General features: G+C 36.1%; 4 protein-coding genes and 2 long non-coding RNA genes across 6 annotated transcripts; 4 read left to right on the top strand and 2 right to left on the bottom strand.

Annotated features, from left to right (window-relative positions):
• The first annotated feature begins 17,030 nt into the window (after positions 1–17,030).
• Positions 17,031–19,549, top strand: LOC144424280 (uncharacterized). The gene is made up of 5 exons (XM_078113409.1): positions 17,031–17,090; positions 17,512–17,718; positions 17,781–18,005; positions 18,418–18,649; positions 19,015–19,549. The coding sequence occupies exons 1-5, from the start codon at positions 17,051–17,053 to the stop codon at positions 19,196–19,198; spliced, it is 888 nt and encodes a 295-aa protein (XP_077969535.1). The 5' UTR covers positions 17,031–17,050; the 3' UTR covers positions 19,199–19,549.
• Positions 19,550–51,191: 31,642 nt separating this feature from the next.
• Positions 51,192–62,641, top strand: LOC120332043 (collectin-10-like). The gene is made up of 6 exons (XM_078114121.1): positions 51,192–51,326; positions 53,036–53,186; positions 58,095–58,181; positions 58,821–58,883; positions 59,977–60,181; positions 60,581–62,641. The coding sequence occupies exons 1-6, from the start codon at positions 51,249–51,251 to the stop codon at positions 60,843–60,845; spliced, it is 849 nt and encodes a 282-aa protein (XP_077970247.1). The 5' UTR covers positions 51,192–51,248; the 3' UTR covers positions 60,846–62,641.
• A 2,535-nt stretch (positions 62,642–65,176) lies between these two features.
• On the bottom strand, positions 65,177–71,127 carry LOC120332036 (uncharacterized). The gene is made up of 3 exons (XR_013476864.1): positions 70,683–71,127; positions 69,772–69,995; positions 65,177–65,548 (listed from the first exon to the last, which is right to left on the bottom strand). It is a non-coding gene; the product is annotated as an uncharacterized LOC120332036 (long non-coding RNA).
• A 564-nt stretch (positions 71,128–71,691) lies between these two features.
• Positions 71,692–72,935, bottom strand: LOC144424373 (uncharacterized). The gene is made up of 3 exons (XR_013476665.1): positions 72,796–72,935; positions 72,201–72,259; positions 71,692–71,745 (listed from the first exon to the last, which is right to left on the bottom strand). It is a non-coding gene; the product is annotated as an uncharacterized LOC144424373 (long non-coding RNA).
• Positions 72,936–80,267: 7,332 nt separating this feature from the next.
• Positions 80,268–136,151, top strand: LOC120331828 (E3 ubiquitin-protein ligase HECTD1-like). The gene is made up of 51 exons (XM_078113978.1): positions 80,268–80,780; positions 83,354–83,588; positions 84,390–84,494; positions 85,406–85,528; positions 93,917–94,038; positions 94,697–94,847; positions 96,064–96,122; positions 96,838–97,055; positions 97,977–98,053; positions 98,222–98,444; positions 98,898–99,033; positions 99,456–99,639; positions 100,284–100,809; positions 101,350–101,534; positions 102,023–102,178; positions 102,808–102,952; positions 103,673–103,806; positions 104,249–104,373; positions 104,761–105,025; positions 106,134–106,273; positions 107,023–107,192; positions 108,907–109,060; positions 109,550–109,757; positions 110,044–110,152; positions 110,647–110,894; positions 111,782–111,889; positions 112,501–112,700; positions 113,501–113,752; positions 114,780–114,884; positions 115,382–115,636; positions 115,975–116,113; positions 116,637–116,849; positions 117,551–117,658; positions 118,131–118,296; positions 120,839–121,000; positions 121,739–121,866; positions 122,393–122,639; positions 123,561–123,831; positions 124,286–124,353; positions 124,880–125,061; positions 125,816–125,943; positions 126,869–127,112; positions 128,240–128,377; positions 129,094–129,252; positions 129,686–129,811; positions 130,392–130,501; positions 131,370–131,519; positions 132,035–132,207; positions 132,935–133,085; positions 133,438–133,582; positions 134,125–136,151. Exons 1-51 carry the CDS (start codon positions 80,641–80,643, stop codon positions 134,260–134,262), a joined length of 8,604 nt encoding a protein of 2,867 aa, XP_077970104.1. The 5' UTR covers positions 80,268–80,640; the 3' UTR covers positions 134,263–136,151.
• Positions 136,152–137,428: 1,277 nt separating this feature from the next.
• Positions 137,429–143,685, top strand: LOC120331838 (tRNA (adenine(58)-N(1))-methyltransferase catalytic subunit TRMT61A-like). Its single transcript, XM_039399003.2, has 5 exons — positions 137,429–137,646; positions 138,928–139,069; positions 140,731–140,873; positions 141,158–141,281; positions 143,093–143,685. The coding sequence occupies exons 1-5, from the start codon at positions 137,464–137,466 to the stop codon at positions 143,644–143,646; spliced, it is 1,146 nt and encodes a 381-aa protein (XP_039254937.2). The 5' UTR covers positions 137,429–137,463; the 3' UTR covers positions 143,647–143,685.
• Positions 143,686–144,179: the final 494 nt, after the last annotated feature.

Here is a 144,179-nt window from a genome sequence, read left to right as displayed (position 1 = left end):
TAAAATACATAATATTAACAAACTGGACGATGCTTCAGAGAAAGGAAATATTCCAGCTAGTGATAAGGCTTCAGAAAAAGTAGTATCAATCGTAGGGGAGTCAGTTTTGAAATTCGGTCTATAGCAGTGGTTCTAGATCAGGGGTAAATTGAATCAACCTGTATTTTAGGCCAGTGGTTACGACCTATTATAGCTCGTGGCTCCTTTAGAGAGGCCTTTAGCACTCATGGCTTTCCTATTAATCATTCCGTTGGCATTTATAGTGTTATTACGATTAGTAAGTTCCAAATGCTCAACAAAGTGAAAACACCGCTATCAAGCAATGAAACTAGGAAGAACGCGTATAGTAAAAAGTCAAATCAGTTTTGCGCATAGAACCTTGGTCCCCTTCCAACTGCTCTGTGGACTTCTTGGGAGGCCACGCCCCCACCCCGCTGGGAACCGCTGATATTAGACATTTTCAGACATTAGACATTATTAGACATTTTCAGTTGCCGACCTATATATTGCCGATCTAGATAAATTTTGTACACTTACGAAGAGGGATAAATGGAATATTTTGTATAGAAAGCAATAAAATGTCTAAGAATGTCGATACCATGATATTATGTTTGCCAAGCAAATAGGTCCATATACCTTACTTTACAATTTTTAAAAAAATTTTAGCAAACGAAAAACTCATAATTAGAAAAATTGTGTAAGCATTTTTTAGATTTGCTAAATAACCGAAGAATAAAAAAATTACGCAACGGGCGTAAATGGAAAATATTACCAACCTGGTGTGATACACAGTTATCTTAAGCGCACGTTTGTAGTATATTATACATGAATACAATAAAATGTATTGTATATATAATAAATAAAAACAATAAAATATACTGTACTCTATATATTCATTTTTTTGACATATTCAATATATTATTGCGAAATGAGCGTGAGTTTATAGAAAGATATGCTCGGTCATTTAAGTTTCCATTTATGTAGTTCCGCCTAACCGTATCTAATTAGTTATTTTTGATAAAAGTAACTCTGCAAACAAGGAGCTTCAATTCAATTCGGCGCTCAAACATTGACCGAAAGTCCGAAGTCTGTTGTTGAAAGCATAAGTCAACACTCAACTCACAATAGGTATGATGGTAATTCGGAACAGTTTAATTTAAATTGTGAGTCTTTTATACCCTTTGTAATAGGAGGGTATTCAAATGTTGTATGAGATACGTACCATATCTGTTTCTAATTTTGTGATAGATGAAAGAGACTACTGTGCAAACCAAAGTTTTTAAACGAGTAGTATCAGGTTATGACGAGTTTGTTGGTATTCAATTTAAATAAGCATATGCCCTTAAGACAGAGGTCGGCAACCTTTTGTTACTCGCGGGCCAAAATTAAGGGTTGCAAGTCTTGTCGGCCGCCAACATTTTTTTAAAAGGTTAAAAACCGAACGAATGCCGATGAATCACAATTTTATAGGCTCATTAAACGAGTTATTGTGAATTATATACCTGCTAGGTTATAATATAATTTAGTCCGCAGGTGTCTCACAATAAATTCTGTTACGTAAAGAATATAATTGTCAAACCAGCCGTTTTGTTACTATGATTCAGTGAAGCGTCGCGGGCCCGATTATTCTACTCCGCGGGAGGTAGGTGGCCGACTCCTGCTTTAGGACGAAGAATATGGACGCGAATCGAAAAACTTACATTATTGCGCTAAATTAATACGAAACTTCAAATAGTTTTTCATTTGCTAAAATTATTTAAAAAATTATAAGGTGAGGTATGTGAACCTTTTTGCTTGGCAAATATAATATTATGTACAATACTCTGCAAATATGATGTTCGGTGTGTTTGCACGTATTCTTCGTATATCACGACAAGCGAATTGTCAGACAAAAAACAAAATGTTTTTGAGCAACATGAGTAATTTTTAAGCCATGTTTGGTTTTCCAATTCGGTCTAATTTGCGGAAAATAGGTCAATGGTTCTTAGCGGATTGTATACTTATTTTAACCGACACATCTGCAACTGCACAATTGCAAAAGTAAAACAACACTAAGCCTAAATAATTTCAATTGCCTACAATGTCATCATTGGAATGAACTACGCAAATTTTCGAATTTATTACATGCGTGATTGTATTGTAGGCCTGAGTCGTTTAAAGACGTTAATAAATATCGCTGTATTCATCGATTTGGTTTTGTATGTATATATTTAGGAGAGGAATGCTCGAAAGGTGAACAATAATTTTAATGCTAAGTCTTCATACGCCATTCATCCTTAAAAACAAATTGCTAATTGCTAAGTAAATAGCTACACCTTGCGTGAGTTTGTGGGTATGCGAATTGCGCCCGGATTTCCAACCTAAGACAACGACATAGCAACCGTTTCTGCGATACTCTAATAAGATTTCATCCACGATTCATCATTGGCGTTATTAAATTTTTATTTAAAAACAAATGAGATGATTCCAATTGGTTTGATTTAATGACTATTTATAGAGAGCGTTCCCAGCAAACATAAAAAAACGCAATGATAAATACAAAGTAAGAATCATTGCTCATCTTTATTGTCTTTAGCAACATGTTAATTTGGGTGAGATAATGATTAATTGTCTCTGCGTGATGTCAATTTTTTGTACTCCCGAAGTATGTGAACCAAGATGGCGGACACCCGAACGTAGTATGTGTGCCAGGTTGGGGTTGGGGAATATTTTCAGATACAATTATTAGGGGAGTCACTTGGCTAGTCCCCGAACTCGTAATAGAACTAAATTGAGGAAAAGTGGATTAAAATTATGGCCTGACCCTAACCTGGTACACATACTACGTTCCGGTTTCCGCCAACTTGGTTCACATACTTTGGGAGTACCCAATTTTTATCCAATAAATAAAGCGCAACTAGAGCGTCACGCCATGTTTACTGCGCATAAACTTTTGTACTTTACTGAATAGATAAAATTTTATTTAAATATTTGATGTCACTTGTTTTTTGCTGAGCATTGTCAAGCTTCTAATCAGTTTATACTTAATTGGAAAGACATGCAGTTTATCACCCTTAATGACGAATTACCTCAATTCTTGTTCACCTGTGGTAACATTTGTGAAAACATAAATGAATGTCAAATGTTTTAAGAATAAATTTGGTACTTTGGTAAACTTTGAATTTTTTTATCAGCAACTCATGCTGTAGAACGCAATTTGGCGCCTAATTTATATGGATATCCCTGATCATACGCTAAAATGTGTTAGTTAACTTCTCAATTGTTTAATCAAATGAGAAATTTTTGGCCGTTTTATCAATGAATACATAGTACTGTATATAACAGGTATGATCGTCAAATGCAAAGTACTAGACCGACTAAACAAATGCCTGTTACGATAAAAAAAACTATATTCGACTTTTTTCTGGGGATTTTTTTTTTTCAATTAGAAATTTTAAATTCACGCATGTTAATAAAATTTTTATATATTTTTGAAAATTGTTATATTAATGCGAAATTTGTGTTAGCGAACAGGAGACCTGGTACCGCCACATAAGTTTTTATGGGAATTATAAATAAATAGGAGAATGAAATCGTTTCGTCAAACATTGTTTGAACAGCTTTTGGAAGAAAGAATTTAGCAAAACGGTTCACAAGTACTCTTTGGTTCAACAATCCGTAGGTCAAAGTGTTAACATGAGAAGGAAGCAATGTGTATCAGGTCCCAAAAATATTCTCCTAACACTTATGATTCAAGTACGTAACCGCGTGAAGCGTTGTATTAAAAATGGTATTATTGTGTGTTAAACAGATATTTATTTATGTGCAAAACAGTGAATTACATATTATTATCAAAATGGACAACGATTCAAAACAAGAAAATGTTCCAGTTGGCGAAAAGGCACAAGAAGTCGAGCCAAGCGTAGGTCAGTTAGTTAGGTTTATTCTAACTTATTTGTGATTCTAACCCTGGAAATGGCTCAATTTCTGAGGGTAAATTTTGGCCATTGGTAACACACTCAGTATACTCGCAGTGCCATTTATGGCTGATATGCTTTATATGACCAAGATAGATTTTGATTTGTTATCAATGGACCTGGGCATTTGGAATCGAATATTCGAATCGAATAGTAAATTATTCGAATCGGTTCTGAGCGAAATTTCGAATCGCCGCCATTTTGTTTTTTTCCTTGCCGCCAATGGTCGAGGTAAATTTTTCAATTTTTTTTATTGAAGCCATTTTTTTTCAACGGAATCCTGACACGAGACTCTTTTCTGTAGTGAGGTATTGATAAAAACGTAATTTTCAAGGTGTGTGAACGCTCATCAATCTGTCTGAGTGATGTATTTTACGTTTCCAGTAATTTATGTGTCTGAAGGACCTAATACAATAGGAAACTTACATACAATCAGGGATGGCCATTTCCGAATACTAAACTATTCCGAATACATTCTAAAATAATGTTTTCGAATCTGGAATTCCGAATACATTCTAAAATCGAAAATACCACATTTTTGTTTTAGTTTAATAAAACCCAGTAAAATAGGGAATAAGCTTCAATAGAAATATCAAAATAAAGCCACAAGCCAACAGTATAAGGTACACAAAGTAATTGATTGTTTATAGCTATCAATAAAAATATTAGCAACTTGTGACACAGTTAGTTCATTAAAATTGTACACTTAGTACAAATGACCATATGAAAAGATTGCCAAGGAGTTGTCTGACGCTTTCTATCATTGGTACCATGATATTACGATAATGGTCAAGTCTATTGACAAGAATACTACTTGTATTCAGATAATTGTGTATATTTTCTGAGAGTAATAAAATGCATTGAAAATATATGGTTGGACATGAGTTTGGCCAACACTGTCAAAAGATTAGTCATCGGCATAATCTATAAACACCCCCGTAATGATAATCCATGCTAATGCTATACTGACATATTTGAATCAACCCTGTCTAAATTGGCGAATAAACATGTTTCGATATTAGGAGATTTCAATATCAATTTACTTTCAACATCAACTAATATCCAAATTGAAAATTATGTCAATATGCTTAATTCCCATAATGCTATTTCTCTAATAAACAAGCCTACAAGAGTTAGTAATACATCAGCAACTCCTATTGACCATATATATATATACTAATATGACAAACTTACAATTCAATTCTTATATTATACTGTCAGATATCTCTGACCACTTCCCAATCATGTGCTGTGTTAATGGCATAAAACCACCTTACTCAAATGACTGCATAATGTTGAGGGATATGTCCTCTTTTTCGACCGACTCCTTTCGTATAGAATGCAATTAAATACTCAAAAACTTTGATATTTTGTTTGATGGATTCATACAGTCACTTGTTGACTTGATTGACCGCCATGTCCCTCTACGTCCACTCTCACGACGTCAGAAAAGATTACACCTAAAACCATGGATAACTAAAGGGTTAACTGCTTGCATTCGACATAAAAACAAGATGTTCAAATCCCACTTTTTGAAGGGTACCAATTCCCAGCGCTCATATTTCAGAAAATACAGAAATATTTTGACGGAAGCTGTAGATAAATCTAAACAAATTTATTACCAAAATTTGATTGCCCAAAACAGAGGTAATCCTAGGTCAACTTGGAAAATTGTCAACCAAATTACCCATACTAAAAATACATCTAAACAAAAAATCGAGGAAATTCTTTCCGAAAACGCCCGGACCCTTAAAGATGGTCATTTGATTGCAACTGAATTTAACAAATATCTCCCCACAATTGGCTCTAGCCTCTCAGACAAATTTTGAAGTGAAATGAACAGCTATAAGTCTTTTCTCCGCAATCGTGTGAGCCAGTCTATTTTCATGAGTTTGTCCACTACTAATGAAATGATGATAGAATTATCAAATTTGAAAGAGAGTAAGGCAGTAGGTCCTGATAACATGCCAGCACGCTTCCTTAAATTAGTTGCTGATCTCATTTCACCTTGTTTGGCAAAATTTTTAATTGCTCCCTGTCACTGGGCTTCTTTCCATCATCTCTCAAAGTTGCTCGGGTGATCCCACTGTTCAAATCTGGCATTAAAAGAAATGTGTCAAATTATAGACCAATATCAATCCTTTCAACAAGTGATAAAATATTTGAGCGCTTGATCCATAAAAGACTTGTGGATTTTTTAACCAAACATGATGTAATAAATAAATTTCAATTCGATTTTCAGAACAATCATTCCACATCGCATGCCATTTTGGATACAATCTCATATATTTTTGATAAATTAAAAAGAAAACAGTTCATTAGTGCAACTTTTCTAGATCTAAAGAAGGCCTTCGATACCGTAAATCATAACATTCTGGTTTTAAAGCTGAGACATTACGGTATTAGGGGTATAGCAAATGAACTCATTTCTAGCTATTTAAGTGAAAGATCACAGTATGTTCAAGTAGGAACATATTGTTCGCTTCCTTTACCAGTGACTCTCGGAGTTCCTAGGGACAGCTGTTTGGGCCCGTTGCTATTTTTAGTTTTCATTAACACATTGCTCTTCGCTATTTTCCAAATTGTTTGCCGATGACACCAATCTCCTAGACAGTTATAAATGCACAGCCCTCCAATTAAGTGCAGGGTCAATTAAGGGTGAACACTGAAATTTCAAAAGTAACAAATTGGATGAGGGCCAACAAATTAACAATAAACATTAATAAATCAAAGACAATGTTAATATCTCCATATAGAAGCAACTCTCAAAATGATCTGTCCATCAGAATTGATGGTATGATACTCGAAAATGTCAACTCCTATAAATATCTGGGTTTATATATAGACAACAAATTGAAGTGGGATATTCAAATAGGCAGTCTAGCTGTTAAATTATCCAAATCAGTTGGAATATTATATAAGCTTCGACATTTTACATCCCTAACCACTTCACGTATGATTTACTACTCTTTATTTCAATCCCATATTGAATATGGCATAGTGGCATGGGGTTCAGCGAGTAAGACCTTATTGCAACGCATCGAAATTTTACAGAATCGAGCACACCGCGCCATTTCAAATGTTGGTTACCGCACTCATCTTAGTCGAATTTACCATAGCCTTCGTATATATAAAATAGTAGATGTATATAAAATCGAAGTGTTGAAATTAATGCACCAACACCACAACAAAAAACTACCTCTAGCATTCACCAACTATTTCGTGAAGCAGAGTGATGTGCACTCATATGGTACACGGTCCTCTGCCAGGTGCTCTTATTATGTTTCTGGATATTCCAACAAACTTACGCAAAACTCAATCAAATTTGTTGGTGTCAAATTATGGGATCGCTTCCTCGAACAGTACTCGAACAATGAATTATAATTCGTACAAGCATGCCTTGGAAACTTTATATCTTGATTCTTACCAGTAGTCTAAAGAGACATTCTTGTGATGTGTCTGAAATATCATTTTACATACACTTTATCCATCTGCCGGTATGTTCTATTATATTACTACATCCTCATTCTGTCATTCCGGCATTCAGGAGGTTGTGCATCATTTACTTTGCTGTTATCTGATTCATGCTTGGTATTGTATATTTCTGTCTACTCATCATGTGACATTAGCTAAATGCATAAATATTTCCTATTTTCAAGTATACTATTGAGCCAATAAGTTAATTTGTCTGTCGATCGCTTTCATAACGAGTAACGACCCTCGTTGCTGGGCAGAAGCGTCATTTCTTATGCTTAGTCATATTCGTCAGAAAAGTTATGCTGTGATTGCACTCATTGGGCATATCCTGTTCTCTAGATGTCGTTTTTTCCCACGGTCTGTTAAAATTTTATCATTGTGTATCTTAGGTTAAGTTAAAAAAATGTTTCTCTCCTGAATTTGCTGCTTTAACCTATCAAAAAGGTGTCGCTGACTGGATGACTCACCGAGTCTTTCGAGACCCCTCATCTATTGCTAGATTCAATGTCTTTCGTTTTTTTTTGCTTATTTTATGTGTGTTTATTATTTTGCATTGTTTCTTGCACGATGAAAACAAATATCTAAATCTGAATTTGAATACAGGCAACTGAAGCAAGCAACAACAATCGAATATCCATTATGCCTTTACAAATTCTAATATTTAAGCCTAGAGTATTCTACTACCTACCAGTTTATTTGTATATTATTCAATATGAACCATATTGATATTATGTGTAGCATATGGATCTGTCTGATATAAGCAATAAGTTAGAGGATAGATGACCACCACTGCCAGGCGCGCAGCCAGGATTTTCAAAATCGGAAACTCCCATTGCCGCCTGTAACAGCCATCACGATTCCGAGCTCGTTCCGTCTTTTCAGTGTAAAATGATAATCCTGTCACATAAAATATTCATATCATGACAACTACGAGATTCCAAAATATTTTTATATATTAATTTTATGTGTCCAACGTAACTCGCTGTTGCTTCTTCTTACGTCAAAATAAAAACATTACTATTCGGTCGACAGCGATCTGGTACGAGTTAAACTGCCTGATGTATTTCATTTTGATACGTATTTTTGCAATCTCACCAACTCGTTATCGCCGTTAGAAAAATCTCAATAACTGATATAAAATTTTGCAGAGTACAACTTCATTTCATACAATGAATAAACATAAAAAGTTTAGCAGTAAATTAAAAATACATATCGCCGCGATTACTCCACCTGTTGAAAGAGCCGACTTTTACAATGAATAACATAACGACGAATATATATTTTCCTGTTGTGCAAAGTGATTGATTCGTGACCGATACAGGCATAATTAAAATGTCTTGCTTTATTATTTGTTTTCAATTTAACCTGCGGATGCGTCTACAAAATAAAATTCTCACCACTCCAATATACCATGGCAATCCGCGGACATAAAAATAAAAATGTGTGGTAAACTGCCCGATTATATATTGTTTTGATCCATATTTTGCGAATTCGGCAAATTTGAGATGTGTAAAACTGACTCCGATCAATCGAAATGTCGCCACTCCGATTATTTTTAAGATAAAACCGTTCGAAAAATCCATAACTCTGCCGTAAAATCTCAGAGTAAAATTTATTCCAGCACAATAAAAATTGATTGAATATTTTTTAGATTAATTATGTTATATACATTCTCACAACCCGGAAAAAGTGGCGTTTCAACCCTTGTATAATGTTAACACAAAAATTTTCGACGGCAATTTAATTAAAGTAATGGATAATCAGGCAAATCACGCCCGCAATTAGTGACGATATGTTTCGCGGACCAAACATAATGCGGAAATTTTGCGATTTTCATTGCCTAGAAAAGCGCTTTTCAAACTGTCGCGGGCTTCAATAAAACATATTTTGTTTACAGTTTTATTTTCAGTATTTTAAATTGCCGCTTTCCAATCAAAAAATTTGCGTTTTCTTTAGAAACTCACTGCCGATTAACGTATTCACCGGATTCACAATTTCGTGCGAGTACAAAAATAAAATTATTGTCATCGTTATCGTGGAACAAATTTGTGGAAAATTTGCGTTTTAGAGAAAATAACACAAACGTAAAGGCGTTTAGCGCCTAAATAATATTTCCGCTGACTAAGCAATCGCGCGCAAGTTTCTATCGAGAATGTTTTCATTCAACGGAAACGTCTCGAAAGTGGCGTCGAAAATGTGTGACGTCACACGAATATCCGATATTTGTGTAAACGCTAATTCCGATATTCGAATGACGAGATATTCGAACACATTCGAATTGGCCATCCGTGCATACAATTATAAATGTTCCAAGTATTCGTGATTCGATTCGGAGAAATTATTCGATTCGATTCTGAAATCATCAGATATTCGAAAATGCCCAGCCCTAGTTATTAGTGTAAATCAAATTCAGTTTTCTTTTGATCATAATACGGCGCTCGAGAAATATGAGTAACAATATGGAGGTAACTAATTTTGTTCACCTATTTTACATCAAGTTTCATGAAGGGACTGGGAATATATTCAATTGGCTAACACAGACAGTCCCCGAACTCGTAATAGAACTAAAATAAGAAAAATCGGAATAAATTAGGGCCTAACCCTAACCTGGTACACATAATACTCAATTGCTAATGTATATATTAACATTTATGTAAATATGTATTACAAGTCATTATATAATACTTTGCACAAGAAAGCAAACTAAAAATCATTTGATAACAACAAAATTAAGCAAATAATTCATCGTTTCGTTTTCTTTCATGGAATAAGGTCAATCAGAGAAGAATGCTAAAGAAAAACCTGATCAGAAACCTGTTCTTGATAAAAAAAAACGAAGACATGCGATGATTTAATTCTAGGTTTGGTTGTTTCAGAAGCTTTTCCCGTTAATATCATTCTGCCTTCTACTTTTAGATAAGTTATTGAAAACATGCTCAAACCATCATTTAAATTTTAAATGCAAATAAAATACCACCACAAACACAATAAGCCCTCTTTACAGTAAACGCTATAATAAATATAAAACAAGGCTGTAGGCAGGTAAATTGAGCCCTTTGTTTTCACATAAAAAAAATACGCCTTTCATAACTACTGCCATGAATTTTAGGGGGATCTGCTTCAGGTTTGGAAAACGAAGCGATTCCAATTGGAGGTGAGTCTTTTGTTCCTTGTAACTTTATATTTTTAAATATGTGGCATTTTGTGCACTCGTTCAACATTATAGCCATATTGTATTGAATTTGAATTCAAACAATAAGGTTGACTCTTTGAGTTGAATTTCTTGTGCAACAAATACTCGGGTTATATTCAACATGTTTTTCACAGAGTATGAATTCAATCAAGTGAATCAACTCTTTGTACTATATACTGTTTTTGCCCGAACAATGTGTTTTACCACTCCATACCTAGACTACTTTTCTAAAGTTTCATAGCTCATTCCCAAACCATTGAATTCTCGTTCATTACTTATAAGTAGTACAGTGAATTTTCAAGTAGTTGGCACACAAAAGGGATCACGAAAATATTTCACTCATTAGTCATCTTGTCTCGTTATAAATATAATTACAATTCGCATTTTCCCACGTAACTATTTGGGCTTACTATATGTCCTGTTTTAGGCGAGACAATCCCACTTTTTAAAGTCTTGTCCCGGCGTCCCGACTGGTCAGCCAAAAGTCCTACTTTGGCGTTAAGCCAGTCAGTATAGTACACGAACATTACCAATTAGCATGTTCTCGATACTATTGTTGACAAAATTGTAATTGTTACAGTATGCCAAATGCCCATAATGTAAAATCGGTGAATTTAACACCGCTTTGAGGTCACAAAATGTGGTAACCCTGTAACTAACGTATGTTAAGGTTTCTATATGATACCACTATTCTATAATCAAGGATGTTAGCTTTCCATATAAACTAACAGTTTTTCGATAAAGTTTGGACTATTGTTCATTCCATACTTTCGGAGGTATTGCACGTTCGTTCTAAATAAATGAAAGTCCAAAAAAGTATTAGGGATTGCTGTCCGTATTGAATATACATATTGAAACTTATAAATGGAACAAATGGGGGCTGTCCGACTATAATCTTTATTTGAACATTTTAGATATCCAAAGAAGATTGGTTACCAGCTACAAACACAACAACAGCCTTCATCAAATGTGGAAACCGCAAATACAACAAGGGAAATGAAGGCGAACCTGTATACATCAATGTTAATTAAGCATCTAATGGCAGATCCGAGCAAGGAGTTGTTGTCAACGAACTTTAAAATTTGAGAAGTAATTTCCCAAGACCAGAATTTAGTAAGAAACGTTTGGTAACTTGCGTTGAAAAATTGTATGAAAAAATATTTCTAAGTTTATTTCACTTCTTTACAAACTCTTTAAGGACAAACATATGCAATCTTTTTTTTTTCTTTTTTTGAAATAGGTTAATATATAGCCATAAGGCACGCTTTTCAATATATATCTGTATCGGGCAAAAGCATGAATCAATGCAGGATATCGACTTTCAGTTATTCGTTCTCATGCAACATATCTGCTATTCCTTTAACTAATAACGTTTGTTGTATATTTTAAACTTAAACTTTTTGTGGACTCATTATGGGCTGTTTCTTAGGTTAGATAAAATAGGCTCAATTTTAGAGTTCTGTTTGGTAGGCAAAATGTGTTTTTTCTTCTTTTTTGGATGAAATTGTGTAAATATTTTAAGAAAGAAATAAACTTAGTATGCGTAACATCTTGAATAATATATAATTCTGCTGGGATCGCTTCACACCTTCTTTTGCATATATTAGGCAGTGTATTAGAGTTACCGAGGTTAGGATGACTTATTCGAATAGGCACATCGAATTGTAAAATCTTAATCTTTACTTCAAAAGCCCATACGAATATTTCAAATATAATATATTTTGCATTTCAAGCAGATTTGTCGAGAAAGGTCTCAATTGCGTAATTTTCCGCACGTACGTTATGAATCAGTGGACTAGTCCATTGTCAACATATATCGCTATATACATATATATATCGTTCATTGTTAAAATGTATCGTTATATCTGGCAAGTCGTTTCCTAGAAATGGTCAATATTGATGGTTTTCAGTAGTGATGAATATTATTATGTCAAGGACGTAATAATTCTGTATACGTTAGAGTGTGTACCCATTATGTGAACATTGAACGAAACCAGAACAAAAAATTACGAAAATACGCAAAACTTGGATTTTTGTTCAATAATTATCAAACATAATTATTTCTAATTTACCCATAAATCACAATTATATATATCCAGTAATGCACAATGGTATATCTAACATGAACATGACCTAAATCTTGTTTAAATTATAATCTGACTGGATTGTGCCTGTTATATCCGATTGGTTATTTCCTCTCTCGTAACCACAATAATCTGGCGATATTTGTATGAAAGGAACATATTGTATCTCAGTGTTTCCCAACCTATAGGTGGCGAACCAAAATTGGTTTGAATGAAAATCTTCTTGGGTCGTTTGCTTTTTCAATAAAAACTCAAAGTCACTGATTTCATTTTTTAGTAAATTTTATCGTTTAATATAAATTTGGATGGCAGTGTTGCCTGATTGTATATGTGGGAAGTGTCACAACATAGCAATCAGTCTGCGTAAGAACTCGCTGGTGGCAAACAAGTTCAGCTTTCTCACGTTGAAGTGATTTATGGGAAAATAAATGTAAAATGATCCCACAGATCGTCGCAAAATGAGCTTGTCCGCTCAGGGCGGCTAGCGGGAGTGACTGATACGGCTGAGAGATCATACAGTGGTTTTTGTTCAACGACGACCGTGCGTTAGATTTTGGGAGAACTTGCGTGACCGTGCGTAAAGTTTTTACGACATGTTTCGTGAATCGCACTTAACGAGATTTCGTAACTGCGTTTTTGAAAGACATGGTTACGTGTTCGTAAACGAGGCTTTTTACGAAGTTTGGCGAATGGGGCCCTAGATGTCTACAACTGCTCAACAATCGACCGTTTTATCCAGCGTTTCTGAACAAGTTCGGGCAGTATCCATCGACCGCACACTCGCAATCATTTTTGGAGTTATACTGTTCATCGTTCTCTCTGTGGTGATTGCGGACAGTTCGGTGACTATTTACTACGATGCTATTCACTTGTTGTTGGTATGAACGATTTTATAGATATTGGTCATTCCATACTTTCGGAGGTATTGCACGTTCGTTCTAAATAAATAAAAGTCCAAAAAAGTATTAGGGGTTGCTGAATTGAACATATCTGCTATTCCTTTAACTAATAACGTTTGTTGTATATTTTAAACTTAAACTTTTTGTGGACTCATTATGGGCTGTTTCTTAGGTTAGATAAAATAGGCTCAATTTTAGAGTTCTGTTTGGTAGGCAAAATGTGTTTTTTCTTCTTTTTTGGATGAAATTGTGTAAATATTTTAAGAAAGAAATAAACTTAGTATGCGTAACATCTTGAATAATAAATAATTCTGCTGGGATCGCTTGACACCTTCTTTTGCATATATTAGGCAGTGTATTAGAGTTACCGAGGTTAGGATGACTTATTCGAATAGGCACATCGAATTGTAAAATCTTAATCTCTCCTTCAAAAGACCATACGAAAATTTTAAATATAATATATTTTGCATTTCAAGCAGGTTTGTCGAGAAAGGTCTCATTTGCGTAATTTTCCGCACGTACGTTATGAATCAGTGGACTAGTCCATTGTTAACATATATCGCTATATACATATATATATATCGTTCATTGTTAAAATGTATCGTTATATCTGGCAAGTCAATTCCTAGAAATGGTCAAGATTGATGGTTTTCAGTAGTGATGAATATTATTATTTCAAGGACGTAATAATTCTGTATACGTTAGAGTGTGTACCCATTATGTGAACATTGAACGAAACCAGAACAAAAAATTACGAAAATACGCAAAACTTAGATTTTTGTTCAATAATTATCAAACATAATTATTTTTAATTTACGCATAAATCACAATTATATATATATATAGTGATGCACAATGGTATATCTAACATGAACATGACCTAAATCTTGTTTAAATTATAATCTAACTGGATTGTGCCTGTTATATCCGATTGGTTATTTCCTCTCTCGTAACCACAATAATCTGGCGATATTTGTATGAAAGGAACATATTGTATTTCAGTGTTTCTCAACCTATAGGTGGCGAACCAAAAATGGTTCGAATGAAAATCTTCTTGGGTCGTTTGCTTTTTCAATAAAAACTCAAAGTCACTGATTTCATTTTTTAGTAAATTTTATCGTTTAGTATAAATTTGGATGGCAGTGCTGCCTAATTGTATATGGGGGAAGTATCACAACGTAGCAACCAGTCTGCGTAAGAACTCGCTGGTTGCAAACAAGTTCAGCTTTCTCACGTTGAAGTGATTTATGGGAAAATAAATGTAAAATGATTGTTAAATATTCGTAATTTAATTTTTTAGCCTCTCAGTACTACATGGAGTTTTGTATTTGAGCATGTTCTTGGGTCACGGGAGTTGACAAAATTTATTTTTTTAAAATTCGGGTCCCTTGAATAAAAAGTTGGAAACCACTATTTTATTTCATTATAACGAAACTGACTATTTAGTTCATTCAGAACATTCCGACAAACATGAGTCACGGACTGTTCTACTTGGTAGAGTCCTACTAAACAAAATCTGGGTGGAAATATCTTTCAAATAATCATCATTACCACTTAAATACCTTATTCAAGAAATCACCATGCAATAAAATAAATACAGTGCAATGCCGAAATTTTTGATTCACGTTTTGTATTTGGATGTTTCTTACCCCAGTTTTAATACCACAATGCATACAAAGATTATTATAAGTACTCAAATAACTTTCCCTTCCTTCGAATGTCTTCTTTTTATCTTTAATCTCACTCGAATCTTTCTCTTTGATTTTGATTTGTGGAGACTATCCGTTGTTACGCCACAAGACCAATAGCATTTCATTAAGCAAATATACTGAAACGCCAATTGTTAGCATACATGTAGAAGCAGGATCTATAAGCCTATAAGTATTGGGAATAATCGTTGTAAGTACTTGCAAAGCCGTGAGTTCACTATTATTACATCATAAAGTTTTTCTTAGTTTTGTTGCATTGAGAGTTGTATTTTTTCCTACATTTGCCCTGACTAAATTTTTTCTGTCCGATCTCGCCATATGTAACCCAACCAGCTTGCCATTTTTAAACGTTCCATGCCCGAACTACCATTGTCTAATCCGACCCAATCATCCATCCTTAACTCCAATCTCAAACCATGTGCGAATTGTGTGATATGAAAGCCTTTGTTAATAACATTCTAGATTCCTGCGTAACAAAATATATTTCTATGACAGATATATATTTCGAAAATGAGATTCATGAAGCAACGTATCTTTGATATATCACTGTGCTCGTTTTATGAAGTTGATTTTATTAGAATATTAGTAATTTTCATTCGCTGCTACCCCTAAACCATCTGACTAAGAATAAAAAATTCATTCATCAACCTGATGACGTCATTAATGCTGTAGCTTAACGCGTGATTCAGTCTAGGACTCATTCAGTCATTGACTCAGATTGTATTGTTTACAATAAAATCTGGATGAATAGATTAGGTGCTCTTGCCAACTTTTTGATATCCAACCGAGTATATGACTGCTATTTTCATTCTTGTAATCTAACTAATACTCACATCACACGTGGTAATTTCTGCATAGAATATTTATATTCAAATCGACATACCCATCAATTACTGCATACTAAACTGATTGCTCGGAAATGCGCTTAATCTCCAGCCCTGGGTTGAATAAGTGTAAGGTCAGGCATGCCGTTATTCCTATCAATGGGATAACTTTTCACCTTATTTGTTTCGTTGAATTTGAGTTATGAGCGGATTCAATTTTAAGCCAAAACTACTGAGGTATCAGTCCGAAAAAGATTTGTAACGGCAAGTTTGACTGAATAACTTAACGGTGTGAAATATAATTTTACTATACGACGAACACCTCGATCGGTTGCCATTGAGATTAGCTAACTAGATTTATAATATGGTATAACAGACTTTTAAATTTATTTGATTTTGAAAATCATTTTAATTATTTGTTAAACACAACAATACACTTAACTTCATGAAATATTAAAAAAATGAAATAAAAAGTGCGGTGAAATCATTTTAGAATAAATAAACCATGTTCTGTTTTTAAAATAAAATATGAACAGTTTTCGATACAAAAAAATATCGAATTAGATCGCGCGAATCTATCTACTTTACATAAAAAGGACTTTTGTTATTGCTGTTAAAACCAAAATGTGAGGTCTCTAGCATGACAGTGCTTATTCATATGACCTATTCGAACAAATCATCACCTTGCAACAGCGCTACTCGTGAAGAATGACAACCGCCAACGCGAAACTGCTTGCTACACAGTAACAACATTTATGCCAACCATTGGCATCAAACCTACATTTCCGTGTGTAATCACTCTCTTCTCAGTATTACTAACTCAGATATTTAAACTCTATTTGCAATTTTCAAATAGCATTTCTATTCTAACAAAGTGATCGAACAAGCATAAAACGATTCGTTGGACAATGGCAGGATATTTTGCCTTATATGTATTAGCTTCCTTCAGTAAGTATTGCAATCTTGTGGCTGGTAATTTTAATGGAAACACTTTGCATAGTAAGTCACTTTGACTTAGAATAGATATAAAATTGGAAACAACTGATTAGATTAGGCATATGAAGTGAGGATTCATTGTATGTTCTGAGTCAGTAAAAACCGTATATAAAACGTCGGGCAGGTGGTCAGAGTAGGCATGCTGAGATTCGTGGTATGTTCTGGATTAGAAAAGATATGAAACTTCCTCAATATGGTTAGAGTGCACATATTAAACAGGATTCATGGTATGTCCACGGCTATCATATGTGAGAAGAAGCGGAACAATTTTGACATTTTTGAAACACCCTGTTGTTATCTGTTCTGCAGACATCATTATTAAACATGATTCTATCATATCATGAGAAGAAATTAATGTTTAAATTATTTTCAGCTTTGACACGTGGACTTCATGGAGAAAACATAAGTGTATGCTCACAACCTATCAGATCTATCGAGTATAGAGGAAATAGAAAAGTCAGCTTTAGTCGGATTCTGACCAATCAAAATTGTAAATCTCAAAACGAGGTTTTACTCCTGAGATTGGCAAAGATGGATCTCAAACCATCTTATTATTTTCGCGGTTCTCTAATCATTTCAGGTAAATCCTTTAACTACCAATGGTGTAAACAAGATCTAGAATATATTTTCCTTTTTTTACAGCTTATCTCGGAGGCAAGGACATTTATGATTACCCTGAAAACACCTGTTTCGTTTTTTTTCCTGAAAATTTACCTTGTTTCGACGTCTCCCTTACCGACGCCTGCAGCAAAGTAATATTCATCAGAATGAAAAATATTTTCCCGATTACTGTAAAGTATGCTTCTAAATATTGGGTTTTGCAACAATTTGAAATTGAAATCATCTATCATGCATCCAATTCATCAGGTAAGAAAATGTAAAAGCTTTGACTGCCTGGGTCGATTTTTAAAAGAAGTATATAGGTAATATTTTAAACGAAAGGACAGAACAAGGCCTGCTGTACATTACCCAATTTTATCTGGAGTTTGAATGAAGTGGTTGCATAGGGCAGGTCACTGGTTTATCTATAAATTGAACATATGTTATTAATCTTAATAATTACTAACAAAAAATAAACGAGTGCATCGGATACAGTCAAAATAATCAACCAGTAAAGAATCTTTATAACGTCTTATACGTGGGATGTACCCGTCAGGCCATTCGGTTCGCCGATAACCATCCAAGTTATCTATTGTGAATGATCAAAGTATATACTTCATATTATGGAAACAAATGTTTTCCTGCATAGTACTAATATTGAACATGATTTCAATTGCAGTTGACAAAACCACAACTGTACAGCAGATGTCAACAACCGCACATCCGGTTTCAACAACTGCAGAGCAGATATCAACAACGGCACAGCAGATGTCAACAATTGCTCAACACTCGACCGTTTTATCTAGCATTTCTGAACAAATACAAGAACTATCCATCGACCGCACACTTGTAATACTTTTTGGGATTCTTCTATTCATCGTTTCGATCCTTCTCTTTGCGCTGATTGCCAGGTTGGTGAATACTTATTACAAAATGATATTCTTGGTGTGACATGGGACAATATATAGTGACTGCATAATGGATATTTTTAGAGGTATTGGACGTTGGATGTTTGTTTTAAATAAATGAAAGTCTAAAAAAAGTTATAGTCATTTAACAAACATTTCCTCACATCTTCAGTAGGGTGGGGTTGTTCGCTAGCTTGAATAGGCAGAAGTTGCAAACAAAAAGTTTCGAACTTGCGATATTTTCTGCGCAGCTGAATAACTGCCTATACTGTCCCAAAGTGCCATATCGAATATATACATATTAAAACATATAAATGTATGGATGCGGGGTGCTGTCGGACTATGATATTTTTTTTTGAACAATTTAGATGTCGAAAGATCGGTCAACAGCTACAAACACTCCAAGATCAGAAACAACAATCTTCTCCAAATGTGAAAGCCGCGAATACAAGCCAGGGAAATGAGTGCGAACATGTATACAGTGTCGTTAGTGAGGCATCTAATGCCAGATTCGAGCAAGAAGTTGTTGTCAACGAACTTTATAATTTGTGATGTGGATTTTCCGGACCAAAATTCGGTATACCGGTGAAATAAAGAGTAACTTGAACTGAAAAATGAGAGAAAAATATTTCGTTGTTTCAAGATATTTTTACTTCTCTACAAATTCAATAAGAACATATTCAATCCTTTTTCTTTATTGAAATAAGTAAACATATATTGGCTCGCTTCATAATAAATATCCGTTCCGGGCAAAAGGGCATGAACCGATACAAGGATATCGACTTTCAATTATTAGTTCTCATGCAACATATCTGCTATTACTTTAATAACGGTTGTTGTATATTTTGAAACTTTTTGATGAGGACTCAATATGAATAATTTCTTAGGTTAGTTAAAATAGGTTCAATTTTTAAAGTTCTGTTGTGTAGGCAAAACGTATTTTTTCTTTTTTTTGGATTTTAAGAAATAAACAAACTTAGTATACAACACATTTTGAATGATATATAATTCTGTTAGGCAGTGTATTGGAGTTACTGAAGTTAAGATGACTTATTCGAATAGGCACATCGAATTGTCAAATCTCATTCTCTCATAGCCCATACGAATATTTTAAATATAATATACCTTGTATTCCAAGCAGGTTTGTCGAGAAAGAAAGGTCGCAATTACGTAGTTTCCTGTACGCACGTTGTGAATCAGTGGACTAGTTCATTGTTAAAGTGTATCGTTATATCTGGCAAGTCGTTTCCTAGAAATGGTCAAGATGTATGGTTTTCGGTAGTGATGAAAATCGCCACGTCACAGTTTGAAATATGACATCACATTCCCACGCCCTTGACATGATAATTCTGTAGACGTTAGTGTGTGTACCCATTGAGCGAACATTGAACGAAACGAGAACAAAAAATTATGAAAATACGCAAAACTCAGATCTTTGTTCAATAATTATCAAACATAATTATTTCTCTAATTTTCGCATAAATCACAATGGTATATCAAACATGAACATGACATAAATCATGTTTAAATTATATTCTCAATGAATTGTGCCTATTAGATCCGATTGGTGTTATTTCCTCTCTCGTAACCGCAATAGTCTGGCAATATTTGTATGAAAGGAACATATTGCATTTCAGTGTTTCCCAACCTATAGGTGGCGAACCAAAACTGGTTAGAATGAAAATCTACTTGGGTCGTTTGCTTTTGCAATAAAAACTCAAAGTTACTGATTTCATTTTTTAGCAAATTTTTGTCGTTTATCATAAATTTGGTATGGCAGTGTTGCCTAATTGTATATGGGGGAAGTATCACAACGTAGCAACCAGTCTCCGTAAGATAATTTAATAGAATTATAATAAAATGCTTCATAGCATCGATAGATTCCATGTGCACATTTGAAACATTGAATACTTAAACTCTGGCATTCCAATTACGATTGAAAGGTCTAGTCTAGATAAAAACAAACAACTAATTTCAAAACACAAGACGCAATGCACCCTTGGTGAATGCATGGCAATGAAAATTCAAAACATGGTAAAGGTACTGAATTGAAATAAAGATATTCGGAGGAATTTAATTCACAGGAAGTAATCAGTGAATTCCATCAGTACTTTATAAATTCGATTTTAGTCAATTCGAAAACGCATGACATGCCAGTGGTGAATGTTCTCAACCTTGGTGTTTAGATTGCCTTCTAATAAGTCGGAGTTGTTAGTTTTTCCCAGAACAAAGAAGATTGACATTCTGAGATTGGCGAAGATGAGTCTTAAACCATACTACAGTTGACGTGGATCCCTCACTTCGTGACGGTCAGTCACTTTCATACCCAAAATGTTCCATTAAATCTACTCTTAATATCTGAAATCATGTCAATAGCTTGTTGGTACGCAGTGACAGCGAAGATATATGAACTATTCAAAATAATACTGCGTAGCTAGGGTTATTTACGCTTACCTAAAAGCATTGGCTCCACTGCGCAACGAAAGGTTAAAATATGATTCAAACGAAGCATAGACTGAGTGTGAACCCTCGCCCACTTTTATGATTGATAGGTTACATATTTAACGATCAAAGGTTGCGTTTTATCGTCATTGGTTATGCATACACCTACTCACAACGTCATACGTGAATAGAATCTGTATTATAGCTATCTCCAGCGGAGACCGTGATTTGCCATAAGTTCTAAATCATACCTTGAAACATTTTGTGTCAAATTTAGGAATTGAATAACGTCCTTAAAATTCTCTAATAGAAACATTCGCGAATCAATTTAAAAATGTAAGTTTATAAATGTAGCATTTTGTCATTGTAATTTTCGAGGAACTTTTATGCTTTATCAACAGTTTGATGAATTTAAGACAGTGGTTGTTTAATATTTGTGCGGTGGGATGGCGCGCACTGTGCAAGGTTGGACGTTTGGTATATTAGCCTTTTTTACTTCTCAATATCTCGAAACTATGCCAGATTTATTTGAAAAATGCCAAAAAATATGTGTTGAACTTTTGGATAATATGACAAATGCCAGGAACAATGTGGAAAATTTACAAAAATTCACCTATATGAAGGTTGTTAAAAACACAATACGATGAATGATGAATATTATGAAAACGTTCCATAAAGGTTCGAATTTTTAACGTTTCAAACGTTGTAGCACTAATGCCGCAAATAAAAATTCGACGCTTCACAAGAGAGCGTACCAATATGGAGGTGACTATATTTTGTTCGCCTAATTTACATCAAGTTTTGTAAAGGGACGGAAGCCTGTGCTCAGGAGAGATACTCACTTGGCTAACACAGACAGTCCTTGAACTCATTAAAAAAACTACAAATATGGCTTAACCCCAACCTGGTACAAACACTACGTGAGTACCGAATATTCAAACACGACGCTATCGACCCGATCACTTTCACTTTCGCCAATCACTTTCGACGCGTCTGTAAAAATGTCGATGAGAAATCACAGTGTAAAATTAAATTTTGCTTCCCTTTCTAGTCTCAAACTGACGACTTGTTACCCTAATACACCGGCTCGCACCCATTGGGTCATGGCCCGCTACTGGGTCGCAGACACATTTTCATATTAAAAATGGCTGAAGTTATTGATAAATATGTATAATTTGATCGCAGTAGAAATAAATGATGTTTGTTTTTTTCTTTTTCATTTTGTGTCCAAGTGTCTATTTTTGCAGAAAATAGGCCATAGATTTTTTGTCCAACGAAAGTGGGCCGCACGGGAAAAAGGGTTGAGAACCACTTTCCTAATAAGACCTGGTGTCACGGCCATACTGTCATATCTGTCAGAATACTAGTCAGCCTGTTAGTATAACTATCAGTTAGATAGATTTGAAGGTACTGCAGGCGGAACTATATTTTCGAATTATTTGTGCATCGCAGTTAAAACTCCCCGAATTCAGTAGCCGAAGTCTATATTCCATAGCCTGTAAAGTTGGAAATTTAAATCAGAACAATTCACTTAACTCTGAAATAGACACAAAGTCTATGGAGACATCAAGTCTTTCCGTCTTTTCGCATAAACTCAAATTGAAAAACAGTTTAATTATCTAAAATTAATTTTGGAAAATCGACTTGTATTGATGTTGTTGAAAATGGCAAGATTGGAGTTCTCTTTTAGGCCATATTTCAAACTCGGGCACACAGCTAATTTATAATAAAAACTTTGACATCTTTGGTCCAGCTTGAACTGCGATGAATACTACCTGCCAACGCGGAATTGGTTGCCAAGCTCCCTATTTAAAAACCTGGATATGCATTTGTCTGTTCCTAATGCGATTACTCATTATAGCTTTCATTAGAACTTTTATGTTTGTTAATTGCCATTTATTTACAGAATTGTATTGCCTATCTGACATTATTTTTTCACAAAGTGCACCATGGACGTGATATTGAGGCGGAATGTTGGCAGATTCTCGTACTTTGTGTTTCGGATCTTTAGTGGTTACAATCGCTACATTTCTCTCCTATGAGACGGAAGCAGAAGGATTGGCCAACGTCACGTTTGCTGGGGAAAGGACGTGATCATCTGATTTCAATACAAATTGTTCGTTCTAAAAAATACAAGCCGGTGGGCGTCCAGTATGGTTCTCCGATAATGCAGGGGAATCCACCAACACTATTGCTCAGAGGGAATTGTACCAAAATTACCAGTTCATTATGAGCGCTGTGCACATCGTAGTTATCTTTGCGCGGAAGTTGTCCTGTGGCTAATGATTGAAACTTGTTCACTAAAATTTCTGAAGCTTCCTCAGTTTATGGACTATCAAGATAAAAGACGGCTTGTTCGAAAGTTTTTTTTTTTTCGCGGAGGTCGGCATATTCGGAATTTCAATATTCTAACAAACCGGCCCAGTCAGCTTAACATGCAGACAGAACTACTAAGAATAAGGGTATCCTAGAGCGGAGATTCAATGATAACAGTCATACTTAATTACGCACATTCTAAGTGATCCGTTTGTAATTGCACACCTATGTAATGTAATCTTGACCAAATTATGTGAGATTGTATACTAAACACCACATGTAGAAATATTGTTTTGTTCAAGAAGCTTTGTACGTGAACCCGATACTTCTTCATAAGCCGTGACGTATTATAGTCCGGTGCGTCTTTATGTACGGATAAACCATAATCGAAACAATTTATTGACGGTTCGCTCATAAGAAAAAAACAGTTGGCGTGAAAAATTTTGACCAATTTTAGTTTCAACTGCAAATAATCATCAAGAAATTCCAACGATAAAGATTATGAAGATTACTTCAAACGAAATTGATATGTGTCGTGTCGTGAACTCGAAGAATAGACGATGTTTGTAGATATTCAAAATGTATTACAGAAACACGCAGTCATCGACTGAAGCATCAACAAAAGAAGAAGGGCGAGAGAGAAAACCAAGGTCACACATGCATGAAAGAATGGGAGCCAAAATACAGTATACCACATTTCCCCCTTTGAAAAAAAAAATATGTACAGTAGCAAAGTACAAAAGCAATGAAAGCATGCATAAATCACATTTGATAATCTCTATGCCATTTTGGAGGTACACGCATTCTAGAGCTTCTACGAGGCAATTCAGAATCAACAGTGTCAGAATTATCATTAGCAGTATTATCAACAGAAGGTATCACAGTATCACTAGAATCAAGTGAAGCATTATTCTGTACAGGGTTAGGATTAGCACATGGAGAATTTTTGGATTGATTCCATCTATGACCATTACTTGTAGAATATGTAGCAGGACCATGTACTCTGGTAATCTAACTTCATTTGACCTTTTGCAACATGACCAGGTTTCTTGACCAGCTTTCTCACATAGTCACCAATATTCAAATCAAGTTGTTTAGTACCACGTTTCTCATCAGTATATTCTTTACTTGCATTTTGTTTCTTCATAACTTGATCAAACACTTTTTAACTTGACCAGTCTTTCATCATATTATGAATTTCAGGAATATCAAGATCAGTTCTCATTTGTCTATTGTGTAGCAGACCAGAAGGAGAATGTCCAGTAGTAGAATGTTTAGTGCATCTATATATTCAAAGAAATAGTTGAATAGCATCTTTCAACGGCTGTACATTCAGTAGAGCAGTTTTTACAGCATTTCCGAATACAGCGTTCAATTTTACCAGATGCTTGGGGATGGTAAAGTGAAGAGTAACTATGTTTAATATTTCTTTAACGTAAAAATTCTTCAAACATTTGTGATCGAAATTGTACACCATTGTCACTGACAATTTCATTGCAGTAACCTTCTTTGTAAAAAAAACAGTTTTTAAGAATTTTATCACAGTAGGTGTATCCACTTTCGAAATAAACATAACTTTAATCAACAATGTAATAGCAAGACGACATTCAGCAGGAGCATTTTCATTAGAAACAACAATATCAATACCAAGCTTTTGCCAAGGTTGTTTATGCAAAGGAACAGGTTTCAATGGAGCAAATACAGGTTTAGTAGATTTATCATGAGCATGGCAGACAGAGCAATGACAAATCAAGTTCTCAACTTGTTTATCCATACCTTTCCACCAGCATAGATCTAGTAATCTTTGTTTAGTACGAACAATTCCTTGATGTGTCATGTGTGCCAGATTAATCAACTTAGTAGTAAGAGCATTAGGAACAAGGATTCTTCCACCTCGGATTATCAACTCTTTGTAAATTGTCAGCTCATCACGTACATGATAAAATGTTTGTAAAGCAGAATCAACATCTTTTTGTAAGGCCATACATTACAAATGTAATCTTTCATTTTAGAGCATAGGATCATTAAGCGTAGCTTCTTGTACTTACAGTAATGAAATGGATAAATTAGTATCCGTAGTATTCAGAAAATTGCAAACAACATCATCTTCGCAATCAGCATTTTCAGTAGAATTCAGAGGTAATCTGGATATAGTATCAGCAAATTTATTTTCAGAACCAGATTTGTATTTCACTATATCATCGTATTGTAGCAAACGAGCATTCCGTCGAGCAATTCTCATGGATTGTCGAGTATTTCCTGGAGATGTAAGCAAAGTAGTGAGAGCTTGATGATCAGTTTGCAGCTCAAATTTTCTAGCCCAGATGTAATTATGGAATTTTTCACATGCACATACACAAGCAAGTGCCTCACGTTCACCAACGGAGTACTTCTTCTCATTTTCAGTAAGTGTTCTGGATGCACATGTTATAACACGTTCAGTCTTATTTGCATCAATTTGACTCAAAATAGCACTCAAACCATAACCAGAAGCATCAGTAGTAATTATAGTAGGCAAATTAGGATCATAAAAAGCAAGCGCAATATGTTCAGAAATACACTCTTTAGCAGCAATAAAACTTTTCTGAGCATCAGTATCCCAGCAAAAAGTAACATCTTTGCATAAAAAACGTCTCATTGGTTCAACAATAGTAGCAAAATCATTACAAAATTTAGAATAATATCCAATCAAACCAAGAAAGGAACGTAAAGAAGTCGTATCATGAGGAGATGGAGCATTTAGTATAGCATTGGACAATTTAGGGTGTGGCCATTTTTATGTAAATCAGCATCATGTTCTTGTTTGGTACGACCCCAAATTACGATATCATCAATTATACATTTACCCCCTTTCAAACCTTCAAGAACAGATACCATCATCGTTTGGAAAGCACTAGGAACAGAGGCTAAACCAAAACAAGCACAACAAAAACGAAATGTCCCATCATGTGTAACAAAGCAGTTGAATCTCCACTTTCCTCAGCTAAAGCTAATTGATGATAAGCAAAAGCAAGATCTAATTTTGGAAAATATTTGGCACCATGCATTTCACTAAATATTTCATCAACTGTAGGCAAAGGAAATTTATCAACCACAATCATTTTGTTAACTTTCCTTAAATCCAAGCACAAACGAATTTTACCAGTCTTCTTTTGAACTACGACTAGTGGTGAAATATATTCAGAGGTATTATTCTTTTCAATTATGTTAGCATTTTCTAGCTGTTTCAATTCAGCAGTAACAGCATCACGAATAGAAAATGGTAATCGTCTCATCTTCTGTTGGACTGATTTGGCATCTTTTTTCATTTTTACTTTATGCACAAACCCTTTAATAGGGCCAGCAATAGGTTCAAAACATTCAGCATATTTAGCAAATTCGGGTCCTAAGCCTTTTGGCAATTTGTAGAAAGCATTTGTATCAGTATAGAGGACTTGAACGGGACACGTGACTTTGTTTACTGGACGGCAAAAAAACAAAAATGTCCATTTGGCTCCTGTCAGTTGCAAGTCGGATTATACGTTTCCGTTTTGTTTGGCTGTTGAAAATGGTTATTTCGTATTGTTCCGTTGGCTGTACGTATAGTATAGACAACGCAATGGATCTTCAGTTATATTCCAATGTTTTCAAAAGATCCGGAACGTCGACGCGGAATGTGGATATCATCTATTGACAGGACTGCTTGGTGTCAAGTCCAGAATTCATCTCGCTTGTGTTTCACTATTTACGGACAGCACTTTGTTAATGGTGAGTGATAATGTGCCGTTATCAATTTCTTTAAATATTCATAAGCTTCCTCATTTCAATGGAAAGCAGATGACAAACTACTGTTATTAGTAGGCCTACTTGCAGACTTGACTTGTGTAAGGAATTAATCATCAATTGCCATAAGGTATTGTTTCCCTAGTTAGCAGGTAATCTACTAGTAAGTGTGAAAAGTTGAATAGATAACTACCGCCAGCTCATGCAAAAAATAACCAGAATTCAATTGATTAAATTTGCCATCTAGGAATATGCTCGCCATTGCATCTCTGATCACCCGGGTAGTTTCACAGGTTCCAATCCCATGCGGGGATAGTTATGTGCGACTGGATTGTAGCTCTCGTCCCACTGAGGGTGGTTCACACGACCGCTGGTCGATTACGACATCCCCCACCATCAAGTCCACGATATCTCTCAGCATTTTAACAGCTTTCATGTATACATTATCATTTTCATCGAACACAACCGCATCTTCTGTCAATGTGTAAAATAATCTTTGGCCTCCAGCACCTAGGCAGTGTAGTAGTATAGCCTTTTTTCTAGCAGCAAGCAATTCAGTATTGCCAGTAGCAACCATGTAGTTTTGGAACAACGCAATCCATTGCTTCCATGCAACTGGTGGTTTTCCAGGATTGGCTAAAAACACAGCAGGTGGTGGAAATCCGTGAGAACTAATTTCTCCGTAATTAGAAAAGTAAAGTAGCAGAAATTGTAGCAATGTAGAAACAGCAAAACGGTGTGTAGACTAGCTTTTAGTATCAAGCCGGCAGTGACAATCAGAAAAATGTCCGAAGTATTTACCGTGGCTTTTCACGTAAAGTAATGTTACCTTGTGTATAAAATTAATCCACCGGCATTAAAATTCTTTAACCATCCTCATCGCCATTATATGTTGTGTTGTGAACTCGAAGAATAGACGATGTTCGTAGATATTCAAAATGTATCACAGAAACACGCAGTCATCGACTGAAGCATCAACGAAAGAAGAAGGACGAGAGAGAAAACCAAGGTCACTCATGCATGAAATAATGGGAGCCATAATACAGTAACACAATATGCTCGTTATATAGAGATGACTCAAGACTTGAAATTTATAAACCATGAATTGCTCGAAATATACATAATGCTTGTTCGCAGGTGAAAGACAGTGACGCTTTCTATAACAATAAACTACGTAATACCTTACCCTAGGTTGATACTAATGACCTCTTAAAAATATTTCTTCTCATGCTACATGAAGAACCATTGAAAAACATTGGCCGAAGCTTGCAATACAGTGTAGCACAGTCATATAGTACACCTCCTTTCCATTTAATTTGTCGTGCCGATCAATCAGAGAAATCAAGAGAAGCTGAGCTGAGCTTATTGAGCTGAATTTGGAAGGTATATTAGTTGAGTCAAAGCTAAGGAAGATTACTTGATTAAAAATGCTCAAAACACCTCTGCTGCTGGGTAAGATGCTAAGTATGTAAGCTGGTATTTAATTAACTCGCAAAATAAATCATCGAAGACACAGTAATTATCACAGTAATAGAAGGGGCATTACCATAAAGATTATTAAAATAATCCAACCATGTGAAGAGCACCTAATTGTTAATTTATTTTCAGCGTTGACACGTGAACTTCTTGCAGAAAACATAAATCTCTGCTCACAGCCAATCAAATCTATCGGATATGAAGGAAATAGCGTAGTCAGTTTCAGTTGGAATCTGACAGATCAAAATTGCAAATCTCAAAACGAGGTTTTACTTTTGAGATTGGAGAAGATGAATCTCAAACTTTTAAGAAATTGCCGCGGATATCTAACCATTTCAAGTCTTTTAAACCACAATCGTATAAACCGCATTTTGAATATTTATCATTTTCGTTGCAGCTAATCTGGATAGCAAGAACATTTGCGAATACAGTAAAAACACTTGTTTCGTTTATATTCCTGAAAATTCAACTAGTGTCGACGTTTTTATCGTCGACGACTGCACCGAAATAATATTGAGAATATTTAATGATAATATTTAAATAATCAAAATTGAGAATATTTTCCCGATTACTGTAAAGTATGATTCCAAATATTGGGCTTGTGGCTATTCGCAACATTTTGAAATTGAAATCATTCAGTCATCATCAGTCATTTAAATCCCCAGGTAAAAAATGTCGGCGTATGTTCACTAAACGGCGTAAGTACTTCTAGTTGGCGGGGCACAACCATTTTGGATATGTCATTCCTAACCCCCACCTGGCTCCGTAAACCGAAAGGTACGTCACTACGATGTCACAACATGTAATCGAGCTGGAAAAGTTATGATCGTCCGCCGACGATAACCAACTCGCTAACGCCAGCGATCTCTCTCATATCGGGATCGTTACGACGAGAAAAATAGCCTGCTTGATTTCGGGTAATCGTCTGCGCGTTTTGGACGACAATCCGTTTAATTTGTCGGGCCCGATTTCGTCACTGTGACGTTGTAGGGACGTAATTTTTTGGATGACGGAATTAAGTGGAGGTTAGAAATCACATATGCAAAAATGGTTATGTCAAGCAATGAGCATATATACAATGAGTGGAAACTTGCAAAGATTTGCTCATTGTGGCATTGTTCCCTGCATTTTTTACGTCGTCCAGCTAAATGGTTCGTTGCATATTAAGAAAACGCATTGCTCGCTGCCAAAATCCCTTGCTTCATCCGAGTCGGGTGCGAAATTGGCCGTATTGAGGTCTTTAATTCTTCAATACATATTTGGTTTTGGTTTCGAAGTATGGTACGCTGAAAGCATACAACTATAAGCATATGCTTATTGGGTATGCATATCTATTAGACAGAAAACGTATCTACAGAACAGAATATGAACCAGTCGCCGAGAGGAGTGCGGTTATTTATGTTTTTATTAATTGATATAACATGGGATTTACATATTTATCCAAGGGGAGACGAAAGCCGAAAAGAAGGCCTAAATATATGGCGAACCACGGCCTCTCTCAATCATAGCTCTGTGCTCCATATGAATCACATGGCTCTGCGAGCTATTCGTTTACTTATCAAAAATACTGATTTTAACTATAAATTACTCTGGGATATCTTGCCATTGAAAACAAAAGCAAGAAATTGGAAAAATAACAGGGAATGAAATGTGTGTATTATATAATGGAGAACCTGAGTTTGTTTCACATATTTTCATGTATTGTAAATTTACAAAAAATATTTATGAAGATTTTAGATATATCAAAATTGATTAGAATACATTTTGTTGTCAATATGATTCTTGCATATTATTCAATTTTAACGATCCTTTATATAGTCATATAGATACTGTTGATTTGGATGCAATTATACTTTTGTAATCAATAGTGAGATATAAAATTTTGACCATGAGAAATTATAAAACACCACATTTTGCCTTTCTCAAAAAGCAGATAGAAATGGCCATAATATGTAGAAAAATATAGAGAATTATAAAATAAACAACCCATTTGAGAGAAAATTGAAAAATTTATGTAAAGCATTATTTTAAAAAGAAAATTATATGTTTATGATATGTATTTTATATTTACTAATTTTATTTTTATTGTTTTATATCAATGCATTTTCTTGAAATAACCTAATTATGGTATGGATTACTACTGGAATTGGACAAAATAAATACTGGATCATGAATGCAAAATGGAATATGAACTTCCTTATATTATATATATTATTTTGTATTTACCGTATTTAAAATCACTCATTGAGTGAACGAATGAGCATACTGTAATGCTTATTGGGAATACATATCATCTATCAGGCAGAAAACTTATCTACAGAACAGAATATGAACCAGTCAAGTATATTTTGAAAAGTCCACAATCTGACAATACAAACAAATAAAAAATGAAGAGTTCTGGAGAGCGAGCAAAACCTTTAAAAATATTCAAAACACGATGAGTATCATGTGCCTGCTGTGTTACAGCAAGTAGTAATGTGTAATGAATTTAATTCACTGTAGTAAATGAATTGCTATCTTTTTATTTGTTATGAGCACACTTGCTGGAACTCCATAATCTATTATTTTATTTTTTAGTAACACTTTTTATGAAAATATCAAATTGTTTATCATACTTGCATCCATATTTCACCCTAAATTCTATTCTATGACACTTTCTCTGTATCCAAATATCTATGTACATGACCACAATATTTATTTTTTAGTAATACTTCATTTAAAAGTATCATAATGTTTATTATAATTGCTATTCTAGTATTTTATCAGTTTTTTGCCTTAAATTTCATTCTATGATACTTGCTCTATATCTAAATATCTATATGTATATGAGCACTTTATTTATTTTTTAGTACCGGTAATACTTATTTAAAAATAACCTATTGGGTATCATTGATATTTCAGTATAATATCAATATTTCGCCTTAAAATTCATTCTATGTTACGTGCTCTGTAGCCGAATATAGATATGTACATGAGCACTTTTCATATATATGTCTGCTGGAGAAGGGTCAAATCCTGATCATGTATTATTGTGTGTTACTATCCTCCAAATCACTTGCCAGTCATAATCAAGTATTATAATTTGATGTGTTCAAATTATAGTGTATAAAGAAATCTACTCATGATTTCATTACTATTATCAAATGTTTATAATTAAAGTGCTATAATATTAGAATTTTCCCCATCTTTGCTTATAAAAAATCCATGTCCTATTACATTCATTTTCAGTAGACAAATTTTCCAAATAATAGGTATCCTCGCTAACCCATTTTTATGCAGTTGATATGCAATACATGTCAATTTATCAGCTGAATAAATGATGATCTTAGGACAAAACATGATTATTTAGTACTCTCCAAATCAAAAATTCTTGTGAATAATGTATATAGTGAATAAGGTATATGAGAGGTATTGAAGAATTTAACACCGAACCTGTTAAATGACCCGAAATGTTGTAACGTTGTCTCCCAGTCAAACACCCGAGTGTTGTATACGCGTCTGGCCATTGTTTACATGTGACGAGAAGTCCCGAGAAAGTAATCAACTGCCAGACTCGTACGCGATCCGCCCACACACTTGTCGAATGTTTTCTCTGACGTGCGGTACTGATTACGTTTCGGTCATACTGTTATAGTTAAGTCTTTTGTTATGCTGTATTAAATCTTGTGTGTATCATTCACTGAGTCTTTTCTGAACTTGCGATTCGCGGCATAATTAAGAACAGAACATGGCGTTGTCGGCAGGATATTATTAGCCGTGCCATTGAATTGACCAGTGAACATTAACGGATATTTTGAATGTATATGTAACTGACTGTTATGTCAACTAAAGCTGAATTATCGAAGATGTTAGATGAAGCTAAACAGGAGTTGCAAGAAAAATCGCAGGAAATTGGACGATTGAAAGAGGAATCAACCAAACCAGTCCATGAAATCGCGTACGGCGGTTGGTTGAAGCAGTTTCTGGAAATGCAGCAAAAGCAAATGGAGGCTTTGGTTTCCACACTTGGTTCTCAAGCAAACAGTTCGAGACTCCCACGCTGAAAGGGCGCATATCAGCCAAATCTCCACCAGAGCTGACTGCTGATATTTCTTTGTCAGGCCTTGACTCTTGGAAGATTATGTGGTCCGATTACATGCAAATTTCGGGATACAATCAGGAACCACAAAAGAAACAAGTCGCTGTTTTTCGCGGCTGTCTGTCGCTAGAAATGCTGTCCGTCGTAAAACACGTTCTAAATATCAGCGAAGAGACCGAAAAATCCGTTGACGATATGTTAGAAGATATCAAGAAGCATATTCGCATTCAGAGAAATGTTGCACTAGACAGGGTGTTGTTTGAAGAGCGCAAACAAGGTGACGAAAAACGCTTCGATTCGTTTTTAATCGCATTGAAAAAGCTAGGAAAAGACGCTGATCTCTGCGAAAACTGCTACGATGAGCGGCTTACTACACGAATCATTGCTGGCGCAAGAAACGCAACAGCCAGAGAAGAGCTGTTGGCGAAAAGCCCTTTTGCTAATCTGCAGACAGCGGTTGATCTGTGCAGATCAAAGGAAATGGCAATAATTAACAACTCTGATTTGTCGAAAAAGCAGAATCCTATTGCCAATTCGATACAGATCAAGAAACCGTTTCAAAGACGATTCAAACCTAAGAACGATACAACATGCCTTGTCAATATTGTGGGCGAAGGCATAGCCAAGGAAAGTTGAATTGTCCTGCGTATGGAAAAATTTGCGGCGAGTGTGGAAAGAAGAATCATTTTTCACAGAAATGTAGAACGAAAGTGAATACTGGCAAAACAATAGGAGTTGTCAAAGTAAGAGCGATTCAAGAAAATAGACGCGCTCCAAAAATATCAATAAATGTTTTCAGTCCAACTGGAAATCATTTTTGGGGTACATCGCTCGCTCTACCCGATTCCGGAGCTGAAATATGTCTTGGGAGCAAAAAGTTTTTGGAACAAACTAACTGTGATATCAGCAATTTGCAAAGCCACACACAAGACATATTTGCTGCAAATGGGACGAAAATAGATTCACTTGGCTACATGGATGTCAGAATCGAATATCAAGGAAATAAATCCAGAGAACGGATTTATATTTCCGACAATATTGATGGCGCAGTACTGGCGTGGTATACGTGCACAAGGCTAAAAATTTTGCCCGAAACGTATCCCGCACCGATCTGCAACGGTATTCGTCTCTCCAGAAAGAAGCAAATTCAGTTGCCACCGCAAACTGAGGAAAATATTGAAGCAATTCGCTCAATACTTTTGACAAAGTATGAAGATGTTTTCGATGCAAAGGAAAAGCTCGATGTCATGGATGGGAGACCGTTGAAGATTGAATTAACGGAAGGATCTCAACCATTTTCCTTAAAAGCTCCAAGACAAATACCTTACGCTCAAAGAGATGATGTGAAAGCCGAGCTTGATGGAATGCCGAAACGCAATATCATTCGGAAGGTTGAAGAACCAACCGACTGGGTTCATCCACTTGTGATAGTACAGAAGGCAAACGGAAAGCCTAGAATCTGCGTAGATCTCACAAAGTTGAATAAATATGTTAAGCGTCCTTTGCACCCATTTCCTTCACCCAGCGAAGCCGTGTCGAATATACCGACAGGATCGAAGTATTTCACTACGATCGATGCAATGAAGGGATATTGGCAAGTACCACTGGACGAAAGTAGCAGCTTGTTGACATTTATCTCTCCGTGGGGGAGGTATTGTTTCAACCGTGCCCCGATGGGATTGAGCGCATCAGGAGACGTTTATTGTCACCGTGGAGACAAAGCATTTGAAGGATTGCAGTTCATACAAAAAGTTGTTGACGATACGTTAATTCACGCTCACACAGTTCCACAACAAGTTGAAAGAACAATTGAAGTTCTAGACCGATGCAGAAGTAATAAAATTACGCTGAATCCGGAGAAATTTATTTTCTGCAAGAAATCTGTGAATTTTGTGGGCTACGAAGTCAGTGAAGCTGGAATAAAGGCTGATTCCGAAAATTACGTGCAATTGCAGAATTCCCGAAACCAGGCAATATCACAGAGCTGAGATCATTTATGGGTCTCGTGAATCAGTTAGGAAACTTTTCGAGCAAAATCAGTGCAGCTGCGAATCCTCTCAGAGCTTTACTCCGCAAGAAAAATGCGTTTGTCTGGGAAAGTATTCATGATGACGCTTTCGACGAGACGAGGAAAGTTTTGACTTCGCTTCCGATACTCGCATTGTTCGACTCAAATTTGCCAACATCATTGCAAACCGATGCATCAAGAACCAGAGGTTTAGGATTTGTGTTGTTGCAAAAGCATAATGATGAATGGAAAATGGTACAGTGCGGATCAAGATTTATAACCGAAACTGAAAGTCGATATGCAATGTGCGAGCTTGAAATGTTAGCAATCGTATGGGCTGTCAAGAAATGCAGATTGTATTTGCAAGGACTGTCAGACTTTTCAGTCATGACAGATCATCGTCCGCTCATTCCTATTCTAAACAGCTATACGCTGGACATGGTCGAAAATCCGCGTCTTCAGAGATTGAAGGAGAAACTGTGCACTTATAATTTCAACGCGATTTGGAGGAAAGGAAAAGAACATTCTATTCCCGACGCTCTTTCGAGATCGCCTGTTAATGATCCCGTTGCTGGTGATGAACATGCGGAAATTGAGCGAGAATTCAGGAATGCTATCAAAGTTTGCGCAGCACTCATATCTGATCCTGATGTAAAATGTGGAAATGTCGAGTTGGAAGACTCAATTCTATCTGATCTACGCGATGCAGGTAGAGAAGACGACTCGTACCGCGATCTCAGAGAAACAGTTCTGAATGGATTTCCTTCGAATAGAAAACTTCTTTGAAAAATTCTTTGCGTCCATACTGGCAAGTCAGAGATGAGCTGTCAGTAGAAAACGATTTGATACTTTTGGGTTCTAGAATTGTGATTCCAAAATCCAAGAGACGTGAAGTGTTGCAGAAATTACCATGCGTCTCACCAGGGCGTTGAAAGAACAAAAAGACGTGCAAGACAATCGGTTTACTGGCCTGCTATATCCAGTGATATTGAAAACACTGTATACAGTTGTCATATATGTCAAGAGAAAAAAGCCAGTTTGTCGAAAGAACCGTTGATCGCAAGTGCAAATCCGTCGAGACCATTTGAGGACGTTTCTTGTGATCTATTTTCACATGCTGGAAAAGAATTTCTGGTATATGTGGATAGATATTCAGGATGGCCGTGTATTCATTCGTGGACAGAACATCCAACTTCTCGCCAAGTCATCAGAGTTCTACGAAAGTGGTTTGTCGATCTATCAGTGCCCGTCCGTTTAAGATGTGATGGGGGCCGTCAGTTCAAATCACGAATGTTTCTGGAATTTCTGAAACGCTGGGGAGTGAAAGTAGGATTTTCTACGCCATTTTACTCACAGAGCAACGGGCATGCCGAAGCCGATGTGAAAGCCATGAAAACACTCGTCAAAAAGTCATGCCACAATGGAAATGTTGATGAAGATTCATTTCTACAAGGCTTACTCGAATGGAGAAATACTCCGAAGCAAACGGGATTTTCGCCAGCCGAAATCTTATTTGGTCATCAAATCAGATCAATCATTCCCGTCCACTACCGAGGTTATGCGGACAAAACCAAAGATATTCTCGATGAGCTTGATGATGCTCAGAAAATTATCAAGTCGAAAAGCAAAATGAGATATGACAGAAATACTCGTATCTTGAAGCCACTGCAAGTTGGACAACATGTACGAGTCCAAGATGTAACAACGAAACGTTGGGACCAATCTGGTGTCATTGTTGGAGGCCGACACCGAGATTACCACGTCAAACTCCCGAGTGGCCGAACATATTGGCAAAATAGAAGATTATTGTTTCCTGTAAAAGATGTTCCGGTTCTGGAGGAGAAGGAAGAGAAGGAGAAAGTTGGTACTACTAGACCAGAAAAGAAAATCAAAATCAAGAAACAACCTGTTCCAGTCAGACGAAGTTCGCGAACTGCAAGAGGTGTACCACCTCTACGTTTCGGACAATATAATTGACCATAGAGTTTAAACCTGATAAAAAGTTTTATAAAATTTGAAACTTAAAGGGGGAGATGTTGTATACGCGTCTGGCCATTGTTTACATGTGACGAGAAGTCCCGAGAAAGTAATCAACTGCCAGACTCGTACGCGATCCGCCCACACACTTGTCGAATGTTTTCTCTGTACTGTTTACGTTTCGGTCATACTGTTATAGTTAAGTCTTTTGTTATGCTGTATTAAATCTTGTGTGTATCATTCACTGAGTCTTTTCTGAACTTGCGAGTTCGCGGCATAATTAAGAACAGAACACCGAGCAACTGTTTGACGAACGAAATAAACTCTCTCTCTCTATTAGTTTAAAATACTGACTTCTGGACTTGGCTAATTTTATGCATATCAAAACTTGTAAATATTTGCATATCAAAACTTGTCATTTATTTTGTTCCATCCATGTATTTTCCACATGTTTTTCCAATAAAACATACTTACGCCTTACTACTGTTATTTGTAACTTAATATTGTTAGCTAATTATTTTTGAGGTGGAGCGCAAGACTCCACAAATTCTAAAAAGGGGGTGCGGCTTGAAAAGTTTGGGAATGTTTGTATGGTTACACATGGTTCCGGTGTCTACCAACTGGGTTTACATACCTTTAGAGTACCTTTTTGTATTACAGTTGTGAAACAGAAAAAGCTGAATGTCGGTCTTATTCCATCTGTAAAGTTACCAAAAACTCCACAAAGAATGAACAATGTGTATTATCGATGAAATGGAAAGTGACATATAAAAAATACAGAAACTGTAGAAAATATTTTGCATTACAGAAAAATTAGTTCACATATTAAATATTTTATATTACAAAAAAAATGGTGCTCCAGAAGTATGTGTACCAATATGAAGGTAACTCATTTTGTTCGCCTACTTTATATCAAGTTGTGTAAATGGACTAAATTCTATCGGTAGGGGGATATTCACTTGTGTAACACAGACAATTCCCGAACTTTTAATAGAACAAAAATAAGGAGAATCGTAACCTAACCTGGTACACATACTACGAGTACCGAAAAAACAGCCCACATAGCAAAAGCAGTTATGGAAATACTTTACATTACAGAAAAATTAATTCACATAGTAAATAGCAGACGAAGGAAACAATTTGCATTGCAGAAAAAATAGCTCACATAGTTAGCAGTCATGAAATATTTCTCACTATTGATTACAAAAGTATAATTGCATCCAAATCAACAGTATCTATACGACTATATAAAGGATCGTTAAAATCAAATAATATGCAAGAATCATATTGATAACAAAATGTATTCTAATCAATTTTAATATATCTAAAACAAAATCTTCATAAATATTTTTGGTAAATTTACAATACATGAAAATATGTGAAACAAACTCAGATTCTTCATTACATAATACACACATTTCATTCCCTGCTTTTCTTCCAATTTCTGGCTTTTGTTTTCAATGGCAAGATATCCCAGAGTAATTTATAGGTAAAATCAGAATTTTTAATAAGTAAACGAATAGCTCGCAGAGCCATGTGATTCATATGGAGCACAGAGCTATGATTGAGAGAGGCCGTGGTTCGCCATATATTTAGGCCTTCTTTTCGGCCTTCCTCTCCCCTTGGATAAACATGTAAATCCCATGTTATATCAATTAATAAATACATAAATAACCGCACTCCTCTCGGCGACTGATTCATATTCTGTTCTGTAGATACGTTTTCTGTCTAATAGATATGCATTCCCAATAGGCATATGCTCATAGTTGAATGCTTTCAGCGTACCATACTTCGAAACCCAAAACCAAATATGTATTGAAGAATTAAAGACCTCAAGTCAAGTTAATACAGCCAATTTTGCACCCGACTCGGCTGAAGCAAGGGATTTTGGCAGTGAGCAATGCGTTTTCTTAATATGCAACGAACCATTTAGCTGGACGACGTAAAAATGCAGGGAACAATGCCACAATGAGCAAATCTTTGCAAGTTTCCACTCATTGTATATATGCTCATTGTGTCAAGCCATTTAGAAGCCCTCTTGAAAACACTTTTCTGGGGTTTTAATGAGGTCTTGCGTAAGTCACGTGACGTTATTATTTATAAATTGAACCTACGTTATCAAATATGATAATTATAACAAAATCCAAAACGAGCTATATCGGAATCGGGCCACGGAGCAATTGCAGGGGACCACAATGCTATACGCAAACTGATTTAACCTTACCCTTCTCCTAGTTTCATCTCTTGGTAAAGGTGTTTTCCTTCGAGCATGAGTTGTTTGAACATAATGGGATTCGTAATCTATCGATAAAAATAACACTACAAATACCACTGTAATGACAAGGCAGGCATGGGTGTTAAAAGTCTCCGGAAGGGGGCCAGGAGGTCAAGGTTGAGAACCACTGGTCTATCTCATTTACACTAGTTGGGATCCGAATATAATTCAACTTTTTGTTATCACATCTGAATACATGTTGAATATGACTAATATTGATCAGCGAGCGCACTGGATATGGCGGAAGTAATTAAAACAAAGAGGGAATGTATAGGGTGGCCACGAAGTCGTGAAAATGTTTAAAATTGCAAAGGGAATTTATCGATACCATATATTGTTTTGGCCATCACAGATGTAGGAATTAAACATACAATTTCTGATTAAAAAACAGCAAACCTGGTTAAGATATATTGAGAACTGACTTCATAACAAAATTGAAATGCTGAAGGGGCTTCATAGACACCTTGTATATCTAACTATAAACTGTTAACCGGTAGCTGACAACCATACGAGTTATTTGTTCCACGGTTAATGCCGGTATTCTTATGAATGAAAATACTGGTAAAATGAGTGAAAAAAAAAAACAGAATGATATTAGTCTAGTCTAGTGGTTCCCGGACTTTTTATTTTTAGAATTTGTCAAGTCTCGCGCTAACTTAAAAATACCTAGCTAACGATAAGTTACAAATAGATAGTAAGGCGAAAGTATGCTTTATTCATAAAACACGTTGAAAATACGTGTACATAATAAAGAAATGTGAACAATAAAGAAATGTAAATATCCAAAATAGGGCGGGAAAGATCAAATCTAACAAATATTTTTGTTTTCGATTAGCTTTAAGCCCTATCAAAGAATTGTCTATGCCCCCCTTGTGGGGCGCGCCAAGTCGCTTGAGAACCACTAGATTAGACCATGATCGCCTCATTCAATTGGTTATTACAACCACGGTTTTCGAGATCGCCTGTTAATGATCCCGTTGCTGGTGATGAACATGCGGAAATTGAGCGAGAATTCAGGAATGCTATCAAAGTTTGCGCAGCACTCATATCTGATCCTGATGTAAAATGTGGAAATGTCGAGTTGGAAGACTCAATTCTATCTGATCTACGCGATGCAGGTAGAGAAGACGACTCGTACCGCGATCTCAGAGAAACAGTTCTGAATGGATTTCCTTCGAATAGAAAACTTCTTTGAAAAATTCTTTGCGTCCATACTGGCAAGTCAGAGATGAGCTGTCAGTAGAAAACGATTTGATACTTTTGGGTTCTAGAATTGTGATTCCAAAATCCAAGAGACGTGAAGTGTTGCAGAAATTACATGCGTCTCACCAGGGCGTTGAAAGAACAAAAAGACGTGCAAGACAATCGGTTTACTGGCCTGCTATATCCAGTGATTTTGAAAACACTGTATACAGTTGTCATATATGTCACGAGAAAAAAGCCAGTTTGTCGAAAGAACCGTTGATCGCAAGTGCAAATCCGTCGAGACCATTTGAGGACGTTTTTTGTGATCTATTTTCACATGCTGGAAAAGAATTTCTGGTATATGTGGATAGATATTCAGGATGGCCGTGTATTCATTCGTGGACAGAACATCCAACTTCTCGCCAAGTCATCAGAGTTCTACGAAAGTGGTTTGTCGATCTATCAGTGCCCGTCCGTTTAAGATGTGATGGGGGCCGTCAGTTCAAATCACGAATGTTTCTGGAATTTCTGAAACGCTGGGGAGTGAAAGTAGGATTTTCTACGCCATTTTACTCACAGAGCAACGGGCATGCCGAAGCCGGTGTGAAAGCCATGAAAACACTCGTCAAAAAGTCATGCCACAATGGAAATGTTGATGAAGAATCATTTCTACAAGGCTTACTCGAATGGAGAAATACTCCGAAGCAAACGGGATTTTCGCCAGCCGAAATCTTATTTGGTCATCAAATCAGATCAATCATTCCCGTCCACTACCGAGGTTATGCGGACAAAACCAAAGATATTCTCGATGAGCTTGATAATGCTCAGAAAATTATCAAGTCGAAAAGCAAAATGAGATATGACAGAAATACTCGTATCTTGAAGCCACTGCAAGTTGGACAACATGTACGAGTCCAAGATGTAACAACGAAACGTTGGGACCAATCTGGTGTCATTGTTGGAGGCCGACACCGAGATTACCACGTCAAACTCCCGAGTGGCCGAACATATTGGCGAAATAGAAGATTATTGTTTCCTGTAAAAGATGTTCCGGTTCTGGAGGAGAAGGAAGAGAAGGAGAAAGTTGGTACTACTAGACCAGAAAAGAAAATCAAAATCAAGAAACAACCTGTTCCAGTCAGACGAAGTTCGCGAACTGCAAGAGGTGTACCACCTCTACGTTTCGGACAATATAATTGACCATAGAGTTTAAACCTGATAAAAAGTTTTATAAAATTTGAAACTTAAAGTGGGAGATGTTGTATACGCGTCTGGCCATTGTTTACATGTGACGAGAAGTCCCGAGAAAGTAATCAACTGCCAGACTCGTACGCGATCCGCCCACACACTTGTCGAATGTTTTCTCTGTACTGTTTACGTTTCGGTCATACTGTTATAGTTAAGTCTTTTGTTATGCTGTATTAAATCTTGTGTGTATCATTCACTGAGTCTTTTCTGAACTTGCGAGTTCGCGGCATAATTAAGAACAGAACACCGAGCAACTGTTTGACGAACGAAATAAACTCTCTCTCTCTATTAGTTTAAAATACTGACTTCTGGACTTGGCTAATTTTATGCATATCAAAACTTGTAAATATTTGCATATCAAAACTTGTCATTTATTTTGTTCCATCCATGTATTTTCCACATGTTTTTCCAATAAAACATACTTACGCCTTACTACTGTTATTTGTAACTTATTATTGTTAGCTAATTATTTTTGAGGTGGAGCGCAAGACTCCACAAATTCTAAAAAGGGGGTGCGGCTTGAAAAGTTTGGGAATGTTTGTATGGTTACACATGGTTCCGGTGTCTACCAACTGGGTTTACATACCTTTAGAGTACCTTTTTGTATTACAGTTGTGAAACAGAAAAAGCTGAATGTCGGTCTTATTTCATCTGTAAAGTTACCAAAAACTCCACAAAGAATGAACAATGTGTATTATCGATGAAATGGAAAGTGACATATAAAAAATACAGAAGCTGTAGAAAATATTTTGCATTACAGAAAAATTAGTTCACATATTAAATATTTTATATTACAAAAAAAATGGTGCTCCAGAAGTATGTGTACCAATATGAAGGTAACTCATTTTGTTCGCCTACTTTATATCAAGTTGTGTAAATGGACTAAATTCTATCGGTAGGGGGATATTCACTTGTGTAACACAGACAATTCCCGAACTTTTAATAGAACAAAAATAAGGAGAATCGTAACCTAACCTGGTACACATACTACGAGTACCGAAAAAACAGCCCACATAGCAAAAGCAGTTATGGAAATACTTTACATTACAGAAAAATTAATTCACATAGTAAATAGCAGACGAAGGAAACATTTTGCATTGCAGAAAAAATAGCTCACATAGTTAGCAGTCATGAAATATTTCTCACTATTGATTACAAAAGTATAATTGCATCCAAATCAACAGTATCTATACGACTATATAAAGGATCGTTAAAATCAAATAATATGCAAGAATCATATTGATAACAAAATGTATTCTAATCAATTTTAATATATCTAAAACAAAATCTTCATAAATATTTTTGGTAAATTTACAATACATGAAAATATGTGAAACAAACTCAGGTTCTTCATTACATAATACACACATTTCATTCCCTGCTTTTCTTCCAATTTCTGGCTTTTGTTTTCAATGGCAAGATATCCCAGAGTAATTTATAGGTAAAATCAGAATTTTTAATAAGTAAACGAATAGCTCGCAGAGCCATGTGATTCATATGGAGCACAGAGCTATGATTGAGAGAGGCCGTGGTTCGCCATATATTTAGGCCTTCTTTTCGGCCTTCCTCTCCCCTTGGATAAATATGTAAATCCCATGTTATATCAATTAATAATAAATACATAAATAACCGCACTCCTCTCGGCGACTGATTCATATTCTGTTCTGTAGATACGTTTTCTGTCTAATAGATATGCATTCCCAATAGGCATATGCTCATAGTTGTATGCTTTCAGCGTACCATACTTCGAAACCCAAAACCAAATATGTATTGAAGAATTAAAGACCTCAAGTCAAGTTGATACAGACAATTTCGCACCCGACTCGGCTGAAGCAAGGGATTTTGGCAGTGAGCAATGCGTTTTCTTAATATGCAACGAACCATTTAGCTGAACGACGTAAAAATGCAGGGAACAATGCCACAATGAGCCAATCTTTGCAAGTTTCCACTCATTGTATATATGCTCATTGTGTCAAGCCATTTAGAAGCCCTCTTGAAAACACTTTTCTGGGGTTTTAATGAGGTCTTGCGTAAGTCACGTGACGTTATTATTTATAAATTGAACCTACGTTATCAAATATGATAATTATAACAAAATCCAAAACGAGCTATATCGGAGTCGGGCCACGGAGCAATTGCAGGGGATCACAATGCTATACGCAAACTGATTTAACCTTACCCTTCTCCTAGTTTCATCTCTTGGTAAAGGTGTTTTCCTTCGAGCATGAATTGTTTGAACATAATGGGATTCGTAATCTATCGATAAAAATAACACTACAACTACCACTGTAATGACAAGGCAGGCATGGGTGTTAAAAGTCTCCGGAAGGGGGCCAGGAGGTCAAGGTTGAGAACCACTGGTCTATCTCATTTACACTAGTTGGGATCCGAATATAATTCAACTTTTTGTTATCACATCTGAATACATGTTAAATATGACTAATATTGATCAGCGAGCGCACTGGATATGGCGGAAGTAATTAAAACAAAGAGGGAATGTATAGGGTGGCCACGAAGTCGTGAAAATGTTTAAAATTGCAAAGGGAATTTATCGATACCATATATTGTTTTGGCCATCACAGATGTAAGAATTAAACATACAATTTCTGATTAAAAAACAGCAAACCTGGTTAAGATATATTGAGAACTGACTTCATAACAAAATTGAAATGCTGAAGGGGCTTCATGGACACCTTGTATATCTAACTATAAACTGTTAACCGGTAGCTGACAACCATACGAGTTATTTGTTCCACGGTTAATGCCGGTATTCTTATGAATAAAAATACTGGTAAAATGAGTGAAAAAAAAAAAAACAGAATGATATTAGTCTAGTCTAGTGGTTCCCGGACTTTTTATTTTTAGAATTTGTCAAGTCTCGCGCTAACTTAAAAATACCTAGCTATCGATAAGTTACAAATAGATAGTAAGGCGAAAGTATGTTTTATTCATAAAACACGTTGAAAATACGTGTACATAATAAAGAAATGTGAACAATAAAGAAATGTAAATATCCAAAATAGGGCGGGAAAGATCAAATCTAACAAATATTTTTGTTTTCGATTAGCTTTAAGCCCTATCAAAGAATTGTCTATGCCCCCCTTGTGGGGCGCGCCAAGTCGCTTGAGAACCACTAGATTAGACCATGATCGCCTCATTCAATTGGTTATTACAACCACGGTTTTTACAGCACCAACAGTGAATATTATTTCATTTGCAGTTGACGAAACCACAACTGCACAGCAGGTGTCAACAACTGCTCAACAATCGGCCGTTCTATCCAGCATTACTGAACAAGATTAAGCAGAATCTTCGGGCCACAAATTTGCAATAATTTTTGGAGTTCTACTGCTTATCATCGTTCTGATCGTTCTCTTTGCAGTGATTGTCAAGTTAGTGACAACTTAGAACTAAGCGATTTGGTATAAAATATATAGTAATTGGTCCATCCTTATTCTTGACGGTTTTGCAATTTGTTCAAAATAAAATTTTGTTAAAAAAATTATCTTGCAACGGCACAAACATATCAGAGTATTTTCGGTTTATAAATAAATCAAATACATTTACAAATACGAAATTCCCAATCTGCGGTATCTTAGGTGCGACTGAGAAAACGTAAATAGTGTTTTGATACATAATAAATATATTAAATATTTAATTACTTGGTGCCCGAAGTATATGCACCAAGATGACGCACAACCTGAACCTTACCGGGTACGCATACTATGTTCAGGTTGTGCGCCATTTTGGTGCACATACTTCAAGAGCTCCATTTTTATTTATTGTGCCTGTAAGGTTATAGTCTGCCGACTGCTTTTATAACGACCCTCTCAATTGCTATGATTAACGTGTTTCCGTTTCTTTGGTATTTTTTTTTTCATTTATTGTGTGCGGTAAACGCTTTACATTGATTCCTGCACGATGAAAATAAATATCTGAATCTGAAAATGATGGTGCTGTCTCACAATAATCTTTCTCCGCACTAATTTCAGATATCAAAAGAAGATTGGCAATCAGCCACAAACACCCCAAGATCCGCAGCAACAGCTTTCTCCAACTGTGGAATCCGCGAATACGAGCCAGGGACACGAGTGCGAAGCTGTGTACAGTGTCGTTAATAAGACATCAAAAACCAGATCTGTACAAGAGTTGCTGTAAATGTACTTTAAAATATGTGTTATGGTTATCTTTAAGAAAAAAGAGAAATGATAATTCACGATAAACAGATCGTAACTTGCGTTGAAAAAACAGAAAATATATGAAAATATTTTGGATGTTTCAAGATCTTATTTCATTTTATCTACTAACTCTATAAACATATATGTAATCATTTTTTACTCTTTGAAATAAGATAAAACATGGGTGGGCAAGGTTTTTGGACCACGGGCCAACCCAGACTGGCGGGCCATGTAAGTGTGACTTAAAAGTTACATTTTAAGAACAATAGGACAATATTTACAGTGTTACAAAAGCAAAAGTGGGAAACATTAGGCCTTGTGCTAGAACTAAATTAAATCCTTGCGCTATTTTTCGGCTAAAACATCAAAATTTGGTTTTACTTTGGTTGGGGCAGCTTCAGGCGAGCCGGATTAAATTATCCAACAGGCCGGATTTTGCCCGCGAGCTTTAGTTTGCCTATGTCAGAGATAACATTTATAGGCTTCAAATTATTTATGTATTGGGCAAAATCATGAAGCACTCCAAGAATATAAACTTTCACAATCTGTGAGATATTGCAATATTGAATGCTACGAAAAATATTTTTCCATCAATCATCATCAGGTATCTATAATCCAACATTTTTATAATTACGGTTATTGTACAGGGTGTCCATAAAGTCCCTTTACAGTTTCAATTTTCCTAAGAAATCAATTTTCAATATATCTTAACATCTGTGAGGACCAAAACAATATAGGGTATCAATAAATTCTGGTTTTATGGACACCCTGTATATCTAAAATATAAATATAGATATTTTTGATAACGACACATTATAGACTATTTTACCCAGGATGAAAAAATGAACATTCATATCGTATTTATACTCCTTGTACTCGGTAAACAAAATGTATTTTTCTTCTTTTGAATGAAATTGTGTATTTAGGAATTTGAAAATGATAAAGCAAGGTATACATTATATGTCGAGAGATCTTCACAATATTTCTTGAGAAAGTACTTGACACTTTTTATTCCTCCAAAATTTTCACATTTTAGGCAGTCTTTTCGAGCTTCTAAATTTTCGTTGGTTTATTTGAATAGGTATTTTCAGTATTTGAATGTTTCTTGGGAAATTTTGTTCAGATGTGCCGAAACGCACTGGTTTATTTGAGCGCATGTTCGATTTCGATACTCTTCTTACGAGGGTTTTATGATGTTTTTCTGCGGTGCTTCTGAAATGCTATTAGGTATTCTCCCTTGCTCATGTTCTTTGTTTGCTACAGAACAGATTATAGTTTCCCCGCCCCATGTTTTCATTTGCTTCAATCTAAATTTTTATAATTCGATGAATCAGCGATGCTTCCGAAACAAATAACTGACTAACTAATTCCATACCCGACATTGACTGGTAACCGGCCGTGGTTCACACGGTACACAAAGTAAAATGAACGTCTGAGTGTCCTATGCTGACATGCCGATAGTAGAATTCCCAATTGTGTCTGCAAAAGTAATTTTTATATTGTGAAGGATTGTTAGACGGTGAAATTGAGTAAGATATTTGTTCGCATAAATATAAATTTCGCAATTACATACCATTGTATTTTGTGTTTCATTTCGTTCACCGCACTTTCCGCACTTCAGAAAAGTTCATTTATTGGAGTGTATTCATTTTATACATTGTAAACAGGAAGTATTTGCGACAAGAATTGATAAATTGTTCAAAAAATGAATGAATGTCAGTTTTTTAATTGAAATTATTGAACCAGTAAAATCTCGAATAAGCCTTCAAAATTTAAAAAAGACTCAAGAAAACGAATAACATTTTCAATTTGAAAGATAAAACTGCGTAAGACGTAGCAAATTATTCGTTTGCATGAATATAAAGAAACACGTTTACGTACCATTGCATATAAGTATATATATAAGTTTATTCCGACTTCATAATCAGCATAATAGACGATAAAGTAATTGATAAAAACAAAATAAATAAAACTGATTATAGAATTGAGAGAGCAAACAGATTTTAGATGTTGAAAGAAGTGTTCGCTCATCCAAAAGTATTAAAAGTAATTAGGCACGCACGTACACATTCTGTTTCATTTTGTTTTCCGCACATTCCGTTTGACGTAGAATAATGGTGTGCAACCTTAAATACATGAGGGCCAGATACAAACAACTGAAAGAAACCGCGGACCACAACTTTAATGAACATAGGCTTTCTAGTAATTAAAGGCACAAAAAAGCATTGTAACGTCATAGGCATAGATGATGAATTGGACTTAGTTACAGGGTTTGTAACGATTATATTACTCGAATGTACTAGATTAAAAATTAAATTACGCAATGTCGGGATTCATGACTCTACGTCACCCAAGGTGTAATAAATTGGGTAGGCAATGCCGAACCGTAAAGACTCCGAGCGTTGCAGAAACAGTGGTACCCTCGAAGTATATGAACCAAGATGGCGGACACCGGAACTTAGTATGTGTACCAGGTTAGGGCTATGCCATTATTTCAGGTACAGTAGGTACAAATACTACTGGAGTCACTTGGCTAATCACCGAACTCGTAATAGTAGAACTAAAATTATGAAAATTGGAATAAAATTATTGCCTAACCCTAACCTGGTACACATACTACGTTCTGCTGTCCGCCATCTTGGTTCACATACTTCGGGATTACCGAAACAGTAGCTTTTTACGTATTGCTAATTATTCCTAAATGGTTATGCAGCTCAGGATCTTGTCCGAGGTGAAAAAAGCTAACCAGCAGATGTTTCGCGCGGAAGAAAGAAAGAAAAATATTCGAGAGTAAATAGGATTCGATGGTATATTTCGGGTCAGTAAAGATATATGTTTTCAATTATGGTCGGATAAAGCATTCGAATTGGGATCCTGCTGAAGCTGAAGCTGGTTAATGAGAAAGGTCGCTGGATTGTGATACAATTACTTCCGTGGCGCACAAGTTTGCGTGATATCAATACAATTCGCTCGTTCAATTGATTTCCGACCTCGGTAGCTTTGTCATTGGCCGAGGATGAAACTTGTTATTTCAAATAAAAGCTGGGATTTTTTTTTTTTTTAAATCGCTAGACTGTGTATTGCCCGGACATATTGAACTTGGCAAATTACGAACATCACGCGCCAATCATACTTATTACATTATTCGGGGCTCCAGAGGTGTTTCCATTTGTTTTTTCGCGCCACTTCGAAAATCAAGAGCCAACAAAAGTAAAAAATAAATGTAATACGATCCAAGAATTTATTTTTGCGCGTAGGCTTGATTAAATCCCAGATATATACATTTACTGACCAGATGTCATCAACATTTGTTACATGGGGAAGAATTGTAATGGAATGAGAAATCTCAATAAGTACATTTAACATTTATCATGTTAAGATGTATTATTATAGATACAATATTTGGATTGGAACCTTCGTATATATATACTAAAACATAAACTTCAATTTTGTTATGAAATCAGTTCTCAATATATCTTAATCAGGTTTGTTGTTTTTTATTCAGTAATTGTTCAGCATTTTTTTTTGCTCATCTAATACATTTGTGAGGGTCAAATCAATGTATGGTATCGATAAATTCCCTTTGCAATTTTAAATTTTTTTAATACTTTATGCAGACCCTGTATTATCATTGACACATTAAAATAACTGAATATAATTGGAGCCTTGGTATATAATATAATAGGCCGAGGGGTTCAAGCGTGAGACTAGAATTTATTGGCGCTGTAGGTTACAAATCTCGGATACAAATCCCAAGGCCATCAACCTATCCAGAGTGTAAGAAATTGCGTAAGATATGCGGAAACGAAAATATTGCGGATGTTCGGAAAATAGTAGCTCATTACCCTATGAATGATAGTCTATAAACCAAAATTTTTGCACACCTAGAATGGCGGACCATGTAAGTGTGACGTAAAAAGTTACATTTTATAAACAGAATTTGATTTACAGTGTTAGCAAAAGCAAGCAAAAGTGGAAAACAATAGGCTTCATGACAAAACTAAATTTAATCGCAATCTCAACGAATTCCTTGAACTATTTTTTGCTGAAACATCAAAATTTGGTTTTAGTGTGTTTGTGGCCGCAACAGGCGGGCCAGATTGGTTTACCCAACTGGCCGGATTTGACCCGCGGGCCTTAGTTTGCCTATGCCAGGTATAAAGTCTTGTTTGGAGTAAAAGTGGGGAAAAGATATAAAAATAAAACACAATTAAACCCCTACTTGACAGTCTGCAGATATATCCATTACAAGCCTCTCTTCAAAGGCCCAAGAAAGTTCTGGGGGTAAGTTATCATATGGTGTTACAGAGTGTGAACCCTGCGAACATGCCGTCAGTCTGGCAGTATTTCCCCGTGCGAATCAGAAAGTTGAACTTGAACGTATTTTGAGACAATTACTTCCTTGGCGCACAACTCCTTGTGATACCGATACAATTCATAAGTTGAATTGCTTTTGTATCGTGCAATCTCTCACGCTGACCGTTGAAGAAACTTGTTATTTTAAATAAAAGTTGACAGTGTTTTTTGGGAACTTATTTTTTGCGCGAAAGTTTTGTATTTTCCATGTAATTTGCCAGATCCATGACAGGTAAAAGGTATTTTATCATATGATGTTACATTCTATAAACACTTGTGGCAGTCCAGAAGTGTGTGTACCAATACGGAGGTAACTAATTTTGTTCGCTTATTTTACATCAAGTTGTATGTGGGGCCTATTCATTTGATTAACACAAACAGTCCCCGAACTTGTAATAGAACTAAAAGAAAGAAAATCTGAATAAAATTATGGCCTAATCCTAACCTGGTACACATCGGGAGTACCAACTTGTGTACCTGCGTAATTTTTGTAGCGTTTTCTCATGCGAAGTTTGCATTTTGTATTACCGGCAAGCCGAATGTGCAGTAGGCAATCTGAGAGAAATGAGATGAAAAGAAAAACAATATACAAGATACGAAAAAATAAGCAACAGTCTGGGCAAAAAAATATGAAAGAAACCTTTCGCAATATATTGCGAGCCTCAAATTGTGCCATTGTGTGTACTCGGTTCTCGGAAGGTTGTTGTAGAATGATTAGCTGTTTAGAAAATGCGTTAATATAAGCGAAATTTAAAAGTTATCTTCAAACCAGGCTTTGTGTAAGCCCCACTAGCAGATAGGTAAAAAATATATTTTAGAAAAGGGGTTCCCAACTTTTTGTGGCTCGTGGCCCTCTCCCGAAAGCTTTAAGCACTCATGAACTCTTTAATTGTATTACAGTAGTGTTTACAATGTTATTTTTTATTGGTATATTCCGAACTTCATTATATTCAAACAATTCATGCTCAACAAAGGGAATAACTCTGTGAAATAACCTTATCAAGCAAGGAAACTGGGAAGAACGGGGAGTTTTTAAGTAAAAGGAATATCAGTTTCGAGCCTGGCATGGTGCCCCCCACACAGACTAAATTCTCTGTGGCCTCCTTGGTGGGCCACGGCCCCCGGTTGGGTACCACTGGTCTAAAGTGTCTACTACTTGGCTGGCCAACGTTTGTAGCATTTATAACTGAAACAATAAACTGTGGATAAAAAATTGTTCTTTTTAATAAAATATGTTTTACAAAATTTAGACCTAATTCAGAAACAATTCGTTTCCGAAGCATTGATACCGTATTTTCATTATGTATTTTACTTGGATACTCGTGATACTATGCGTTGGAATATCACATGGACAGCGAATCCCAGACGAAAGTTCTCAGGTAAATGTATTCGCTGTATATTTGTTGAGAAGTTTTGGAACTACCGTAGTATGTGAACCAACATGACGGACACATTAGGATTAGGTCATAATTTTATGCCAACTTTTCTTATTTCAGTTCTATTACGAGTTCGGGGACTAACCAAGTGACTCCGTAGTTTTTGTACCTGAAATAATGGCCTAACCCTAACCTGGTACACATACTACGTTCCGGTGTCTGCCATCTTGGTTCACATACTTTGAGGGTACTTAAAAATGGATGTTACTATATTCAACCTAAAAAAGTATAGTTTTATAATGCAAGATTTTCGATGCAATTTAAAATTGACGATCTCAAACCACGCGAAGCAGCAAACTTATAATACTGTATTGAATTCCCCCTGGCTGAGGCTGGGGTCAATTTAATTGAAAAAACGAGAGAGCGAAAATAGCATCATCGATATATTAACGTTGGGAAGATAAGATAATTCATACTTTGGAGCAAAGGTGTGCATCCTGCGGTCCGCGGACCAAATGCGGCCCACAAAGAAAAAATGCGCGGCCCGCGGAGTCGTGCCAATTTTGAATTGCGCGCGGCTCTCTGAACGAGTGTTTAATTTAGATTAAACTGGTACGTGCGAGTAATCCCAATACGTTACAATTCCCTAACAGCTAGCTTGATCGAAGCGAAAACTATCATAAAATTATTAACCAAATTTTTTGTTATTTCAACTACTATAAAGGTGCGATTCGCCGTTCATCCCAAGTTATGTGAATGTGACTCAGTGTTTTAAAAGTTGCACACCCTCGCTTTAAAGCAGAGGTTCTCAAACTTTTTTGCTCGCGGCATACTAAGCAAATAGGAAAAATCTCGCGGCACACTTGTGAGAAATTTGAGCTAGACTTGGGCAAATTATTCTACAAAATGTTAATGCGATGTTTGTGCCTGTTTTGAGAAACGAGGGTCGGTCGCTCCCTCCCTTTTTTGCTTTTGATTACAGCCAGAGCAAAAAATACGGCTTAACACAGCCATGTAGATGCAAATGGATAGATTATATTGATGGCTTTTGCACCGATGATTGAATAGAATTTGTAAGCAGAAAGCCAAAACTCGACCAAACTTGCTTTCCCATAGCCCAACTCAGGGGTCGGCAAACTTCGTACTCGCTTGCCAGATCGTCATTTGAACGACGTACTGCGGGCAACCAAGTTGCCATAACCACATCATCTTTCATATTGAGAATAAGAAAATACAAACAATATATTGTTGGATAATATATTAAATGTGGCGATTGTTCGTACACGAAAGAAATGTGTATATTCGGCCCGCAAGTACACAAAATTTTGCCGACCACTGGCCTAACTGAACGCGCAGATAAACATGGTGGAAGGCTGGGTCTTTTTTACAAAACATTATGATATCACAATGCAATTATACTGGAACAATACCCCTTACTACAGCGACAAGGCAAATGCAATAATATCATCAGTCTAAATATTAATTATGGATATTCAAATCTCACAAGTTGCATGTATGTCTATGTGTAATACAAACAGCTTATTTCCTAGAATTTCAAAAAGCTGCGCGCCACATTTGAGAATCTTTCACGGCACACTAGTGTGCCGCGGCACACAGTTTGAGAAACACTGCTTTAGAGTTTAGAGGATTCCTCATACAAGAGTTGGACTCAACTTCACATATTTATATTTTATTGATATTCATGATTTTAGGGTCAGCAAATGCATCTGTATTGTACCAACAGAGACCAGCATTCTGTCCTTACCGATCAAACAGTTTTTCGTGGAAAATCTGGGCCACGGGGACCACCAGGAGAGGTGGAATACCATATTATAAATGAAACCATAAAAGATTATCTCACTGGTATGTAATTTTGGATACGAATTAAAAATATTTATTGTCTCATAAAAATAATATTGTGGTTATGGTTTCGTTGAAACAAAATAGTTTCTCTTTTGTATTGGCTTCCTGTGCCAATAATTAACTCTAATTTGTGGATAACACAGTGGATACCAGAATATCGTGTATTTAACTATAAATCCCTATTTCGTATCCGTATGAGCCCGATGGGGCAAATATGCTCGAATAAGAATGTATTTAAAAAACATAAATTCATTAAATTATGTGACTGAATGTCATCTAAAACCCGAATGTCTTACGATCGCCGAGATGAGACTTTGGTTTATTCGGTACACAAACAATGTTTCCAATCAATTTTCCTGCGTCAAAAAAACAAAAAAAAACGAAGATTCATTCACGCATTTAACAGAATTGTTTGACGAATTACAGCCAATTTTTGTTTATTTATTATATGTTCCCTGGAATAGTATTTTTTTTAATTTTGATATTTTTTTGCATTTTAAACACATACAAAATATGAACCAGATTGTGATTTTATTAAAAAAAGATGCGGAACAATTAAGATCATGCAAAAGAAGAAAATGTATAAGTGTAAGAAAATATTATGTGGATAAAAGTGTGCTATACACTCTAAACCCAATATTGCACTTGGTTATGCCAATCATACCAATAATTTTTGGTTTCATTCCCCATGCATAAGTATTCGTCGCAGTATCTGCATTTGAACGTCGTCTTTCATTGTTTGGGCAACTGTTTGTCTATAGCGGCAGGATTGGCCTTTCTTGCAATTTTGTAAATTTTGCGGCATACGACGCATCTGTTATTAGTGCTGGCATTTTTCGGTTTATACACATCGTGGCGTACGTTTACTTGAAGTCGTTTCATATCTGTTATATGCCATAAGTCATAAGTTTGACTTGCTTCGCCTAACATTCGTACAATCTGATATTTTGATCTGAAGAGTAGGCAAGTACCTATTTTGGTTGATATTTGAACAAATACTGATGGACGCATAAAACATTTTCCACGGAAATTTTATATGACGATATAAACTTCCCTTCACCTCACCATTATTGCATGCGTTATTCGACGTCGGGGCTTCAAGTATATCGGGTTAATATCATATCGAAACTCGGCGACCGATGCCCCGCTGAGAACGTCGTCGTGAAAGTTATCTTGCGCATTTTGCCACGCAATACGTTTCGAACGTACGTATCAACATCTTCATGACCTTAGTCACGTGATCGGCTTTTGCGTAGCTGCGTAATAAGTGCGCCATGGCCGCTTATCGAAGTAGTTCACCCGACACATTGATACACAATTGAATATTTAAATATAAAATTGGTTATAAGGCAGCCACGATAATAATTCGAATATCAACAAAAAGCTTATGAAGAACTCTTTATGAACATCAATTATTGGCAGTATATTTTGTACCGAAATAACAAAATTTGAAGCCATAACTCACTTACATGCAGAAAAATCACTGTTAGATTAGAGTCAATTTTATTGTTTTTGACAAAATGTATTTCAAAAGGGAAAATACATTCTGAATGCACGATAAAATTTCCTTTCGATTGAAATGTCACACAACGTGCTACCTAAATTTGATGAAAAGTTATGAGCGTGCAAAATAGCCAATATTTAGAATTATTTTATTGTTCTACCAATACAGCGCCGCGAACCTTCAGGGTGAGCGAGTAACTTCGCTCAGAGACGTCAGAGTTCAAAGAGTTAAAGCTAGAGTCCTGCTATTGGAATATAATCGAGAAAGTATGTTTCAAACTCGCCGTAAACAACGATCGAAAATCGCCTATTTCACTACAAAAATAGTTTTTGTTAATTCATTATATGTTCCAATTCAAGGATTCATATGAATTTTGATATTTCTTGCATTTTAATAGTAGAGTCCTTCTCTATAGAAAAGTAATTGAGAAATCGAGAAAATATTTCAAAATCGCATATTTCGCCCAAAATTGGTTTTGGTTTGTTTATGATGTGTTCCCCAAAATGGATATTTTTTTTGCATTTCAACACTACAGTACTGCTGTACAAAAATAAACGAGAAAGTCTTGCCGTGAACAACAACAGAAAATCGCAGTTTCACTGGAATTTTTGATATTTTTTTGAATTTCACGACTACAGTCTTGATCTAGGAAAATAATGGCGTTAAATACTCTAATACTCCAGACTCTAGTGTTGGAATGCAAAGTAGGATAAGCAATCAAAATCTCATAAATTCTAAGAACAAATAATTAATAAACAGAAACCGATTTTTGGATAATATATTCGACTTTTGTCGGTGATTACTGCAAGTTCAAAACATGCTTCCTCAATTATATTCTTAGAGCAGGACTCTGGTGTTGCACGGTAAGACATATCAACATTTGAAAAAATTCCAATTTGGGCAACGTATAATAAATATTAAAAATCAATTTTTATGAGAAATATGCGATTTTTCATTGTGGTTTACGGCAAGTGTGAGACATACTTTCTCGATTATTTGCCTATAGAAGTACTCTAGTGTTGGAATGTCGGATATATCAACAGTTAAAAAATTCCAATTTGGTAAACATAAATAAACAAAAACCATTTTTGGAGGAAAAAAGCCGATTTTTGATTGTTCGGCTTTCGAAATGCAAAACAATATCAAAATTTAAAAAAATTCCAAATTAGGAACATACAATAAATGACCAAAAAACATTTTTTGTTTGAACTATGCAATTTTCGGTCGTTATTTACGGCATGTTCAAAACATATTTTTTGGATAATTTTTCTAGATTGAGACTCTGTCCTTGAAAAGCAAAAATATCGTTGGAATGCAAAACAAAGACTCTCAATTTTTTTCTATAGCCGGACTCTAGCTTTGACGCGCAAAAACTATCAAACTTCAAAATAATTCCTAAATTTGGGTAAGATATAGTAAATAAAATAAATCATTTTGAATAAACCAAAGTCCATCCCATTTAGATGATGTCATGATACCTGCGCTTGGTATGACATTGGTTACATTACTGACAGATTTCTTTAGGGATTCAGCTTTTTGCAGAATTGCGCGATGGGAATTGGCGGTCAGGGTAACCGAGTTCCGGTGAGATGCGCAGCGCTCAAATGGATTGGCCGTATCGGTAAAGCGGCTGCAACAGTACCCTGCCGTTATTGTATACAATCTTGCAAATATGGTATCGTTTTGCTGAAATGCGGGCCTCAAGAGTCATCGGAAATACTGGGCGCCTACCGGCTTGTTTTTTTCATACTTGCTATTTCGTGAAAAGAGATCGTTAATATTATTCTTGCTGACACGCACAGGTCCTCAGGCTTCTGTTCAATAGTTCAACAGTTGTTGTCTTTGAATTTGTACTTTCCTCTCAGCGCAGAATTTTTCAACGGTGGGCCTAGTGAACAATCGACTGATTAATCGTTGAATTAAGGGTACTCACGAAATATGTGAAAGAAGATGGCGGACACCGGAACGTAGTACGTGTACCAGGTTAGGGTTAGGCCATACTTTTAGACACTACTTGAGTCACCTGGCCAGTCCGTAATAGAATTGAAATAAGGAAAATTGGAATAAAATTTGCCTAACCCTAACCTGGTACACATACTACGTTCCGGTGTCCGCCGTCTTGGTTCACATAATTCGGGCGTGCCGGATAAACACTATGTGAAAAGTTTTTGCCATTCAAAGCCTGAATTAAAGCTTCATTCATTTAGTCTTAGTAATTATCAAGACATGGCACCATATTATATGCTACAAACTTGAAATTATTCATTTGGGAACATTTCAATTTGAAACTCGTTATGAAATGTTCTCTAAACTCCCATTTCTAATCATTAAACGGCGCTCCAAAAGTGTGTATACCAATATGGAGGTAACTAATTTTGTTCGCCTATTTTACATCAAGTTGTGTAAAGGAACGGAAGCATATAGGCCAGGGGTGGGCAACGTATTTGAACCAGGGGCAGAAACTTTTGCCCACCTAGTCTGGCGGATCATGTGAGTGTGACGTAAAAAGCTACATTATATGAACGGTATTTACAGTGTTACAAAGCAAAGATGGAAAACAATATGCCCCGTGGGAAAACTAAATTTAACCGCAATCCCAACAGATTTCTTGAGCTATTTTTAGCTAAATCGTCAACATTTGGTTTAAGGTTGGTTGTGGCAGCATCAGGCGAACCAGATTAAATTACCCAAGGGGCCGGTATGTATGCTTTAGGCCAGGGGTGTGCAAACTGCGGCCCGCGGGCCAAATGCGGCCCGCAAAAAGAAGTTGTGCAGCCCGCAGAGAAATACCAATTTCGAATGGTGTACCCGCAAAACGAGTATTCATTCTTTTTCGTCGCAAAGCCCATACCAGTCATATTAGCAAAACAAGCTAGCAAAATTCTGTTGCTAAATACACGATTTATATTACAAAAACGTGTTTCTCACTGCATTCGTTTGAAGTCGGTGTGACAAAAAATTTAAATAGCAGTTTCTTCAGGAGTTTATGCGTTTTAAATCTACTATTTCTGCAAGAACCCCTAATAATGCCGTAAGATCAATAGCAAATATAGGCAATTTTTGTGCTTGCAACTACCAGAAAGCCTGAATTAAATAAAGGTGCGGCCCGCGGCTTTACCCAGTTACTTGTATTTGGCCCGCCAATAAAAAAGGTTGCACACCCCTGCTATAGGCAATGGGTATATTCACTTGGCTAACACAGACAATCCCCGAACTCGTAATAGAACTAAAATAGGGAACATCGCAATAAAATTATGGCCTAACCCTAACCTGGTACACGCACTACGGGAGTATCCATTAAACACTGTTCCATTTATGCCACTCGAGAAATGATCGCCACGCTTTTTTTTATCGTTTTATCAATGAAAATAATTTTATTTCAAAGTAGATAAATTTTTGTTCAGATATTTCAGGACAGATTCAAGCAAAACTGACTCAAATTAGTCCGATTGTTGAGAAATCTAGCGAGGACATAGAGGATTTAAAAGCAGGTGAATTGTTTAAGTGAATAAATATGGCAGACCAATGTCTTTCTCTACAACAGGGGGCAAGTTTTTGGACCAAAGACCAACATTTTCGCCACTTAGACTGGCGGACCATGTTAGTATGACGTGACATTTTATGATCAACATTTACAGTGTTACAAAAGCAAAAGTGGAAAACAATAAGCACCGTGCCAAAACTAAATTTATCTCAACAATTTTCTTGAACAATTTTGATCTAAATATTACAATTTGGTTTTTGTTTGGTTGTGGAAGCATCAGGCCAGCCGGATTGAATTACCCAACGAGCGGTCAGCTCTACAAACTGTCATTAGTATCTTACGATTCGCAATGTGTTTCTTTCTTATTCTACCCCAAATCCTTACACCATGAGTTAGTTGGGGTTTCAGGGACTTTATCCCAAATGGACTAACCTATGATTTAATTTCTTTAATTTATAGTATGCTCTGTGTTAGATGAAAAGATGACAATTAGTGTTTATGGAAACTAAGCGAGGTTGGAACCGTGGTGACAGTGATTGTTCACGATAAAAGCGTTCTCGTAAATGTCGCCTGTGTCAAATTATATTCGTCCAACAAAGGTTTTTCACTTTTAAATACGTTTCATCATTATTATTTTTTATTACAGCATCCGGACATACTCAAACAAAACTGACTGAAATCGAAACAGATATTGAAGGATTGAAATCAGGTAAATCAAGAATAGTTTCGGTGAAATAAGACGAATGAAAATATCAAATAACAACATCAAAATATTTAAGAAAAAATAGCGCTTGTTTATTCCTTCGTAGTTATTTTTGGATTTTTGTTCTGTAATGGTGTAAGCATTATATGATGATTTCATATATATTACTACAAAAAGATAATTCTTCGTTCTGTTTTTTATAATATAATCTTCAGTTATGAAAACGATAATATAATAAACTATACCAATAGGAATAAAACACCCTAAATTCGACTCCAGGGGTGTGCAACCTAGGAAAAATTGGGCGTCCCACCAAGAAATTCCAATTTTGAACGGTGTGCGGCCCGAAAAACAAGTTTTTAATCTAGTTTAATCTGGTATGAGCGAGTAATTTCAACTCCTTTGCCTTGAAAAGTTTATGACGTGACAAGTCCCTAACAGCTAGCTTGTGGGAAGAAGGTTACGAGTAGGGCTGGGCATTTCGAATCGAATATTCGAATCGAATCGAATAGTAAATTATTCGAATCGGTTCAGAGATAAATTTCGAATCGCCGCCATCTTGTTTTTGTCTTTCCGGTTATGGTCGAGGGGAATTCCCCAATTTTATTTTCATTGGAGTCATATTTTTTCAACGAAATTCTAACATATGACTAATTTCTGTAGTGAGTTATCGATAAAACGTGTTTGTTATTCTGTGTGAGCGCTCAGTATCTTTCTGGGTGATTTATTCTATGTCTTAGGTAATTCATTTGTTGAGAGGACCAATTACTATAATAAAATCGCTTACAATTATATATTTTTAAGTATTTGAGATTCGATTCGATTCGAAAAATATTATTCGATTCGATTCTGAAATCACATGGTATTCGAAAATGCCCAGCCCTAGTTACGAGATCAATAAAGTATTGTTTGTGCTTGCAACTATCAGAAAACCTACGTTGAATAAAGGCGCGCCCCGCGGTTTCATCCGGCTGTTCGTATCTTGCCTTTTTGTATTGAAGGTTGCACGCCTTTCATTAGACCAATAGATATCATATAATGTTATAAATGTCGGAATAACATAGGCATGGTAATAATACCATTCTAATTTACTTTGCAGTAATGGCACAAATGCAAGAGCATCTGGAAACCCTTATATGGGCATCTCGTGGAATCACAAACATCAAAACATGGTATCGAGCAGGAAACAATAATTACTATAAACTATTCAGCGACCTCGTCACATACGCAGTAGCGAAGGCAAATTGTAAGCGATTGGGAGGTCAATTGGCATCGGCGGGCTATCGAGATGAAGATATTCGCAGGTGATTTGGTTAGTTGGAATGGTTAGGGGAATATTCTCGTAGGATTAATATATTAGAACAGTGCTTCTCAGATTTTTTAAGCCGCGCTCCTCTTTTAGAATTTGTCAAGTCTAGCGCCCCACCCCAAAAATAACTAGCTTACAATAGGCTACAAATAACCAATAGTAAAACGAAAGGATCTATTATGCTTATGACTGCCGTTTCAAAATAACTGGCTAATCGTCATTATACTTTTGAAAATACTCCATGGCCAGTAGTTTACCGATCGAATCACACTTGCTAGAAATCTGAATAAAAACTAATTCCTTTCGGTCATTCCTAGTAACGAATAAATCTTTAAATTGCGATGCTATGAAAGTGAGGTCGTGAAATACCATAAACAGACATTTTTTTTCGCAGAGAAATTTTACCATTGGTCAAATCTGGACGATCCCACGCATGGATTGGTTTGAACGACATTCGACAGGAAAATACGTTCATCTGGGAAGATGGTGTAACCGCGAATGTAAGTTCTGTTCCATGGCATGATGGTGAACCAAACAACCATGGCGGTAATGAAGATTGCGTCGATATTGCTTCTGGCTTTGATTGGGAGCTGAACGATAATACTTGCAGCGTGAAAAATAAATATTTATGTGAGCTTGAAGCCTTATTTGGCATTTAGGGATAAGCCAAAGACTGATAATGCCTGGATAATAAAATATGTGTTGCGTGTGTACATACTTCCTTACCTTTTCACTAAAATATTTAGTTTTCCATAACTCCACAATCTCTAGTAAAGTGTGTCCATAAATTCCCTTTAAAATTTTCAATATTGTTATGAAGGCAGTTCTCAATATATCTCAACTAGGGTTGTTGTTTTTTAATCAGAAATTGTTTAAGTATTTTTACTTCGTTTAAATACATATGCTTGGGATTATAACAATATATAATAACATTATCGATAAATCCCTTGGCAATTTAAAAAATTAATTAAGACTTTATAGACATCACTTTATAGACTCTATATACATATCTTAAAGCTGGGATTCTGTGTCGGCAATGCACACTCTCAGAGTCAAATTCTAAATCTTTTGAAGTCGAAAAATTAGAATTTCAACAGTATTTTCATACTATCCAAAGTTTAGCATTCGATAATGAGTACTCCTGTAGTATACGAACCTTGATGGTGAACAGTCTGAACATAGTATGTGTACCAGGTTAAGGGTCAGGTTGTGCGCCATATTGGTGCACACCGGTTCAATTTTTTTAATTTAAAATCAGACATTTACTCATTTTTGAACCATGTTATTAATTATTGTCGCAATTACTTTTCTTTACAATGTAAAAATACACTCGAAGAGATAAATTTTTCGGAATTTAAATAACACTTTCCACTTACATAATGAACTAATTAAAGTATTTAGGGTACTCGCGTAGTATGTGTACCAGGTTAGGGAGAGGCCATAATTTGATTTCAATTTTCTTTACTTTAGTCCTATTGCGAGTTCGAGATTGCCTGTGTTAGCAAAGTGAATATACCGCCTGCCCTTGGTTTACGTCACTTTACACAACTTGATGTAAAGGAGAACAAAATTAGTTATCTCCATATTGGTACACATACTTCTGGAGCTCTAATAAAACATTCATTTTTTGAGAAAAGATGAAAAAATATCGATATATAGCTTTACCAATTTATCTAAGCAAGAACGAATCTAAAAATAATTGAAAATATTTCACTATTTTCGGAATTATTTATTTAAATCCCACACATTACAGAAAAAAATCGATTGATAACTTTATCGATATTATTTTATTTATCTCTTTTCGCGACTAGAAATGGTTGTTATGGCATTGGTTACTCTGTGCATGACGTTTTATTGCAGGTTTGGGTTTCTTGAAGTGTTTTCAATTTCAACTTACTGTCCAGTCTATTTAGGTTTTTATCGTACGTTGGGTGTAAGTAAAATTTCGTATTTTACACAATTTATAAGGTACTCTTTGAGTATGCATACCAAGATGGCGGACACCGGAACGTAGTATGTGTACCACCAGGTTAGGGTTAGGCCATAATTTCAAATACAAATACTACGGGAGTCACTTGGCTAGTCTCCAAACTCGTAATAGAACTAAAATAAGGAAATTGGAATAAAATTATGGCCTAACCCTAACCTGGTACATAAAGGCTTATTACGTTCCGGTGTCCGCCATCTTGGTACGCATACTTCATCAGCACCATTTATAATATATTTAACATAATATTCGAAAGCCAATTGTGACACCATAGTTGAATTCATAAACGTTGTGACGTCATAGTCAAGGAGAGGCCTCATATCTGGGACAGCCCAAGGGCCTCTTATCGTCCGAATCCGGCCCTGCCGCCAATCCTTTATTAAACCAGTGTCCGTAGTAGTGTTTATCCACCAATATCATTTATTTTTGCCCTGGTTGTATATAGCTGAAATAAACCTTATTACTTATAAGTTTGCTTTATGTTGATTGTGCCAAAGCAGTTCAATAAAAGTTGGGGTCTAGTGTAATCACGCCATAGAGCTTGCCAAAGTATATCTACGATAGTTTGGAGGGACTTATTACATCACTGTCACGTCGTAGTGACGTAATTTTTGGATGACGCAGTCATGTGAGGGGTTAGGATTAACATATGCAATTGTTATGCTACGTCCACTAGAAGTACTCGGGGTACGTAACTACACGAAACACACAAAGCTTGCTTGACTAGGTAGAACTTTTACATTGATATACAAGATAAGATGCTTATATTGATCGCGGAGAGGGCAAAGTCGATGAGAACTGGTCTTTGGGGTTACATTTGGCCCCAGGTTTACAAAATTTTGACTTCGAATCCGGGTCAGGAAAACATTGACTCCGATATAATGTCGTGAGACTCCAGTGCAGTGGTTCTCAAACTTTTTTAGTCCCAGAGCCGCGTTTCACACCTCAAAGTTATGAAGAGCCGCACATAAATAACGCAAGGTAAAATAGCAACAAACCTTAAGCGCGTATTCAAAATACCAAGTCATCGTGACAACAACACACCTAACAACTGGGGCTGGGCAAAATATATTCGAAAAATGAAATATTCGAAAGACATTTTACTATTTGAATATCTGGTACCACGTGACCTGCGCCGCTCTGCTTGGACACCGAAATCGCGCGTCTCCAACATCAATCGTGAATTGTGCGAGATTTCCCAACGGCGCTCGCTATCAGAAAAAAACGACAAATTTGAAAAGTCGTTGTCTTATGGTTATGGTGTTATAATATGCTATCTTTGCACTTAACGTATGGATTCAATTCCATATGTTGCAAAAAAAAACGTACCGACCGTTCCGTAAATTTAGAAACGTCAAACCAGATTGGATATTAAAATAAATTTCCCAGATTTTAATCTCCGCATGCTTGGTGACATGTCATTGGCCATTTCTTGCATTTCCTAACATAAAGTTGATTAAAATTAAATGTTAAAATGACTTTTCGGCGTTTCATTGTGAAAAGGGCGATTTTAGGTCGTTAGAAAACTCTAGTTATATAAATAGCATGGATTTAAAAATGACCAAAAGTTTTTCCAAAAGCTGGTATGAGTTACTTGTATGAAAAAGACTAATTAAGTTGGGACCATATAAGAAATGTCATGTCCTACTCCCTTTAAATCACTTTGTATCAGCTCTTTAGTGATCCCTTGCATCCTTGGCCAAGTAATGTTTCGAATATGTAAACATCTTACTCGACCATGCATGGCCGTTAGACCAAGAGTAGAACGTAAAATCAATCATGAATTTCGTTGTAACAATGCACACTGACTCGTTCATGAATTGTTGCGTCTATTATCATCGAAAATGATTACAATTGTTAAATTTTGAAGCATTTGGGCAGTAATAATTAAGCCTTAGGGCATGACATAATCAAAATCATCACCGGTGAGTGAAGTGCTGAATTTGCAAATTCCGTAAAGAAAATTGAGCATTACTCAGTAAGTATTTTAGCTATAATAACCGTCGGAGTGTTGTTTCGTTGAAAAAAAAAACTTTAAAACTTGAAGGAATTAGTTATAATTAGCGTCTGAACCTCTATTAGGCCCAAAGGCCTTGAAATGTCATTATTGCCATTATTGCCACTCAATTTGGTTGTGAAATCGGCCCTTAAGGTATTCAACAGCTGTCGCTAATGTGAACGCAAGGATATAACTACTAGAACAAAAATATCGGTCAGAGACCGAGGACTTATCGATCGAAAGTTAGGGGATCCCCCAAAACAGCGCTCTTACTCCATAGTGACACCTTGTGTCCCATCACTAATTAATTGATAACTCGCTAATTATACGACATAATTCCTCCAAAATCAATAAGCTTCTGGTACGACATATGATGAAAGCACATGCAAAATCTGGAGCAGATTCAACCTCGCTTTCGTGAGATATCGCGTGCATCTAACAGACAGACAGACAAATACCTATCAACATACTTACCGATTAAAATCGATAAGTAATAATCATTGAGTTTTTTGATTTATACATAATATTCGAAAATGCGACAAAAACTGAAAATCAACGAAAGCAAGCCAATGATTACATCCTTGTCTAAAATCTTTCCAAGTGAAAAGTGTTCGAGTGGTCGCGAAAATGCTTACTGTTGCGTCACTATTGCATATTGTAGATTAATCAATGCTACGAAATAAACACGGGGGAATCCATTCGACTGACTAATAGACTTCCGCATTTTAATTTCAAGACAATGATTAGTTTTTATTGAAAAATTTTCTTTGAAAGTAATTAATTTTAAAGCAATAACAAGAGCCGCAGGAAAGGTTGTTGAGAGCCGCATGCGGCTCATTTGCTGCATAGGTAGGTAGGCGTGGTCACTTTCACGCATGAGTAATTTCCTATTTTACGTTTCATTACCCTTTTTGTTTGATTCCCATAAACTGACAAAATAATACCAAACTCACAATTCATCGAATCAATATTTATTATCATTCTTGGTTATATACAGAAATTACATGGGGTGTGTCAGCTACGAATTTATTTTCGGAGCAAAAAGTTTCAATAGACATGGCATAGGTTATGCGGGTAATAATAGTAAAGGATTAATATGGATAAGTAATAAAACGTAAGATCTTATTGTCCTTTGTATCATTCAGTCCGTCAACGAAGTTCTGTCTGGTTTTGAGCAGGTTTTATATTTCACAAATGACACCGTAACACGACGCTAATGGTATTGTATTGTATATTCCCTGATCTTTGTTTTCTGAATCTTCTTGGACATCGACAAGAACAATTGTCCACGCTGAATGGGATCTCCAATTACCCGGACGCCACACTTCTGTTGCTATAGTGATTGGTCGCCCACTCGAAAGCAAAAGCTGATTGTTCTGTAACAATTGAATAAACCTTCAAAATCAGTCGCTTGAAATGTTAATATGACCAATGACATTAAACAACATGATGCGCAACTCCGGCATTTTTGGCCGAAGATCGTATTCGATAGCACGCTCCAATGCACATACTTGACGAGACGAAAACGAGCGGATGTGTGTTGCTTTCAAGGCATAGCACGAATGGTGTTCGAGCCTGCTTCGACAATTGTTGTGGTTTTTAATGATATGTGGAAAATTGAGGGTAAAAAGAAATCGGAAAAAAGTAAGGTAAATACTATTGTTGTATATCACACCCGGGCATCGCACTGTTAAGTACATGCGGGAAAGCCAGCTTTTGTCAAATACTACGAAGTTTATAATTCAGTACGGTGGTACGTAGTTGGCCATCTGCCGAAATTGCATATTTACTTACCCCTTATGGTTTCAAATAGTTCATGCACCTCCATTTAGATTTTTTTAATCAGTGAGGATATATACTTATTGCTGTAACATACTATTGCTCATTCACTTTTATTTGCGTATTGAATCAACGGGTTAACAAGTTCACCTAAAATTTCACTCATACCGGTCTATATTGTATAGTCTGATCTCTCAAGTATTTGGAGCCACGAATGCTTATAATTTTCTGACTAAACCCCTTTATTAGTTGGTTTATATACCAAATCCAGTAAAACATTTTTTACAAAAAACATAAGATATTGGGTTTATTAGCTTTTCCATTCTGAATCATATAGACTGCTTTATTTATTCTTAACGAAAATTAATACATCTCCTCTCCTACAGATGTGAAAGTTGTGGACAGACCTGTCTAAGCATTGTGAGACTCCTGCAGCACAAGAGGCAATAGCAATAATAGTGAGTATATCAATCAAGAAATTAGGCCGACATAAAACAAAACTTTCAACTATTCGTCTAACCTCAATTTCCTATTATTTATTCACAGGACAACTGTAGCTGAAGGGGAGATATCAGAAGTCTGGCGAAATATCAGTGACAGTTTGATTCCAAGAAATATGATTAGAATACTCCATAAATGTTTGCAATAGAAGAACAACCTATGGAGGAATGCAAAGACATTTGACCCTCCGGTAAAGTTGTGTATGGCCCCTACATCCTGCAGGGCTTGAGGCAAATAACTAAAAATTCCAAAGCGTAAGATTGCATAAGCGGTCTTCTTTGTAAAAAGGCACAAAACATGCCAGACATACTTAAAACAGCTTTGAAAAATGAGGATTACGGTTCACTGACTACACCTGTGTTATATTTGATTCATCAAATTTTGGTAGTACTATAGAAGAAATTCAGGAAAGGGTATAATCATGATTCATGATAAAATAATGTTATATATTTTAGACAACTTCAATCTAGACCAGGGATGTCAAACTCGCGGCCCCAGAGAACTTCCAGTGCGGCCCTCGAACGCTTAACAATAATTGTAATAGTATTTTGGAATTTTTTTTTTATTTAAATGTAAAAGATTTTTCAAACCTTTTAAAGTGAAATTGAATATTCACACAGAAAACAATTTACTGAAAGTAGTTTTAGAAAGTTAATTTTTTTTTGTTCACATTTTGACTCAATTAAGAATACACATCAAGCTAGCAAAAGAATACTGAATAAAACACTTGAGTGATTAAATTAAAGTACACGAAGAAGGTGGCATTTTCGAAGAAAATGGGAGTTGCAATATTTCTGCATTTCACAAATTTCTGAAGCACATTGTTAAATTTGTCATATTTCCATCAGTACAATGAAAAAACACAATAAGCTCAGCAGTCAATATGACAAATTCGAAGACCAACTCCGAACAGAAAATTTCCATGTGTTTGTATATTAATATAAAAATACAACGACTTAGTTACTAAAAATCAATATCAATAATAATTCAAGCAATCCTATGCCATGCAATGTAGCGTGAAATGTCTTGTCGAAAAAGTCTGTCATTTTTATTTTTACTGATCTATACATGAAATGATAAAAGTAACTTTTTTGCATTACTGGAATTAATTAAACTTTTGCAAAGATACAGATTAACCCATGATCATGTGACCTCGTTAGTTAGAGTTGGTATTATAAAATCATTTCAGCCTGGCCTTAGTATGCTGGTGACACAAAGAAGATGCCAAACGTCAGGACAAATGTAATTAAAAAAACATTGAGTTTATACTGTAGTATTTTTGTTAATTTTAGGTTCATATATTTAGATTAAGTCATTTTTAGTGTATATTTTATTCTTTCCTTAACCAAGGCTTGTTCAAAAATGATTTTGATGGTTGTACATGGAATTTTATGATTTTTTGTAATAAATACAGTAACTTGCAATAATAGTGGAATGCAAATATTAATATGTAATTGCATTTGAAATTAAAGAAAATAATAAAACTTAATCCAACTGATTAGTTGCATCACAATATATGTCACAAACTAAAACTATCTGAAAAATATCTCTCGAGTATACATTATCAAAAACTGTTTGCGGCCCTTTTTACAATTTCCAACATGCAATGCGGCTCTCAAAACCCATGAGTTTGACACCACTGATTCTAGACGATTCAAGCATTCCTTTGGGAAATAATATCACTTCAATTAAATTGAAAAAAAAATCTCGCTATATTAAATACAAAACCGTTGCTATCATAAAGGTAAACCAATTCAGCCACTCGGAATATATTGGCCTTCACAAAGCAATGGAGGCAGAATTGAGAGTTCATGAGCTATGAACTTTTGTTCTTTTCTTTGTCTCGAACTTTTCATACTCCACAGCCTCTATTAATTTTTTTTTTTTAATTTTAATTACCATGTGATGGTCATACATACTGTATCTTTGTATTTTCTGTCATGATGTATTATCTCAATGTGTCAAACTTTTAATTAGTGTGTATATTTTGCTTTCAGATGACATGAATGTATTGTCTTGCTTATTACCTCAGCTTGGAGTATTGACAAGAAAAAAGTGCCCGTAAATTACGTAAAAAATGTTTAACTCTTTGATATAATCAGAATTCACATTTAATAGAAATTATAAACAGCCAACAATCAATGAGAATTATATGCAAAATTCCTCAGATTGAATTTGTCTTCTAAAATCGGAGGAAGGCATATAGGTAGTCTCCATTCACACAAGTCTTTCAAGAAGACTTGCTCGAGACAATCTAAATGAGCATCGTCAGGTGATTGGTAAGGCTGCAAGTTGAATCAGCCCTGCAATCTCCTGCATAGAAGATAATATTAATTAGCGGGCTATGAGTTAAATTCCTAAATTTAGACACAAACCTATCTACGAGGCATTATGTACCAGTAATGTTACCTACGATTAACTGAATATGTAATATGTCTAATAAATTCACCTACTTAAACAAGTTCGATAGGTGCAAACTTTGTGTTATGGAATTGTATCACAGCACCTTTAAGAGAAGTAAAAACAGTTTTGCTGTTTTGTATGACACCCTCTTTAAATGAAATTTCAATGTTTAAGCGCAAACATTAAAATTACTAACTTTGAACTTTGTCATTATCTGCAAAATGATTCACACAAATCTTTACGCTATCGCGTTTGTAATATTCTCTGATAAAAAAACGTCTATGATGTTCAGAATTACTCTTTACAGCTTGTCTGCCATTCCAGCTTTCCAAATGAGCAAAACTTCTCAGATATAGAGATTATTTTCTTTCGTTACAGGCGCAAAAAGGCAGGTACTACACGTAAAGAAGACGCCGAGTAGCAAAAGCAAGCGGAAAACCGTCGCGAAAGGCGACGAGAAATATGTGCATTGGAGCGTATCATGAAATACAATCTTTCGCATGTAGTCTTATGGAGTGACGTCAGAGTTGCCTATCATGTTGTTTAATGTCATTGATATGACTGACATCTTAGATGAGAAGGCTCATTTAGTAATGAGTTTTATAGTAAAGGTATGGCAAGTAATGTGTTAAGAACGACATGAAAATGAGTGAAACCAGATATTACTGGAAATATCTCAAATTATGAATTATATTCGGAAAACGCCAGAATATTAATCGGACAGTTCGTCCATGACGTCACAATATATTTTAAATTAAAAGCATTATCTATATTTCGGTTTTCTAATTATCTAATCTTAACAAATCATACATGCCCACTATTTGGTAATTTTATTAAAGTTCACCTTGGACCCGGTGAAGTTTACAAAAATGAATAAAAATGACGGAGATTTCAGATTGTGATCTATCAAACTGACCTTATACCCCATCCCTGTCCAAAGGTTAATCTTTGTCCAACCATCAGCTATCAGTAAACGTAGATAAGGGAGCAACAGCTGGTAATGAGCGAGGTCGTAAATATTCGCGGGTTTCCCGTAGTTCAATGACTTACAAATTGATGGAGCGTCATTGACGTCGACCTTGTACGCATCATACACAACTGCTCGGAACAATTTTGAATTGTATGTGACGCCACGTTTAACTGAAAACAAAAATATTGTTGTCAGTGAGTATTTTATATTAAAATTTCAGAATTTTACAACGATCTGAGATTGATTGAGACTTTCTTCCAAAATAGAATTTTTAGAAATATTACAATCTAATAATTTTGTTCAGACGATAGTCGATAAAACGAAAAATTTTACAGGAGAACGACGGAACAAATACGTTTCAGATGTTGTAATATCTATCAAGTTTAGATACATGGTTAGTGGGCGAAGTCGTAACCGACTAGGAGTTGGGTTAATCACTCACTGACAACTAAGGGTCTAATATAAAGGTGGGCAAGGACCAGGGGCCAAAAATGTTGCCCATCTAGACTTGCGGGCCATATAAGTGTGAGGTAAAGTTTTGTTAACATTCCCATAACACAAAAGTCTGTGCCAACTCAAAATACAACTCACACAGACTACGAGCATAATCTAACAAGCCTAGTGCACCATACAATTTTCAATAATAAAAATCATGTAGTTCTGGCAGAATTAGGTAAAGGTTATGGCAGCATCATGCAGCCAAGAATGAATCACCCAACGGGCCGGATTTGAGCCGCGGGCCGTAGTTTTCTCATGTCAAGTCTAATACTTGAAATATCCATGAAATTGAATATTATTCATTTAACGTGTTTGGTATATTTTATAGTCGAATTATCAAATCACAAAAATGAAATTACTTTCAGCTTTTCTTTTTTCATCGAGACTTTTCTTGATCAGTCTGGCGATTTCTATAAATAAATGGCATATTTCATTTGTGTGTAGGATAAGGCATTTCAAATCTGTTTTTGTCGTATTATAATGTTCACAATACCCATTGTATACTTCAACTATCTTACATTCTAAGAATATTTTTGGGCCAGTGCTTAATTTTGACTCAAGTGTGTGATTCGTTTGGGGCAGGAGTGGGCAAGGTTTTCAGACAAAGGGCCAAATACCTGGCCCATCTAGATTGGCGAGCCATTCAAAAGTGACGTGAAAATTTACGTTTCATGACCAATATTCACAGTGTTGCAAAAGCAAAATGTAAAATAATAAGCCTTGTGCTAACTTTAACTCTTAACTTATTGCAATCTCAGCAAATTCCCCAGCTATTGTTTTGCCAATACATCAAAATTTGGTTTCGGTTTGGCTGTGACAGCATCAGGCGGGCCAGATTGAATTACCAAACGGGTCGAATTTAGCCCGTACGCCAGGGGTCGGCAACCTACGACCAATATGACAACCTACGGAGCAATATAATCCGGCCCGCGACGCTCCACTGAATTATAGCTGTTTTGTCGATTATATTCTTTACGCAAAAGAATTTACGTGTAGACTAAATTATATTATAACGTAACAAGTATATAATTCACAATTACTCGTTTAACGAGCCTATAATTTAATTATAATTTACACAAATGGCAACAAAACGCAAAAAAGTTGATGCTAAGTACAAATGGTTTGATGGCGCAAAACATATTCAAATTGTCAGTCTTCGCGCGCTGCTTAAAATTTAACTTCTGATCTGTGTGATAAAATGTGATTCATCGGCCATTCATTCGATTTTCAATTTTCTAAAAATATGTGCGGCCCGCCAATGGCTTGCAAGCTTTAATTTTGGCCCGCGAGCAACAAAAGGTTGCCGACCACTGCCTTACGCACTAGTTTGCCCATGTCAGGTTTACGGTCACCTAAGTATATTTTTTTTTAAACATAATCTATATCACGCAGTAGGGCGAACTCACCGGATCCATCGTCTTTCTGTGAAATAAATAAAAAATGGAGGTGATTAGTATGGTCATAATAAACACATACGTTGTATTATATTATATTAGACATATAGAATTCGGATTTAAATTGGGTAAGCAATTCAGAATTGAAAAGCTTTGAGATCTTCAAAATAAAGTAGGTTTAATACCGTGTCCGGAAAAATTGCCGCATAGGAGAAACACAAGAGCAATTTTGAGGTAAAATAAGTATTTCTGATAAATACGGTTAGGTTTATGGGGTTAGGGTTGGGTACGCCCTTGAAAAATTATTCTTTTTTAATTAAAAAGTAATACTTGTTTTACAGCATGCTCTAACAGCGATTTTTCCTTTGCGGCGAGATTTCCTACGGTAAATTTTCCTAGATCTGCTTTATAAATGACAGTGGCTGCTAACCCAATGCCTTACTCGGAGTAAAAACAACCCACAAAAAAGCAACTTAATTTAACCTTGCAATCTCCAACTTGAATGAGTTTCCCATTCACGATCTTGGAAACGCAAGCTCCAGCTGTCAAAACGTGAAGTTAAATATAACGACATATTGTGCCAGAAAATTATACGTGTTGCTACACTTGCTGAATCTGACATATCTTGTAAATCCTCCATAAATTTCTTATATTATAGCAGTTTTGGTACCAGAATCTAGGAGTGGGTGTAGACCAGGGGTGGGCATTGTTTCGGACCGGGGTTCAAAAATGTTGCCCATCTATACTAGCGGGCCATGTAAGTGTGACGTTAGGTTTAGTTAAAAATTCCATAACCTGAAAGTCTGTGCCAACCTAAAATACAACTCACACAGACTACGATCATAATCTAACAATCCTATTGTTATTTGCACCTTACAAATTTCAATAACAACAACTAAGTAGTGCATGCAGATTTGGTTAAAGTTTATGGCAGCATCCGGAGGGCCAGATTGAATCACCCAGCGGGCCGGATTTGGCCCGCGGGTCGTAGTTTGCCCATGTCATGTGTAGAAAAAGATTACCTGCAAATCAGTGTTGCCAGATTTTACAGTAATTTTATCCGAAACACGCATCTTACCGGGTAATTTTTGTTTGGCATACAAGCCATAAACGAGAGAGATGAACAAAATAATTTTGGCGAGGTTCATGCTTGCTTCTAGAAAGTTTTGATAACGTAACTAACTGTTCAGCTATAAAGTGGATATCTGTGAAGACATTTAAGACTATTGTAGGTTTAGTAACGTCATGATTAGCTGTATTAATTGGCATTATAGTAGGTATTGTGAAGAAAATGCGCCGCTCAAAAAAGTCAAAACTTGCTTAAAGGTTTTTGATTTTGATTTCACACAGCTCTTGTTTTTGAATGACCCGGCCTAGGTTGATCCAACGAGCTAGCCTGAACGAACCACAGATTTCAAACACACATTGTCATTCTGGCGACTATGAGCTGCTCTGGAGTGTTCTAGGAAAACTCGCCACAGGAAAATTCGCCGCATAGGAAAAGTCACTGTACGAGCATTTTGCTGTAAAACAAGTATTTGTGATGAAAAACTGTTTTTGAGGTACCTTTTTATGCAAAAAAGATTCGGTATTAAGAGCACACCCTAAAACTATAAACCTAACTGTTTTTATCACAAATACTTATTTTACAGCAAAATGCTCTTGCGACGATTTTTCATGCGGCGAATTTTCCTATGCGACAAATTTCCTGCGACGAAATTTCCCGTGGAAAATATCCTGAGGCGAATTTTTCGTACACGGAACTTTCTCGAAATCTTCTTCACATCACAACTTCCCGTTTTACGCACTCCTGTTCCTATTTCATATAAAACTGCAAGTTGTCACACGTCGCGCCATTCATGTGATATAAGACATCGAGCAATCCCTGTTTACGCATTTTATCGATGTTGCCTTTCATTTAAAACGACCTTCTTTACGCAGCAGAAACCGTTTTCGTCATTTCCTATATCGGAATTTTTCGCGGACAAAATTTCATACTAAGACATCCATTGTGACTGTGCAGGAAAACCCAGTTTGCATTAGAATTTTATCGACATCGGAATTTTCGTGTTTTATCGATGTTGCCTTTTAAGGATACGCCAAAATAATGCTGCATTTCTGATCAAGAATAACCAAATGTTTAGAATACAGCCTCAATTCAGGTAAAATAACAGAATATGGTTAAAATCGAAGTGATAATCATGCAATTTGGGGTCTGGTATAGTTTAGTACCACAAGTACTTCTAGTTGGCCTGGCTCAACAATTTCCCCCATCTGGCTACTTCACCAAAAAATTACGTCACTACGACGTCCTAGTATCGTAATAAAGCCCTCCAAAGTGTACGAATGGTCGTCCAAAACACGCAGACGATCACCCGAAATCGACCAAGCCATTTCACTCGTTTTCTCGTCGCAACGATCCCGATATGAGAGAGATCGTTGGCGTTATCGGCAATGCAAATGTCGTTTCGAGCGATTGTTCTATACTTTGGCAAGCTCTATGACGTAATTGTGACGTCGTGATGACGTAATTTTTGGATGGCATAGTCAGGTGGGGGTTAGAAATATATGCAAAATTTGTCATGCTATGCCCTCCGGAAGTATTTGTGGTACTAAACTTACTAAATCCAAACTATGAATAGATACTTGTTAGGGACACGCCGAAATCATGCTGGTTTCATTTTTGGCTTTCTTATCCCACATTTGTAATGTTTATATCAAACTGTTCAACAGTTTTCATAACAAAAATGTCAGAGCTTCTGGGCGTTATTATAATCTTTTATGCGTAGTAGGAATACAATCAACAATATTTTAAAAACAAACAAATGTCGTTCAGGTCATTCATGGTTAATTAAAATGCCATTTTTCACGCAGCAATCGTTTTCGTCATATCCTATATCGAAATTTTTCGCGGACAAATTTTATATAGTACATGTACCAAGTTAGGGTTAGGCCATAATTCCAGGTACAAATACTACGGGAGACACTGGCTAGTCCCCGAAGTCATAATATACCCAAAATGAGAAAAATTGGAATGAAATTATGGCCTAACCTGGTACACATACTACGTTCCTGCGTCGGCCATCTTGGTTCACATACTACGGGAGTATCAAATATTGTAGAATCAATCAAGGGAAAATTTGGGGCTCTCGAAGTATGCGAACCAAGATGGCGGACATCAGAATGTAATATGTGTACTAGGTTAGGGTTAGGCCATAATTTTAGGTATAAATACTACGGGAAGCTCTTGGCTAGTCTTCGAACTGATAATAGGACTCAAATAAGGAAAAATTATCGCCTAACCCTAACCTGTTACCCATGTTACGTTCCGATGTCCGCCATCTTGGTTCGCATACTTCGGGAGCACCGAAAATTTAATATATAGGACAACATATATAGGTTTGGCTCGAAAGAGTGGTCGCACGCTGAGAAAAATAAAATAAATCTCGACCAAATCATTGGGTATTTGAAAGCAGTTTCGTGGTTGTTAAGATATCACTGACTTCAGCACTTAGGGACTACGCGCACTACGCGCGTATGTCGAAAGATAAGAGGTTAGGATAGTGCTGAATCATTTCCCATTGCTATATTTAACCGTTGAAAGGAAACCTTCTTTTGTTGGAAACGGTTTTGTATGTACCAGGCCGCCTTAACATACCTATTGTTTTTTATTTTACTTATTAAATAACAGATTTTGTTCGACTTTATATTATTTATCACGTTTTGTAAGATTTTCCCCAAGGGCGCCGCCGCTCGATAACTAGTTTTGGTTTTCGGCGTCTCCTTTCACCCTGTTATGCGATTTTTATTATATTTTCTTTAATTTGAGCATGTATAGTTTGTATTTTCAGCATGATGAAAAAATAAATTACTAATTACTGACTGATTACTCGCCAGTTGAAACGGGTACTATGACGTCACGATTCTGGTACCATGACGTTTTACTACAACCTCAAACTTTTCAACGTTTTTTTTAATTCAAGTCATTACCAAATATACTTACTTATAGCCACAAGTGTATAGTTGGTATTTTCAGCGTGGTGAAGAAATAAATTACTGATTAACAGAACGTTCCACACAGCAACTAAAATCATCAAAAATGTCGTTGGACAAACCTCGGATGTATCTACCGATGTAGTACGTAAATTAGTGGATTGTGTCGGATATTGGCGGGTTTACAGACTTATGGTTCTAGGAAAATTAGCAGCAAGAAATTTCGTCGTAGGAAATCTCGCCGCAGAACATTTGGCCGCAAGAAAATTCGGCGCATGGGGAAATTCGCGGCATGCAAAATCGTCGCAAATACATTTTTCTGTAAAACAAGTATTTGTGATAAAAACAGTTATGTTTTTGACCTTTTCATTTAAAAAGATTAGTTATTTAAGAGCATACCCTAAACCTATAAACCCAACGGTTTTTATTATTACAAATACTTGCTTTACAGCAAAATGCTCTTGCAGCGATTTCTCATGCGGCGAAATTTTCCGCCGCAGCATTTCCTACGGAGAATTGTACGAACACGCAGACTCACCCCGCGGAATTTTATGTTTGGATAAGATTTTCATATTTATTCTGGGAAAAGGGAGGTCGAGTAGACAGCCTAATCACACGGCTAACCACGATCTTTAGTCCGGTTACCAGTTCATGTCGGGTATGGCAGCAATTCCCAAAATCTTTGCTCATTCGGCCCCGAATTATCAGGGGAAAAAACCCACGCCGTACTTAAATGAAAAATTGCTGACTTTTAAAAACTCAATTTTGTAATCGTTAAAGACTTAAAGTGTACTTTATGCTTTTTAAAGTTTGTAAATATACAGGCCTAAGTAATAAACGCTCGGGATCAACTCGGATCTTTCGTACAAAGCTAATCCCCGCAAAAGCTCAAAATAAAAAATTAGGTATTATTCAGATAGGGTCAGGAATGCAGATTGCGCCGGAAATTCAAATTTTTAACACAATACTAACGCTAACTGGATAATTACCAATTTTTGTTTAAAAATGTGGCGGGGTGTTATTCTCAAATCTCACATTTTTGCACTAGAGACGGGGCCTTTGTACAAAAGATCTGTCAACTCTTCTTCATCATCACAGCGCGATTTTCCTTTGAAATACTAAAACAATCACTCATGTTCGCCAACCTCGGTTCAGAAGATACCTAAACTGCAGCCTACAAAATTGTAGCGAGAAGTGTCTACCTCTATTCTTACGTAAAGCAATAGACGGGTAACATAAATTTATAAGTATAACAGCCGTTGTTACGACATAAATACCTGCGCAGAGAAATTGGTACTCCCGAAGTATGTGTACCAATTTTTCTTACTCTGGGAGTACCGAGAAATTTTTGTTTCATGCATTATAAGCGGTACAACTTCGCGCGGGTCGCATTTGGGAACCTGTTTTTGAATTCCGATATCTTACTTCTTCAGCTCTTATTTCGTCGCCATCGTGATCCACGCTTGGCTATATATGTGATTCGATAGATAAACAAGTTAGTAAATTATTTTAATAGCAAAGAAATATTATTTTCGGTATGTTCTCATATCAGAATTCGAAAAAAATGGTAATTTGCTCATATTTGTTTCCAGAAATCTGGCAACGCTATTTATATTTCATGTCGTTTTTTTGCTGCCCACTCGCGGTACGGAAAAATTGTAAATGTTAAGTTTTTTGCCGCAGTTCAATATATATGAATATTCAACAACAAGATAAGCTGTTTGCTTTGATAACTGTTTAAAAAATATTTTAGCATTTTATGCAGTACCCAAAACAATGGGATACTAATTTAATCGATCGATCGCGAAACCTTTACTCAACGCTCAGAGTTTTAATAGTCTGTCGAAGTCTTTGTATAATTTGCCCAAAAATTCGTTCGTGATGAATGTATATTTATAAAATAGACAAACAAAATCGTGACATTAATATCACAGAAGTAACTATGCCGATCAGTTGAATTGTGAATTCATTTGTCTTCACAAAAACTGTTTATTCAAGTGTAGACGAATGTCGATGCCAACCGAAATGATTATCCCAATGAGTAATTACCATCTTGTCCAGATTCAATATCCATTTTCGTTGTTTATATGATAACAAAACAAACACCTATTTCGCGATATAAGTATGTAATTCAATATTAATCTCCACTAAATGATTCAAGAGTCTTGCTGCACACTAACAAGAATACCGTATGTTTTTGTAACGTTACAGCAATATATTTGTGTTATGTGCAGCAAGATCACTTCGGATAGTTATATTTACTTTTGATACAGCATCATTGCATTTTATGCATACGGATCCACCGTCGCAAAAGCATTGAAAAGCGATAAGTAGTTAGTCCCGCAGAAAGCAAATCATTAGCGCAAATCTCCGCTAATGCACAAAATCTTTTCGTGATTAGCTATCACAAATATGACGTCACAGCTTTTTTCGTCACGTTGCTGTTTGTATTCTATTTCGCCATTCTGCGTCAGCTGGCGACCGCGGTTGTTTTCTCGTTGCGCTTCTTTGTCATTGTTTGTCTTTGTTTTCCTCTGTGCCACGCGTTTGTGTTGCGGTTATAAGGAGTTGAGTCTTTAGGGGGGTATGGTTCAGTTGAGATTTATGAAAAATATCACTGTTTTGAAGGCGGGATCTGGTTAAAGGAGAACATTATGTTTGTTTTCTCTCCACACCCTGACATCGCCAGACTCACAGACTGTACGGTATCCTACAGCCAGACAGTACGGTCATGACGGTACGGTACCGTATTCTTGTATACAGGTATAAGTTTATCTCGACTTCATAATCATCATAACAAGCAATAAAATGAATGATAAAAACAAATTAATAAAACTGATAATGAAATCAGTGAGACAGTGGTATAACTGCAGAACTGTATAAGTATGAGCTCGGCAGTGGCGCGGCGGTGTGGCTCAACGGGCTAAGCGTTAGGAATACGCTCGCCACCGCACCTCTAATTACTCTGCGTGGGTTCGCAGGTTCTAATCCCATGCAGGGATGGTTATGTGCGAGAGGATTGCTGGACTCCTCGCCGTCGTTGGGTGGTTCACGTAACCGCTGGTCGGTTACGGCTTCCTCCACCACCCAGTCTGGATTTCATGGCCTTTTTGAACGAGAAATCGGGCGTGCAATCAGAAATTCCCGCGTGCAAATAAGAATTCCTGGCGTGCAATTATAGCTCACGACGTGCAAAACAACTGCACTCGCGTGCAACTGACTTTGACATCAGATACCTCTCAATACATCCGCGTAAAATTACCGGTATCGGATAAAAAATACGTTGAAACAGAGAAAAAATGGACGTTTGACCTTTGACCCCAAACATTATTTCTACAGTTTGTCGCTAATTTTGAGAGTGTTTGTGCGACTTTGGATACCGGTACTGTTCAGTACATCCGCGTAAAATTATTGGATAAAAAATACGTTGAACCAGAGCAAAATGGACATACTTTGTCATTAATTTTGGTAGTGTTTTTACGTAGAATTAATGGATAAAAAATACGTCAAATTAGAGCAAAATGGACGTTTGACCTTTGACCCCAAACATTATTTTCATACTTTGTCACTAATTTTGGGAGTGTTTGAGCAACTTTAGATACCGGTACTGTTCAGTACATTCGTGTAAAATTATTGTATGAAAAATACGCTGAATCAGAGCCGTACTTGGCCATTGGTGCGGAGGCGATCTTTTCGTCCATAACTATTCTCACGGGATTCCTATCTCCTATCATTCAACACGATATGGACCTTTCCCCGAGCATCGACTTCCTTGTTTACTTCGTGACATTGGCCAATCAGCAAGATGCAAAAAAGGACGTAACAATGAGAGGAATTTTTCGCGGGTCAAAGGTTGGGGAAAGGTCCATGGTCTTTTTGCTTCGCAATATTTCGATCAGACCAAATCTTGCAAGCTGGTATTTGTCGACAATTGTGGAGTTATAATATTTTGGCATCTTTATATTACTGGATTATTGATTTTAAAACCATTTAAACCGATTTACATTGGTGAGCAATTGCAAATTTTCGGCGTGCAAAATTGATTTCGCTCGCGTGCATTTTTGCGGAGCGCTAGCGCCCTCGGGCGTGCACCTGCCATGGAATCCAGTCTGGTCCACCACCAAGTCCATGCTTCCGAAAACAAATAATACAGTAAAACTAATCCCATACCCGACTTGGAATGGTAACCGGACGAGAGGCCGTGGTTCGCCATATGAATAAGCCGTCTTATCGGCTTTCCTCTCCCCCGGGATAAATATGTAAATCCTATCCAGTGTGGCGCATCGTGCTAAGCGTTAGGAATACGCTCGCCACTGCATCTCTGATTTCCCTTCATGGGTTTGCAGGTTCAAATCCCATTCGGAGATGATCATGTGCGAGAAGATTGCTGGACTCCTCGCTGCTGTAGGGTGGTTTGGAATTGGATTGATATTTTTTTTGATTATTGAGTGTCTTTTCTTAGAAGCAAGAAAACATTAATTTCGATCTTATTACAAATACTTAAACTGCAATACAAACAGTAATAACTATTATTCTTCAACTTTAATACACAGTTTATTTTACTATCATTGTCTGCAAACTGTTAAATCAATACAGAGCAACACCGAGGTTCACATTCAGTGTCCTCATTACCATCAGTGAAAATGTCTTTGTGACTCGACGCAAGAGATTGTGCACACACAGTGCATAAGGACATTGGACCATATCAAACTTCATATACAAGGCAGGATATCACATTATTGGAAACTGGTGCTGTAACAAGCCTATATAAGTCATAGGCTTATCTAATAAGTTATTGTAAACTATCGGATTGATTCTTGCATTTATTGGATTATCTCAATCAAAAACGCAGAAGTAAACTTGGTTATTGGGAATTACATAGATAGAATTTTTAAATAAATTCTGATTTGAAATCGTCAACCCTTCGACCATGGCAGATGTTGATCCAGATACTTTGCTGGAATGGCTTCAGATGGGATTAGGAGAGGAACGTGATATGCAACTAATTGCATTAGAACAACTATGCATGCTTCTGCTTATGTCTGATAATGTGGACAGATGCTTTGAAATGTAAGTTGGATTATTTTTACTTTCAAACATGGTTGTCCAGAGTGAAATTTGAACATATTGCTCGTATCACGTAACTGCTGGTGGTTTATGGTTTATCTTAGTTGCCCTTAGGGCCGGTTTTTAATCATAGTTTGAAACGATATTTGCCAAAGTATTTTAATAAAAAAATGCAGGAGTTTGAAAATCAAAAATATATGATTTTCTTATTTTCTCTGTTTCTTGGAAGCCCGTTATATGCCGGTAGTTTTTTCAATTTCCCATGCATTGTACATAAGTTTTAACATAAGGTGTCATATTGTATGTCACAAGATAGCAATAACGTCACCAATGTGATTACCCAACTCAGCATGTCATACTAATGTTACGTCGGTTGAGTCACAGGATGCCATATAAGTCTATTTCTGATTCTGTATATAATGGATGCGCACGACAAATATTTTTGTAGTTGCTGTGTGTCATTCACTAAACACATAGACATAAAAAAAATCTTGTCCTTGTTGTCAAAGATATATTCTTAGGCTATTCTGAGAACTAGAATGAATATTTTTTGATTTTAATGCCGAATTTCCTAATAAAAAAATAGCTCTTTTATTTAAAAAGTGATGTGTTTATGCATTGGGTTTTTTGTTCATTAGTTTCATCCATTACTAATTTTTATTGACATGCTGCACACTGCGATATGATTTCTCAGTTCTGTCGCCTTCAGCTGATTTAAAAAAAATAGAGATGGCCGAAGAATTCAATCCAAATAAAATTCCGAGTCGCAATTCTTACCACTTCATGGCAGATCCTGCCACGAACGAACCGATGGCAGCCCTTGCCATGGGATATGGCGCTATTGCTATATGGCGGTTTATTCACAAAGTCATGTACCAGATATTAGTTTATCATGCGGAATTATATCTACTTAAACCTGAAACCTAACCCCAAATCCATCAAAACTGTATAAGAAAAATGTTCTAACTTACCCAATTATGTCATCGTCAAGAAAGCCCTGCCATTATAGTCGACATGCCGTGCTTATGGCAGCAAAATTTAACCCGCCATTGGTTCTCAACTTGCTGCCATGGTAACGGCATCTCGTCATTGGTTTGTGGCAGCTAAAAAGTAAGTATCGGTAAATAATGGCCATGGTTTGAAAATCCCGCCATGGTTTTGAAGAAGCTTCAGACGCCACAGAATACTTAAAACTGCACTTGGAAATTTCTCATTAATTCAAACCACAATGTAGGGGTTTAATTTTTTTGGGTCACTCTGTACTTAATAATATCGATGTGGGACAAATGGCACATATTATACAATATCAATATTATTTAATGTCATTACTTATCGATCTTAATAAGATTGGTACGTATGTTGATGGGTATTTGTCTGTTTGTCTGTCTGTCTGTTAGATGCATGCGATATCTCACGAAAGCGAGGTTTAATCTGCCCCAAATTTTGCATGTGCATTCACCATAGCTCGTACCAAAAGCCTATTGATTTTGGATGAATTATGTCATATAACTTGCGAGTTATTAATTAATTGGTGAGTACTATAGAGTCTGAGTGAATGAATGGGGGATCCCCAACTTTTATCGATAAGTCTTCGGTCTCCGACCGATATTCTCGTTTTTTCTATTGATGCTTAATCTTATATAAGTGTTGAAATTTAGAAATTGTGGGTCAATATTTGTATTTGTCACTAAATTAGGATATATCAATTAAAGATCAAAAATAAATTTAAAATAATCATAAATTTTGTAAGTTTTATTTGGGGATTAATAAAAATCGTTACTTAGGATGATTTATAGGTTTATTTTAAACCAATTAAACCTTTTGCGCTTCCCAGAGGAGTAGTCACAGCTTACTGGTTTTCTAATGATGATCATTTTAATGTTGCGGTTCATAATAACCCAAATATGCTTCGTTTTAAGTTGACCAATATAAGTACAGGTGTTCCTTGTGTCTGACTGGCTTTCCTACAGTTTAATTAACGATATCAAGTTTTATCATCCTTAAAACAATAGTTGTCTTCGGTTGAAGCTATTGTATTGATTGTAAATTGATATCAATATATGTTTGGTATGTACTTTGGTATGTATAGGCTTTGGTTGTATTTATCTAAAAGAAATCTTCCAATAATGCCTACATAACAATATATTTGATATACACATACAAATCGATCAATGAATTTGGATAGACATTGCCGGTTGAAAATTAAAAATTTATAACCAAAGCATGTATTATGGTATGCTGAATAGAAGGTAGCTTTTATGTATATATGCTGCCTTGTCTAGAGGCATGAAAACACTTAATTGGTTTCTGCGAGACTAACTACTTATCCTGCTTCTATGCTCTTGCGCCGCCGGATTCATATGCTTTTCTTGTTATAGTTGAACTATGTATGTCTGGAGAAGTCTGACCTTGGTCAGACGAAACGTTACAGAAATATATTTGTGTTAGTGTGCAGCAAGACTCCTGAATCACTCAGGTTAAACATTTTTGTTATCTATTGCGTTAAAATGTCCATACCCTCAAAACAATTTTTCGTTTTTGTAATACACAAATTCACTGTTTATTTATTCTTCTAGGTGTCCACCACGAAGCTTTCTTCCCGCTCTTTGTAAAATATTCCTGGACGAGACAGCGCCGGACAATGTACTGGAAGTGACAGCTCGTGCTGTGACGTATTATCTTGATGTTTCTGCCGAATGTACTCGCAGAATTGTTGCAGTTGATGGAGCTGTCAAAGCAATCTGTAACAGACTTGTTCTTGTTAACCCACAGGATAGGACAAGCAAAGACCTCTCTGAACAATGTGTTAAGGTAGGGGTTAATACTTTAATTATGCTTGATCATTATCTATAGCAGGGATCCTCTAACTTATGTAGTGAGAGTCATTGCTCCAAGAGAACCGCTCTGTTGCCTTCTTGGAGGGCTAAGGCCCAATTTGAGAAACCCTAATTTATGGCTTTCGGTCAACACTGATTTTGAAGTTATTGAATTTCTGCCCTTATTAATAATTAAACATACTTAATAGGCATACATTGTACAAACTGTACAGATAGGGGAAATTTCTGACTAATGCAAGTTTGGGTAATACTGTGGAGTCCATGACTCTGAGCTGAGTGGGTGGGTATCAGGAATATGAAGAAATTTATATGAAATACGATTTACCATGTTGATTAATAATGGGTGCTACTGTAGTATACGTATCAGAGCATTTTCCTTTGGGATACGTTGCTCTACTGCCTCCTCATTGGTACATACAGTTCTGGAGCGCCGATTAATGTTGTATCAAAAAAATGGCTTTGTCAAAAACTTGTTGGCTTTGTTGCAACAATAACTAAAAAAAGTAACTGGTACCCAACTCACAAAGGATGTTCACAGAGTCTCAAAGTTTAGTCACTTTTAAAAGGGAATATATTGACACCATATATTGTTTGTTGGCCCCTGCATGTGCACTAAATAAACACTGATTGAAAAAAAATAAACTTAGTCAAGATCTATTGAGAACTGACTTCATAACAGAATTGAAATTGTAACAAGACTACACGAACGCCTTGTCATTTCGTCAGTATTATACTTGGAATTACTGAATCATATTCATTGTCTATTTTCAAACAGGTTCTTGAATTCATTTGTACGAGGGAACCAGGTGCAGTATTCGATGCTGGAGGTCTTACTTCAACTCTTATCTTCATTTGCCAATGTGATACAATTATACATAAGGTTTGCTTTTTTCACTTTGTATTTTTGTAAGGAAAGAAAATACTTATTTTTGATTTCTGGGAACTGTAGACATTACCAATTATATTTTTATGTCTTAGCAAGACAAATTTTTAGCACGAAAAACGTGTATTAGCCAAATTTTTAGTGTGATCAGAGTTATGCGTATATAAGCCCCTTGGTTTAGGAACGTTTTTTAATTTTAAACTTGTCTTATATGCGAGCATATACAGTGGAATCAAACAATTATAAGGTGAATCAGTGAATTTCCTGCATTGATTTTACCACTCAGTTGTATTATGACCTTGTTCAATAAACCTGTTTGCTAGGTTAGTAAGCTTGCTATTACCAATAAAAGAGAAAAGGGATATTCCCCAGGGATGGTCTCATGCAACCTGTCATTACTCCTTATTGATTTATTGATACCATTCGTTTCCTGGGTTCTTTCCCAGGTTAGAAAAAAAACTCATTTGTGAGCAGGGGTGCTTTTAACCGATTGTTAGGTTACTTTTATAAACGTTTCAACAATCACTATAAACCTCACTTTGTATAAGTAACTATTGATAGCTACAAGGGGCGAATTTTGTTGAAGGACTGCAATCTTAATATTTTTGACCCAATTCATTGTAACCTGGGGCTGAGTGTTATATTATAATTGAAATTTTATGAACATTTTTATTTGAATTTCGATGTGTCCCACAGGCGGGTTTTTTTATTTACATTTTTTTAATGTTTACACCCAGAACTTATTGTGTGGATGTCTCATGGAAAAATCTGTTTTGTTATGTGAGTCTCGGCTTGTGATTCTTGAACAAGATTTCCATCGCCAATGCTTGAGGGATATCAAAATAGATAAAAAATGATAATTATGTTATGTATTTGTTCGAATAACATAATTTTTTTTCTAATTCCAGGACACACTTCATTCAGCAATGTCTGTGGTGACACGATTATGTGGAAAAGTGGAACCAACCAGCGAAACACTACCAGGAAGCGTTCAATCACTTTCCGCTCTGCTGCATTCAGAAGATCCTTCCGTAAGTACCTTATCAGATAGAGAGATTTTATTGCCATAAACAAAGTCAACAATATGGTGCATCTGACGAATAGTAAATTATTCGAATCGGTTCAGAGCTAAATTTTGAATCGCCGCCGCCGTTTTTTTTCCGCCAATGGTCGTGGTGAATTCTCCAATTTTTTTCCCTTGAAGTCATATTTTTTCAAGGCAATACTAACATATGACCATTTTCTGTAGTGAGTTATTGATAAAACATGTTTCTTATTGTGTGTGAATGCTCAGTAATCTATCTGAGTAATGTATTTTATGTCTTCAGTAATTCATTTGTTGAGAGGATCAATTACTATAAAAAAGTCGCTTACAATTATATATTTCCAAGTATTCGAGATTCGATATTATTCGATTTGATATTGAAATCACAAGGTATTCGAAAAGGCCCAGCCCTAGTCAACACAAATAATTCAGTAATAATTGGTCGTCAATTGTGAAATGGAAAGATTCAGGCCCTCTCAAACAAAAACACGGTTTAACCAATTATAGCAACAGTCAAAAAAAGTTTAATTATCCAAAGCACAACATATAATATGGCACCATTAGTATAGAATTAAGGGCGCTCCCGTAGTATCTGCACCAAGATGGCGGACACCAGAACGTAGTATGTGTACAAGGTTATGGTTAGGACATAATCTGATTCAAATTTTTCTTGTTTTAGTTCTATTACGAGTTCGGGGACTAGCCAAGTGACTCCCGTAGTATTTGTATCTGAAATTATGTCCTAACCCTAACCTGGTACACATACTACATGAGTACCGACCGATTTGAGACTGTTGAGGCAAGATAAATTATAACAGTATTCATGCAAAATTCATCGCTAGTTAAGCATATAGGAACGTTCTACGATTTTTGATAAAATCTATATTTCCAGTTTTAGGGGTATAGTCTACTAAATTTTTTTTAGCCATCAATATTCAAGCATTTTCTGTTGTGCTTTTTGTATGTGTTCTTGGTTGAATATTCCTTTTTCATGGAAATTTCTTCGCTAGTTGAACGTATAGAAACTTTATCATTTTTTTCAAAATTATCAAAATTTCCAGTTTTATTTTGATAAAAATTACTTTTAAGCAAACTTTTAATATTACGATTAGTGGCTGCACTTAACAAAGTAAACTTATAAAATCAGGCTTTTTGAATGTTTATACTAAATTTTGTTTATCAATATGAAGATATTACTGTTATGCTGTTTGTATGTGCTCTTGCTTTACTGAGATTGAAATATATAGACTTATAAATAATAAATGATCTTCATCATTCATTTATGGTGCAAAGTACAGTGCTGTCTCATTTCCTGTTAGATTCTTTCTTTGTCCATAGGATGTATTTATTTTTATGGCTCTTCAAGGTTTGGGTTTTAATTTGCAAAATTTACAATATATTTGATATAATTTTACAGTTTTGCCTGTGTTTATTCTTCTTACCTTTCAACAGTTTTATATTTCAATCTGAACCATCAGAAACTACCGTAATTATTGAAACGATCCAGGTATGTCCGTAACCTTAACAATAAACTGGTGCTCTGGTGTTATCATTGCAAGCCTGTATACTTGGCTATTGTACAAGTAATTCACCACATGTTAGGGTTGTCATATTGTGTTTTCGCTCATTCAAGATAAAAGCAAAAAATCTTAAAAATAATGCTTATGTCGTCGATGAATGAACAAATACTGTACAAGACAAACTGAAAGAAACATAATTTACTTAAAAAGATGAAAATAATATATCACACTTTGTGTAACTTGACTGAATTTCAAAACTATGTAATACAAACTTTGATTAATGAATATTGGATGCAACACTGTCCAACACTTGACTGATACCTCTTAAGGCCGTATACAAAATTTACTGTTAGTAATAATATGTTCTTTTCTTGTCATTGTTGTGAACTGCTTGTCTGAGGAAGTCTGATTTTGGTCAGACGAAACGTTACAGAAATAAATTTGTGTTAGTGTGCAGAACTAAATTGCAGAATTTCATAGAACAATAAAAGTAAGCTTTTAAGAAGCCTAACAGATGCCCAGTTTTTACCATGGTATTAAAACCCCTGCATTCTGATGAATTTAATATTTTTCCTGTTTAGCTTTACAAGCATTCAAATATTGATCTCGTTGTAGGAAAGTTTTTGGTGAAATTTTATTATTTCCTAAAACTTGTCATAATGGAAATTCCCAATCAGTTATTCTGAAATATAAGGTAATGTCTGTAAATTGATAAACATAAATTAAATTGATATATTCAACGGCTTTAATGTACTATGTAAATTACATTACATCGAAATGGTGCTGTATTAATTTAAATATATTTGGTGTGTAAGCCTGTAGAGCAATAAGGTTTTTGAACCACGTAAGTTAAGTTAAGCCATGTAAGTGTGAAATATTTACAGTGTTACAGAAGCAAAAGTGGAAAACAATAAGCCTCGTGCTAAAACTTAATTTAATCACAATCTCAATAAATTCCTTTAGATATTTTTTAGCTGAAACATCAAAATTTGGTTTTACCTTGGTTGTGGAATAATAATACATTTACAATAACATCTAAATCCAGCATTGTGGGAATTCCCACTATTTGAATAAGTATTGCCCATGTCAGCTTTGGAAGGTAAAATTTTAACCTGATTTTATATGAAATCAGTTATGTTCAAATCATGTCCTTGTATTATTTAATTTTTTCATTTTACCGGCGGACCATGTTGAAAAGCTAATTCAACAGATTTGCTGTCAAAATCAATACGCTTCTCTCAATAGATTGAAAATTAGCTTGTCACGTTTAGACTGTGTGATGTCATAGTGTAACCTATTAATCACTGTTATGATGTATCAATGATTATTGTCATATGACTCAAATTGTCAACTGTAGGCTTGCTAGATCTTGCTTATATTTATTAGATATTGACATTATACCTGACAGGGATGGCCAAAAACTGAATTATTCACTATTCCAAATGTATTCTAAACTTTTGTTTTTGAAAACTGAATATTTATTAGACTATACCATGTTTAATTAACATATGGTAGCCATTGTATATTCAAATTGTTCAGTTTTGGAAATATGGAAAATTATTAAAAAATTTTATTTTAGGGTGAATTATTTACAAATTTTTGTTCTCAATGTGGATTTTAAGGTCCACCCTATATTGTACCACATTGTATGATATTTTTAAACTCCCACATTTATAATTTTGGGGCGCAGTTGCCTAGCGATAACGAGACTTAATTAACTTTGCTCAGCTTCAAATCAAACCCCTCTTATAACCCAAGACTTGGCAATGCGGCAACTCAAAGATTCTTGTAGTTTCAAAATTGTAGTTTTTTGCTTACTGTTAGATATCAGTGGAAGCTTGTACAGGGCCTTGTTCAGAGCAAAAGTAAACAGTAAATAAAGTTACCTTTTTCACCTACGCCAACATGAAAGGCACCAACGAGTTTTGAACTCGTCGCCCAAGCTTTAGGAGAGCTATAACCAATGAGCCATGGCATAAGTGTTGTAAAACAAACAAATGAACTGTTTCAGCCATATTACGTATAAAAATCCAGTTAATCAATAAGTTATTATAAGGATTAGCCCAGTTACATGAGAGAATGTTCTAATCAGATTTCCAGGCTGATTATCAGTTTGGTCACATTGTCACATGCATGTGTTAATGTGGTAATGACATTTGAATTGAGCAATGTGGTAAATTGTCAAAGAGAATTAATCCAATGATATGGTATAAATATTTTCTAGATATCTGGAGCGCATATGGGCCATTCCAAGCAAAAGTTGAATTCCATCAATTTTTTAAAAAGTGTAATGAAAGTAATTTTTTTTATTTTTGACATCAAAAGACATTGGAATTTTATCGAACTGCATTCATTTCATCGAACAATTTAAAATTTCACCCAGGTTTTTGATGGTGTATAAAAAATGGTCTGAAATGTGGAAATTTTGGTATAATTGACATATTTTGTGATGATTCCTGACACAAAGTGTTTGATTGTGTGGTACAGTTATTTCATATGGAATTGAGGCACTGGATTTAAGTTAATAAAGTTTAAATGTTTGCAGTGCTGTATGACATTTCTTCACCCATTTACCGATTTATTACCAGAATTTTAGGAGATGATAGAGGCCGCTATTCCGAAGTGGAAAAATGTCCTGTAGTGTCACGTCCCTTTAGTGTTACATACAATATGCACATTATTGGCATGGATTTACAGTGTTACATTAAGTAACTTGAGCAACACATAGAGGGGTCCTTCAGCTACTGCACGAGAAAATATTATGGGCTCCTACTGTACCATCGCAAAAATTTACAGCACAACACAACGTACTGTTAGTGCATGGTGGATTTGCCGTCCTGTAGTGTCACGCTATATCTTACTATATTTTTTTTTATCTACTAAGTAAGTCTTGGGTGTAATCTTTGTGCAATTTTTTACATATTCAATAAAGCAACTGATTGGACAATGAAACAAAACATGTAGCTGAAAATGTGAAAATATATTGCATCCAACAACATGCAAAATTTCTGGAATTGTCCTGTAGTGTCACTTGGAATAGCCAATATTCAGATTTGAATTGGTCATTTTGCAGGGTATTTGAACCAGAGATATGTTGTGTTATCCCCGCTTATGATCCGATCCCCTAAAAACGAGCCTAAACGGTGAATTCACATAAAAGCCCTATAAATTGTATGCTCTTATAGTGAGAACTTTGGCATGGTTCTGGTTGTAGCTGAGAGAATTAAGTTAGCCTAATGTCATTTCATTTTAGTTATGCGTATACAAGCTGTACACTTAGTTGAAGAGTTTTTTCGAGTTTCAAACTCGGCTTCGATGCAAACACTGTCAAGGCTAACGCTTTCATAATATAGCAATAATTTTAAAAAATAAATTTGTTGAACTCCATAAAGAAACTTCTCAGTATTGCTATTGATCATCTGTTATCTCTGCCCATGGTAATGACTTCGAAGCTTTGAAAGTAGACTGGCTATCACCAAGTTCTGATGAAAAACATGCTTTGGTATGGTGCCAATCCTAATCAATTTCTTAGCAATGTCAACCAAGGGCTGCCAATTGAAACTCGAAACAAGTAATTAGTTGATGGCATTTACATGAACGGGCTCAGTTTAGAGTAACGATAATTTGCTTGCAACTTGATATACATGTACTTGAGATAAGTGCAACAACACTCTGACAATAATCACTAACAAGAGAGCTATGCTCAAATATATGACACGTAGCGCCACCCAGTGGCAATAATTTTGATGATGTCATAGTGAAAAAAAAAAGTAATAGCCTTCTGGAGAAAAATTTTATCTTTAACCACTGAAAATATCAAAGCAATTGGTCCAGTATTCGAAGAGAAAAGCGATTTTTTAAAAATGGAGACGGAGACAAATAACAATAACAATAACAACAAAATTTTGAAACGATCGTTATGGCCACTAAACGTGTCCAATAATTGATGTTAGTTGGCTAATTCGCAAAATTCATATGCTATTTACCATTGATATCAGTAATTTTGTAATTCTCCATTTTTTCTAATCCTTAGCATGATTTTTTTTTTTTTACTGGTTGGAAAAAATAAACTTGTCTTGACCCTTTCAACCTAACAACACATTTAATGATGTTGCTATGGAATTAACTTGTAGCAAGGTCAAACAACAAAATTCATGAAAAGGTCGTTAGAAACCAAATTTATCAGTCATAAGTCCTAATTCACTAATAAAGAATTAATTACATAAATTTCTTGAATCATTATTCAATTTTAAATTCTGAAAGATTACTTTCTATTATATTAAATATAGAGGCAGATACATTTTGCTAGAGAAATTTAGAAGTTTTTTTTTCGACAATCTTTTATTGCAGAAAAACCAAATTTATTTGTTATAAACCATAAGTCACCAATGAAGGAGCGTCATTAATTATTACTTCTTTGTCATTCTATTTTCAATTCTGTAAGATTACTTTATATTATATTGAATACAAACACAGACGGTCAAACTCGTATTGCTAAAGAGCTCAAACATTCTTTTTGGCAATCTCCTGTGAAAGATTATATTTGAGGTAATAAATAGGTTCTTTTTTTGTTCCCAAAATTGAGTTGTTTTTCATAAATTTCCCATATTGACCAATATCTAGTCATGTGCACAAGACACTAAATATTGATACCTGTTGTTCTAGGCTCAGTTTTATGGTAAATAACATTATAAATTCAGTAATACCCTCAATTAGCTGCCATTTCTTTATAGTAATTCAATTAGTATTTATTAGCAAACATTCTATATTGACTGACATTATCTAGAATTCTCTGAAATGACCAATTACCTCATCTTGTGTTTGTTTTGTTTCTGTAATTAGGCCTACGCAAACATTTTGTTTATCTTGTTCACAGTGCAGTATGAATTTCTACCACCCAGACGGACTAAAAATTAAACAAGCTTATCTTCTCAATTTCACATTGCTATAACAAAAATGCTATTAAATGTCCAGGTCGATTGTACATCTTATCAAATTTCAGTCAAATTATAATGGTTATAATAGTGATATATATTTTTCGTTACGATATTGGTTCTACAAGGAAATGATTTCTAATGTCTAGGTACATTGTACATCTTATCAAATTTTAAACAAATTTGGATAATTATACTCTTTTTGTTGAAGTATTATTTATATTTAACAAGGAAATACTTTCTATTGTATGGGTAATTATACATCTTATCAAATTTCAACCAAATTATGATACTTAGGCTATTTTTTGTTAATAAGGTATTATTTCTATTTAACAGAAAAAGGCTTTTCAATGTTTAGTTGAATTGTAAATCTTGTGTATGTAACCAATTTGAAAATCAAACCCTGCTATCCATATGGTAGGCCATTAGCTCTTTCAATTTAAATAATTGTATAAGCATTTATGAATGTTATTAAAAGAAGGTAACAGTAATGCTTACTCAGCAATTTCACTCTTTCTTTGTCTAGGAAAAATCAATACTGATCTAGTTACACATTCTACATTGAATATTTAAGAATGTCTGGAACCTTAAGCCTTTGTGAGATTATTCATCGTAGTAACATGTTTGGTCCTGTCTCAGTTGGTATGAAAATGGCAAAAATATCATTACTATTTTACTATCTTAATGTTTAACCTGAGCTCATAGCAAAGAAATAATTGTAAAGATTATGGGGTGTCCCTAAAGTCTTCAAATTTTTTAAAATTTCAAAGGGAGTTTATCGATACTTTTATTGTTTTGGCCCTCACTGAAGTAAAAATACTTATCAAACAATTACTGATTAAAAACAACAAACCTGGACACCTGGTTATTTAAAATATACAGAGAGTTCATATCAAAATTGAAATTGTAGAGGGACTTTAAATGATCTTGCTGTATATCGACACAAATGTATTTCTGTAATGTGTCGCCTGATCAAATGCAGAACAAACACAACATAATTTAGCTATGTCTAATCTGTGGGTTTGGAAACTTCAAAAACACTGCACTAGTGAACACTAGTCAAGTGAATCGAAACTCGCGTTAGATGTGTCACAAGCTTAGAGTTCCGTAATAGAGCACCATGATTCCCAGCACCTGTACACAACGAAACATCTGCTGAAATTTGCTCAATAAAAATGCTGCGCTCACGCTATTGTCTATGTATGTGACTTCATTCATAAAGCAATTTCTTTTGAACCCATGACGATCACATTACTTTTAATAATGAATTTCCGGTACTCCCCATAGTGTATGTACCAGGTTAGGGTTGGGCCATATTTTATGTCGATTCTCCTTATTTTAGTTCTATTACGAGTTCGGGGAATGTCTGTGTTAGTGTTAGCCAAGTGAATATACCTCCTGCCCATAGGTTTCAGTCCCTTTACACAACTTGGTGTAAAGTAGGCAAACAAAATCAGTTACCTCCATATTGGTACGCACACTTCTATTCTGGAGCACCCAATTTTCTTTATGTCGTAACTCGTAACATGAAAAGTGAACGTAATAGGGTACTAAATAATCAATATTTTGTTCCACATTCTGTGTGCTCAATTGTGCTTCTATTTTCATCAAATTTTATTGATTATTTCAAAGGTTTATTTGCTTAATATAAATTTGGAAATGAAGCCCTCATTAATTATATTGTTTACAGCACAATCTAAATTGGAATTCTCAGAAAATCAATCGCTTCAGATTCATATATGAACAAAAAATAAATTTGAAGGACAGCCTGCTGCTTACAATGATACTTGCATTTGTTTTGTAGCGATAGTAGAATCTTATTTCTATAGGCATGTTTGTTTTTATAAGTTATGAACTTCATATTCCTGACTACAAGTTTCTGGTAAATAATATCACTATGTTAACTATTTCATCTTTCAGGTGTCAGACGGAGCTTTGAGGTGTTTCGCTACTCTCGCAGACAGATTTACTAGAAAAAGCATCGATCCTGCACCACTTGATGCTCATGGACTCACCAAAGAACTTATTAAACGATTGGCAAAGTGAGTCAAGTTTTCTTGCTTGTGACTAAATAAAGCGTTTTCATTCTGAACAAGTAGCTGTACAGACAGTACAGTCGAGTATTGACTAGTCTTCAGAAAGATTAAAATCTTTTAAGTAGGCTCTGCCTACCTTTACTGCAGACATGGAATATTAATAAACAGGGATTTTCAACTCATGAACAGAGTTTGGTCCGAAGCTCTAACCACCGGTTATTTCATCATGAACTCACCATTCCAAAGATAATTAGCTTTGTGCTCTGTATTATGCTTGTAAATCTCAACTTCATGTTTTCACCAACAATTTTTTTTTTGAAATATCTATTATTAAACTTTCACTCTTCATTTCATGACCAAGTAGAAGCGGTCAGATCTTGATTATTCTCTGACATTTACAAAATGAAAAGATGAAAACTTATGTAGGATGACATAACATGCCCAGTTCACAATACTTTTTCTCAATAAACAGCACTTTATCTATAGTTTAATACATTGAGTTCCTTGTTGATCAGTGGCTGGTTTTTTAGAAGAGTAAAGTTAGAAAACAGCGGAAGATTGTGTGTTCAAATTTCTTCATTTAACTTGAAAATCATATTTTTTGCAAATATACTATCATTTAAAAAAGTGGAATTCTGATTTCAAAAATAAAATTTCTTTACAGTTGTGGAAGTGCAAGAGCACCAGTTAATAACAAACCAGGGGCAGCAGGAGCGACGCCAGGATCAACCCCAGATCAGAAACATAACTTTGGAATTACCACCATCATTAGTTTGCTGATAACACTATGCAGAGGATCACCATCTATTACTCATGTGAGTGTCGGCTTTCTGTTTTACTCTGGGATGTTCAAAGTTGGGGGGTTTTGAGGTTTTGAATACCTGATGATTTCAAAATTGATTTGAAATTTTTTTTTTTTTTCGATTTGAATCTTTGATTTTTGGAAGATAGTCAAGTCCATGTGACTTTATCATTGTGATGGATGATATAAGCACATAAATTACTGAAAACATAGAATCCATCATTTTGCTGGGCATTCACACACAATAAGAAACAAGTTTCATCAATAATTAAACATGATGAAAAGATTTGTATGTCAAACTCACATTGTGAAAAAATGACAAATTTACCTCTATCTTTTTGTGGCCAACTTAAAAACAAGATGGCGGCGATTCGAAATTTTCGTCTGGAACGATTCGAATAGTTTACTATTCGATTTTGAAAAGCCCAGCTTTTTACTGTAGTTTTGATTGAAAAATGGATATTTAGAGTGATTGAACTCTCGCAGTATAAGAATAAAAATAAAGAAACACATTGTTACTTACCGATTGCATGTGCAAATTAAAATTACTCTATTTAATGACTCGGATGTATTGACTGCTACAGTAGTTAATATTCAGTATTTTAATTAATGAGTAAACGAATAGCTTGCGAGCAAGTCACTAGGTTTCTCTGACTTTGAGAATACTACTTTGTCTTAGAATACTACTTTCTAATATGCCTGCTTCTGAATTAATTTGACTCATTTTGTGACTCATTTTGATCGATTTGATAGCAAGATTTAAAACATTTCCTAGATTCTAATCTGTATAACTAGACTTTACTGAAAATAATGCTAGTACTTTTGCCATAAAATCATCGATGTTTTGCGTTCATAGTTGGTATTCTGGAATTGTGCACTGATGTTATCAGTATTCTAATGAGGAATATTATCTCCTTATCAGTTGTCATCTTAATGGTGCCTCTACTATTGCATTCGGTACTCCTGTAGTATGTCTACCAGGTTAGGGTTGGGCCATAATTTTATTCCAATTTTGCTTATTTTAGTTATATTACAAGTTCTGGGACTGTTTGTGTTAGCCAATTGAATATAACCTCTGCCCATAGGTTTCAGTTCCTTTACACAACTTGATGTAAAGTAGGCGTTAGTTAGGCTACCTCCATATTGGTACACACACTTCTGGAGCTTTATATGATTTATTAGGTATTGAAGCTCATATAAAATTATCCTTCTATATATTTTTAACTCAGGAATTACTCAGATCTGATCTTCCAACAGCAATTGAAGAAGCGATGAAAGGGGATGAGAGGTAATGTTTTACTCACTCAAAACTACTTTTGAAAATTTGCTTCAATAACTGTCATATCAGAGATATACAAAAATAATTTAATTACATTCAAAATTTCTAATAATCAAAACAGTGAGTATATGATTTGGGAAGAATTTGAAAAACATTTGATTTGTATTTAGTCTAACTATAGACTTTATTTAGCTCATTACACTATAAAAAACAATGTTTATCTGACCTTTCCGGCATTTCTGATTTTTAAAAGTAGAATAATACCGAAATAGACACTGCAATATCAGTTATGATTTAATTTTCGCTTCTTCAAATATAAACCTCAAACGCCTATCACTCTGAACATGGGCCAAATACATAAAAAAATTGAATTGATAATTGTTCTTGCTTTCACTGAATTTGTCGAAACACTGCCTTTAGTAAAGATACTCGATAAATTACTATTTATTAAAGAAGGCCTATTTTCATTATTAAAAAATTTGGAGAAAGTCCACGAGAGTGCGTAAATTGTCAGTGTTGCTTGTGGTCCTCTGCTTGGATATTGAAGATTTTTGAGAAATTACAATATAAAGAAGGCCTATTTTCACTATTAAGAAGTTTGAAAAGTCCACATGAGGGCGTAAAATTGTCAGTGGTTGCATCATTGCATGTTGCTTTGCTCGGTTTCAAACCTTTCATGCTTTGAGTAAATTCAGTTCAAAAGAATTTCTTAATACTTTTTCAGATGCTGCCTTGACACGATGCGACTCGCAGACCTCATTTTAATTGTTTTATTTGAGGGTCGTGATGCAATACCAAAGCATGGAATGGCTGTTGGTGCCGGACGTAATTTAGCGTTTCACAGATTTGAAGGTTTCGGGGGTGAAAGGTCACATAGACAACTGATCGATTGTATCAGAAGTAAAGATACAGACACGCTTATTGATGCCATTGACACTGGAGGTTTGTACATTAATTGATATTTTGATACTTCCATGGTGTGTGTACCAGGTTAGGCCATTATTCTATTCCAATTTTCGGTACTCCCGAAGTATGTGAACCAAGATGGCGGACAACGAAATGTAGTATGTGTATCAGGTTAGGTTTAGGACATACTTCTATTCCAATTTTCGGTACTCCCGAAGTATGTGAACCAAGATGGCGGACACCGAACGTAGTATGTGTATCAGGTTAGGTTTAGGACATACTTCTATTCCAATTTTCCATATTCTAGTAATATTACGAGTTCGGGGACTAGCCAAGTAACTCCCTTAGTATTTGTACCTGCAATAATGACCTAACCTTAATCTGGTACACATACTACATTTCGGTGTCCGCCATCTTGGTTCACATACTTCGGGAGTATCCAATTTTCCTTATTTAAATTCTATTACGAGTTCAGGAACTGTCTGTGTTAGCTGGGTGAATATACCCCCTGCCCATAGGTTTCAGTCCCTTTATACAACTTGATGTAAAGTAGGCAAACAAAATTAGTTACCTCCATATTGGTACACATACTGCAGGACCGCTAATATTTTTTATGCGGTGATGGCCAGATGGAATTCGAAAAAAATGAGAATTCTGTATTTTATGAATAATTGAATACATGGCCAAAGCAAAACGGATTGAAATAGATTCTGATCCAAATATATCTTAGAATAGTTTAATTCAAAAAATTCCATTTTCTTCAACTGAAGTTCCATGGTATGAATTTGTAAAAATATAGAACTAATCGGTGTATAAACCTCAGAGACCTATGAAGATAGAACTGACTTTAAAAATGGTTTCAGTTCAATATCAATTTGGCAAAAATAAAACCTGCCAGAGTTCATTACTTTTATAGAACAAGTTTTATTTTTTACCTGTTTTTCGTTTTTTTTTTAGCGTTTGAAGTCAATTTCATGGATGATGTCGGACAAACTCTTCTGAATTGGGCATCTGCTTTTGGGACACAAGAAATGGTAAATTTATTATGACATTGACACAGTCCACTCAAAAATGAAAAACCCACAGAACCCCAATTGTTGTTTGCGGAACATTGGGGTTCCATGGACCCTGATTAAAAAGCACTGTTCTAGATCCAGCCTGTGTTTTATTTATTATAACTTAAGTCTATTCTTTCTATTTAGGTTGAATTCCTATGCGGTCACGGTGCAGATGTTAATCGCGGTCAACGTTCATCGTCCTTGCACTACGCAGCATGTTTCGGGCGACCTAATGTTGTTAAAACTCTCCTTCGACACGGAGCGAATGCTACATTGCGAGATGAGGAGGGGAAAACCCCTTTAGAAAAAGCTAAAGAGAGAAATGATGAAGGACATAGGGAAGTTGTGAAAATACTGGAGTCTCCTGGTAAATAGCAAATGAATTGAGCATTGAAACTTTTATTTGGACATAACTATGTTGAGTAACGCTTAGCCTTACAGTGATAAATGCACCGGACAAGTTGCAATAAATTTAATCATTATGTATTTTTACTATGTGAGTGTTAAACAACTGTCGGATTACTTATGTTTGATGCGAGAAATCTGATTGTTGCAAGGACCACAATAAATAAATGACTTGGCAAGATTGTGAGTTGTGACCCATTGGCCGCCTGTTTTGCACCCTGCATCATGCTAATTCTTTTGAAAATTGAAAAAATTATAATATGACATATGACCATATTACACTTAAATTATATCTATGAAAGCTTGTTAATTGAGAGGTACAATCAAAACTCGTTGTGAAGAACAACTTTTGATGAAGTTAAAATCTCCTATTAATCTCCTTCGCTGTACTTGAATATACTAATTCTTATTGCAGAAAAATATGTCACGCCAGAAACAGACAAGAACAAATCAAAGGCAGAAAAGCCGTCTAAAAAGAAAGCGGAACCGAAGGAACCACCTGTTGAAAAAGAAAAAGGAGATCCTGAGATGTCACCGATATATCTTAGCAAGTCTGTATTATTTTCTATTTGAAAAAAAAATAAATTTGGTGGTTGCTGCCCTATGATGCTATTAATAGCCCTTGGAGTGGTTTTGAAAATGTTTTCGAATTCTATCCCAGTTTTTTTCTTTCGTCCAGTTTTAGATTTTATACTCTGATAATGGTAAAAAATAGGTTTTGACTGAGCATTTTAAGCAAGTTAATATTACTCTGTATTCGAAAAAAGACTTTTTGATTGATGGGGGGTTTTGTTGACCAATGCAACTGTGAGAAACTCTTAATGGTGATGAAAATGTTAATATCCTATTCCAGTTGTAAATTTTGGTCCCATTTGAGTTGCGCACTAAAATTTTTGTTGGTGTTCTTACATGCTTGGCAATATAGCATTATCCACTCTTTCTCATTAATATAATTTCTGTTCCATTCCTTCAGAATGCTTCCAATCTTCATAAGCACTTATCAAAGAGCAGTTTCAACAAACGTTCGAAAACTCTCTCTCGCCCTCGTGAGAAAAATGACTCTCTATTCTTCGCCGGATCATTTGAAAGATGTTTCTAAATTAAACGGAGTTCAGGAAGGGTTTGCTGATGTTGTATCCACAGCTTTGGATCAAGAGGTGGGTTCGTTTATATACCAGGGGTGCGGAGTGGGTGAGGGGGGGTATTTCAAAAAATTTAGGAAAACTCCGCAATAAAAATATTTGAACTTTGGCTCTGAATTCTGGGAAAACCTAATTTTTGCCGCAAAAAACTTTAATTGTCTGTTGAGAATTTTTAGTCCACCAAAACTGTTACTGCCACCGTTATATTTGCATATAAGCCGACCCTCTAAAAATGGCCCTAAAACGGTGGATTTATAAAAATTTGCACATGACCCCACAAAACAGGCAAGCGATCACGTATATGACAACCAATCACAGACTGGTATTGCTATCATAGCGCACCAAGCGCTGCATTGTGTGTTTGTGTGCACGCTCTTATCGTGAGAACATAACATGGTTCGAGTTGTAGCTGTTGGAATTAAGTTAGCATAATGTCATTTCATTTGTGCGCGGTCATAGTTATGAGAGTATACTCTGAAATTTTAGTGTGATCAGAGTTAAATCAGTGTGTATCAACAGACTCCTTAGTTTGGCAACTTTTTTCTGAAATTTAAACTTGGCTTATATGCGAGGGCCGAGGATATACGGTAGTGCTACAATGCCTAATTTGAGTCCAAATAAGAGGATTACCGTCCATTCATTTTGTTTTTGCTTTGCAGGATGATGAAGAAAGCCATTATTCAAGCCTACAGATTGTTAAAAACCTGATGGATAAAAGCCGAGATCATTTCATCAACTGTCTCTCACGAGACTGGGTCGTCAATAAGATAGAAAACATCGGGGAATGCGGTAAACAAGAAAACATGGAAATTGGAGAAAACTTGGATGAGGATGCAACTAAAAAGGGGGCAGTCGGGGGCCAAATTACCACCCCGACTGAGGAAGTGAATTCACAATCAAAATCTGGCACGATTGATGACGTACCAGACTCGAAAACACCATCAGATACCCAAAAAGTTGAAGTTAAAGTTTTAGCTGAAGCGACATCAATCGCACCGAAAGTGGTTTATAACTGGCAAGGGAAATGGACTTTAGTTCGTGGCCGAGATGGAATGTACCTGTGGAGTGATTCGGTTGCAATCGAACTCTCAAATGGAAGTAATGGATGGTTCAGATACATCTTGAATGGCAAGTTATCAACAATGTACTCAAGTGGGAGCCCTGAGGGTGGAGCCGACAGTTCAGGTATTGTTACTGATTTTTTTGACCTCGTATATTAAGTGGTTTTTGGTTAGTCATTGGTTTGTGACATTTACAATAAACTATCATTCTAGCAGAGCTCAATAAAGGTATATCTGATGTTCATGTGCGTTCTTGTTTTTAAAGTGTATAAAGTTTGAAATGCAGCTCTTTGTCTTTGACTGGTTGGCCACCCCTAATATAGAGGTTAAAGACCTTAGTTTCAAATCTCATTTCGCATTTTGGGGTTTAATGAATCGGGTAGCATATGAAGTTATATTCGCTTTACAATGATAATATTGTTAAGCTTAATTTCTATGTCTCTGGATTTTAAAACAGTGAATAAAATTTATGTGGTGAATTCTAGAATGTATTTGGAATTCCTGTTTTGAAAATAATTTTTCAGAATCTATTCGAAATAGTATTCAGTTATGGTTATCCCTGCCAATAGCCTATCAAAAAAAAATACTGCCCTACTAAAAATAAAAGCTTTTTAAAGTGACTGAATGTGTTGAAATATATTAAATATATCCCTCTTTTTAACAGACAGCAAAGTGGAATTTCTAGACAAGCTACAGAGAGCACACGCTGAAGCTGTATCAAGCCAAGAAGGCCTTGTATTGCAACCGATTTTCACCAAACATGGCCGACCTAAAATAGTTGTTGGTAACTGGTCAATGTGCAGCAATAATCAAGGAGAATTAACAATAAGCAACATTGATGGACATCAGGTATATAATTTTCTATTTCAAAATCAATGAAGTGCTTGGTCGGGTCAGGTTATTCCCAAAATGGATCAAATAATTGAATTTATCTAGATTTAATTATATACAAGTTAAATACAACATTTTGAATTTTTGATGTAGTTATCCATAAAATATTATTCATATCATATTTCAGAAATTCGATATGTTCTTCAATAACTCTTTCTTTTTGCAACCTATTTTTTAGTTTATTACATCTGCTCGCGCCCCACATCAAAAATAACTAGCTGACAATAAGCTACAAATAACAGATAGTGAGGCCAAAGTTTTTTTTATTCGAAAAAAAGCTGATGTGTATTGAACCTAAATATTCAAAATAAGACATGCATGATCAAATCTAACATTTATTTTTATTTTTAATTAGCTTCCCAGCCCCTCAAAAAATTTTCTACGCCCCCTTGTGGCTCGCTGTTTGATAACCACTGACCTAAACCATCATTCTTTTTATTCCCCAGGCAACAATACTGAGCGAATCAGTGAGTGGATTTACGTTCGAATCAAACAGAGGAACGAAGCATAATTTTGAACCTGATTCGAAAGCCACGGTCGACTTCACAACAGGCGTTGTCAGCAGACCATCTTCTGCTCAAGGAAGCGTGAAAAATAAAGAGGTAAAAATGATTTGCCTTAAGTTAATTTATTGAAAGCGAGGTTGCGCTGACTAGCTCAGAAGTAAAAAGATTGATCTTTTAGCAAAGTTACATGTCATCACTAAAGTTCCAGGAATTTTTAACACTATGAAGAAATATAGTGTAGAATTACTAAACACATTGGTATATCTTATGTTTTCCCATTAGTAGATGTCGAAAGTTCATGAAGGTATAACGTCTAGCTTACATCGAGAGATATCCACCACAAATCTAATAATCGATTCATTCAAAATGAATATTATTCAATACTTTTGATTTCCGGATATCTGTGATTAATTTAGGATAGTTTGAATAAAAAAAGTATCGTTTTGAGCAATTTTAGTATCATTGTTCGACCAAGAAGGCTTCAATTTCAGTTCGATGAACTGGTTATCTTAACGTTCACGAATTTTTAAATTTAAACTCGTCATAAAACCTAAGTAGATAAAACAGTCAAAATCTTTCATAAACCTGGAAAAACAGTGAAAACCACCAAAAATCTTGCAAAAACAGTGAAAAACCATCAAAAACATTGCATTAACCGTGAAGGTGATTGTACAGCTTTTAAATGCATTGATCTACATCCATAATAAGATTTTTCTTGTTTACAGAGTGATATGAAGATGAAAATCAGGAGTTTGGCGAAAGAATTGTATGAAGCACATTTCAAAACAGTTAATGACACACCTCGTGGCGTGGTTACTCAACTGAAGGCTTTGGCAGAGAAGATCAATGAGGCCAATACTGCAGAATGCGGTAAGCTGGTATATCAGTTTAACCCTCTTTTAAACACTCAATCATGACATTTGCTTGATCCGAGTGTCCGTAATTGTGGTAAAGTGTGAAAAGGGGGTGTATAAAATAATTAGAGTTATTGAAATTTTTTTCTGTTAGATTTAAATGATAGAGAAATGAACAAAATATATTCATCTTTAATAGGATTTTGGAGGCTCCCGAAGTATGCGAACCAAGATGGCGGACATCGGAATGTAATATGTGTACTAGGTTAGGGTTAGGCCATAATTTTAGGTATAAATACTACGGGAGGCTCTTGGCTAGTCTTCGAACTGATAATAGGACTAAAATAAGGAAAATTGGAAAAAAATTATCGCCTAACCCTAACCTGTTACCCATGTTACGTTCCGATGTCCGCCATCTTGGTTCGCATACTTCGGGAGCACCGGATTTTGTTTATGCTCTCATTCAGATGTAAATAAAACTCATCTTTGTGACCAAAGTGACGAGCGTCTGTTGTAGTGCCAAGAACTTATGAAGTAATATAGAATTATGATAGAGTACCTACCTTTCAATCAATTATTCGAATATCAAATTTCTGCTTCGCCTATTTTTCCCTATAATAAAGTAATAATTCAGTATCATGAACTAATGCTCATAAGAGTCAGTCTGTCATGGTAACTGAATTAAATTTCCCCCCCTATTCCAGATTGTAACATACTCTATTACTTCTCATTTCAGCAAACTGGCAAGAACAACTATCAACATCATTACAAGATCTGGCAACCCTGCTTACTGATGACAAGACCATATCACCATATGAAATGTACAGTAGTGATATGATACAAGCTTTACTGGGATGTCTTGTATGCAAGGTATTGAATTTAAATGGATAGATCGTGTATGTGGGTTGTAATGAGGGCTTCATTTAACAATTCCAACATTCGCATTTCCCTAATCTTATGCCTACTTCAAGTTTTCACACCAAATAAGACTTAGGCAGTCAGTAGTTTATTTTTTTACCAAACTGAAAATATACTTGGTGCGAACAAAAAAGTAGAAAAACACATAAAAATGGCATTCCGCGAGGCCAGGACATGTTACAAAAGCAAAAGCGGAAACAATAAGCCTCATGCCAGAACTAAATTTAATTGCAATCTCAACAAATTCCTTGGGCTATTTTTCAGCTAATAACATCAAAATTTGGTTTTAGTTCAGGGCCGGATTTCACTCATGGGGCGTAGTTTGCCCATATGAACTATAATAACACCAAATGATGTTATCAATCCTGCAGCTTAAACCATTCTGTATTTGTAGACTGTTAACCCAGAAGACTCTGTGACACGCATCAAGTTATTCCACAAGCATTTGTTAAGCGGGCCGAACTCATCAGGAAAAATATTGATCAAGAAATTAGTTGCTGTGCTGGAATCAACTGAAAGGTTAGTGAATTGATCTAAGGTTATTGCTCGTTTCAGCATTGCATTTCAATTAATTGTTTATTCCAAGTCTCAGTAATCTTGGCCATATTTATTCTCAATATTCACATATTTTGAGCCCATAATTACTGTATCAATTATTTTATGGTGCAATGTACATGAAAATGTGTGGATGTCGTTGGTCTATTTTGATACATCTGAAATGGTTGGTTAAAATTTTAATTAGTCCTGCAACATAGCCTATGTGAACTATTTTCCCATTAGCTCTATTGCAAATAAATTGTTTGGTCTCCTGCAACTTTGCTCGCGGGTGAGCCTTCTTTACTTTGGTAACAGGTGCACTTCACCTTATTTTGTTCGAAAATTAATAAAATTCATTCTGTTTTCCAGATTTCCTCTCTACATTTATGAAACGCCGGGCAGTCTTTCTGGCGGGCTTCACCTACTCAACCGCAAATTACGCTTCAAACTTGAGAAAGCTCCTAGTGGCGGGAGTCCATTGACTCCAACCACCTCTTCAGCGTCCATACAGAATGAGAACGAAGATAACAACAAAGTTGCTGACAAATCTGGACTGATCAATTATACTGGACGAAGTTTCAGAATGGAACCTCTTTCTACTGTTGAAGATTTGGAAAAATTTCTGCTGAAAATGGTAAATAGGTTTCATTGACGTTACTATTAATTGGGTTCTGTAGAGCTAACAACCCTCTATTCGACACATGAAATCCAAATTGGGCTAAGTCCATTTTTCTAGTTTTGAGAAAAACACAAAAAACGTTTTTTTTTTTTTATTTCTCTAATACCTTACATCGAGGATGTCTAGTTTTTATGGTCCACCAAAGTTACAATGAAAGCCATATTTAGATGGTATAAAAAAAATTGTGCTCCGCCCCAAATTTTTTTAGGTTTTTTTTTTTGGACTTAACCCTTTTTGGCTCTCATTTTTCTGGACCAGAAACAATTTTATTGGACTTAGGGCCCCTTTATTATGTTATTATAAAAGTTGGTATGGACTTAGCGCTTTGTATCATATTTTTTGAGAGGAGCTATATCCAAAAAACGGACTTAGCCCCAACCTGCAATGCAGTTATCCAGAGCTAAGTCCACTATAGTCGACACAGCTCTGTTCAGTTCTCAAATGCCCTAAAAAAAGCAGGGTTATGTCCATAGCTGTCTTGAGATCTAGAGCACCTAGAGATAAGGCAAATAGACCAAAATGTAGAGCTAAGTCCAGGAAAATCAGCAATTGAAAAATGTCATTTTTTAGAAAAGTGGACTTAGCACTGTTTGGTTTTGAGGTGTCGTATTGCTCTATGCTTTTGTGCAAGGGGATCTGTGTGTGTGTATAATGCAAGTGGATGTTGTAACAGGAGTGAATGTGATTATACTATTTGAGTCTAGAGTCTTGCTGCACACTAACACAAATTTTCTTTTTGTAAATTTTGTATTTTTTACAAATGTATAAAAAACTTCTAACCATGGCAGTTGAGGGAAATAGATTAACAAAACTTTCAAATTTGGATTTCTAATAAAAGTTACACTCACAAAACACAGGTAATTCAAATTCCGATTTAAACAATGTTTTGTAGTTAGTAGCAATTTAATCCAGTGCCCAATTTACGATACATTCAAATTTAGTCTAAAGCTAAATACACTACATTTAGGAAATGGACTTTGAACGACTCTATTTCGCCACAGTTCCCAAGCTTTTCGCACAGATCAGATTTTTTTAACCTTTGACCTCTCTATTTTAATTGAAGGTATCAAAACAATGGTATGATTATGACAGCTCTATGCATGCCTATTTGAAGAAATCCAAGGAATCCTCGCCGATAATTTTCCATCACGAAACGGATTTTGATGAAAATGGAATTATTTATTGGATTGGAACCAATGGGAGGTAAGTAATCATTTTTGGTACTTCCGTAGTATGTGTACCAGGTTAGGGTTAGGCCATAATTTTATTCCAATTTTCTTTATTTTAGTTCTATTATTAGTTCGGGGAATGTTTGTGTTAGCCAAGTGAATATACCCCCTGTCCATATGTTTCAGTCCCTTAACACAACTTGATGTAAAGTAGGTGAACAAAATTAGTTACCTCCATATTGGTACACATACTTCATGTGTCATCATGTCTATTCAGTTGCAAGTCGATTTATAACGTATTGACTCTACCATCTATTAATCTTCCGATTTAATTAAGCCCCATGCCCACCATATCACTCAAAGTAATGAATTGGATGGACCAGGAGTTGGCAAATTACTGCCCACTGAAGTGTTTCGTCCAGCCCAGTTGTTTCTGCTGAAATTAGGACTATAGTTTTTATGGATATAAATTTTTGTTAAAAATTGCGATGAAAATAATGTCATAATGACCTCGATTGTTACATTGTGCTTTTCATTACTATATGAACGTTAACCTAGCTGTAAGGCTAGCTTTTATAAATAAACTGTTTTCTATTCACAGTTTTGAGTATTGTATTCGTATTGAGCCTCTGGTTCAGTAACCAAGTCTATTATGTGTAACTGGCCCACTCAGAAAAGTAATCGTCCACCCCTGGCGTGAAAAAAAACAACAGATACATAAACTTTGATGTATCAAGTGCTTGACATCTCCCATCAGGGTTAACCTTGTTTTGACTTTCTCAGGTCTGCATATGAATGGGTGAATCCAGCAGTTCACAATTTAGTTTACATCACATCATCAGAAGGACGTGGGTTGCCGTACGGTAGATTGGAAGATGTGTTGAGTAGAGATCCTGCTCCTCTCAACTGTCATACTAGTGATAGCAAGAAAGCTTGGATCTGTATTGATTTTGGTAAGTTTATTTTCTAAATCAGGGGTTCCCAGGCTTTTTTCAGGATGACCCCAAAGACAACTTTCAATTGTCCAGTGCGACCCCAGGTCAATATATATATTTTTTATGAAACTCTGGAGCTTCTTTCACTGGACTTTCGAGTTTGGTCATGTACTATTAAGTGAAAAAAGCTAAAACCAAACCGTGATGTCACAATAAGCACCTCATTTTCTATAGCATAAGCATAGAGCGATGCATATGGGCCTGTTTTACAGTAAGCCATTGTACAAACTGCTAAATTTAACATGGTTTGTCAAATCTTAGATATTGTGTACATCCATACTCTATCATACCTCAGCGACCCCATGACCTGTTAGCGAGCCTACATACTTATCGCTCAGGCCCAATTTGGGGTCGCGACTCCTGGTTTGGGAACCCCTGTTCTAAACTATCAACTGGGATTATTCAAGACTAACTATCTTTCCTTGCTCTATGCCTTTGTGGAAGTGGATTCGTATGCGTGTAACGTAAGGATGCTGTAGCAAGAATAAAAATGACTATACTATTTGATTCAAGATTTTATTTTCTTAATTGGCTTTCACTCCAAGTACAAATAACCATTTTTGACAGTTACAAGGTCAAAGGTCAAAAATTTTAATTGGAAAAATTACAAGAAAAAGCTGCCTTTTCATCTGGTTTTCTGATCAAAGCTTGAATCAATATTTAGTTAGAGGCATCTTCAGTTGAAGAGATGTTTAAAGTCGAAAAAATATGCTTTATTCATATTCTCAAAACAACTTTTTTTAAGATTTGTTCTTTTGGGTTGAACCTCTCGAATTCTATGTAAAGAGCTACTATTATATGGAAGGCTTGCATACCTGATTTACAACTCTCTGGGTGAGAAGGGGGCATAGGATTCGAACAAGAGCCACCGACATTGAATATACGACTTTGACACCAATCAGGCCCAAGCCCACCATTTCACCCAGAGTAATAGGTTGGGTGGACCAGAGGTTGGCAAATTACAGCCCACTGAAGCATTTTGCCCAGCTCACTTGTGTCTGCTGAAATAACGACTATAGTTTTTATAGATATAAATTTCTGTTGAAAATATCGATGAAAATAATGTCACAATGATTAGTTACTCTGTGGTCCACTAAGAAAAGTAATTTTCCACCTCTTGGTTTAGATGGCACATCTATGTTTATAATACTGTACCGCAGGCCTGCACAACATACGGCCCGCTAGATACTTCTGTGCGGCCCGCGGGTGATTTGGAAACACGCCACTTCTCGGGTCTAACAATCAGAGCCGGCATTGTTATACAAGCGCGCTGCTACTCTGATCATATCCGAAATCGTGAGATTCCAATAAGATTTCAATAGTTTCAATAAGTATCGAACTTTGTTTGAAATTGTTGTGCCCTTCGCGACCCCTAAAATTCGTCGCTTGACCCCCGTTTGGGAAACCCCGATTTAGATATCTCAGTATTCAGACAGAATCACGCTTAAAACAATATTAGTATACAATCTCACACCTATCAGTGCATATTAGCAACCTATTAATAACCCATTATTTTTTACTAGCAGTTTATGAAACTGAAATTTTTTTTTGTGTCGAAGTTTGCGGCCCGCCGGGCCTTCAGATTTATGCTTGCGGCCCTCGTGGTAATTTGAGTTGTGCAGGCCTGCTCTACTGTGTGTTTAAATTAACCAAAAACATTTTTGTCTTTCAGGATTATGGATTATACCTTCTGCATACACACTCCGCCACTCTCGTGGTTACGAGAAATCTGCTCTCAGGAACTGGTTGTTCCAGGCTTCAAAGGACGGCCAAACTTGGGTCACTTTGTATAATCACAGCAATGATACTTCACTGAATGAACCAGGGTTGGTTTTATTGAACATTTATTCGACATATTGTTTTATACTACGCTCATTCACATCTTACGAACAAGACTCTATACAAGCTATAGCAGTGGTTCTCAAACTTTTCAAGCTGCGCTCCCTTTTTAGAATTTGTCAAGTCTTGCGCCCCACCTCAAAAATAACTAGCTAACAATAAGCTACAAATAACAGATAGTAAGATGAAAGTATGTTTCTTCAAAAAAAAACATCCCTTCGAAATGTAAAAAAAAAGCTTTTTCATGTATCATACAAAGCAATTTTTCCTAGACCCTGAAGAAGTTGTTACCGTCTAACTTGGCAACTACAAATTTCATAACCTCACTCATGTCTCCCTTTACCCCCATTTTAAACATTCCTTGCAATAGTGGCCCATTCCTGGCCCTAGTCATTTCATTTGAATAACTTGAGCGCTCCATCTCGTGATCTGCCCACAATACTTATAATTAATCAACACCATGGTATTTCTCGTAGCTCTACTGCAACTTGGAACATTAAATCCCACTCTGGTGAAAAGCAAGGATGGCGTCATTTCCGTTTGCAACAAAGCGGTCGAACAGCAAGTAAACAAACTCATTACTTATCCATGTCTGGGTTTGAGGTTTATGGAACTGTAACTGGAGCTTGTGAAGATAGACCGGGATCAAGCTACAGAAAATTAAGAAAACAATTGAAGACACAGGTAAGATATTTTGTATATATGCAGGAAATGTTTTCTTTCATGCCCTCTTTTTGCTCCATACAAGGCGTTGAACATTGGTTACCGCAGACTACGGAATAAAGGTCGAAAATGAGTAGATACTTGGAATACGATAAGCAAAATTTTCGCATTACTATCTGTTATCTATAGCTTATCGTTAGCTAGTTATTTTGTGGGTGAGGCGCGAGACTTGACAAATTCTAAAAAGGGGTGCGTCTTGAAAAGTTTGAGAATCACTGCTGTAAATGCATTGCATTCTTTTTATCAGTCTCAAAAACAAATGGTTGCCGGAGCTCGAGTAATCAGAGGACCCGATTGGAAATGGAGAGATCAGGATGGACATAGAGAAGGAACAGTGGATGGCACTATCACTAATGGTGAGTTAACACGCTCTCATCTAATTACTGGGTTATGTCATGCGGTTGCCATGGTTACCCAGTGTGTCTTGAGTCGTTTGCTCCATTGTATCAATCGACGCTCGGATATCGGGTACCCCAAATGTATTTTATTTCCAGCTTTCTTTAGTATTTTATGTTTTGACTTTTTTCCCTCAGTATAGTTTTTTGTGAGGCTGTTCGATAATCATCACCAGTTTATCGTGTCTCCCTTCACACTAAAATGCATCTTTTCTTATTCCTTCCTTATTCTGTATGTACAATGTGTATTTTCTGCATTTGTAAAATTAAACTACTGACTGGCTATCCTGTCTCAAACATATCTGTGGGTTTAAAATATCCTGGCTTCGCCCCCTGCCTATTCCAACAGGGCCTCAAATCTGCAAACTTATGCATGGTAATCAGTGCCCCCTTATGCAGAGGGTAATCAGTACCCCCAACTCTTAGCATGATTGAAGTTTTTATTTTTCCAACAGGATGGGTAGATGTCTCCTGGGACAAGGGAGGTTCTAATTCCTACCGCATGGGTGCGGAAGGAAAATACGATTTAACATTAGCGCCATCTAGCGAAGGAGCAGTTGCATCATCCACTTCATCAACGAAATCTTCCACTAGCAGCGAAGGGGGGAAATCCCCAGAGGTCACGACCCCACCTGTCTCCAGACGAAGCACTTTCTCAGTTTTGAATAGAAGTAACAAGTTGGCATCTAACAGCAGACATAATGTAAGTGAATAGTATATGAAGTTGATTGTCTAGGGTGTGAAACCTGCGGCCCAGATGAAAAATTTTGTGACACGGGGAGAAGTGCTGATTTCAAATTGTGTGCGGCCGCGAAACAAGTTTTTAACTTTGATTAATCTACTACGCTTGAGTAATTCTTATCCCTTTTCGTTGCAAAGTCTATACCCGAGTCCAATAAATTATCTACGCCTTTGACGTTACAATGCCTCAACAGCTAGCTTGGGCGAAGCGAACAACGCATGGCATAAGATCAGTAACCAATATTGTGCCTGCAACTACTAGAAAGTCTATGGTAAATAAAGGTGTGGCCCGTGGTTTCGACAAGTTATACCAGAGAGGTCCAATGTTGTCGGCTCCACGGGCCACAATTTCATTTTTTTCATTGTTTGCTGGCCACAATAGTGCCAAGAATGGGTAAACAGTGCAATACAAAACAAACACTTTTATTGCGCAAACACATAGTTATCAGGCATAGCCATTCTAGGCTAATAGAATCCGCATTCGATTTTTAGTTTTCTAAGATGCCTATATTGTTACCATATATATTTCCGACCAAAAAGATAGAAAGCCAGATAATAATTTACTGACTGCCAAGCACATCATTCAACTTCGCTATTTGCCTGGGCTAGCCATAACACCAGTCAATTCAGTGACATTAGTGATATCACAATATGTCAAAAGATTTTTCTGATTACTTTTATTACGAAACAACATGAAATGTGATTTATTGATTACTCTCCGAATGTGACGTGGGCCACAGATAATTCAGCGTGGTCGGGCCTGGGTTTGGACCACACTGAGTTATACTGTAACTATTTGTATTAATTGATCATGCTTGCACTCCGCTCAATTAATTTTTCTTTTTTTAGTGGTTTTCACGCAAGAAATCTGAAGGATACGTTACAACATTTGGATCAAATTTTTCAAATTCATCATCATCATCAAATAATGACAACAGCAGGAATGCTTCTAACAAAGTAAGTTTAACAGGATAGGATATTTATATTTTTACAGGGAGGAGGAAATCTGATATTAGGTACGGGACTTAACCTTCCCCTCAACACCACCTCCCTCTCCCAGCTAGGATGGGTATATTGCTCAGCACCCCCCCTTGAATTTGTCTGCCTTTCTCTTTGGGAGAACCAAGAACCATTGAGTTAAAAGGTTTATTAAAGTGGGTGGAGAAGACTCAATCAAGCAGGAGTCCAACAATCTACTTAGGCGTGATTATTCCTTACAGGATTCAACCGATTTAATCTAATCAAGGGTCGATCGAGGCAAATCTCAAAACTGAATATTCTACTATTCTGAATAGAATATTGAATGTCATTGTTGCCATGTTCAAAAAAGAACTCTGAGAAGGCGATGTATATTCAATACATTTTGAAAATTTTTGGTAGGTTGATGCAAACAGTAATTTCAAAAGGCTGTGAGACTCCAAAATAACAATTTTTGAAATGTAACTATTCAAAAATATTTACAAAATCAAGTATCGAACATAAAATGACTTTCCAATCAGTTCATTTCAGACGCCCATGGTAAAAAATAATCTAAGCTATTATAACAATCCTTCAAATCGTTTTTTTAGTTTCGTTCCCTGATGTCTGGTGTAACTGGCAAAGGAGGCGTAAGAGATGAATTCAGTAGGAGATCTATGTTATCAGCTATGCTGGCGAGTCAGAAACATGCAAATAACGGAAGCAACAGGACTAAAAAGTTGGGAAATGGATCGGCGTCAAGTTCAAAAACTCCTACTTCAGTATCAAATGCTGCTAGAGCTTTTGGAAGGTTAGTATGGATGATGAGTATTGAAATTTACAATTTCATCAATATTTTTGTAATGTTTCAATTCTTAACGAAGCTCTATATCAGGGGGTTCTATAACTTTTTAAGCTGTACCTACCCCCCACATCAAGAATAACTAGCTAGCAATACAGACAGTAAGACAAAAGTACCGATATGTTTCATTTAAAAAACATGTTGAAAATAGGTGGATGAAATATAACTATCCAAAATAAAGCGCGCAAGATCAAATGTAACCAATATTTTTAATTAGTTTCATACCCCTCTAAAAATGACCTGCAGCCCCTGTGTGCGCCGCACTGTTTGAGAACCACTGCTCTATATAAACGGCTGGTAGCCACTATTTTTAGGAATTACTGAAATCCCTCAATTCAGCACGGCATATGGGATTTATTCTATCCTAAACCCACAGTCTTCAAATGTGTTCTAGAAATGGGCTTTTAAAAAAAAAAACAGAATTTTTCTGGTTTTACATGTCTACCCTATTTATTCACATACACCCTGAGAAAAGTAGTATGCACATTCTTCGAACTCAAGGGCTCTAAATCTACAACAAAATAAAAAAGGGTGTCCATAAAGTTCCTTTACAAATTCAATTTTTTTATGAAGTCAGTTCTCAATATATCTTGACAAGGTTTGTTGTTTTTTAATCTGTAATTATTTGTAATTGAAGTATTTTTACTTCATTTAATACATCTGTGAGTGTTAAAACAATATATGAAATGGAAAAATTCCTTTGCAATTTCAAAAAATTTCAAGACTTTAGGGATATCCCGTACTTTTAGAGCTCAGAAGACATTTTTCTCTGAATTCATGAAATCGATGGACACAACTCCGAACAACAACCGCGACAATCGAGAAGTTTCAGCGGAATTTGACGAAAGTAAAGGTCAATGGGTCGTAGTGGAAGAACCTGTTGTTAAAACAAAAGTTTCTCCCCCCGGGGAGGACGAAGATGTGCCCCAACAGGGCTCATCGTCGTCATCGTGTGTTGGAAATGATGATGATGAGATGGATATTGATTTAGACATGGCAAGGTAACGAGCTCATTTAATATTTTTTTTTTGTGAGCTGAGGGGCTACACCTGACATGGGCCAAATCCAGGCCACTGAGTAATCCAATCTGGCCTGCCTGATGCTGCCACAACCAAACTAAAACCAAATTCTGATGTTTTAGCTAAAAAAAAGCTCATGGAATTTGTTGAGATTACGATTAAATTTAGTTTTGGCTCGAAGTTTATTGTTTTTCAATTTTGCTTTTGTAACACTCTAAATATTGTTTATAAAATGTAACCTCTTACACTCACATGGACGCCAGTCTGGGTGGGCGAAATTTTTGTCCCCTTGGTCCGCTTGTCCCCTTGTCCAAAAACCGTGCCCACCCCAGGGCTACACTTTTCTGACAGACCGGAATTTTTCTGGGATTTGAACCAATGACACCATATTCAACAAATAAGCTCATAATTACATTGATTAAACCATGGTTGTGCAACCTGCGGCCCGCAGGGCCAATGCGGTTCTCAAGAAAAATATGTGCCCTCAGTCTGGCCCTCCTGTATTAAAGGTTGCACATCCCTGGATTAAAATATTATTGCGTTATGAAACTTCATATCATAATTTCATCTTAATAAAATGAAATTTTCTTTCCAATTCTCTTTGATTTTCATCTCATGAAAGTAAATGTGTTGCAATGTTTAAAAAATTTTCCTGATCACGATTGAAAAATTGCTTTGGTTAAACCAGGATTTCTTCAGGTTTTATCTTTACTAAATATTTTATTGAACACTGAATTGTCTTATGGATTGTTTTGTTATCATGTTGTTAATGTTATTATTGGTCTTCATTTTAAAATTTTTCTTTCTATCGTTATGAAAAATCCCTTTTCTCTTTGGACCAATTGCTTTGAAATTTCCAGTGGTTGATGATTGTATTTTTTGGTAGAAAGCTATTACTGAGTGAGTGAGTTACCGCATACCAGTATGATTTTCGGAGAATTGATGATAAACTGTTTCGTTTTGCCCTTCATGTTCAAATTTATCGCTATATTTTTTATCTTATCTACAGTGGAGTGTTGGCTTCGAGTGAGACGAGCGATAAATCAAAGAGTGGGAGCAGAGTGGGAGGAGACGATGAAGATGAGGAGGATTTATTGGAAGGAAGAACATGCAGGTATGACTGGCTTATTAAACGACTATCGAAAGCTTTCTGCGTAGATGAGACACTCAAGCACAAACAATGTCTTAAATGGTGGGGTGTGCCCCACAAGGGGGGCGATGACAATTTTTTGAGGTGGCATGGGCATATGGCCTTATTTTAGATATTTACATTTGTTTATTTTGGATATTAACCTGATGTGAGTTTTAATTAAAACCTATTTTCACTTTACTATCTGTTTTTTGTAGCTTATTGTTAGCTGGTTATTTTTAAGGTTGGGTGCAAGACTTGACAAATTCTAAAAACGGGGGTGGGCATGAAAAGTTCGACAACCAGTGTTATATATATCATCTCACGTCCCTCTAAATTTTGAAACACTACCCCTAAAAGGAAAAGCTGGACATACTGGTCACCTGTGACTAATGTCTTACCTCATTGATCATGATAAGCCAACTAAGAAAATATTAGTTGCCAGACGTACAATAAAAATACAATTGGTAATTTTTACACAGACTCGGCCATAGGAAAGGCTCAGAAAGCAATCATGCACGACGGCGCAGAGCTAGACGTTTTTTCCGAGCCGTCACAGGAAACAATAATCCAACTGACCGTGAAGTTATGTCTCCGAGACGAACTCGTTCGTACGATGTGACTCCAGTTGCTGGAGAAACTCCAACAGACAGACTCTGGAGATGTGTGGACATGACTGATCCTCCGAACCAAGGAGATAAAAACGAAAATAAAGACAGAAAAGGAGATAAAACAAGGTATGTGATGATTTTTGTAATCCATTATCCAATTTGTGATTGCTCGTTGCATGCTTAGAAAATAAGTCAACCAGTTGCAAGTGTCATTATGACCTCTTTATAACATTGCAGATTTATATTTTCATTATATCCTTCTTCAGCAAATATTTGTTCTTTCATAAATAGCTCTTCCCACATTCCACTGACTAACTAATCCCATTGCCGACAAGGACTTGTAACCAGACAAGAGGCCGTGGTTCACCATAGGATTAAGCCGTATTCTTTTCTTTTCTTTCCCCCAGGATAAATATATAGATCCTATCCTTTTGCAAGAACTAACAGAACCTTTGTGTCAACAGCTCTACAACTATGAAATCCCCTTCTACGCCTCCATCGACAAGCGATGCAACATCATCCAGTACAACACCGGTCGCTTCTTCCAATCCCAACTCCGAATGGTTCATGGAACTCGATGTTCTACAAATGCTTGTACAACAGGTGAGATCTTTCTTTTGAATTGTTTTTTCGCCGCTTTGAGTTATTGACTGCGACACTGCAGTTACTACTCTCTTTCGCCATGGTACTGCCGAAGATTGTTGAATTGGAGATGAAATAAACATTTTTAAACAGCCTTGATCACTGGACATTTATATTCTTGGTCGGTTTGTTGAGTGTTTTGCTCGGCGGTGTGGCGCGTCGTGCTAAGTGTTGAGAATATGTTTGCCACTTAAATTACCCTGTGTGGGTTTGAATACCACACAGGGTTAAATAAGTGCAAGAGAATCGCTTAACTCCTCGCTGCCGTAGAGTGTTTCACATAACCGATGGTCGTTTACGGCTTCCTCAAGACCATGCTTCCGAAACAAATAACTGGCTAACTAATCCCATACCCGACATGGACTGGTAACTGGACGAGATACCTTGGTTCGCCATATAATTAAGCCGGCTTTCCTCTCCCCCAGGATGAATATGTAAAATCCTATTCTGTCCAACCTATAATAAATTTTGTGTTTTTTTTCAGGGTGAACAAGCCATTGCAAATCTGACAAATTCACTCTCCAATGCGCAATCACATAGCGTACCGTCTGTGCCATCAAATTCAGCCACTAGTAGTGCTGGAGATACTCCTCCTCAGTCGGGACTACCACGGCAACCAAATCTAGCTCTTCCGACCGCACCATCAACGAAGAGTGTATCACTGGAATCGGTCTCTGTGCCCAAAGAAAGTTCAAAGGTATTTATTTATATTTCGACAATTTTTTCAAGTATTGACAAGGGCATTAGTTTTGAAACTTCGATAGCATCTTTCTCCAGTTTTATTTACAAACCACAAACAGCAAAAATCTGACTCTAACATAAGCTGATACGTCTTGAGTTACTATATTTTGTAAGGGCTTAAAATATTTGGACCGGATGCTATGAACTCAACAGTGTTTAATTATTGTATTTAAATGGTTGACAAGGGCCTAGTTCGGATAAGATTTTATATCCTAGCCCTGGGTAGTATTGAATGTAATTACAGCTGGTTGGTCATCAGTCTTCCCATTAAGGTGTGCACATGTGCACGCGCACACAGCTTTCAGAGGCTGCGCACACGCATAGATTTACTGCGCACAGACGTATTTCGATGTAATGTTACAATGTGCTCGGTTGGCAGGTTGAGAAAGTTTGTTGTTGGCCCACTTATTACCCGGTTAGAACGCCAAAATTTCTTCATAGGTTTTTGCACAAATATTAGTCATTTCCAAAAAAGTGCGCACACACCAAAATTTCTGCGCACACATACTACAAAAAATTAGAGGGAACCTTATTGGTCATGATCAGTCACCTGTAACTGATGACATCACTGGTCATGCTCTGCTATCTGGAAAAACACTGGTTGCCAGAAATAGAATCAACTACGTATCATAATATCTAATGTTTGTTATATCTCAGGGTCATGGAAGCAGGCCATCTAGTGGAAACACATCTGCTTCAGGAAAAAGTTCTTCAAACGCTGCTAACACTGCGCAAAACCATTTATTGCCTTCACCTGGAGAACCGGTGAGAAGAATTTTGCAACTTATTCCTACTTCTATGTGAGCATGATTGCCTGGTGGTATCATTGCAACGATTCATACATTCATGGCCTTTCATTCCGGGTTCAATGAAGGGGCAATACACGATTAGTAAAATTTTTAGTACATTCAAACAGGTGACACATCAGTGGCTACTTCTACAGAGTCTTTTTAGCGATGAAAAAGGCTTCTATCGAAATTTGAAATATTCTCCAGAATTATAGCCAGTCTTTACTCTTAAAAGGCCTGGATACAAATTTAAAATATTATTCAGTAATATAGCCAACCCTGCTTCTAACGGTCATTACTCTCTTATATATCTTTTATTTTTGAAAGAACCGGAATTTTTCCAGTTGGGCATATACTACCCAGTCTATTTCACACCTTGGGTGAGCCCCACCGGCATGGAGATTTCACCCATGGCAATATACATTACAATTCCAATCTTCCCATCCTAGGTCAGTGCCAGCGTCAGCGTTCCTAATTTGTCGTCTGAAGATGCTTCTAAGTTAATGGATAGTTTTGTACGAAGCATAACCCGAGCTCCTGCTGTTGAGAATGTCAACATGAGTCAGAGTGAAGAGGATACTTGCGGTCTTGGACTTGAGGCAGATTTGTCTGGAGGTATGTAATTTCATATTCTCTTATTAGTTAAAAATTGTCAAATTGTGCAGCTATTTAAAGAATTGAAGAGATCTTTGAGAGAAAAACATGTTTAAGAATTGATCATAGTGGTGCATAGCTTCTCAAATCTTTAAACCAGTGGTGGGCATGGTTTTTTAACCAGGGGCCAAAAATTTTGCCCATCTACACTGGCGGGCCATGTAAGTGTGTCGTAAAAAGTTACCATTATGAACAATATATACAGTGTTACAAAAGCAAAGTGGAAAACAATAAGCTTCGAGCCAAAACTAAATTTAATCGCAATCTCAACAAATTCCTTGAGCTATTTTTTAGCTAAAACATCAAAATTTGGTTTCAGTTTGGTTGTAGCAGCATCAGGTAGGCTAGATTGAATCACCCAGCGGGCTAGATTTGGCTCGTGGGTCATAGTTCGCCTACCCCTGGGTTAGACGCATAAATACAGGTTCTAAAACGAATGGCTATTTTTACTATCGCGAAATTTCTTTTCTAATGGGCAAGATTTTTAATTGAAATATAGGAAATTGGGACCTCCTGAAGTATGCGCACCAAGATGGCGTACAACCTGAACTCAGATTGTGTACCAGGTTAGGGTTCAGGTTGTGCGACATCTTGGTGCAGATACTTCAGCATTACCGAAAATTGTAATTTTCGATTATTGAGTCAGCCCATTTGATGATTGCCCCCTAAAAATTCTTGCTATATTTTAATATTGGACACAGTTACTCATGCGCTGTACCCAGGTGCGAAGCCAGTATTTTTTTAATGAGCAGCTATGCTGGAGTAAAACAATGCGCCAAAGGGGGGTATGCATGATGCTATTAAGCCGTTTGAAAAACCAGAAAATTGTGTTTCGGTAATGTTTTCGATCTAACTGTTCCCACAACACAGTCGTAACTTTAACATAGGTTATGACTAGGGCTGGGCATTTTCGAATACCTTGTGATTTCAGAATCGAATCGAATAATTTTTTCGAATCGAATCCCGAATGCTTGAAAATATATAATTGTAAGCGACTTTATTATAGTAATTGGTCCTCTCAACAAATGATTTACTGAAGACATAGAATACATCACTCAGATAGATTACTGAGCGTTCACACAGAATAACAAACACGTTTTATCAATAATTCTCTACAGAAAATAGTCATAGGTTAGAATTTCGTTGAAAAAATATGACTCCAATGGAAAAAAAATTGGGGAGTTCACCTAGACCAGGGGTTCTCAAACTTTTTGTGTTGCGGAGCCCTTGAAAAAGTTGACTATTATTCACGGAGCCCCAAAATAAATGTTAAAATTGTTACTTTCCGAATAATATTCCTGAGTAAGTCAAAAGTACTGTACTTATTTTAAATGCTTAACCTCTTTTAATAGGGTTAATACAAGTCATAAATGAATCTAAATGTAAAAGATGAATTATATATACTAAAGCTGTAAACTTGATACTTGACAAACATATTAATAAATTAGGGGTCGGATCTTTTACCTTTAGATATTTTTGAAAGACTTAAAAGGCCGCTAATAACGTACTCGATTGCATTTTGTTACGATCGCCGATTGTTTTCGTCAGCATGGCGGTGTTTATTCTCCCTAAATCAAAAATTTTCCTCGACATATACATGTATGATGTATTGTTCCACAATGACGACGAGTATTGCTTTTTTGTTCTCGTGGGGAATTATGAGTTCAATGTGAAAAACATGTTACCATATTATAGTCACCGGAGACGAAATGCTAAAAATAATAAATAATAAAAGGTAAATCCGCAACTCAAATTTCTTGATTGAAAAGCGGCATACTGAAATATTAAAACTAAAACTTAAAATGGGAGATAACACTATAAGTTTTGTTTCAGCAGACTCACGTCAGATTAAAAACACGTTCATAGACATTGTGAATCAAAAATTTGGTGTTATGTTGGGTTTTCTTTGGTTATTCGTCGTAGTAGTAACTGCGAAACCGAAACACAGTCAATTGTGCGCGCGATGTACCTATTTTTCCATTCTGAAACTACCGACGGAGCCGCATGCAATGAAATAAATTTCAATCTTTCATATTTTGCCCCGACCTCTTGTTTTTTAAACGGCGACATCTTGCTCGTGAGTGCGAAAGAACAAAATCAAGCTTGACAAATCCCAAGATCGCAAAAATACGACTGCAATTTATGTATAGTTGGCAGTTTTTCGCGTATTTTATGTTATTTCAGAATAGTAGTCTTTCATTTCAGTAATCCTAATAGTAAAATTAGCCAATTCAGTATTTTAAAAAGTAATCAAATAGCTCGCGGAGCCCCTGGGTTTCTCTCACGGAGCCCTGGGGCCCCGTACGGAGCACTTTGAGAACCTATGACCTAGACCATTAGCGGAAAGATGGAACCAGAATGGCTGCTATTCGAAATTTAGCTCCGAGCCGATTCGAAATGCCCAGCTCTAGTTATGACCCAGTGCTGTCTGTGCCCCTGGCTGTACTCGATCAGTAATTCACTCTGTTTGTTCCTTAAACCAATAATAATTCATACTTTTCAGGACAAAACCCTCTGACTGCGGCACAGAGTGAACCAAACTTATCCACATCATGCACTGGCACAACAACTGCAACAACTACAGTATCTGGCAACCCTGTTTTGCAAGCCATCAGTCAAGCACTCGCTACTAGTCTTCCTTCTACTTCAAGCGACAGTGACCCAGGTACTTTATTACTAAACTTGTTTGCAGCCTTTCCAAGCAAACCGGACCAAAGACACAGTCAGAATAGGGTGTGCCATAATGTGATTACTCAAATGATGAGTAGCGCGACAGCTCTTAATTGTTGTGGTGTATCGCATCTCATCTATCCGCCTGCCTCACCAGACGATATACAGTTAACTTGTAGATGTTTGTTTAGGGTCACTGTTTAAGTTGTGTTGTTAAGTTGTGCCGCTGTTCTCAATAAACGTGGTTCAGTTGTAAGCTAGTTTCTATTTTGAGCAGATAGCAATTAATCAACGAAACAGATGGTGGTTGGGAATATACACTCGACTTCATGATGTTGTGGAAAAACATTTCGACTCTGACAGCAACTTTAAAATTTCGATTGGAGCAAATTTTGATAATAAAAACTTTTGGTCTAAAGAAGTACATGTCGTAAATGCTCAAATAACGCCAAACAAGAATATGATGTGAAAATAAATTCTGTAACTGCTTAGATAACTGCCCAAATTTTTATTTTTTTCAAATAAATGGCATTCATGCTACAGGTACCCTATTTGGGATGGGACATACTTGCGTAATTAAAAATCGAGTGGTTTCGATTTTAACCAAACGCGTCTCAGGCGTCTGTATGAGTTTCGTGTACCATTTTTTTTCATTTGCATTTTTCCCCCTAATTCCGCATGATGCAAAAAAAGTGGTTCATCATAGCTTATGATTGTAATATTTTGTTCACAGATCTTCTTAGATGCCTCACAGAGCAGCAAACACCGTCAAGTCTTCTTGCTGAATTGGAAGACGAAACAATGATTGATGACACGAACGCAAGTGATGATGACGATGATGATGATTTTGAAGATATCATGGTGAGTGTTGAATTATGGGAAATGTAAAATTGCATTGTGGGAAGTGTCAAAGTTGCATTGTGGGACGTGTAAACATTGCAATATGGGAAATATGTCCTGGTGAAAGTTGCATTATGGGTAATTAGTAATGTCTAGGGTTGAACTATGCGAGGTTCATGCATAAACTGTTGCAGTTGTAGAAATTCTAGTCTTGTTACATGTTGCATTATGGGGGATGTTTTTCTCCATTTCTCCATATGTTCATGGTTGAATTGCATTGTGGGGGATGTTTTTTTTCTCTCTATAAATTTGCATTGTGGGTACTGCATTCCCAACCTAGCCAATATTTAACCCAAAAGTTGCTATTTCATTTTAATTTCGTTACAAGGGTCTGTGGTTCTCTCTAGCAACTGTAAACTTTGTGCCCATTAAAGGTTTATCGGTACTAAGGCAAAACCTCTGTGCCCTCTCTTGCAGATTCAATGATTCCCCAATTTCCCTCTATAAAGCGTAAATCACATTCTGAATTTGACCTTTAACCTTTCAGATGCAAGATGATGACGACGACGATGATGATGATGACGACGACAGTGACTCATCACCTTCAGGAGGAAGCGCTGAGTCATACTTAGTGTATGGAACTCCGAATCAGCTCAGCGGGAAAGATAATTCTCGAGTCTGGGACGACGGGCATGTTGTAAAAAGAAGACTTCCATCCCTAATTCCTGCCTTCGATCCGAGACCTGGGAGAATGAATCTACAACAGACTATCGATCTGACAATTCCTCCACCAGGTAAAATATTTTTGTAACTAGATGTCGTCGGCCAAATAAAGTCACGCAATTGCTAAGAACGAAATGAAATTGTATTGTGTTTCCAATCATTCGATTTTCTAGGCATTTGGTACTTTGTAAAGCTTGCATCATTTTTTTTCGGTAGTCGTTGGGTCCTTATTGGTTTGGTTTCGTTTTCGTTCAGCATTCTATTCGAATAGTTTTTTTTCCAATTTTGGTCAGTTTGAATTCAGAAAGTGCGAATAAATTGTGATGACGGCTGCTTGATTTTCCCTTTTTGTTACGTAGTTCGGAAACATAAATTCCTATGCAACAGCTTATGGAACAGTCACGCCACTTCCTAAAACATCCGACTTTTTCACCGAATAATAATTTCTCTGTTGCGCAAAATATTCAATTCACGGATGACATGAGTAATTGAAATATCTTTCTATATTTATTTTATTTAACGCAATTCGCAGTAGCAAGGCAATCTGCTGGCATAACAATGCGAGATAAACTGTCCAAATATATTTAGTTAGATATATAGTGATACATATTTTGGGATATTGAAATTTGTTATCATCGTCAGAAAAATTCTAACATTGCTATTAAATCCCAGAGAGTACAATAAAAATACATATGTTTATTAGTATGTCAAAAATACATATTCATCGCCCTGAATTCCCAGTAGATCGGCATTTGACCATTTCTATGTTTGTAGTGAATCAAAGAGAAATCTTCCTCGCATATGTGATGCCGTTGGTCTCGGTACTTTGACCAGCAGCTCCAAAGCCTTTCAGGTTATACATCGAGCCACACTGGATGACGTAGAATAAATAATGTCAAATACATGTCGTTATAAGTGTATATTCTCGAAAATAGAATAAAACTTTGTTTATTTTTCCAGTTCATAACTATATCCACATTTGTTTGATATAGGTACTCCACAATCAGAGCTACGGCGCGAAAAAGAGAGTTCCAGCAACACAGAAGGTGTCAAGATGAAATTGTATCTCCGAGCTTCTGCTACCACCGGAGGGTCTCAAGAGAAAGTAGTAGAAGTGCCAATTTCGAATGAAATAGATGAAGAATTAGTGGAAGCGAGAAACGTAGATCAAACCATCTTTAACTGTGTACAGAGACTTAATCTTCTTCTACCTGGAGCAAATAATCAAAATAAAATGAAGAAAATTTGGGATCCGACTTACACGTAAGCGATATATTTTTTGAGTATGTGATTGTAATGACTTAGTGCTCCTTTCTTTATATAGGTTGCAGACTGTATAGTTCACTGGCTTGTTTGGACTTCTACTGAATTGAATAGAAAAATTATACCATGATTATAAAAATGAAGTCCCTTTACAATTTCAATTATGTTATGAAGTCAGTTCTCAATAGATCTTAACCAGGTTTGTTGTTTTCTAATCAGTAATTAATTGTTCAAGTATTTTTACTTCATTTAATACATCTGTGAGGGCCAAAACAATATAATGTATCGATAAATTCCGTTTGTAATTTTAAAAAATTTAAGACTTCATGGACACCATATATATGAAGAAAGGCCCATAATTGAGTTAACATTTATTGAATTTATTTTTACGTCTTAAAATTCTAATATACAAAAAAGAAAAAACTTATGTAAAAAAAGGAAAAATTATATTCAGTGTGGTTTATAAAGAAGTCGAAGAAGATGAAATCATAACAGCAAATGAAGAGAAAGCAAACTTAACAAGTAAGTGATTAACAGCAGAAGCTCACGAGAACGTACATAAATGCTTCAAAGTATTAAAAATGCAAGCTAGACATTTCAGGTACTGTGATGCTTCAGTCGCACGACTCGATACTCCAACAATTAAGTAACCAACCATAAAATTCTAATTTAATATGGTGCATTACTCGAACGCACAGACAGTAACTGATACAAATCCTTTTATATTTTTTATCCTGATTATGTACACATTTAAATAAATATTTATTGTTGAGCTAATAAGCCTATTTTCTGAACCCAATTTACAGCCTGATTTTCTGCGACCGGCTTTTTGATTGTCTCAAGATTATTTTTTCATGAAATCTGATGAAACCTCTCATTTTTGGTTCCAAAGAAATTGGCGTCTGCATATTCATTTATCTCAAGCATATGTTAAATACTTTGTATTTGACAATGTACTCGAAATAATAATTTATTCAATATTGTCAGTTTCACTTTTTAAAACGCACAAGATAATGTACTAATACATTTATCTCAATTCGCTTTCCAGACCAATCTCAAACAACATTGAGCAACTTGGATGAGATTCTGCAATTACTTAAAATTGTTTATGACATCATAGAAGATGGGGAAGAAGAAAGTAAAGACCATGACGAACCCCAAACCGAATCTCTCAGCAATTCTGATTTTGTCAGCAAAAAAATTAGTACAAAGTTGTTGCAACAAACGGAGGTGGGTATCTGGTACTTCTGTAGTGTGTGTACCAGCTTAGGGTTGGGTGATAATTTTGTCCCAATTTTCTCTATTTTAGTTCTATTATGAGTTCGTAGACCATCTGTGTCAGCCAAGTGAATACACCCTCTGCCCAAAGACTTCTGTCCCTTTACACAAACGAACAAAATTAGTTGCCTCCATAATTCTGGAGCGCGGCATATTTTGTGTCGAGATTTCCCAAATCTTGAGTGGTGCATTGTGCTAGTGCAAGTATTAGGGACACACTTGCCTGGTCGTGTTCATAGGTTTGAATCTTGTAGGAGATAATTATGTGTGAATGTTTTGATGGAATCCTCACAGTCATATGGTGGTTCACGTAACCTCTGGTCAGTTACAACATCTGCCGCCATCAAGTCATGCATCTGAAACAAATACATGGTCAACTATGCCCTTCCTGGACATATACTGGTAACCGGATGCGAGCCTGTTGTTTTCTATATGACGAGGCCGTCTTATCGATTTCCTCTCCTACTAGATAATTGTTTGCATATACCAGCAGTTTTCAACTCCCATTTTGATAAAATTTGTCTGCCACTTGCTAGTGCTATTAACATGCTTAGTTGCTCTGCATACATCTGAATTCTGATGGTCAGATACATTTGAGAGAATCATTGCCTTATAATTGACTGTTTCAGTTTACTGTGCAATTGATCCTTCTTCATCCATATCAAAATCGAATCCTGATCTGATTTTGTAATTTGTCTTTTTTTAGGACTCCCTCAGTCTTGTCTGTGGATCCCTTCCTCAATGGTGCCATCTACTGGCTCTACATTGTCCATTCTTGTTTCCACACGATGTCAGGGTTCGATATTTTTCAAGCACAGCTTTTGGTACAGCAAGGTATGTTTCGAAGTTTTTTTTTTTTAGAACTGATCTCCATCAAGTTCTGATTAATTATGGCCAATGTTTTTTTATTGAAATTATTCAGCTCAGCGGTCAGCATATCAGTTTATGTGTTAGGAACTTGAATGCCACCGCTCATAACCCTGAGTGGTTTCACAGGTTATAATCCTGTAGAGAATGATTATTATTAAAAAAGACTCGTTAGACTCTTCATCGTTGCAGCAAGTATGGTCAGGAAAATTCGATGCATTTTGGGCAACTTTCTTGTATGATTTTTTTCACCCCGAACAAGTCTTTTTCTCTGTACATTCAACCACCCTTACACAAAGGCTACTATTTTGGCAGGACCAGAAATGCCTACATCATTTTACTTTAAATCTTACGACTTGCTTATGATATTTTTAACTCGCAATGCCAATATAGTTTAAAAAAACACTCAAATCACAAGGTTATAGTATCGGGCTAACCGATTGCGCCACTGTAGCCGATGTGTGTGAGTTTTATGTATTAAAATATTTTTAGGTTTAGGCCGTTGATGGGCGCTAGGTGCTTCCGGTCACTTATTCCCGTTTTTTTTTTGGCCTTTGCCCAACCTTTCAGAGCCAGTGGTCCCTTTTTGCCGTCATTCCGCACTCATGGCCCTCCCTATTCATCATCCCAGTGGTATTTATAGTGTTATTTCGATTAGTAGATTCCGATCTCATTATGTTCAAACAATCCATGCTCAACAAAGTGAAAACACCCTGTGAAATAACCTTATCTAGGAAGAACTGGGAGATTTCTTGTAACATGATAGGTACTCAGTTTTGTGCTTAGCATGGTGGCCCCCTTCCTACTACTCTGTGGCCCACTTCAAGGGTCACGGGCTCTCGGTTGCTGTGGCATATCTTTCTTTACCATAGCTTGTTTATTTATATACCAGATCTATCGTATGGCTTCAAAATCGCACTGAATCACAACTTGAACAATTTACGCATCACCATACCCACTCTAGCGTGACTGCATTGGCAGCCGCAGCATCTGCAGCAAGACGAGACGACGCGCATGAATTGTTACTCGGTCGACTGCGACATGATAGAGTCACTGTACCAAGAGATGAATCGAAGTTATTGGACTGGGCGGTCAACGTTATTACTGTTCATGCGGATAGAAAATCAGTTTTGGAGGTGAGTGTTCTTGTCTTTTAAGAGAAATTCTTTTTAATGAGATGTTTAATGAGATTCTCTGAATAAGTCTTCGTACAAGCGACCGCTGCAAATGTAGGAAACTATTTTGGGGAGACCTGGTACCTTTATGATTACGCATTGTGCTGTCATGTCCTTGACTTGAATGAAGTCTCTATTTATCAAGTCATCAACTTAAAGTACCTCATTCACCTAAATCGAGTTACTTGTATTTGTCATCGACTAAGCGCCAGGAAGATATAAATTGGCATTGTTTACACAGAGTATTATTCTGGACATTTTTGCTGTAGTGAGAGTTTTTTTTTATCTTATTTCATAAAAATTGACTAAAATGGAGCTTTTGCACAGATTAAGTAGTTTATAAGTCTTGTATAAATACGTATTATATGGATATTAAATATCTGAAGATTACCATATTTCCGGGCGAATAAGTCGCTTTTCTAGAACCAAATTTTTGGCCTGATTTTGGGGGGGGGTCTTATTAGGCGAGTATGATAATTTTCATTTTTTTGGTGTTGCCTTATGTATTATGTAATGTTCTTTTATGGTGGACGCAATCGCGAGTTGAACACAAGTAGATTAAAATTTACAGACGGTTTGAATTCCCGTAGTTATTATGGATTGAATATTACGCTACAAGAAAGCGTCATTATAGGCTATTTTAATCAATGCCCATACGTGGCGATCGCTCAAAAGGCATTGCATGGTAATTTGAGAATCTGATGTTGATGCGATTTTACTTCTCGTCTTACTGGCAGGTTATATGTAAAAACCCATTTTTTTCAGGCTTGAAAACGGCCTTGTCTTATTGACCAGGTAGAATTATTCGCCGGGAAATACGGTACCTGTAATACTACAGAAAATACAAAGCAAAATTTCTCACCAAGAATGTCAATATTCTTTTTTGGGGTGTGCCGCTAGTGTTATGCACAAGTCTCCCTCTTTTGTACAGTTTCAATACGTATTATAGAAATGTCACCAAACTATGTAAATGCAAATCAAAATTTCTCTTTAAGAATGACAACATTCTTCCTTGAGAAGGAATTTCTTCTCGCTTAGGAAACGAGGGACTATCATTTTCCATTTTTGAACATTTTGATAATTTCTAGGTTGAATTTGCTGGAGAGGAAGGTACAGGACTTGGTCCAACGTTAGAGTTTTATGCGTTGGTTGCTGCAGAACTACAGAGAAGCAATCTTGGAATATGGCTTGTTGATGATATCCTTGTGGAAGAAGTACAAAGAGAGGTGAGTTTGAGGTCTTGGGTTCGAATCTAGGGTGGCCCATTTCAATTTGTGAAATCAGCCACTGATATGTGAGAACTCCTATTTTTGAACTAATTGGAATATTCCTGATTCTGACATGCAAAAATAGGACTCGTTTGTCACGCTTGGCAATTAGTTATTCCCTTCAATGATTCATGTTTACTCTGAACAAGGATCCGCTAAAGAATGTTAAACTCAGGAGTTGCTATTTTTGAAAAACAGGGATATTTTCGGTGCGTAGTTTTATGCTCGATTCATTGAACTTGGGATCCTTGATTGGATTGAACCCTGGATCCTTGTTCTGCACCCTCCAACACTTTAACCCATCGTTTCTCAAACTGTGTTCCGCAGAACACTGCTGTGTTGCATGTTTCTTCAGAGTGTTCTGTGGAACAGGAATCAAAATTATGACTTTATCGGTCGCCATGGTGATCTTGTATGTATTGGAAGACATTGCGTTATTGCTAACCTTTCAATATAGTTAACAATCGGCCTAATTTTTTAATCGTCAAGTTTACAGCAAACTTTTATTTTACCATAGGCTAAAATTTTTAAATACCCATCATTTTTACCTTTTAATTTCTTGGTGTTTCCCGAAAAAGTTTGAGAAAAAGCGTAGGTGTTCTGGGGCAAGAAATTTAATAAACGCTGCTCTTTCCACTAGGCCACAAATTCAATTTGTTTTCTAATCTTACCAGGTTGATATTGGCGAAGGAGTAAAACCAGTTGGGCATTATGTACAACGATCATGCGGTTTGTTTCCGGCACCATTGCCACAAGAGGGTGATAATGAGCATCTCAAATCTGTCGTCGAATTATTCAAATTCTTGGGAGCTTTCTTGGCAAAATGCTTGCAGGTATGAGTCTTTGTCCTCATTGAATAATTTGGATATGAAAAATTGAAATAGATAAGGGATAAAGCTGTGCACGATAGTTTTTACAGTTAAACATTAGAGATGTACCTAATTTAATAAATGCATATATTGTCACAAGTTCAAAGCTTGATTAGAGAGTATCATCATACTTTTATTTTTCATCTTCAAACCACATTTGAATTTCTGGCAGTGTCAGAGTCCAAAATAAAGCTTCTTATTTCATTTATACCTCATTAGCTCACAGAAGTAGTTCGTCTGTCTGGATATTTAAATATTGTGAACGTTTACTCATATAAGAGGCTCTTTTTTTCTCCTGTGCTCATGTCCTTGATTTTATCAAATCTCTTTTAAAAACCCTATTTTTTTTTATCTAAAGTTCAGCAATTTTTGATGTCAATAAATCTTGTTTCATTAGGATGGTCGTTTGGTTGATCTTCCGCTGTCAGAAGCTTTTCTGAAGATAATGTGTAGCGGGGGAGCGAACAAGAACAACACAGGAAAAATGTTCAGCGCTGAAGATAAAAACACAGAATCTGAATCGGTGAGCTTTATTTCTTATTTTTGTGTCCAATGCAACGAGATCCCAAACCTGATAATAATTGATTTATCTGGATATTTAGTGATTCAGGTATGAATCAAATAACCCTTCTTTTTCGATGATCCTGAGCGACATTTTATATCCCTCACAAAAAATGTCATATCTTTTTGTTCAAATGTGCGAGAAATTTTACCCAAGTATCGTTGGAAAGCTTGTTTTCGTCTCTTACCGCTAATTGTTCGCGACACGAAGCGCATTTCCTCTTCGCCATATGTGCCCATAATGGAGCGATTGAAAATTTTTTTAAGAAAAAGTTTTCTAACTATGAGCGCTTTTTCACTGATCAAAATTAAAATTTTAAAAGACTATGAAATGAGCAAATGATACCTCTAAATAGCAGGTGTTACAACATTTTTATTCCAAATGAAACATATAAACCAGTTTATAAGCACTTACTCACAAAAACATTCTTAAAATATACATTTATAAAGTGTATGAAAATTTTTTTTTGTGCCAAAGGCCGGGGAAACATCCATACTTATACAAACGGTTTACATTTTGTTACTTCTTATTTTTCATCCAGACATCTAGCATGAATCAAGAATTCTATCTGAAACCACCGAAAGAACCTGCACCAAGTTACTATGAAGGAATTTTGAAATTGAAAGATTTGAAGGCACTCGATCCATTGAGGTATGTTTGAACAGGGTTTTCAAAACTTTTTGGTCGCATACCCCTAGTTGGGAATCTTAGTCTTGGCGGAACCCTAAACAATGTCGTATCAATTTCTGTGCCCAACTAACGAGGAATGATAATGTTTCATTTACAACGCAACAACACAAATCACATTAACGTTGATCTCACTCAACGGGTTCGCGGAACCCAGTTTGGGGTCATAAATTAGCTCAGTATTGAGTCTCTTTCACATGTCAAGTACAGAGAGCTACTTCACCTTCACAGCTGGTTGGTCATGATCAGTCATCTGTGACTGATAACATCACAGGTCATGCTCAGCCATTCGGGAAAATGCTAGTTGCCAGAAATACAATGAATATACAGTTAACACATATAATGTTGCAAATTTTCGTAAAAATATGGTTATACAGCATCGGTTAGGATTTGTATTGATCATTGTTGAGATATGTAACAACTCGAACATCATGTGGGCGCTGTGGCTGAACTTATGTTGAAAATTGTTCGATTATTTGTTTTTTATCTTCCTTTTCGATCATGGTTAATGTCCCAGACCAAACGATGTTGAAGCTGAAGGCTAATATCTCATGCCCCTTCCTTACCCAATGAGATAATAAAGTGGGTAGACAATGTTGAACTAAAACTCTTCCAGTCTTTCCAAAATAAAGTAATTTCGAAGGTCGAAGTTGAAAAAAAACTTGAAAATATGACTGATTATGAAATGAGATTTAATATTTGTCATAGAAAAGATGCTGATGAAACTGGGAAATAATATGGCGAGGCACCGATGTTTTTTCATGCTTTACTTTTGTTGGATTTTTCGAGTGTAGTTTCATTTTGTTTAAATTGACTTTTTCGTTTTTATTAGATTTCAATTCTTGCGAAAACTTCTTGATGTGAGTGACAAACGAGATGCAATCATGCAAGACACTAGTCTCAAACCAGCAGAGCGAGATCGCAAAATATCTGAACTTCAACTAACAATAAACAACGTCAGTTGTTCCATAAGTGACCTTGGGTAAGTTCTATTTCCTTAATCTCTTCCTGTTTCATAACCAATCAATGTAGTTTACATTTGACTTCCAGCCTATTTGATATTTATAACTGTTCACAATATCTTTCCATATTAAGGATAGGATTTTTGTTTTTACCTAAGAAGAGAGAAAAGTTGATAAGATAAGTGTTTTTAAAAAAGCAAACTAATGATAGAAGCTGATCTAGCTAAACATATTATAAGTAAAGCACAAAGACATAGACGAAAAATCACTTTTTCAAAATAAAACATTACGCCTGTGATACTAGTGCACCTCAACCTTTTTACCAATATCCTGTCGGATATGCGAATAAATAAATGAATAATTGGTTCATGGATTTGATGGTGGCGGACGTCAACCGCCATACAATGGCGAAAAGACTAGTATTTTATTCAACCCTAATGTTGGGTTGCAAAATGACCGCACCCATGAGTCTCATCCTTGGAAATTCACCTTCAATGTCATAAATATAAAATGATTTAATTCCAAAAAAATACAGGTTGACTTTCCAATATCTTCCGTCTTCGAAAGCATATAACTACTCTTCACACCCCCTAGTGGAAGATGGAGAAGAAATTGTTCTGACTGTTTCAAACGCAAGAAAATATGTTGAAAAGACGTTGGATTTCTGCCTTAATTCAGGCCTTAGAAAACAAATGGATGCATTCAGAGGTATGAAACAATATGTCAATATTAAAAATGACGTTTTGTAAGATTCTTTCCTGTTATAAACGCGTTGGGTTAATGTCTGCTTTAAATCAATCACTGAGTTGAGTCTCACTTGTTGGATCATTGATGAGTCACTTCTGGTCCTTGATAAATTGTTCAAGCCCAACTCTAGTTGTTTCAGTGGTTTGACCCTCCCAACACTGTCCATAGACATATTACATTATTTTTGATGCAATAAGTACATCATAAAACGATATTATCTCCTTTTTTTTATTATTTCAAAGTCTCAAAATCGATTTTGAAGTCAAGTCAATTACTAAGTTGACTATTCAGTTTACCAAGTCCCATTGGCAGTTGGCAGTAATTGGGAACAGGTCATTCCATTTAAACAACACAGCTCATAAACATATCACTATATTATATTTTTGTTACAATAAACACGTTAATATATATACTAAATTATCGTCTTTTTCGTGGTTTGTTGTGTTTGTTAAAAACAGTGCTAGGTAGATAGATGTTCATGAGTTATCCTATTTCAGATTATCATGTACCAATTGTCGCTGTCATTTATTTGAGAGGAGCTCACTTCATTCCATTTAGATGATTCGAATCACTCCGGGCTATTATATTCGTTAACTCATGCCCTAGTGCTAGTTAAGTCAATGTTTAAGCCCTTCAACACTGAATCAGTTCATTAACATCAATTTATAACAAATTTTTATCTTTTCAGACGGATTCAACTCTGTTTTCTCAATGGAGAATCTATCAGTATTCACTCCCAATGAACTAAGGAATTTACTTTGCGGAGAACAACATCCACAATGGACTAAAGATGATGTCATATCGTACACTCAACCAAAACTTGGGTTCACGAGAGAAAGGTGAGGTTAATACAGATTGATTATTGTATTAGAGTAAGGGGGTTCTCAACCTTTATTCCATTTATCGATCTTCAAATTTGACGAAAAAATACAAAACTTGTGAAAACGTGCAAAACCACCAAAAACTTTGCAAAAACGTGCATGAAACTACAAAAATATGCAAAAGCTGTGCAAAATCACAAAAAACATACAAAAACTGCCCAAATGGAAAGATTATTGTATTCCCAAATAAAGCAGCTTCCCATGTGTGGATGACTACTTGATTAGTGCCTCGTTTGGATGGCAAGTTAAAATGTAACTTCAAATACTCTTACATAAAGTATCTATAGTTAATTTCAAATCTGTTTTTCAGTCCTGGCTTCAAGAAATTTGTGAATGTCATCTGCTCCATGAATGGTGACGAGAGAAAAGCTTTCTTGCAGTTTGCTACTGGCTGCTCTTCACTACCACCTGGTGGCCTTGCAAACCTCAACCCAAGACTAACGATCGTCAGAAAGGTAATGTAATTTCAAATTGTCACTTTTAAGGCTCTTTAAAAAACAGCATGCATATTGTTGAACCTGATTTAACTCTTAGTATTGTGTGACAATCATTTTTTGCTTTTTTTATGTTTACCTTATTATAACAGTGATTCTCAAGTGATGGGACAATTTTTTGAGGCGGTGTGAAGCTAATTATAAATATTTATTTGATTTGATCTTACTCATCTTATTTGAGATATTTAACATTTCTTCATTGTTTGGAGATTGCGATTCCATCAACGTATTTTCAGCATGTTTTTTGGATAAACCATAGTCGCCTTACCATCTGTTATTTGTCGCTTCTTGTTAGCTAGGTATTTTTGAGGCGGGGTGCAAGACTTGACAAATTCTAAAAAGGGGCGTGGCCTAAAAAGTTTGATAATCGCTGTTTCAGACACTTGTTCTGAATTTGAAACTTAAATACAACTTTGATAGCCATCGGTTGCTTGTCAAAGCTTTTTGAAGCCTTTTTCAGAGCATACATCAATATAATTTCTAACCCTTTTTTTTTAATTCAGGTTGAGGCCACAGATACCAGTTATCCATCTGTGAATACATGCGTTCATTATTTGAAGTTGCCAGATTATTCTACCGAGGAAATTATGAGAGAGAAATTGATCGTTGCAACGAAAGCTAAAGGATTTCATTTAAATTAAAACTGTTATACCAATCAGGCAATCACATCAAAGTAGTTTTTGAAAAAACATGATGTTGGAACGCTGGAAACATGGTGTTTTCAATAATCAAATTAAAAGTTGTTTCAATCAATCTAAATTAATGCTTTGTTATCAAGTCTTAAGCAGATTTATCCACTAAAACCGGTTACATCCAGATGGAACTCTCTCCTAAAAGTGGTTACTTCCCGTTGAATCTCTGCTTAAACCGGTTACATCCAGTTGAAACTCTCTATATCAAAAGCAGTTACGTCCGGTTGATACTAGTCAAATGCATTCATAATTAAATCTGGACTTGTTATATCATAATTGATCACTACTTACTTATCATATTTTAGAGGGAAAATCCGGAAATCTATGAGATTGACATAAATTTAAGATTGGTTTTTATTTTCTTTGCTATCACAAAATTGTTATTGATGCCTGGTGATTTTAGTTGTAACTGATTTGTTGAATGCTAAACTGGTGATATTGCTATTCCCATATTCGAACTGAACCCAGTGAAGAGCTGTGGTTCACAATGAGTATTGTCTGTCTTATCTAAGGTACCTTCTCATAAACGTAAAGATAAATTCAAAAATTCTGTCCCATCCCATAAATTGATTAGTCTTAATTCAATTAATTTAATCAAAATAAATTGTGCCGCATTTGGTTAGTTTAAACCGGATAAAACTGGTTTTAGCTGGATTGAACTGCTCAAGAATCTTTTGATATTAAATAGTACAATATGTTTGTCTTTGGGTTGTTTTCATTACCTCATACTCAGCTGAAAGTTAATTAATCATTTGTTATTTAGACGCTCTAGAATGTTTTGTTTAAAAAAGTGATTTTTTGTCCATGTTATTGTGCTTGACCTATAACTTGTTTATTTGCTTTGTTAACCCTTAGTGTCCCTTGATGATTATATAATTCTAAAGGTGTCAGGGGGTTAAATTTTGCGCTGGTGAAATTGTGATGCGAGGCTAGATCTTCTTCTATCAATAATTTTCCCTTTTTCTTAAACTTATTTACTTCTGTTGGTGTAATGCCGAGTTTTTGAGCTTTGGACAATGTAAGTTTTTGCTGAAGAGTATGAATAATGGTTTGATTATCAAACTTGAACTATATGCCTAAATTATATGGTTTCAGTGACATATTTACTGGAAATAACCTGCATTTCAAGCAGCTTCTAAGCTATTCGTTGACAAAACACTCTCCATTTGGAAACCTTGTCATTTTGCTAAATGTTTTTTCTTTAATAAAGTGAAAACATTTTGCAGAACTATGAGTTCTTGACTTCCAAATTTAAAATGAATCTAAATTTTGAGTTTTGTTTGATCTCTCCCTGTTTATAAAATTTTAATTGATGCTTTGTGTTAAAGAATTGAAGACTATGCTCAAATTATATCAGTTGAACTATCTTAAAATTCTTCTCATCGCTCATAGGATGTTTATCATAAAAATGGAGTCGCTTTGAAGTGTAGTGTGATTTGTTGATCTATTTGAATCTGTGTTTTCATTAGTTTGATGATTGTATATGCTTCTTTCATGATTTCTGATCTAATGCTTGTTCTAGATAGCTTGCCAATTTAGTATTGTTGATTACTAGCTAATTGGGGGACTTCTGGTAGAATTCGGAGAGATGGTTCTTCTTAATTCACAATTAAACTCTTAGGAACTCTGATTTTGCTTAATTCAAAATATTTTGAAAAAAAATTCACGTGGAGTCGAGCTGCTAATGATACTTCATCCCACTTTTTTCTTGGTCGCAAAGTCCCCCCAATATTTACATTAATGCTAATCTTATGTTTTTGTGTTATTCTTTAATCACGTCTCACAATTTTATTACTCTTGGTTTTTCTGTATTAATAAATGAATGCATTCAAATAAAATTTGTTATAATTTTTTGGTCTAGACAACAACTAGTACACGACTGCATTCTTTTGTGTTCGAATACTAAACACATAAATTTTAACCTGTGTCTTTCACTATTCATTCTGTCATCTGGACTGTTTCATTTTGGTTGCAGAAAAACAAATTTCAAATTGTACTGATTGCTATTCAGTTTAAAACAAATCTGAAACAGAGAAAGACTATCAAACATTGGTCCACTTATTTACTCGTGGAATAACTCAACAGGGACATTATGTAAAAAAATCTCAAGATTTTGTGCTCTGCAGTGATTCTGCTATCTTCAAGCTCTCTTCGTAAGCTTCTTACCTTTACATGATATTGAAGCTTGCAGATCAAAGAGCAAGAATATTTCATTCGAACATACATACAGCACTTAATGATTTAGGTCAGGGGGTAAATTTCTAAATAGTTGGGATTGTTATTACACTCTCATTGTGGAGATGCTGCCAAGAAAAGATCGTATATTTACAAATACAAGGTGGTAAGAAACCTCCCAGGTGGGCAATGCTAGAGTAAAGGTTGAGAACCCCTTGTTATGTACTTGAACTCTAGATGGGCTGGTCTGAAAATTCTAATTCAATGTACAACACTGTTCTTAAGGTAGTAAGCTCGGGATTAGAACCCAAGATCTTAAGTCTGTGATGTCAATATAGTTGGGTGAAAGGCTTCAAGCACTAACCATTGTGCCCTTTTAAGCAGTTGGTTCACCACATGCTAAGTCTGGGCCATCTAAAGTTGTGGCTTTTGTTTATATATCCCACTCAGTGGTAGAATTCAAAATCTCCATGAGTGCTTGTACAGTAATGACCAATATAAAAGGGACTAGAAAAATTGCTTTAATGATTTGATTCCTGATGTGTAGTCATTTTCATTCTTGTGCTGGCATCCTTCCATTATACAGGGTGGCCCAAAAGTAGGTATACAGTTATTTTATTTATTTTTTATTACCTTCCAAGCAGCTAGAAAACTAATGTAAAATTCACACTAGATTTATTTTTAAAAAAATGAGCAATTTTTGTGGTACTTTACAAGTAACATAAAGTGATTTGCAGGTAGCTTCAAAGCATATAAAATAGTTCAATAACTGTTCACCTACTTTTGGGCCACCCTGTATGTATGCGAAGTGAAAAAGCGCAAGTATGTGTAGTTTCCGCCTTGTGTAACCCCCACTGATATGTAGTACTGAACCATGGTTGAATGAAATAAAAAAAAATAATCTGTCTGAAGGTAAATAAAGTATGTGTATTAAGGTTCTAACACTGATCCTAATTTACAGTTTCTAAATAAAAAATGAGTTTCAATAAATATAAAAGTCATGTGGAAGAAGGAGACACAGCTATTGTCTATACTGGCTTTGATTCTATGTTTCCTGTGACTGTAAACAGAGGCAAAACGACTCAAACGAAGTACGGAGCAATAAAACATGACTGGCTGGTTGGACATGAATTTGGTGCAAAATATCAATGTTCTAAGGTAGATTGAATATTTTTTTTAATCCACGTCATTGTAGAAATATAAGGTTCGGTGGGTTTTTATGTTTCAGCAATGTCAATGGTGTCAAGTTCTAGGAATATCTTTGCCATTGCTCTTGTGCAAAAGTTTGTTGGTTTGAATCCTGTATGGCAGGGCTACTCAACTATTTTCACCAAAGGTCCGTTTAAAAAACTTCAAAATTACTGGGGTCCGGACATTACAGAAAATTTATTTCATTGAATAAACGAGACTTCAAATGCAATATTAAATTAAATACAAGAGCAATGAATGGCTCACAAATGTTGCACATCGGTAGCTGCGTATTTAAATCGTATCAAAGTCATCTAAAACTTTATAAACGTTGCTTATATTGCCAAAATATATAAGCAGAGGCGGTCCAAATTAAATGGTCGAAAGGTCCGGATTTGGACCGCGGCCTGCCAGTTGAGTAGCCCTGCTGTATGGTATAGTTGTGTGTAAAATATTTCAAAGCTGAACTTCTTGTTGTGCTAGGGTGCTTCCTTTTTAGGGCTGATTGAATACATGCATCTGAATAACATCGGTCGTTGACTAGATATTGAGCACTGCCAAATAATCAAGCCATCTCATTGGCTTTCATCTATCCTATGTTACATATAAAACTTATTCATACTATCACACCTGGCAATTTTTTTTTAGAATCTCCTGGTGCAATGTTTTTCCGGAGTATACATTCTCCATTTTTCAAATATACCATATTTATTCCACTAGTTGGCTGACTAGAGTTTTTTGTTTAAGGAGGGTAGACACCAGTGTGAAAAAAGCCTACCAGGGCTGGCCTACTAGCTACATTTCAGTAAATTTCCAAGTAGTGGCAATTTTCTTCTAGAATATTCTGATGTGTAAGTGTTAAAAAAATACAATCCTAATCTTTTCCAGGGTTGGGTATACATTCTCCATTTTTTAAACATACCCTAATTATTTCACTAGATGGCTGAAGAGATATTTTGGCTTGAGGGGGTAGACATCAGAGTACTCCTGAAGCATGTGAACCAAGCTGGCGGACACCGAAACGTAGTATGTGTATCAGGTTAAGGTTAGGCCAGAATTTTAGGTACAAATACTATAGGAGTCACTTGGCTAGTCCCCGAACTCATAGCAGGACTAAAATTGGAATAAAATTATGGCCTAACTCTAACCTGATACACATACTGCGTACCGGCGTCTGCCATCTTGGTTCACGTACTTCAGGAATCCCGAAATCAGTGTGAAGAAACACTATAACATTGATCTTTTTTCTAGGGTTGGGTCTACATTCTCCATCCTACACCTGAGCTGTGGACGGTTAGTTTGCCACATCGCACTCAGATATTGTATGCCACTGATATTGCTATGGTTACTATGCAGTTGGATTTGAAGCCTGGATCAGTAGTTTGTGAATCAGGTGAGCCCACATAATTTTTATACATTTGTTCTTTTATAGGCACGATAGCCGTAACGATTTAGAGCAGTGGTTTCCAACCTATTCATTGCTATGGGCACGTCTGATGATGTCAGAATGTTGTGGAGCCATGACTATTACAGGGGATATGGTTTACATATTTATCCCGGGGGAGAGAAAAGCCGATAAGACGACTTAATGATATGGCGAACCCCAGCCTCTCGTCTGGTTTCCAGGTCAGGTATGGGATTAGTTAGCCAGTTATTTGTTTTCGGAAGCATGGACTTGATGGTGGAGGAAGCCGTAACCGACCAGCGGTTACGTGAACCACCCTACAGCGGCGAGGAGTCCAGCAATCCTCTCGCACATGATCATCCCCGCATGGAATTCGAACCTGCAATCCCACGAAGGGTAATCAGAGATGCGGTGACGAGCGTATTCCTTAACGCTTAGCACGATGTGCCACATCGCCGAGCTAATATGAAAAAGCTCTATTGGAAACATTTTCTTGCATGCAGAGGATCAAGCCCAATGACAAACAGTGTCAAATGTCTCGTTAATCAATGGATGGCTCAATTTTTTAATTAAATAAAATGATTATGCTTATAACCAAGAACTTGTGTCACCCTATAGACCTGACATTGACAAATCACAGCCCGTAGGCCAAATCCGGTCGTTGGGTAATTCAATCTGGCCCGCCTGATGCTGCCACAACCAAACTAAAACAAAATTTTGATGTTTTAGCTGAAAAATAGCTCAAGGAATTTGTTGATATTGCGATTAATGTTGGTCAAAGCTTTTTGCTTTCCACTTTTGCTTTTGTAACACTGTGAAAATTGTTCATAAAATGTGACTTTTACCTTACTGTTACCTGCCAGACTGGGCAAAATTTTTGGCCTTGTTATGACAGTTTATTTATTATAACCAAAATTATGGCTTTAAGAAACTAAAAACGCATCTTAACCTAAACACAAGAACATGCAACATAATTACATCAGGTCACTAAGTATAGCCAAACTTAATCGGACTACCGTCTAATACTCGTAACTAATGCAGTAAGGCAAATGCAGTCCGTTGTCGCTTGACGATAATCAGAGATCACAACACAAAGAACGATAATGTAATAATGTTTTAGGGTGAATATCTCTGATTTGAACTCCACCTAATAAATTTAAATAAGGATGTTAGAGACTGGACTTTCCAAAATCAATGGCTCCTAAATATAAGGGGCTTGTGCGAAACCTAATTTGGAATGAATGTTTGAAGACACCTTCTTATAAGTTCTATATTGCTAAACTGAGTTTAAAGATACTTCATATATAGGCTTACCATACGTCCTGCTTTAGGCGGGACAGTCCCGCTTTTCAGCGTTTTGTCCCGATAAGTCAGCCAAAAGTCTCGCTTTTCCAGCATAATACACAAACATTTTCTCGTTACTGTTGTTTCTGTGTAGTGCAGCGCTAGCTTACTTACTAAAGGTGAATGCGTTCGTTTCCCGCTGATTTCCATTGATGGCAGACATATCACATGTAAAACCAATACTAATTAGTCTGGCTAATACATTATACTCATTTTCCTGATGTGGTATTCAATGTATAAATGGTGAAGTGTATGTTGTAGCAATATTTCAGAATGTAGAATAAAGCAACACTATTTGCTCACAGGTACTGGGAGTGGTTCCCTCTCTCACTCCATCTTGAGGACAATCATGCCCAATGGTTATCTCCACACGGTGGAATTTCATGAAAAGAGAGCACAAACGGCCAGGGAGGAATTTAAAATGCATGGATTTGAAGACATAGTAACAGTAAAAGACAAGTTTTTGTTTTGCTCGTTTATTCTCACCTTTCATTTTGAACAAAGATTTACCCACCTTTTTCACTGGTTCAGGGAAAAATAGCACTTATGACCTCAACTAAAGTCAAGTCCATGCTTCCGAAAACAAATAACTGACTAATCCCATACCTGACATGGAATGGTCTCCGGACGAGAGGCCATGGTTTGTCATATCATTAAACCGTCTTATCGGGTTTCTTCTCCCCCGGGATAAATATGTAAATGCTATCCTATTCTGAAACCCTTTTTTATCAGGTTTATCACAGAGATGTCATTGAAGAGGGATTCCCGATAGAAAATGAAGCAGACGCCGTGTTCCTTGACATTCCTAAACCATACGATGTGATTCCTCATGCAATTAAAGCTTTGAAAAGATCAGGTAATGCCACAATAGGTGATTTGAACAGATTCTAAAGCAGTGGTTCTCAAACGTTTGGGCGCTCCGCAAGGAGGGTCAAGACCAGGGGTCGGCAACCTTTTGCCGCTCGCGGGCCAAAATTAAGGGTTTCAAGCAATGTTCCCTCTAATTTTTTGTAGTATGTGTGCGCAGAAATTTTGGTGTGTGCGCACTTTTTTGGAAATGACTAATATTTGTGCAAAAACCGATGAAGAAATTTTGGCGTTCTAACCGGGTAATGGGTTGGCCAACAACAAACTTTCTCAACCTGCTAATCGAGAACATTGTTACATTACATCGAAATACGTCTGTGCGCAGTAAATCCATGCGTGTGTGCAGCCCCTGAAAGCTGTGTGCGCGCGCACACTTTAGAGGGAACACTGGTTGCAAGTCATTGGCGGGCCGCACATATTTTTAGAATGTTAGAAACCGAACGGATGATACTTTATATAATAAAAATCAAGCAGTGATGCATCTCTCGAATAAAATATAGATTTATTTCCTCATGGCACTCATAAAATCCAATTTGAATATTTTCGGCGCCATTGAACCCTTTGCACTTAGCATCAACTTTTCTGCGTTTTGTTGTCATTTGTCTAAATATAATTAAATTATAGGCTCATTCAACGAGTAATTGTGAATTATATACTTGTCAGGTTATAATATAATTTAGTCTACACGTGTCTCGTTGTTTTGTTGTTACTATAATTCAGTGAAGCGTCGCGGGCGGGATCGATCTCGATCGGCAATATAGGTGGCCTATTTGTCTGTCTGTTAGACACTGGCGATATATCACGGAAGCGAGGTTGATCTGCTCCAAATTTTGCATGTGCATTTATCATATCTCGGACCAGAAGCTTATTGATTTTGGATGAATTATGTCGTATAAATAGTAAGTTAATAATTTATTAGTGATTGGACACACGGCCCGCGGGCCGTAGGTTGCCGACCCCTGGTGTAGACAATTTTTCCAGGAGCGTGAAGGTTAGATTTGATACTGTCCGCCCTTTTTTCGGAGATTTCGAATCCATTCACGTATTTTCAACGTTTTTTTCGGATAAACACGTACTTCGCTATACTTTCTCGTTATTGGTAGCTTATTGTTTTCTAGTTATTTTTGACGTGGGGAACGAGACAAATTCTGATGGGACGTTGCTTCAAAAGTTTAAAAACCACTGCTCTAGAGATATCATAGGTTTTGTGCAAGGTGTCGTATATTAGTGACAATTTTGAGTGCAATCCTACAAAACAGAAGTTTGAGTTTTGAATAAAATTTCTTCGGCGGTGGCGGCGGTGTGGCTCAACGGGCTAAGTGTTAGGAATACGCTCGCCACCGCACCTCTAATTACTCTGCGTGGGTTCGCAGGTTCGAATCCCATGCAGGGATGGTTATGTGCGAGAGGGGGACTTCTCGCCGTCGTTGGGTGGTTCACGTAACCGCTGTTCGGTTACGGCTTCCTCCACCACCAAGTCCATGCTTCCGAAAACAAACAATATAACTAATCCCATACTCGAATTGGAATGGTAACCGGACGAGAGGCCGTGGTTCGCCATATGGATAAGCCGTCTTATCGGCTTTCTTCTCCCCCGGGATAAAAATGTAAATCCTATCCTATTTCTGTGGAGATCTTAAAAAAATTTATTGTTTTTTGTGGCGGTCACCCTGTATCATTTCATAAATATAAAAAAAACCTACCCTAGTTTTCTATTTCATTCTCTTGCATCAACAATGCAGGACACAAAATGACGTCAAATCTGCATCAAACTTAATATCAAATTCTGTGTCATTTTAGGTGGACGATTGTGTTCATTTTCTCCTTGCGTGGAACAAGTACAAAGGACATGTCTTGCCTTGCACGAATCTGGCTGTTTTGAAGACATAGAAACAATAGAGCTTGTTACAAAACCTCACAACATTCGCAAAACGACTCTCCCGATCGTAAATTTGGGACTTTCTGACCCAGAGGTACGTGAGGCGTTATGTGGCAAAGCAAAAGGCAATCCTATCCTTCCGTTTGCGTATGAGGCGGGAAATTGTTTGCCCGTTGGTGACGTCATAATGATATCTGAAAATTCAAACGAAAACACAAATTCCCGCCGAAAGCAAACTTTGAAACGGAAACAAGATTGGAATGATAAAAACGAAGTATCACGTGACAAATCAGCTGGTCAAATGTCAAAAAGAGCAGGAAACGACGACTCGTTATCAAAAGAAGAAAAAGAACCCTCTACCCCCACTCCCCCCAGTTTTACTAAAAATTTGTTCTCGACGAGGACGTGTTCATCGCCGAAAGAAATTTATGGACACACTGGTTATTTAACTTTTGCGACTTATTGTGATTTGTAATGCCCTTCATACGGTGAATTAAAATTTCCTCATGAAACGACCTTTGTATTTCCAGTGGATCTAGTTATTTATTTAATCCTGGCGTTTTGAGCGCACACCACCAAGTTGGTGATCGTACATTTGAACCCACGTACATTTGAACCGGTATATCGGCGAGTTCAATCTACCGTATTTGCTCGTCAAATAGCCCGGGCGCTTATTTTTTTAAACATACTGGTAGATAAGATCGATCGTTACAATAATTAATACCGTATATTGTTATTTCCAGTTCTCAAGTATGATTTAAACGAGAATAATGAAAATTTTGACTTTTTCTACGCACCGCAGGTACAAATCCGCAAAAAAAAACTTTTACACCGGGCGGGTATTCAAGCACCGGCCGTTATTTATTTTTATGTCCTGTTCACACGGGCGGCTATTCAAACGGGCCCTTAATCAAGACCGGGCGTTGAAACGAGCATTTACGGTATATGAAAAAAATAGGTATAGGTTCAAATATCCATTAAAAAAATATTCCACAGATGCAATAGTAT

This window comes from Styela clava, chromosome 6 (genome assembly GCF_964204865.1).
Source record: "Styela clava chromosome 6, kaStyClav1.hap1.2, whole genome shotgun sequence".
NCBI lineage: Eukaryota > Metazoa > Chordata > Ascidiacea > Stolidobranchia > Styelidae > Styela > Styela clava.
Note: the sequence above shows the minus strand (reverse complement) of the source record. Positions and strands in the feature narration are given on the sequence as shown.

Coding starts and splice junctions, on each gene's coding strand:
- LOC120331838 (XM_039399003.2), top strand. CDS start 137,464: ATGAGTTTCAATAAATATAAAAGTCATGTGGAAGAAGGAGACACAGCT. Junction 137,647..138,927: donor CAAAATATCAATGTTCTAAG/GTAGATTGAATA, acceptor TCTTTTTTCTAG/GGTTGGGTCTACATTCTCCA. Junction 139,070..140,730: donor ATCAGTAGTTTGTGAATCAG/GTGAGCCCACAT, acceptor ATTTGCTCACAG/GTACTGGGAGTGGTTCCCTC.
- LOC120331828 (XM_078113978.1), top strand. CDS start 80,641: ATGGCAGATGTTGATCCAGATACTTTGCTGGAATGGCTTCAGATGGGA. Junction 94,039..94,696: donor CTTATTAAACGATTGGCAAA/GTGAGTCAAGTT, acceptor ATTTCTTTACAG/TTGTGGAAGTGCAAGAGCAC. Junction 122,640..123,560: donor TCTGACAATTCCTCCACCAG/GTAAAATATTTT, acceptor TGTTTGATATAG/GTACTCCACAATCAGAGCTA.
- LOC144424280 (XM_078113409.1), top strand. CDS start 17,051: ATGGCAGGATATTTTGCCTTATATGTATTAGCTTCCTTCA. Junction 17,091..17,511: donor ATATGTATTAGCTTCCTTCA/GTAAGTATTGCA, acceptor AATTATTTTCAG/CTTTGACACGTGGACTTCAT. Junction 17,719..17,780: donor CGGTTCTCTAATCATTTCAG/GTAAATCCTTTA, acceptor CTTTTTTTACAG/CTTATCTCGGAGGCAAGGAC.
- LOC120332043 (XM_078114121.1), top strand. CDS start 51,249: ATGTATTTTACTTGGATACTCGTGATACTATGCGTTGGAATATCACAT. Junction 53,187..58,094: donor CATAAAAGATTATCTCACTG/GTATGTAATTTT, acceptor ATTTTTGTTCAG/ATATTTCAGGACAGATTCAA. Junction 60,182..60,580: donor CGAGATGAAGATATTCGCAG/GTGATTTGGTTA, acceptor TTTTTTTCGCAG/AGAAATTTTACCATTGGTCA.